The sequence below is a fragment of the Phallusia mammillata genome, chromosome 3 (genome assembly GCF_965637545.1).
Source record: "Phallusia mammillata chromosome 3, kaPhaMamm4.hap1.1, whole genome shotgun sequence".
Classification (NCBI taxonomy): Eukaryota; Metazoa; Chordata; class Ascidiacea; order Phlebobranchia; family Ascidiidae; genus Phallusia; species Phallusia mammillata.
The window spans coordinates 30010333-30151041 of NC_137254.1; the positions used below are offsets into that span (position 1 = coordinate 30010333).

Here is a 140709-nt window from a genome sequence, read left to right on the forward strand (position 1 = left end):
TAATTACAAGGTTTACTGGATTCAGTGGCGTAGCAGCCACTTGGCGGTTCTGGCTCTGAGCCAGGGGCGGCAGGCTGCAAGGGGGCAGCAAAATGAGTTAATGGGACACTTCTGGATAAAAGTCAATATTTTTCAAAAACCGTTTTGTTCTAATAAAAAAGGAAATTTTATCAGGATTTTTGCCTAATACATTTGTTCTCCATTTTTTGTCTTTTATTTTTGGCCTTAACGCTGAGACAATGAGGCTTCTTTCTCGAGCAATATAGAACTTCTGAGACGCGGCACATTATTTGTAATTATTTTTATTGAACAGATTGCTTGAACATGAAACTATTTCAAAATTTGCTGCAGTCTACTTAGGGCGACATTTTCAACGAAAGCCAGGGGCGGCAGCATATGCTCCTACTCCACTGACTGGATTTACATCCAATGATATATCACAGAACTGCATGAGTTTACGTTGCCTGAAAACGGCGTTTAACAAATAATTCAGCTTACACAAATGTCATCAACTACTGTAATGTGTCAGGTTGCATCGACACAACAAAAAAGAAGCGCAACACAAAACTTTATGATTGCCTTCTCTCTTATTATGATGACTGGAATGACCTGGATATTTGGGTTTCTCTCTCTCATATCGCACGACATCACATATCAGACGATATTGAGTTGGCTTTTTACAATCGCAAATTGCAGTCAGGTAAATTCGTTTGTATTGCATCTAAATTATAAAAGCACGAAGCTAATAAATGATAAGCTACAGACAGTGCCGGATTAAGGGTCTGCTGGCCTGCAGGCACATTTTATAAGTGGCCCGAAAATCAGGGTTGCCAACTAAAAAATTAGAATTATCAGTGTTGCTAAATCATTGTCACAAAGATAAAGCGGCCTGGATTTTTGACTGGCCTGTAGGCACGTGTCTGCTTTGCCTAATGGTTAATCCAGCACTGGCCACAGACAGTGCGCACTGTTTCGATCTATTATGTCTCATCAGTGCAGCTGCTGACAAGAGATAGGCCGTATTGGCTAGTGAAGCCCCCCAATTTGTTGGAAGTAACAAGTTAAAAAGCCATTCCTCACCTATTCTGTTCAACGCAAGGTGCAATAAATTTGTTTGCACCTTTAAGTATTTCCCAAAATATCTAGTAGCTTTGTAATTGAATATTTACTTGTGACAAGGCGTGGAGAAATTTATGCTGCTCTTGCGCCACATTGGTGAATATTATTGCAGAAACTTGCTCTGCGCATAGAATTTATACAATAAAACACCGAAAAACATAATATGTTTTCGTCAAATGCTTTGTAGGTGATTTTTAACTGTTAAACACCACAAAAACATTACAAATCTGCTTTTGAGGGACAATTTATTCGAAAATAGAATGTAGCTTTATAATTGAGTATTCGCTTATTTCAGGGCATCGTGATATTTGTGCTAAACTGTCTCCGTAAGAAATCAATACGTCAACTTTGGCTTCACACCAAGCACTTTACGTCACAACCGATACGTCGCTACCACGTAGACACCAGCACGATGGAAAGGAACATACGTCAGAGGAGAGGAATGAGCCTAGCAACGGGAACAATGAGATCCACAACAACCACTATGTGACGTCACAAAGACTGATATAGTCTACGTATTTATTCATCGGCTTCGAAGAGGATTTAAACAAAAAACGCCGTAAAAGTTATTACCTAATGTCATAACCTACGGAAGTGTTTCCAATACTATTTCGACGAATTCCTCTCTTGACAATTCAAAACAATTTTATTCCTTCCCAATACACTACATAGTAGATGCTAAACCATACAAAGATCATTTCAAATTGGGAATTTTATCAACTTCACATGTTATATTCCCAGAGGTAGAGTGTCTATTTACAAACCACGTGTAAAAATGAAAGTAAATTCTTCCCCTCAAGTTCAAATTTCCTTCTTTGGGAGGAATTCCCTTTCGGTTGGGAACCACTGGTTTAACCGATAAAGTCACATTCAACAAATCTTTTGTCGCTTACCACCAACATTTGTCCCGACTACCCCATTAGTTATTCAATATCCAACTGTTTTGTCTGCCGCATAGGCTACCATATAGTGTTGCGTTTTCATAAGATTCTTGAATTGTTTTGAACAACAATGTGTATTTTATTGTCGTTGTCCGCTAGCGTATAAAGTGTGATCCGTTAGTAGCATTTTCGCCACGATGTAATTTTACCATGTTTATTTGTAATAAAAGAAACATGTAGGAGTCGACAATTTTACTTGCTGGGGAAGTTGAGATGTTTGGCTCCACCAGTTTTACAGAAAAACTTCTTCAACAGAATTTGCACAAAACGAAAATCCACGTTTCAACGCCTATACGACGTATCAAGTCGGCGGAGAAAAGAGTGACGAAATAAACGACTTGCTATGACGTAACACCGACGGAAAAGAAAAGTAAAAAATATATTTAATGCAAAAGAGAAAAAAGCAAAATAGTGACGTCATTTACATTGCTAGCTTGGTAACTTTGTCGAAAAGGAGCCTGTATTTTAAGTTTACGGCACGAATCTGTTATTTTAAGCTATAAAGCCGCGAAAATAACTGTTTCGGATTTTAATAATTTTATACGCTGTGTTCAACACTGGCAAGCACCTCTGTCTCTATGACGTCACAATGTTATCGACCTCGTCACAATCGGGGGGCGGGAAACAACCCGGTCCCGAGGTTTGAAACGACATGAATTTTTGGCAAGTGGTCGCGTCGCTGTTGTCATGGCGACGGAGAGGGCGGTGCTGTGCCGATGACGTCAACGTCCATGTTGCTCGTCTCCGAGTTTTGGCGGGAAATACTTCGGGCTTGGCGCGGCGGTTTTAAAGATGATGACGGTGTCGTGGTGGTTGTTGATGGACTTTTAATGTTTCTGTTGGATCAATGTTACGTTATAACGTGTGAGATAGCTATACGGCGTACTAGGGTAACTTATGCCAATGAAATCATCACAGGCCGTATTATCCTGGTATTATGCATGCGTATTTCATGTTACATGTAGACACGTTCGTGTGTTCTAAGTCAGTGGTTCTCAACCAGGGCCCATGGCTCCACAGGGGCGCCACGAGCTGTGTTCCGGGGGCCACGGGTGTATAGATTTACCAGAAATACCCACTAAAATCCATTTCCTTTTTAACTTTATTCCCTAATTTAATCGACTATTTCACATACTATTCGTCTATATTGAATTTTTTTACGATTACGGATTCTTGTTGATTCTATTCGACCCGTTTAAAGTCGAAATTAGTACCGAATTTCAACACGAGATTGCCATTTACATTTTTTAAGGGGGGCACAGGTCCTACAGGGTTACTTGAAGGGGGCCACGAGGTACAAAAGTTGCTTTAGGGGGCCACGGTCCACGAAAGGTTGAGAACCACTGTTCTAAGTCTTTTACAGTGTCATGTGGGGCATTGTGGTCATATTTGTTACACATAGCAGTCACGCCCATTTCGTTCAAGTGGCAAATTATCTTACATGTTTTAGTCCTTGCGCAACATTTGTGACTGTACCACAAGCTTAAAAAGTTTAGGGTCACTGTTTACAACACTATAGAGCAGGGGTGCACAACCTACGGCCTCTGCACTGGCGCATAACCATATCTTTGACTAGATTTGTCAAAGAACCATTGGAATAGATGAGAATTTGTGTCAATAAAAACAACATGGAGTTGTAAAAAACTTCTTACATGTCGTGAAATAGCCATGGTCCTTTTTTCGCGAACTCATTTACGGACTCCGACTTATAAAATACCTATGACATGTTCATAACTAATGAGAATGAGAGCAAAACTCACTTGCAGGCTTCGCAAACATAATCGCAATCTCTAGCTTCGAGCGCAGTGATCTGCACACAGACACAGTGGAACCATTCCTCACATCCTCCGTCACATTGAACCCAGTTGACCTCTTCACCGAGCGGCTGTAAGCACCTCTGGCGCCCTCCAGTGCCTGTCTCAACCGAACAGATCGCGTATTCGTCGTCTTCACCAGCCATTGCAGCAGCAACTATTGCCTGAAATCCGAAAAGCAACAAACTTTCTTATACACATTTATGTATGCTTAGAATGACCAAAAATGGCCAAAACGTCTGAACAATAAAGCATGTCGCTTTTTCGTCTATTTGGGTCGTTATGTTAGTCATTAAACTTATCAACAGATCCATGTATAGGGTCCAATACATGTTTATGCGTGTTAGGATCTTAATCAGCAAATACAAACCTTTCTGTAAATCTTAGTAAGCCGGGCCTAGGCCAATTGAAGGCATTAGCCTCCCCATAGGGGAGACATAGTAAGTAAGTATTTAGACTGGAAAACTCTAAATGCAGTTAGATTCGAACTCACGACAGGAGTTTTGCGGGGATGGCGCTCTGCCAATTGAATAAGGGCCAAAAGTGACTCGTTTTAAAAAAACCGCACATAATAAAAACATGGTAAAATTTGTAAGTATAGAGCCATCCCCCAATTTTTTAAAGATATATGTAAGTCTTCTTTGAATAGAAAATGTGAATGCTGTACATAATGAAAAATGCAAAAAGGTCTTTGTGAAACGGGCAGAGTCACCATCAGAAAGATGTATTCACAAGTATTTCACATTTATATGAAGCAACGACTGGGCTCGTAAAATTATATCAACCTTGTATTTCCCGCACAAGTTTTTATCCCTACCTGTTTATTCTCTTTCTTCCTTCTTCTCTTTTCGGTTTTGTCTTTTTTCTCTTTCTCTTCCGTCTAAAAAACGAGAGAAGTGATAAAAAATTGCATACGACAGAACATTTTTTACCGAACGGGGGAATTTACCGAACGCTGCTTTTTTCGCTTTTTATCCAAAGCGCCAGAATCTTCCCTCTTTCTTCGCTTCTTCTCTCCTTCTTCGTCCTGTGATGGATTGAAATACTTTTGCTCTTCTTTTTCCAGGAGATCAATAAAGCTGCAAACAAAATACATTTCAGCATTTATTATTTACTGGAGTCAGCCCTGAGGAGTTCATGCAGACCAGCGATCACGGCACAGTCATATGTAAATCACAGTACGCCAGGTCTAATGAAGGCGTTGTACCGAATCAGTCGGTCTCCTAAGCATTGCCATGAGGCGATGTCAAGACTAGAAAATAGCCTGCGATGGGATTTAAACCCACGACAGGGGTCTTTCATTATTCTATTTCAGGGGTTTCCAACCTGTGGTACGCGAAGGTCTTTCAGGTGGTATGTGGGTAGGTTCAGTTTTTTTCACAAAAATGACTTTCGATGCGCTGTTAGCAAATTTACACCGCGGATCGACCAATTGGTGGACAGTAAACAAACAAAAAAATCTCATTAAATTTAGTTGTGGTGCTTTAGTGTTATTTTAGTAGGCCAATATTATTCTTCATAAATATATTTCGATCAAATTAGTTGTTGTACAAGAAGTGGTACGCGTGGTAGTACAGAGCGTCCAAGTGGTACGAGATCGTAAAAAGGTTGGGAATCCCTGCTCTATTTGAATAGGGCAATTATATTATTTGACAAAAACCATCATATGTGGCCGTAAGGTAGAAAAATAAAGTTTATCGAGTAAGAATTTTTCTAAATTTTGTCTGCACAAAAACGTGATGTCCTGCGTTTTTCGTGGATTTTTTACAGCCGAGTTAGGAAACTTACTTTTCGTCTTTTATCGGTTGGGAAGCTTGCAAAATTTTCCAAATAGTTTGTGTTTCAGCCAGCGTAACTTCCAGCAAATCCCCTTCAAGCATCAAACCTTCAAGAAGCCGCTTCGTGTCATCAGACAAAACAACTGGACCAGTTTGCTGAAAATATTATATTTACTAAATTTATTATATTTATTATATCCAAGATATTTACGATTTAAATATTGGCTTTTTCGCTTAAAACAGAGGTGTGCGACATTTATCACTGAGGGGTGAAAGTTCATTAACATGATTAGACAGCGGACACCGCACCTTTATGTAACACAAGTTGACTTAATACTTTGTTGTATGCCATGTTATTGAGTTTATAGCTACCAGTAAAATATTGAGTCAGTTTTGATGAGTAAACAGCAACAGTTAAAATGTACAAACGTTGAATTTATACCTTGTTGCGTACTGTATTATTCAGTTAACAACTGCAAGTAAAATACACAAGCCAATTTAACAGCATTGTAAGGTTATTTGCACTGAAATTGTTTTGCAGGCCTGCATTTTAAATTCAGTCTCCACCATTATTCAATGGGCTGCAGGATACACACCCATGACTTAAAGAGAGAACATAAAACACCAACCTGTGTGTCGCAAACACCGCCTCCATCTCGCGGACTTTCCGTGGTTGCGGTGTCTAAAATACATCACATTGTTAAGTAAAGCTAGTTAAAATGTGAAGCTTCTATATAACAAGCAGTTACTGACCGTTTTGAGCCGGTTTATTTGGTGTAAAATGTTCCGTCATTTGCTCTCTGCAGACGAGATCGGGGGTGTTCGGTCGCATACGTTGCGAATCCACAGAACTTCCATCATTTTTAATGTTCTCCAACGAGTGCGCGGTTTTGTTCAACCTGCCACTAGAGAACGCAACAAGCTTTGCAGCATTTGCTGGGCGGTTTTGGTCGCTGGGCAACCGGTTGTCAAGCTGTTGGCTGTCTTGTTGTTGAGGTGGTTTCGGTTTGCTAGGATAGCCTGCGATCATGGCAAGGGCTTCAGCTGCTTCCATTACGTCTTCGGTCGATCTCTCGCTCGCCTCTGATTGGCTGCTGAAACGCCGTTCCGCTTGACTGGCCGCAGATAGAAGTTGGTTGACTCCCTCAGACATCGGGTTTTCCTGAGGTGCAGCGCGATCTTTTGAGTTTTGAATGACCGCTTCGATTGCTTCATCGATGGAATCGCGTGCTTCTGAACGACCTGAAGACAGAAACACTGGTGATGATTATTACACATAAGGGGTTAATTAAACCTTTTTTATTAACAATTTGGAAAAAAAATTAGGTTTGGACTTCTAGTGAGTTGAACAAATATATATAATGCTTTTTAAGCAAAATTGTAATTGTATCTCATTCTTAGTCAGACTTTTACGTAATTTTTCAACGTACATCCTTTTATCAAGCTACAAACCAGGCAGCATAATTTTTAGTTTTCAACAGACTGCTATTATGCTTTGATTTAGTCTTGCTTGTGGTTATATGCAAACAATTTAGCTTAAATCCAACAACGATGTATCAACCATTTTGTATCAAATCTCGTTGTAATCAAACACGCTTTGTCACAAAATATTATCGCTGCAACTTACCTTGGACGCTTCCAGCATCTAATCTTCGTTTTCTGTCACTTTCGATTTTACAAACCACATTTTCTTCACCACCTCCCCTTCCACTTTCACTGGATCGCTTTTTACGCGGTTTTCGGGAGGTTTTTGATTCTTCAGTTTCCGACTCACTGAAAGAAATGAGATTTGTGTTGCTTAGATGGCTGTTTAAGTTAAAATTTAAAGTTTATGGGGATCTGTGGGTCATTAGGGGCTAAATTTAGGAGGATTAACTTCAAAAACTATCTATCACGTGTATTTAACAAAGTTTACCGCACCTTTTACAATATTGCAATATTATTAATTTCAATATTATTAATCAAATGCAATATTATTAATTTCTGAAATAGGCTATTGCTGCCAGGCATAATGTATAACCAAGTATTGCTCATCCAGCAGTTTTATTTTAAACAATCGACGTTTCGACGTCCTATACCAGACGCCATCATCAGGATAATGACAAATCTTGCAGGACAAAATTCTTATAAAGCGACAAAATGCAAAACACACACAAAAAAACACTTCATAAGAATTTTGTCGTGCAAGATATGCCAGTATCCTGATGAAGGCGTCGTGTATAGGACGTCGAAACGTCGATTGTTTACAATAAAACTGCTGGATGAGCAATACTTGGTTATTAATTTATATTCAGCTATTAACCTCCGTTAAACCAGATTGAGGTAATCGGGATCTTTGCCTTATTTAGACAAAACTTGAAGTAGAAATGATTTGTAATGTGGCAGGCTGTAACTAATCCACATCGGTTAATCCGTATCTTCGCCTAATCCAGACAATTTTTTGGCCCACACGGGTCCGGATTAACCGATGTTTCTTGTATTTCATAAGTTGACTTGCTTACTTCAACTCAGTCGTTAAATTCTGCACCAGCTTACCCAGTGAGTTTAATGGCTTGCTCAAGAGCATTCTGGCACTCGGGGGACGACAAAACTTTTCTAGCTCTGTCCTGCCACGCCATCGCACGCTCGGTGGCGCACTGGAGCGCTTCCCCTTCCCGTATTCGGACTGGAAGTTTCTGTAGCTGAAGTAGCAGAGTAAGGATTGTTGTAAGGTGGGGGCGACGCGACCGGTGACATAACGGACACAAGAACTTCAGCTCATACAGTTGTTGCACCTGGGAATGGTTAAGAAAAACATGTAATTTTTAGTAGTGGTGGGGTTCACTTTTTTCAGCCGGTTCTGTTACAAAAAGTCATACATCTATTGACAGTAGCCAGTAATGCTAACCAGTTCGCTGATCTCATAAAATTTCGTGAGACAGTTCTATAGAACCGTTGCGAACCGGCTGAATCCCACCACTGGTTATTTACACTGTTTCAACCAATAAGGTCTCATCAGGGCGGATGGTGAACTGACATAGACGATATTAGGTAGTGTAGCTATCCAGCGGCACTTGTTGGGAGTAACAGGCTAAAAAGACATGCCTCGCCTATTCTGTTCAGTGCCACAACTAGGCATAAACCCGAGTCTTAATTTGAGCAAATAAGTTACCTTGCTTTTGTTATTGCTGAGTTTAGGTAGAGGAACACAAGTAGAATGGAACCAATCGTGGCAAACTTCGCACTGAAGCATGAAACCTACAAAAACATGAAAAAAATCATTTACATTGTAATATACTTATACTTTTTGTGACAACAAAAAACAGAAGTATTTATCAAATCTATGCCAGTTTTATCGAATGATTATACATAGCAATTTACTGTCAGAACTACCTTCTGTTTGTTGACATAAACACTGACAAAGTAATAGAAAACGCAATATTACTGGGTCGTGCACTTTGACATTTTATTATTTTTTAGTTTATACAGTTTAAACATAAAAGTCTACATACCACTGGAAGGTTTTTTACAAACACAGTAAAGAACTTTATCTGATGCTGATTGATCATCTTCTCCTGCTGGGGAGGCTGGTTGAGACTAAAAAGAAAAAAAATGCAATAATTAAACAAATGTCACACACATATATAAAACATGGTAGTTAGGACCAACAAAGGTCTTTCCGAACAATGTCAATGTATTGTCCAGTTGCGTTAAACTTCAATAATCAGGTTGAAACAAAGTTTGCTCAAAAACAAAACAGAGTTTTCTGTGTCATGTAATCCAATTCCATACGAACATGCTGTCTAAATCTATTCCGCAAATATATGTCCAACCAATGCCTAAATCTATTCCCAAATATATGTCATTAAGGTATAAAGAAAAACAACAGTTAATAATGTCAGATTTTTGTTCCGTTAAAATTAAACCAGGTCCATATTGTCCAGGTACACTAAATTTTTCATTAGTTTCAGGGATAGGTCAACCAATATCTTGTACAAAATTATGTCAAAAATCAAAACGGCGTTTGTATGCCATGCAATGTAGTTCCATAGCATCATGTTAGCAAAAAAAATGGTTATAACAGTTCCAGTGAGACATGTTTTTATCCTAAGAGCTTGAAAATAGCAGAGCCTTCTGACGGGTTATTGCAAAACTCTTTCATCAACTTACATGGAATATATGTGTTCTTAAGCTAGTTTTTTAAGCTTTTAAATGAAACAAAGCCTTTTTACAGTGAATGATGTCAGGTTGTACAGTACAACTCTATTGCATCATGTTAATCAACTTACATTGCACTTGACATGATTGACGGGTGAAGAATTGATGTCGATTGGAAGATTGGAAACTTTCGCTTGATTTTCTTGTCGTATTTGAAGGATCAGTTCCACTTCCTTCATTTCGGCAGATTTAAAGTTGGAAACAACTTTGTTTGGATCTGGTGGATCGTTCCAGTTTATGTTGTCTAGCCTGCAACAAAAGATTTATTATTTTACAACCGACAAACATAAACATGTCGGAGTAAAAAACAAAAAAAAACAGAGTAAAACAAATTATGCAGTAAACCTCAGTTAATCTGAACGCTTTAGGACCAAAAAATTCATGTGGATTAAGTAAAGAGTCGGTTTATTTAATGTCGCTTAGTTGAAGTCTTACCACATTACAAATCATTTGTGCCTAAGTTTTATCCGAATTAGGCGAAAATGTACATTTAATCATCTGAAAAGTAGGCATTTTTTATTGGCTCCTACCTTGCTAAAATAGGGCATAGTTTTGGTGTGAGTGTACACACTTTTGGATTGTAAGTAGTCAGTTTGTTATTAGTCCACAGTCCACACATAACAAGACAAATTAGATAGATAACATACTTTGCATTTTTCTCCAAAGCATGCTGTTCTTCAGCCGAAGAGTTTTTCAACTTTTTTCGCCTCCACTTTAAACTTGCTGATGATTGTGGTTCAGTTCGTGGCAGTAAAACCTGAAAAAAACAAAGAAATTAAAAAACTTTAACTCAATCCAGCATATAACCAACTGTATGGTAAATTCTAATGCATGCTAGAGATGGGCCAAGCTGAGCCAGAACCTGAGTACTCGGTACCGAGCATTGCCATTTTTTATGCTCGGTGCACGGCCGAGCAGTTGCACAAACTGACCCGAGCATTAAATTTACATCTTCGTTCCTATTTATACGAAACTTGTGTTTGAAAGGGTATCCAAGAACAAAAGTGACTGTTTTATTAAATGCGTCAGATGTTGGAATAACACATATTTCTGGAGTCTGAACAGCTTAACACACCGCTGGTGGACGTAAGATACCTAGGAAAGCTACAAAACTAGCGTGGAATTGGAATGTGTGTGATGACACAATGCACCGAGCATGCTTGGCCGAGCACCGATCTTTGACGTGAGATGCTCGGTGCTCGACCAAACAGAACATTTGCAGTTTTGGCACATCCCTAATGCATGCCATATACAGATGAAATGTATAGGTATATTTTCACAGGTCACCTTTCAAACATTTGATTTTACATTTAATTGTGTATCTAATAACAATTCATTATTTTAAGTAGGAGTTTAACAAGGGGTTATGCTTTTTTTCATTTTACATGCGACAAGTAACATGGTTATAGATTGTTAAAGCATTCCTGAGAACAACAACAGGGCTTGATAAAAAATAAGAAATACTTGCACACCTAATAGCAGTTTATTATTATCAGTAGGAGTTTACCAGGGTTAAGCTTTTTCCTTTAGTAGCGACAAGAATCATGGTTTCAGATTGTTAAGGCATTCATAATGACAACAAGGCTTGTTAAAAAAACAGAAAATGTTTTCATTGGTAGTCGACTTGCAAATACTAAGTGAAAAATTTCAAATATTATTTTGACTTACTTGAAGCAAAGTGTAAATAGTGTTCTTTTTGAGAAAAGTTTTCGTGGTTCTTTCCTTCCAGGCTTTGGCGCTGTTAATTTGACTCTCTAGGGCAGAAACTTGTTCTAGTTGGATGCACATGGGTCGCGCTTGCATCGTTAACATTTCTAACACTTCTAGGTAAGGATAATAATCCTGATTCTGTACCTTTTTCACCTACAAAGAGACAAACAGATAAAGCTACGCCTACAGGTAGCACTTATTTTACAAACCAACTAAGAACTAACCAAAAACATAACTGTGCACTGATGATGACAACAGTGATTGTTGAGACATGTAAATGATGTGTTCTATATACACAAGTACCCTAGGAGTTGTTGTTTTTTTCAGATGTTTTCGATCAAATTTTAAATATGTTTTCAAAATTTCAAGTCTGTGCATAGTTTTCCTAACTAAGATCTGATAAATGTACTCAACTATACAAAATAGTTTTTTAGATATTAAAATCAGTGAAAAGAAATTGGCTGTATTCGTTCAAACCAAAGGTCAACCAGTTCAATAATTATACATATTCTTACATTGTACAGCATGTACCACTTAAAAAAGCACTTTTAAAGTGGTAAAATTTAATTAAAAACTGGAATACATCTTAATGCAGACATGATTTTACGAAGCAAAATTTGAGATGCAAAGTTTTGTATTTTACCTTTTCAACCCAGGCTTGAGCTTTTTTGACGACATCACCAAGTTTCAAACACTGTGGGAGAGCGACTGGAATTTGTTCAGCTTTCTCCGTAACAAGCATGGCAGTGTTAAGTGACACTGGTTGTCTGAAAAATAAAGATTGTAAATCAGTTACAGCAGGGGTTTACTTCAGTATTTTCTAATGTTATTTCAAATATTTACATATTTTCTAAAAACAACACACAACATTTTTGATGTATTGTGCTGTTGATCTCGGCATAAAATGATGAGACAATGATAACTGTATTTTAGTGCTTTATTTCAAATAGTTTTGCATTCAAAAGTATAAATGTGTTTAACCATTTTCTGCAATAATTTTAAACAACAGCAATTGCAAAAATGGTTTTGTTTGATTTTTCTAATATACATTCAGTTTTTATGAGCTCCAATAAGTATATTTGACCAATAATTTCAAACACAAGCAATTGCTGATGACCAGGTTGCCTAACGTGACTTCTTTAAAATGCCAAGTAGTTTTATTTTCCTACAGTTTCACTGAATAGGTTATTTAAAGTTTTGCGGAAACAGCAACGGAATATTTCCCATGTATATTATTTACTTGTGAAGTAAGCACATCTTTGCTTTTTCCTCCCAACCCTCGGCAAGTGTGAGTAGTTCCTGCAACTCAGCCATTGCACGCTCCACCGATCGCCGAGGAGCAACAGACACGCCGGAATCTATCAGCTTGCGAAGTTGCTCAAGCGTGACAGGACATTTTGGTGTGTCATCATCGTCGTCGAGCAACAAACGCTGACGAACATTTTCCAACCATTTTGCTTGTTGTAAGGCCTAGAATAATTTTAATTGCCATGTTATTGTGTTGTGTGGAAATAAAAATCTAATATTGCAATGTAAAGAAGTCAAGATGTAAATGTTAGCTAGTTATAAAGTTTAAACAGAAAACTTTTGCAACATTTTTTAAGCACAAACTTAACAATATGATGCTACAGGAATACAAGGTGTATACAATTGCCATGTTATTATGTTGTATTAGTTTTAAAGCCTGGTAATACAATGTAAAGAAGTCAAAAATTAAATGGTACCTACTAGCTAGTTATTAAAGTTTTAACACGAATCTTTTACAACATTTTTAAGCACAAATTTAACAATATTAGGCTATTAGAATACAGTACTATTAAGTCAAATTGCTACAAAATTTTTTGCTTGTGTATTTTTTGATCACAAATTTAAGAATGTAAGGCTTTTAGAATACAAGCAGTATTAAGTCAAATTGTTACGAAATTTTTTGCTTGTGTATTTTTTGATCACAAATTTAAGAATGCAAGGCTTTTAGAATACAGTAGTATTAAGTCAAATTGCTACGAAATTTTTTGCTTGCGTATTTTTTGAGCACAAATTTAAGAATGTAAGGCTTTTAGAATATAGTAGTATTAAGTCAAATTGCTACGAAATTTTTTGCTTGTGTATTTTTTGAGCACAAATTTAAGAATGTAAGGCTTTTAGAAGACAGTAGTATTAAGTCAAATTGCTACGAAATTTTTTGCTTGTGTATTTTTTGAGCACAAATTTAAGAATGTAAGGCTTTTAGAATACAGTAGTATTAAGTCAAATTGCTACAAATTTTTTTGCTTGTGTATTTTTTGAGCACAAATTTAAGAATGTAAGGCTTTTAGAATACAGTAGTATTAAGTCAAATTGCTACAAATTTTTTTGCTTGTGTATTTTTTGAGCACAAATTTAAGAATGTAAGGCTTTTAGAATACAGTAGTATTAAGTCAAATTGCTACAAATTTTTTTGCTTGTGTATTTTTTGAGCACAAATTTAAGAATGTAAGGCTTTTAGAATACAGTAGTATTAAGTCAAATTGCTACGAAATTTTTTGCTTGTGTATTTTTTGATCACAAATTTAAGAATGTAAGGCTTTTAGAATACAAGCAGTATTAAGTCAAATTGTTACGAAATTTTTTGCTTGTGTATTTTTTCAGCACAAATTTAACAATATTAGGCTATTAGAATACAGTAGTATTAAGTCAAATTGCTACAAAATTTTTTGCTTGTGTATTTTTTGAGCACAAATTTAAGAATGTAAGGCTTTTAGAATACAAGTAGTATTAAGTCAAATTACTACGAAATTTTTTGCTTGTGTATATTGAGCACAAATTTAAACATAAGGCTATGAGACAAAGCAGATTGTCATGTTTGTTACCTGATGCAGAAGTGGGATTTGGGGCAGATCAAGATCAAACTCTGTAGAATCCTCAAGTAGTTTTGTGATTTCTTCACTCGATGGTTCTTCCTTCTTTAATCCGACTTCAACCTCCTTGATGAACTCCTCAATTCTCACAATATATTCTGACACCTGAAAGTTTAAATTTATATGTAAGATTAGGTGCTAGAGTGTCAATGCTTGGCAGTTACAACATCAACAGACATACGGATGAATGTATAAGCTCTTGCTGCCAGGCATAATATCAAGTTAATTGAGCTCTTCTGGCAAGTATTTTTTCCTTTGTTTATGAAACACTATACTACGCGCATACAGTGTTATTTACCCTGATGAAGGTGACCTGTATAGGACGTCAAAACGTCGGAATGCTCAGACAAATTTTTGCTCATTTAAAATATGCAAAATCCCCAAGTGTCATAGTTTCGGAGTTGTTGTGCAAAATAACAAAATGATTCTACTCTTTTATATTATGCATGATTATTTGTTGTTTGCCGAAAGGTTTTAAAACTGAAACTTGAGAGCTTTTATAAGTAGTTCTCTAAATTATGTTCGTTTAATACAAAGTACAAATGGAATAGGTAGAAATGATACTGACCTGTTTAAGATGTTCTACAGCGCACGGCAGACACTGAAGTTGTTTATGGAAAGCTTGAATCTCATCAAGAGTAAGTGTTCCTTTGTAAGTCAGAGTTGCACTTGTTGGGTCTTTCAATCTACAGATGTAGCACCACAACAAGTTTAAGAAAGTTTAGAGATTATACTCAACAGAAACAAAAATGTATAAGATCTGTTAATAAAACACAAGTCTAAGCAATGACAAAACCATTGTTAGTATTTAGTGGCACATGGTGTTCTTTTTACAATGTATACCAGTGGTTCTTAAACTCGGTTTTCGCGGCCGCATGTGGCTCCCAACTACGTATTTTGCGGCTCGCACCAAACTTCAGAAAACCAAAAAAATGGTTATTTTGGCTTTATGAAGGTGATAATCTTTAGTGATTTTCCAAAGTCTCTTTTTTTGCGGCTCTTTACACACCTAAAAAATTACCATTTGGCCCCGACAATAAAAAATTTTGAGAACCACTGATATATACAGTTCAATAAACATTTTTGGCTTTTGTGTTGACAATTTGTTCTAGCCAAAATTTGTTATTTCTTAATCATTTTTTATTCTCGATTTGTAATAATAAAAGTTAGTTTGTGTACCTTGTTCGATGCTTGCGAGTCTTCACAAGCTGCTGTGCGACCCTCGAACACATGTCAGCTTCATGCACCACTGACTTTACCCGGTGAAGCAAATCATTTTCAGGGAATTTTCCCTTTTCAGATTCACTGAGCAGGATCTGAAACAAAACAAGCATTTATGGACAGGAGAATTGACAATGAGCAGACTCTAAGTACACTGAGGAGGAGGACCACTGTGAAAAGTGCACACTGTGGCCACACACCAGTTCATGCACAACATATATTTCATGTGTGTGGGCATATATACAACTGCCCAGAGTACACTGAAGACCACTGTGAACAACATTAGATGTGCACACTGTGGCCACACACCAGTTTATGTTTAGCATAGATTTCATGTGTAAAGCATGCACACAAGCTCCCTGAGTACACTGAGGACCACTGTGAACAACATTAGATGTGCACGCTGTGTCCACACACATGTTTATACACAGCATAGATAAAAAACATTGGGTGGCACATTGATAACAATTAATGGGAAGCTTGCTGGTAAACTAAAAAAACAGAACCCTCAGTTTTTATTGCCTACCTTTAGTTCTGCCAATGACATCTTTTCTTCAGTTTTTGAAAATGCTACATTTACTCGTTCACACCAGTTGTCAAATGCTTCAGCACGCTGCTTGAGTTTGTATAAGATTGGTGGCAGTTCATCAAGACTGTATCGGTATCTGAAATTGCAACACATGCCTATCAAATTCAATAATCAAGTAAATCTAACCACTGTACTATTATTTAATAGAAGGCTCAAGTAAATAGATGGTAAACTCTTAGTTAAAAGTGGCTATATTCCAATATATTTGCCAGAATACAAACTTGGTTGCATTTAAAGTAACTTGATAACAAAGCAGCTATACAAAAAATTTGAATGCATTATTTTACACATATTTCATTCATTACATACATTAGCCTATATGGTCACAAACCCTTTTTGTAAACTTTAGAACATAGTTTCACAAGATGTTTCCGTTTATCGCAGTAGTGGGATATGTATTTTTAAAATCCACTTGTCATAATTGTAAAATTTACCTTAGCACAAACTCTGGCGGCTGACACTTGGCGCAAAGTTCAGTGACATGATGTAGGCATGTCAGTTTGTCAGGTGAGCATGGACAGGTGACAGCTGACAAGAAACAGGTTGTGGAACAATGTGTGCATTGCCTCTCGTCATCCGGCACCAGCTCAAAAGCTTCACGCTCTGATTTCGAAACACCCTACAACACAAAGGCTTTGTTACGTTGTTACACATCACCAGTGAAAGGGTTTGTTATTATTAATAGTGGGTGTGATTAGTCATAACGAAATCAAATCGTAAACAAAATGCTACTGTTGTGTTAACAGCTGTGTAAAAAAAGTGCAAAACAAGTTTTTCTTTCAATTTAATTTGGCATTTAAATTTTAATCTGTCATTAAAGAACAGTGTCATTTGAAACACCCAAATTTTTGTATAAAGCCTACAGTCTGTTACACCACTCTTTAGTTGTAGTAGTATGTATTAGTTGTAAGTGTACTATCACTTTTACATGTAATTCCATTTAAGATAACATGCAATACTGTACCACTTAAATGTACATTATTATCCCGATATAATTCTCAAATCAACAATATTATTTTAATTGGGCTGGTCAATGGCCTGAACTGAACAAAAAGCTGCTGATGTAAGGCAACCAAATAAAAAGTTTTTTACCAAGTCCATGAGTTTCTTTCTTAAATCCTTTTCATTTTGGAGCATTGCAAGCATATCTCGGTATATAACCGCTGCTACTTGTACATCCAGGTTCTCAGGGTGATGTGCAACCTAAAGAAAGCACAAGTTGATAAAAATAGATTCTAACACTTTAAATTGTCTTCAAGCATGTAAATAAACTGTAAAAATGGAAACAAATGCGGCATTGTAAACATGTGACATTTCTGCACAGTGGCATAGTTCATGGGCTATTAAAAAATGTTTACATTGTAATAAAAGCTGTGGATAATGTTTATGGACCAGTCTGGTACACATCGGAGTAGTTCAATACATTTGGTGCACTATAAACTGGATTTAGACATGTAAACAAATGTTAACACAGAAAAATACAATGTACTTCATGGCTGTTTACACTGCAGACACATCATTATATACATATATATCTAAACTCTAAACAGTGGCATGGTTTATAGCATTTAAAATATGTTTACATGGTAATAAAATGGTGGCTTGGATTATGGTTATGGATTTAGGATGTTAACCTCTACGGCTTGACACGTTTGCTGAAGGTCAAACAGGTGCACTTACTTTACAAACGATTTCCTCATGTGAAAAAACACAACACTTCCTCATTTTGCGATAATGTTCAATGCACATTCTACCCACTGGAACCTAAAGAAGCAAGTAAAATGCACATTTAACCTCGGTTAAACCGGATTCAGTTAATCCGGATCTTCGCCTAATTCCAATAAAACTTGAGGTACAAATGATTTGTAATGAGGTAAGGCTTCAACTAATCGACATCGGTTAATCCGGATCTTCGCCTAATTCAGACAAAACTTGAGGTACAAATGATTTGTAATGTGGTAAGGCTTTAACTAATCGACATCGGTTAATCCGGATCTTCGCCTAATTCAGACAAAACTTGAGGTACAAATGATTTGTAATGTGGTAAGGCTTTAACTAATTGACATCGGTTAACCCGGACCCTCACCTAGTCCAGACAACATTTTTGGTCAAAATGGGTCTGGATTAACCAAGGTTTACTGCATATACTGCAGGGATTTAAAAATATTGTCAATCACATGCAAAATTTATAACAACCAATGCCTTTATTATTAAAAGCGTTTTATGCTCTTGTAGACAATTTTTTGATTCATATATTACTTTTTCGCTATGTTGTTACAACATATTTAAACAACTTATTATAAAACAAAAAGCTTTTGGCTTTAACTGTCCCCTCACACATTATAAGGTAAACAAACTAATTTGGTCTTAGAATCGAAAGCATTGGTTTTCAGACAGTGCATATGCACCAGTGCAAAGTAGACAGGTCCGTCAAGAGGTAAAAAAGTTAACAATGACCTATTTACTTTGACAAAAAAATCTTTTGTAAAGAGTGACTAACTTACCCAATCTGCTGGACAGAAATTGACAGCTTCCGCAAAGTTATATCCCTGGTTGAATCCAGCGTGGTAAGCTCTTGGAAAAGTGACCATAAATTCTCCAGCACACTGGTTGGTTCGAACCACTCGCACACCATTTTTCATCAGCGTTGTAGGGTTCATTGTTGTCACTAGGTGGTGTAAGATATCAGGGTAGTTCTTGAATAATTCCGGAGCAGACTCTTCCATCACTTTTTCAAATTTGTCAGCATCCTCGCGAGGAATTCCATACCTGATGGTAGAAAGTAATTAAAATATATTTTTATTCATATATTTCTGTATAGTTTTTGGTTGGGTGATTAAGGGCAGATTTTGTATTACCACAATAAAAAGTGTTGCTTATTCCTTTAACAAAATTTAACTAAACGTTTCACAAAAGTTAAAGAAAGGTCAAAGTTTGCTTATCAATTTGATTAAACAAAGTTTTTCCCAAGTCATTTATGATAATGGTATTTTTACAATAGTGAAATGGAAAACATTTTACCGACATACCAAGTTTTTGGTTCACCCCAGTGCATGTAGTTGATTGAATATGTCCAATGATCTTCAATATGCCAACAAAACGCAGAGAAACACATTCCAACATAAACCCAAGGAATCTGCAAAATTTATATTTTTAGGGATTACTAAATGCCAACACAAATAGACCCTGTCTGGAAGTAAACGTTTGTATTTATGTTTTTTTGTTATCTGCTACAAAATTGTTCATGATATTGTTATTGTTAGGCACATTATTATTTCTGAAGTGTAAATAAAAATTCTCAAACTAATATGAACAAAGAATATTTTATTTATCCTGAATAAATTACCTTCATTCCAGAAATATCACCAGAGACAGATCGCAGAAGAGATTGTTCTTGTACAGGTAAATTGTTTAAATTCCATGGACTCTTGGCATATTCCTAAGTAAAGATACAAAAAAACAACTTCACAAGCTTTGAATCTAGTGTTTTTTTGGTAGGCATATAAGTCGGTACTGTCAAACTTTTAAGATTTTTCTAGCCTACTGTGATTTATGGTCATTCTTTTAACAAATTTTATGAAAATGCTTATGCTTGACATGATTTGTCAGTATAAGCCTCAGCCATGAATACTGTACAGCAATAATACGGTGTTGACAATACATAAAAAAGTTCCAAACTCGTACCTCTTCTTCTGAAGACAGAGATCTGTTACTTGCATCACACATCCTCGGAAAACCACTGCCATGCTCCACAACATGAATATCTGCTCCATACTCCACCGTAAGATCTTCTTCTAAAGATCCAACCAGCCTCCAAAATTCACGCTCAACCACTTCAGTTGGAACCATGTGGACCTTTTAATGCAAATCATACATTAAGTAACACACCAGGTTTTAAGACTTGTGTAATAATCTTATCACAGGTAAAAAAGATTCTGTTTGAATAACACACTGAAGATGCTTTTTAGCGAAATTGATTTGTTCTTTTTAACACTGATTTTACCCTGGAAATAAACATTTCACAACTTGTTATATATTCAGTGGAAATCGTTGCAACAATGGTAATAGAACAGGGAATGATTCCCGGAATCAATTTACCAGGATTTGAAAGTAACAAAGGATTTGTTTCATAAGAAACACAATTTGTTTCATAAGAAGGTGCGTTGTGCATGTTCTAGTGTTGATGCATGCACTATATATATATTTTTTTCATCCAGGAAATGGCATGTACATATACTTAATGTTAACATGTAACCTTTAATATATTATTTCCAGTCCAAAGTTTTAATGGTTTTTTACGCAAAGTGTTCAATTGCTTCTAGTATCAGAATAGAAATCATTTATTCATAAAATATGCATTTTTAGGTCATAGTTAAGGAGAAAGGTATTCGCATTAAGTATTACCACTGGGTCGAAAAATAGATCAATAAAATTACTACAATCAAAACACTATCATTGTAAAGCACATTTAAAATTTATTCAAGTCACAATATCCTGTCCTATGATATGTAAATAAGCAATAAATATAAGTGCCTTGTAATGTGTATGGTGCAAACAACTTAGCAAAAGATTTTATCAGAGCCTACGTACCGGTTTGTTAAAGTACTCAGACTTGAAAGCATCTGCCATCTCCCCAAAACTTTGCAGGGAATATTGTTTCCTTGCTTGTTCAAATCCATATGCTTGAGCTTTCTTGTTGCACTCCTGCAAGTAACATGGTAAAGTAAAAACAAAGCATTAAGTACGGCATTAAATCTCATCGCAAAATAGTTTTTGTTTATACAACCTACTTAATTAGGTGCATACACTTTATCAACAACAAACAGTGTGTACAACTTATACTGATTACATATAATAGCATTATCCAGTTAATCTCATGAAAAGTATGACAAATTGGCTGTTTCATTAATCAAAACTGTCTAAAATTTCGGAATCATGGATAACGCAAATATGCACTGACAAAAGGCTACAGTTAGGGACCAACAATCCCATGTAATGAAACAAAATATGCGATAAACTGGAATTGTGTGTACCTTTGCAATGCATTTTGGGCACCTCCAATCACCAGTTGGTACATTTGGCAATGGAGGAATGAGGCAATAAGTGTGGTAACTATCGTCACATCCATCACACAACAATAACAGCGAGTCATGGTTGTCCTTGCCACAAATCTTGCAATTGTCCATTGTGTCAATCTGCAAAAAATCAACATAACATTTACTCCAAATTACCAAATTACCCACTAATGCTACTTAATATACTCATTCATACTTACAATTGAGTATGGGATTTGGTCACTCCCCTTGTTGCGAGTGCGGATTTTTCTTCTCATCTCAGATTTAACCACTGGCTTTATTTCAGGCTTAGTTTCCATGGCGACCCCTGGTTCCTGCTTCACAGCACCCACTTGAGGGTTTGGTTTGTCTTTGTCTTCAGGTTCAACTTTTACATTACCCTGAAATAGAAAATTTAACAGATTTAAAGGTTGCATAGGAAAGTGTTTAATTTGCAGTTGGGCTTGCAAACAAATCGTTATCAACCACAAAGTTTAACTACAGAAAATTCCATTTTAAATCACACAATGATTTTTGAAGTTACAGCTGTAATAATGTTTAATTTGCATTGCTTTGCCACATCGTAAACATGACCACATTCACTGCAAATTCAACATTTCTGACAAAAAATCCTATATATTTACATTTGGTGCAGCAGGTTTTTCGTCAACTGGTGTTTCTACAGCTGGCGCCTCGTCACCATAATCCTGAAAGTGGTGTTTCCCTTGTGCTGTAAGACCAAGTCCAACCATTTTTGGTCCAGCACCTTTGAATAACATACTGTATTATTCTTCTGAATTTCAATAAATGTTGATAAAGGCCAAATTACAGTATGCCAGGCCCATTGAAGGCGTCATACCGAATCAGCCGGTCACCAAGCATTCACCACCATATGGCAAGGCATAGGCTAGAAAAATCTAGCCTGTGGTGGGATTCGAACCCACGACAGCCGTAATCGCTGGTCTGCATCGACGCTTCAGGGCTTATCCCAGTTATAAATTTATGTTCATTTTAACTGATGTCGATAAAGGATTATTTTTTGATAGCATACAGTGCTTGACACAATTTTTAAAGACAAGTTGCATTATCAGCAAAAATACAAGTTCCTAAAAATAAACTGGTATTTTGTTTAGGTTGAATGACGAATTTGTTAAATATGCAACCTGGTGGACAAAATGCTTGTTCAGTTTTTTTTTAATGTGCTTTGCCTTGTTTTATGTAAACATTAACTGTTGCATACATTTAGGTGGGTACATAACAAAAAAGTGAAACGTACTACCGAATAATTGCAATCTGGCGAGCTCCTTATTTTTTGACACATCTACAACAAGGGGTTCATCAACAGGTCTGCGTTTGTTTCGTTGCTTGGCAAGTAGTTCTGGAGTCGGGTTGGGGACATTAAACAGATCTAGGTTTTCCAATGACACACCAGAACCCTGTGAATAAAATTTATAATTTGAGCCACGCAAAATGCAGATACTGTAGCCATTTGCTAATAAAATCATCCTGCTAATTGCATGAAAGAGCTCAGGGAAATGTTTATTAGATGGACTAGACTTGTTTGTTTTTAAGAGGGAATATTAAGTGCATTGATAATGCTATTTAAAAGGGACGTGTTTTACCTTGTACATGGTTTTCTTTTTGCTTTTCATTTGGGAATAGGTAAGTTGAGATGTAATATCTGCCCTTTTTTCATCAGATTCCAATGCCTAAAAATAGTTTTAAATGGCAATATTAGGAAAAATGTCAACAGTTAAAAAACACATAAATTTTTTGTGTACAATAATATGGTTGTAACAATAATAATATGAACAGTACCAACCTCCAGCAAAACACCAGATTTCATGATATCAAATGGATACAGAATTCTCTCATAATGTTGTCTTAAAACAGTTCCAAAATTTTTCTGAAGACCAAGCTACAAAAAACACAAAACAGTTTACTTTCAAGTCCTTGATTGCAACATTTTGAAAACCATTGCCCTCTAAAATTTGACTTATTTGAAATGTAAGTGGATTTGCTATAAAAATGTTATAAATGATGTGAAAAAATGCACCATATCACATAACTTGTTTATTGTGCTTTACTGAAAAAAGCTGTTTGAAGTAGTAATCAAGAAATTTACATGTCTACAAACTGGTGCCAAATTACCTTCTGACACACATGGTTCCACTGTTTGTTTTTGCTCACTTCGACAAAGCCACCAAGTTTCTTAACAGTGTCATGTAATCCATAAAGATCAAGCGCTTTACCACACACATGAGGCAGTTTAAATGCAGTGCCCTGAAGATCCCAAAACTTTGCAATACTCTCAATAAACTGAAGTCGAATTCTAGTATGTATCTAATAAAAACACATCTTATTGTTATTATTAGACATTTTTTTCCAATACCAATAAATTTGTTATCATAGCTGTACCAATGGATACTACTAAAATGCCAAAAACGAAATCCAACATAAAACAATATATAACACATATAAAATGGTTCAAAATTGTTTTTATAAATGCATTTTTGAAGGTAAAGAAAAAAAAGGCAAAAAAATACATTAAATAAATAACAACACAAGACAGTTAATAAACAAATTAACTGAAAAACTTATTGTTTTTGAAATAAAATATACCGTAATAAACCTATTAACAAAAGCTTACACCGAGTTCATTTATTCGCTGGACCCGAGGGGTAAACTTGAAGTTTTCCACATCAATAGCGAATGGTGGCTGCCAGTGCTAAAATGTAAATTTTTAGTTACATGAATGTGGAAAAAGTCTACTCATAATGTAGATTCCAAAAGAAGCAAAATCTCAAAGAAAAGTTATGTTGGATATTAAACATATATTATTTGTGTAATAGAGATAACTGCACCATGCTGACCATACATACAAATATTTGGACAGTTACACATTTAATGACATTGACATTTGGTCGGTAGGATCAAATTTATTATCATTTTTCATGTGAGTTGTTTTATAGGGTGGTAATTTGTACAGTTGTTCATTGTTTTATGGATATGTCCTTTTATAAGTGCACAAAAATAAATCAAAAGCTTTTGTGTCATGCTAAACCATTTAATATTGATATTAAATATTGTTGTATGTTTCATAAAACTGTGAAGTTTTTTTTATGGACAAAAATATAGTTTATTAATGAAATATACATGATTTTATTTTCAAATTTAATACACCATGTTCAAAAATACATATTTTTGTCAAGTTGAGTTAAATATCTTGTTAATATAAGTTGTTTTCATTTAAATTACAAAATGGGAAAGTTCAACAAAGCCAAGATGGCTGCCGTTTCAAGGCCCTTTAAATCACGTGACACGACTGAAACGCGTTTTCAGGCATCAAGACGAAGCAAAAACTGAAGGTTTTACGCCAAAATTAGAACTGTACCGGCGGTGGACGAATTTTGCAAATTCCTGCCTTTTCCGCTATTGGTCTTATTTTATTGATATATCCAAGCGGGTCGGCGAATTCTTCTTCGGTCGGCTCGAAAACCGGGCATTCAGGCGGCGGATAAAATTCGTCGTCAATCATGGTAAACAACTGACCATTATTAAGTTATCGAATTTGATCCAAGCATCTAAAATTCAAATCGCAGATAATTATCACATCTATCATTATGTTTCCCTTGCAAAATATTCGCCATTACATCTCATCTCAACACACGTAATCGTAACGCGAAGGGCCATTTCGTCTTTCACGAAACGAACAAGTTAGTGTTGTTCCGCTGAATGTTTTTAACTCTCATAAAAGTATTTGACCAATTGATTGACGTTGTTAACAAACTATTACGAAAAGTGCAACCAAAATTGAATACTTTAAACTAAAAATTGCGCCAGGACAAGCGCGAATTTTACTTTACCGATTTCTTTTTTTCTTTTCAGCGGAGCAATACACGCTAACAAAGAGTAAACGTGAAATCGCCATGTTTGCTATGGCGTGAAAGCCTGAAAACGATCGTCGTTCATGGTTGCTTTCAGACGTTCAGTTGGGTGCCATGCCGTTGCGGTAACACACAAGCTATTTTACCTGTTTACCTTTCGTGAAACGTGCCAATTCGCAGGCTCCCAACGCAGTAAACCAGGGTCTTTGACTCTGTAAAATTTAAAATGGGTCCCATTCACACCGTTACCTGTGCAATGCACTAATTAAATACGCAATGTAAATCGGACAAAGTTGTCTAAAGAATGCACGAAATCCTTTACTTCCTTAACAGAATAATGAATACAGATAAGTTGCATTGATACAAGGAAAAATAGAAAGTGGGGTCCAAATCTTTTCAACATTTCGAGGGGTACGAAACAGTTCACTGAGCCTAATCGACATGGTGTCCTGATTTAAAAATCACAAACTAGCATTGATCGACACCCATCTTGGGTTATTTGTGAGAAAAGGTTTTGTTAATGATAAACAAACATGACATACTGCGTTGTTTTTCCCCCTATAAATATGTTGACATATTGCGTTGGTCAAATATAGGCATGACCAAATATTTTGTTGCGCCCTCTGCAGACTTTAATTTTACGTTGTTCTGTTCCGAAAGTGGGGGCTGCAAGTCACTTTGAGTTGGTAGAAATCCCGTTGTGAATTGGCAAACAGTACATGTTAAGCTGAGATTTTTTTATATTATGTGTTTGGACAAGCCATTTTTTCGTAGTATTTGTTGTTACATGTCAACCTTTTAAAAACCCATTGCGTATCGGTATCGTCAGCGAAATACGTACGTTCAGGTACGTAGTATGGTAGCTGTGTTTCATACTGAATTGCTATCGTTAAGAAGTAGTATTTAAAAAGACCAGTGTACAAAAATATCTACAATCATAGAGCACTTCATATGCTGATGTTCCAACATAAACCTATGCGAATTTCATTGGGTCATAGGTTACACAGAAACGGGTGGTTACTGGGGGTCAAAGGTTGACGCCGACATATAATTTTGTGATGTTCATGTAACTTTATAAAGTCGTAAATGCGTTGCTGTTAGCCGGTTAAAGTGTTTGTCAGAGTTTGGAGTTAGATATTTCGTGACACACATTCGTGCTGGTTCTAATTTGTCATATTTTATCAGCATCAGCACCACAGCAGGTTGTCATTTAACCCATTTTGGAGTGGATTTAAAAAAATAGGAAAGTGAGTGTATAGTAAAAAAAGACAAATGGCGATTTTATTGCAAATGCAGACAGGTCCAGAAACTCAAGATGTTTACAGCATTAAAAGCACACTATTTCCCCACTTCTAGTTGTTAATAAATGGGTTATATTTTATTGCAGTTATCTTTTTTTGGCAGATCTTACAGTTTTTTGTATTGCATTTTATAACAAGTCTGCAATTGCAAAGGTCTGCAATTAGAATCATGCCTGGTCTTCATATATCATATTGTGAGAACAACATTTCCTTTACTGTTTGCTTTTGTACAAATATACATTTTATGTTTTGTTTTACAGTTAATGAGTGATAGGAAAAAGAACGCAGCCGGCCAGATGGCAAAGGCGATTGCCAGGCCGGATACTGCTGCTCCTGCAGTACACATTGCTGAAATGGACAGATCGAAGCATTTCATCTGTGGTGGTGGAGCACAGATAGTGAATATTCTAATTACATTTCCTATCAACAAGGTTATGTTTCGGCAGCAACTTTACGGATTCAGGACACACAAAGCATTGCGACAACTTTGGGGTGAAGGACCACTCAATCTTTACAGAGGAATAATACCCCCATTATTTCAAAAATCCACATCAACAGCCTTGATGTTTGGTTTGTTCAATCATTCCAAAGACTTTTTGGTTAAAGATTGTCAAATGAACCCTTTTACTGCGACATTGGTTGCATCAATGGTTGCAGGGTCATGCGAAGCAACTTTGGTTCCATTTGAAAGGATTCAAACACTGCTTTTGGATCCAAAACATCACAACACTTTCAAAAACTCATATCATGCGTTTACTTCATTGCACAGCAACTATGGATTTTCAGAATATTTTAGAGGTGTAACTGCCGTTTTATTGCGGAATGGACCGTCCAATGTTATATTTTTCACATTGCGCCGTCCTTTAAAACAACTTCTACCTGAAGCTGACAAAAACACGTTTCACAATTCTTTTAACGACTTTGTCAGTGGTGCTGTGATTGGAGGTTTATGCAGCACTATATTTTTCCCAGTCAATGTTGTAAAAACGAGAATGCAATCATGCCTAGGTGGTAAATTTTATTCCTTTTCTAGTACTTTTACACTCGTTTTTCAAGAGCGAAACAGACTTTGGCGAAAGATGTATCGTGGAAGTCATGTTAATCTTGCCCGTTCATTTTTGTCATGGGGAATCATAAATGCCTCATATGAGATTCTTATGCAAACATTTTTTGTCAACAGGTGAAAGCTATTTCAAAAGGTCTTTAGTTTTTTAAACGTCGTGATTTGTAAACTACCTGAAATGATCTAAATCTTAACATAAAAATTTGCCACTAAAGAGTTTTGTTTTTCATGTCTGTGTTTAATGGATTTCAATGAACAGGAGTAATAACATAAGATATATCCTTCCATTACATTAACGTGGGAATACTTCATTGTACATGTTAGTCACGCTATGGACTTCATTTCATTCATTTGTTTATTGATCGTGATAATAGTGATTATGTAAGCTTTAATTAAAAAAGCTTTACAATTCCACTGATTGCTTCATAACACTGTTCATTGCTCGTACTTGAACTATTTATCAGTTATTCACTTTTGGCTTTAGACAAATATATATATATGCTTTTCTTACAGTTTGTTTCTTTCTTCAGGTTAAGTTTAGGATTACAAATGTAACCTTCGATTCTCAGTTAATTTCTTACAAGCATCTGCCTATTTCTGGACTAGTTTTATGCCATGAAACTTTATTGTGTATACCTCACACTGTGCTACGTGCATATCCGTCATTTCCATCTCTCTCATATCTCTATTGCAACACATATAAATTGATCTGGTTACAAAAAACTCCCATTTGCAAACCTTAACCATGTTATATCAGTCAGTAGGTGGTTGTTTGGGATTCAGTTTGCAACAAAATGGAACATACAAATACCCAGATTCATGTGTATAAATTTCAAAGTATTGTGTATTAGTTCAATTTTTTTGATCACAAAACACTGTTTCAAATGGACCCTACATTAGCCACTATGTCTTTTATATTGCTCCATGTTTTTTTATGGTAACAGGTCATTTGCTTTGCTATTGTTACCTGACTGCTATAGTTTGCCATATGAAAGGCATAAACCATTGCAAGGTTTCATATTTGGAAATGTTTTAAATGTTTGTTGTCATTGTAGCGTGAACAAATTGTGTGCTATGGTGTTAAGCTATGGTTTGTTTTAACGGTACAGAGATCTTGTTGTTATTGTTTTTTGCTTTACTCTTTATTGCAAGCAAATACAATATTTTGAAATTTGCAGTTTGTTTTGATTGTATGATTTAGATTTACACAAGAATATGTTTTCGGCAATTTAGTTTCTCATTTTTTGCCCTTTATTGACCATCTGAATATTTATCAAAAACTGTATATTCACTGTAGGGATGGGCCAAAATTGCAAATGTTCTGTTTGGTCGAGCACCGAACATCTCATGTTAATGCTTGCTGCTCGGCCGAGCACGCTCGGTGCATTGTGACGTCACAAACATTCTCAATTCCACGCTAGTTTTGTAGCTTTCCAAAGACCAGCAATGTATTAAACTGTACAGGCCCCAGAAGTACGCATTTTTCCACCATCTAACACATTTAAAACCGATCATTTTTGTTCTTCGATACCCTTTCGAACACCAGTTTAGTACGTTAGCATGGTTGAATATGCATATTTAATGCTCGGGTCAGTTTGTGTGACTGCTCGGCCGAGCACCGAGCATCACGTTTTTGGTGCTCGATAGATACCGAGAACTCGGGTTCTGGCTGTACTTGGCCCATCCCTAATATTCATCATACTCCTTTAATCTAATTTCAGGTTACAGTACAAAACATTGACACATTTAGCTTATGAAGCATGAGTTGTTTAGTCACGTACCGTTTAATGCTTTTATCAATCACCCGAGTACCGCGTGTTGACAAGACGGGAGTCAAATCCGTTCAGATTTTTGTGGTCAACTGGATTATGTCTAAACTCAGACGTACAACGAGATAAGCAGCTTTGGGGGCAAATGCAGACGGTGTCATGTCGTCCAAACAAATAAACAAACAAGCAACGTGCTTTATTTATATTCGTGTCTGCACTGCCAATCCTACAGATGTCGTTACGCAATGCCGGCAAATTGCACGTTAGAATAAAACCGAATCCCCTGCTATGCAAAAAAGGTAAACACAGGTCTAATAACAAACCAAATTATTTGAAACCAGAATAAACGAAATACATTTGTTGATAACAGTAAATATGGCTTTAGTAAATAACTAACTTAAAACACGTGTTAAAGTTTGACATACAAGCATGCGCATGTCGTCTTAAGCGGCTCAAATTACAAGATTGTCCAAGAAAGGGGTAATTGACCTCTTCATGTCTTCGCATATTATGCCCCGAGGCTTTCAAAGGAAGCAACTCATGAAGTGCTTCCCTTTCCTACCGGGGATGTGCGCCAAAAAATAAGCATATGGAAAGAGCGTTTAGTCCTTATGTAACGAAATTGTGTCAGTAGTAGCCTTATCAGCATGAGGGCACATTTGAAATATTATCAGCATGAGGGCACATTGAAAGAATGTACTAGTGTGCCGTTTTCTGTGAATAATACGTGTTGTGTTGTTGATATATATAACTGCTAGTTAGAGTTCCTTCTCGAGAAATTCTCGAGAAATCTCGAAAAAATCGAGTCTCGATTCTCGAGAAATAAGTAAAAATTTCTCGAGAAACATTACGTCACGTATCTTAAACAAAAAGTAAATGCGACACCTCTTATTACGTGTGTTTTTCGTTTCAACTCGCCTCTAGAGCGGACTGGACGCATAACTTTCTTATTTTGCTTGCGAAACAGCGATTTTTAGCGTGCGTTGCCGCTAAACTTTCACCTTTCCCAGGCAGTAGTCACGCCTGGTTGCGTAAGATCTTTTACAGTCGCTTCGTTTTTTGCTGGTTTGCTACCGAATCACTACTTGCGATCGCTGCTAGAAGCGAAAAAACAAACAATCGGATTTTTTTTGTTAGAAACTCGGCCTAAATAAAAATTTCGAGACTCTCGAGATTCTCGAGAAATGGATTTTTAATTTCTCGTTTCTCGAGAAACGAAAAAGTCGAGAAATAGAGGAACCCTACTGCTAGTCGATAAGGGGAACTTATTTGAATGCACGTCGTTTTAACTGTAGTCGTGTGAAGTATTAATGAGCTGTGGTACTGTTTGACAAAATGCAATAAATTTCTAAACGTGTAAATAAAAATCAAAAAATCAAAAGTACTATCCTCGTAAGTTCACAAAAAACACCTGAAGGGGATTTTCGTGAGCTGTACACAACTGTAAAATTGGGCTATATTTGTTTTGAATCCGATCCGAACATATGGAGCAACGTGCATCAAATCGTTCTGTACTTCTGTCAATAATTGGTTTTGTTTCCTTTTGGAAGGTTTGTTCGTAAAACGGTTGTTATGTTGCCAGAAAAATGAACTTTGGCGTTTCAACGCCTCAATTTTAATGTAAAACTAATTATATACCTTTTAGTTACATTTGTGTGTTTCGTTTTTAGTGGCTCAGTAGGTGGATAAAATGAATATCCTTGTGTTGGTTTCTGTGTTGTCTGTTGCAATATCATCAGCATGGGGTGAAATGGACCCAACTGATAACACAGACACCCCCAACTTTCACAAATACTGTATAATTGGGGCTGGACCTGGTGGTCTACAGATCGCATACTTCATGCAGCATGCACAAAGAGATTACATTGTGTTTGAAAAAGGTAAAATATACTTTTTTTTGTTAAAGTTTTTAAAATTTTACTGGTAGTTGGTTAGTTGGGCTTACATAAGTAGAACAAGTTGATTGTTCCCCTTTGTTACAAACCACTTCACAAATCAACATCTGGCCTTATACCAACTTCCTGTAATGGAAATTTGCTTCACTCACTCCCACAACACATGGCAAGCCAAGGCAGTTAAATATGTGGGTTTTGGTCATTCAGAGTGCAAAATTGGTGTTTATTCTTAATGGGTATAGTTGTTTTATGATTTCCCAAGTATTACCGTTGACCACTGATTATCTTAGCATGTCATTTACTCAAGCTAACTGGGTGCTGTAAAAACTGTACACCTGCTTATCCCGATAAACCAACTTAGCCCAGACTGAGCAAGCGCTATGCCTGTGCAAGCTTGAGCAGCCTATGGGAGATTAAATTATACTATCATTTTAATCACAAACCTCACCCTATTCCCCCATTTTCAATGTTAAAAAAAGAAGAAAATAATAATTAACACAGCGTGGTCCAACTGCAGGCCCCAATTGGCCCGCGAGATAATTTTGTTGGCCCGTGAAAGTCCCAACATTTTAATGACAACTATAAGTTTTGTCTTCAGTAATTCAATGTTTTTAATATATCAGGATTAACGCACACTAAATACTATAAAATCTCCTATTGTGACGCATGACAAGGCATTGTTATGTAATAAAGGGTTCTGCTTCTCCAAACCGTTCAGGGGCATTTCTGCGCTAGAGTGGAAACTGAATATTTTTGACAGCTTCTACTTGGTAAATAACTATAAAGTATAAAAATAAACTTATCTATAGGTAAAAAAGGTGTATAGTTACCCTAAAGTTGGCCAAGAAAAAGGTTTTCCTGCAAATTTAAACCTTGGCCCGCGTAGTAAGTTAACGATTTTAAATGGCCCGCAACAAAATAAAGTTGGACCACACTGAATTAACACATACTGACTATGCTTCGGCTAAACAGGATTGCAGTTTTAAACAGTACTGAAACCAACTTATCTAAGTAAACATTGCAAAACTATTCATTTTCTACAGGTCATGGGGCTGGAACCTTTTACAACAAGTACCCAATACACCGGCAACTCATCAGTATTAACAAGAGAAATACAGGCAAGACCAACAAAGAGTTCAACATGCGACATGACTGGAACAGTCTTCTTAGCCATGATGAATCTCTTCAAATGACAAAATACTCCAAGGTACTTTATATTACATTTTTTTAAAAGCCTACTTTTTACCTTGCAAAATAAAATAAATGTACAAGTTTACAATGCATATTTTGGTGTAATTGGTTGTAGTATATAGTTAATTGTTTTTATTGAAGCAACAATGTAAGCCTTTAGATTCCCTTCTAACCACACATGCCTAAGTAAAGCATGGTTAAGGCATACTTAACACATTGCACTAAAGATAAACACAGTAATTGGTAAAAGGTACTCTCCTACAAGTCAGACACCAGGGATCTCAATGTGAACCATATGTATTTTAAATTTGGATGAAGCCCTGTTGTTAAAATATTTGATGTGATCTATACTTTACTGCATTTAACAAAGCAACAACAGTGCCTTTTTGAAATAAGGGCTGAATTTTTCAGGTATTTTTTCCACCTGCTGATGTACTTGTGAAATACTTGAACGACTACATGACAAAGTTGAACTTAAATGTGCAAGTCAACACAACTATTTCAAATCTTCTGAAAAGAAAAGACAAGAACTTTGAAATGTACGACCAGCGTGGCACCAAATACACTTGTCAGTATATGGTGATTGCCACAGGAATTGCCAGTCCAAATAAACCTGAATTTTCAGGTAAGTTCAGCTTTGTGAAAACATGCAAATCCGAATCCATTATAGCAATTTTACTTGTAAACTTTGAAAACAGTCAGGACTTATAAAAGCATTGAGCCAATAAATGATAAGTAAGCTGCAGACAGTGCACACTGTTTCAACCTATAAGGTCCCATAAGTGCATAAGGAGATAGGTCAGATTGGCTGGGGTAGCCATTTACTGGCACAGGGCATAAATGTTTACGAAAACTTACCATTTAGCAATTTAAACATGGCTTTCCTGAATTGCATGTTTGTCATAATGTTCATGTTGTGCACTTAACTGATATGCCAAAATCCCCCAAACTAGCTTTCAATGTAACAATACTGAGGTGCTATGACAAACACAAACGTTTACTGGGATCAGCACTGAAGTGATCATGCAGACAGAGATCATTAAAGGCATTGTACCCATAAGGCAATGCACCTGGCAAACTATGATTTAACAATATTGGTTTTCTGCTATCGCCCAAACCTGTACAATATTTTTGAGAAAGTAAACAAATAAAATGTTATTATTCCAAACAGGATGGGAATTGTCAGAGGGATATGAAGACCTTTCAATTGATGTTGATGATTTTGAGAAGCAGAGTGTTCTGATTCTTGGTCGTGGCAATTCTGCATTTGAAACTGCACAACATATCATGGGCTCCACCAATGTCATTCATATGATGGCCAGAAGCAGAGTTAAGTTGTCGTGGGCAACACATTATGTTGGTGACTTGCGCGCTGTCAACAACGGACTGCTTGATACTTATCAACTGAAATCACTCGATGGACTGTTTGAAGGTCAGTTGAAGTTTGTGTAAATTAAATATTAAAATAGGGAAAGTTCAAAGTAAAGTGACAAGGAATAGATTGACATAATGTTGTTTAAATTAAGTATATAACACTAAAATTACTGATTTTTGGACAATCTGGGATATGGTATAGGTATAGGGTTTTGTTGGTTGTAACATATTCATAAACATCACTGCCAAAGAACTTGTGTATATAGAATACATTATGCAGACATTTCAACAATAACTACTGTCATGATTTCTGTGCACAATTATATGTTACTGAAACTACTCAATCCGAGTAATTGTAACTGTCTGTTTCAGGAAGTGTCAGTGACATCCAACTTAAAAAAAGTCAGATTGATGGAAGACTTTATGTTGACAACTTTGGAAATTCCACCATCCCTGGAGGTGAAATTGTTGGTGGTAAGTAAAAATTCTTGGAACTGAATTGTGAACAATGGCACTCCATAGGGACCTTAAATCAACTTATAATGGAAAATATTTTCCAGTTTATGTTTACATGGAATATATATATATATATTGCCTAACTCCGGGTTTCCCAACCTTTTTACGACCTCGTAGCACTTGGACGCTCTGTACTGCCACGCGAACCACTTCTTGCAGAACAACTAATTTGCTCGAATCATATTTTATTAAGAAGAAGAATATTGGCCTCGTAAAATAACACTAAAGCACCACAGTCAAATTTAATGAGATTTTTGTTTACCTCTCCACCAATTGGTCAACAAAACCAGATAAATAAATGATAAAGTTGTGAATCCAGGTTTTTGTGAAAAAAAACGGAAGCTACTGGCGTACCACCTGAAAAACATAGGATTGTTAAAACAGTGTGTAGTCTTCAGCTAACATATGCTGGCATTATGTTGAAACAATGCACAGTCTGCAGCTAACATATCCTTGTATTTCATCAGAGCAGTGTGCTGTCTGCAGCTAACATGTCCTTGTATTAGTTAGAACAATCTGCTGTCTGGTTGCATACACATTCCTGTATCCAGGAATATTAATGTACATTGGTTTAGTTGGGAAAGCTGCTAATATATCCTAGTACTTCATCAGAGCAGTGTGCTGTCTACAGCTAACATATCCTTGTATTATGTTAAAACAGCTGTGGACAATGATGCTTTAAGAGAAGGATATGATCGGGTTATTCGCTGTCTCGGATTCCTGTTCGATCATTCGCTTTTCCATCCCTCAATGAAAGTCAGAAGCGCAGGAGAAGGTGGAGAAAAATACCCACGAATAAACTTCATCTACGAAGCAGTTGATGTGAAGGGAATGTTTTTTGCAGGTAAATCTTACCAGCTTGTGTTTGGGAAACCAAGGTAACTATACGAATTGGGAGTCTTGGTTATCACAAAAAAGTAATCAATTCATATTGATTAAGTCCAATTGGTTGTTTATTGTTTCAATGCCGCCTTTTAGCAATAACAAAATTGGTTACTTTTCTCCAATGAGAATGTTTGTCAAATTTACCCAAATGTTTCCAAATTACATGTGTCTTTTTTCTTTAACTATAACTATGTTCTTTGTAAGCTTTTTAGTACAATACAAAAGCATCATGTCAATAAATAATAAGCTGCAGACAGTGCACAATGAGACCTTATAGGTTGAATTGTTGGCTTTTGTGTCAGTTTCAGAAATCCATTAACTTTAAACATACTTTCACGCAGGAACAAACACCCATTCCTTGGATTTTAAAAGATCAGCGGGTGGTTTTATTCACGGTTATCGTTACACTGCAAAGTCACTTCACAACATCCTTGAGTGGCGACACTTCAGAGTTCCATGGCCATCTGTGTATTTTGAAAACCTTCAAGATCTCATCCCACACATGCATAAGCGAGTTAATGAGGTAAAAGATAATTAATTGTTGGGTACAAGACATTAAGTTGTAGAGTAGCTGAACCAAATTACAAAGTTATTGAAGTGTCTAATTAATAAATGACAACGCTTTCAGCTATACTTGCAATTTTGTTTTAGTTATAATATTTAAATCTGTGAAAATTTACTGTAATATTTTACTGGTAAGTTTTTTTGCCCTTTAAATAGGCATTTTACAACTTTTCTTAATAAAAAATGGATTCTAACATCAGTTTAACATTTACTTTGATCTTTTACAACTTGTTTTGCCTTAATTACACCGTACTGCAACAGTTTTCTAACCCAATATTTTTCTTTACAAAGGGATCAGGGATTTATCAAATGTTCGGTGTTCTTTGTGACGTGGTTATTTACAATGAAGACAAAACAGCAGCTACCTATCTAGAAGCATTCCCTTGTGCTTTGGCTTGCAAACTACCCAAAGTCAGTGGCCACAAAGCGCCAGGGGCAGTCATGTTTATGGTTATGGAATACGGAAAGAACTTCTCTGGCGCAGGAAAAGATACTTTTCATGAAGATCGAGCTCAAGGAAGCCCAAATGAAGCTCACAGATCTAACTTTCTCCATCCTGTGTTTTATCATTATGACAAGCTTTTCAACCAAGAGACCTTCATCGCCAAACCAGAGAAATGGGTTTTGCCTGTCCCCGACCACATACACCACCTTGTGGAGGATTTTACAACCAAGTTCGATGGAATGCAAACACACATCCTTCAAACTAGAAGGTTTATTGAAACCACAACAGGTATGACAAAAGATAACATTTTAGGACATGAATATTCTATATGCCAAATGTTGCTTGTGCTTCTAATCATTAAGATTGTAAACTTGGGCAAATGGAACCCAAGGGGTAAATATCAGAAGGCAAATTTTGTTCGGAATGCAGAAGCAGTATGTTAAGAAACTTGGATTAAATTTTTATTTTAGAAGTTTTCAATGTGATACAGAGGAAAAAGGAAACGCTTTTTTTGGACTAATTTTTCCTGTCACATTGTAATTTTTACTCACCAAATCTTATGAAATCTAACTAATTTGCTACTTGTGCGTGTCAAGACCACTTGTTCACCCCCCACATATTTTAATTATATTTTATCCACTATAACAGGGCAAGATCTAAGACATTTCTATGGACCACAATGTCTTGCTCTTGCACTAACCAGCACTTCACTTCCCTACGGTTGTCAACAAAGAACAGACGATGGTTCAGCAAGTTTCATCGATTTTAGCAATGAAACCAAGGAGAGGTTTTCTGACATGAGTGCACATCTCCTTCCATTTGTTGCAATGTTAAAGTGATGTCATTATTGATGATGTCATGGCACAGCTGACATTTTTGAATTTGTTGATTATATGGATAAAAGTGTTTGAGCCGGGATAACACTCAACTTTAGCAAACCTGATTTAGTTTTCAAGTTTTTTCTGTGCCACCATGTTATATATTTTGTGCCTTGTTTGTGTTTTAATGCAGTTTGCTTGAATGAAGTGATCTATTTCAAATGTGAAAATGTTTTTTTTTTAACTGTGGACTGGTTTCACTGTATTTTATGTTTTTCATGTGCAATCTTTCAAATGTACTTTTATTGTTGTCCTGCCTAGCTTAGCCTTCCAATCAGATTAAAGTGACTTTTAGTAGAAAGTTGTAAAAAACAAATCTGGCAGTAACAATAAACTCGAATTTATATTATTTTTATATTAGCCTTGTACCATGCAACTGCCTATTGTTAATTTTGCGGAATAATTTTATCCCAATATCTGTGTATCACTGTAAAAGAACTACACACAATTTTTATACCTAGCTTTTCTTCCAAATTTCTTTCCAGTTTTCAAACGTTTTTCTGTCCGTCTCTTATTTGTTTTGTGAAGATTTTTGTAAGAAAAGGAGTTTCAAAAGAAATTAAATGTAAAAGAAAGAGCTTTTTTGTGAGAGGTGCACTTCGATGTTTACATTCAAAAGATTCATTAACTTGTTAAGAACACAGCAGACTAAAAAACTCCCATTAATGTAAAGCAGCGGATATCAAAAAAATAACCAAAGTGCGAAAAAACATCATTGTCCGATTACGCCTAATCTATTTTCAGTATTTCTTGTAACTTATTTATATAGCGAAGCCACTATATGTATCCATTCTATCCCCAAAATATCGGCCCTTTATGTACAAATCTGACATAAACAAAATGTACGATAGCAGACAATAGGCCAGGACTTTTTTATTTAGCGACCAAAAACTCCCGTGACGTCAGAATATGACGCGTCAAGGTGATGACGTTGACAACATCGTCTTAAAAGTGACGACAGCTGAGGGTTATCAGACTTTCACCACTTCGCCAAATACTTGACAAACTGTGAAGGCTTTTATACTGAAACAGAAACAGGGAAGCGATTGCTCTGTTTTCGGTTTGATGACCTTATCACATGCTAACTTTAATTCTGAACGAAAAAATCGAAACTATGAAGCGGGATCCATATTTAGCGGGGCGTACATATTCTTTATTTCACAATTCTTTGCCCAGACGTTGTTTGTGACTATTCTGTACACATCAAAGTTGTCTGTGTAGTGTTTGATTCAACTTTATGTTGGTGCAAAACAGGGGTAAACGACAAGCGACAAGCCACTACGTCAAACTACCAAAATTGAGCAAAGTTAAAATAGACACTTGACAATCAGTGCTATCGTAACACAAAAACTAGAAGAGTGGCTTTCTGATATACTTCCATTTTATATATTCTATACGATATTTACCAATTTACTATACACATCATTTGATCTACACATATGATTGTTTTTGTAAACAAAAACAAATGGGTCCCCACACGCGCGTTTGTGCGGATTTACGGTAAACAAATGTTGCGGTGACTTTTAGATTCTTAAGGACAATTTTTTAGAAAGCATTAACCCAACAATAAAAAAAATTGTTCGTATTCTTTTTGCACTATTATTGTCATGTAATTACAAAAACATTAAAAAAACGTAACAAAGACTTAAATCTAATCTCTTGCTTTGACCCAGATATAGTCCTCCAAGGTCGGGCAATTTTTTTTTTAGAAAGCTGTAACAGTTGTGTTACAGACACTTTAAATTAAAAAGTGTATACATAACAAATTGTTTTTCATTTAACTTTGTTTCGCAAAACGAGTACCATTGACCTGTAGTAACCTCTCAGGGTGCACACGCCAAACGACTGTTTGACCTTTTGACACCGTTTTCAATAGCACGCCGTCATTCGTGTTCAACAATACTGTTAAGCCTAATTTATACATGCCTTGAGTATTGACTCCTAAATTGATTGTTAAAAAAACGCTACGTTATGAAGAAAGTTCTGAGCTGTGTTTGTAATACCGACTAGTTGACCTTAAGTAACCCGTGATCATGCGGCGGCCAACCTGACAGCGAGCATTTAAAAAAACATTTATTTGGCAAAAAAGTCAAGTTAATTTTTTCATCTTAACTTTTATTAACAAAGTTTTTCTTGACATATACAAAACCGAAGCACGGTTATTAGGCTTAAATCACGTCATAGGTGTAAAACCTTCGCCAAAACTAAAAATGTGAGTGATAACTTAATAAAACGACATAGCATTGCTGTGCAAAACAGCTGATTTCTAATCACTGAAACGATGTCTCGTAAAACGTCTGTCCGACGTCAAGCTGAGCCCTCCCGCTATCGTAAACCAGTGAGTTACTCTCTTGGTACTTCTGCCTACAGTGTCTTTCTTGACCAAACGAGCGTTAGACACATTTACGTTTCGGGGGCCTGTGGGTGAATCTCTGGGTCATACGGGGTTAAAATTCACATGGACCATCTTTAGACCAATATCTGTAATGTGTGTAAAATTGAAAAAGTTTGAACCATTCTTTCTTGACCAAAACGTGGGAACAATAGCCGCGCTAAAAATTTCACGTTTTGGGGTGCTGTGGGTGAACCGAGGGATCAAACGGGGTCAAAATTCACATGGACCATCTTTAGACCAATACCTATTATGTGTGTAAATTTGAAAAAGTTTGAACCATTCTTTCTTGACCAAAACGTGGGAACAAATCCGCGCTAAAAATTTCACGTTTTGGGGGGCTGTGGGTGAACCGAGGGATCAAACGGGGTCAAAATTCACATGGACCATCTTTAGACCAATATCTGTAATGTGTGTAAATTTGAAAAAGTTTGAACCATTCTTTCTTGACCAAAACGTGGGAACAAATCTGCGTTAGAAAGAAAAAAAATATAGACAAAAACAATATGTGTCCCCTTCAGGGAAGGGGACCCATAATTACCGATTGTTAAGCACCCAAAATTAGCGAACAAAGTTACACCGTCCCGTGCAGCGACGCAATAGACACAAGATCGTGTTTTCTTTGGGGGCTGTGACGCTATAATGGCTTGCTATGACGTCGCTTCCACATATTGTTATGTCGCAGAGCTACAAGCACCAGGCCGTCGTCTCGTTCTTCGGACTATGAGCACGTAACGACAACATACAGCACGTTGTTTTATACTTTTCTATTTTGTTAAAGTATGAGCAATTGCTGCATGTTTAGTGGCTGTTTTGCATGTAGGTTTTTTCACGAATTTTAAAATTGAGAAAACAACCGACACTTAAATAAACAATGTTTCAGTGCAACTATTTATTTATTGCATAGCATACAGTACCCAAACAACATCTGTTATTTTAATCACTGTTGACTGATAAGTTTAATTCACTTTTTTCAATGCATATGAACTCTAATCTAAAATGTCATATTTCATTTTTTTTCTTAAAAATACAATTGAAGAATAAAAACCATAGACACAACATTGCTTCATTTTTTCACACTGCATGCAATTATTCCTAATTGGCTGTACCACATGAATTAAATAGTCTAAAATCGACGAATCAGTTTGTTTTCTTGGGAGAAGGCGGAGGTCCAAGTCCCAAAGCTTTTTTCCTTTGCGCAAACATGTGGAAATACAGTTGAGGAAAAACTGCAAAAAATATATTTTTTTTTAAATTGGCTGCATTGCAAACTTAAACCAGCCACCAAATGTTATTCTATATTCAAATGTTATTCTATAATTACATTGCTTTAAATCAGTGGTTCCCAAACTATGGCGCGAAGGTCTCCAAGGTGGTTCGCGAGCAACTCATTCAGTTCGCACCAAACGATCGCAAATGATCTTCTAGTGATTATCGTAATTATTTTAATTTACATGAGTTACGTAGAGCGTGAAATTTCATACTATATTCCCTACTAAATTCTAATTCCTTGGTATATTGATTGACGCATCGAACTGTAAAGCAGGGTTTCTTTGTTACGAAATAGGTGTATTATGACGTTATGAATCTGTTATTACGACGTAATAAACCCTTAAAGTCAGATTTTGTAATAAGCTACTAGTTGTGTTGACAGTGGCACTGTAGCAAGGGCGGTAAAAGTATGACTAATTTTTGTTTAATATTTACGAGCCTTTGGTTACTAAAGGCTAAAGTTTCTAAGGTAAAGTTAGTTAGTAAAGTTTAGTAACATTTTTATTCATTAAACATTTTGCACATCATTTTTTATTTGTGAATTCTGGAGTTTTCTGAAAATTTTTGTAGGTGGTACGAGAACGCTGCATGAACCCAAAAAATGGTACGCGAGTAGATAAAGTTTGGGAACCACTGCTTTAAATGTTGTCTACTTCCAATAAAACATCCAACTAAATAAATGCAAATGTTAAACAAACTGGAATTCTTTTAAATGGACATAAGAGTATTTACACAGTTAGAAGCAACCCATTACTATTAGTGTTTAAGATGGGTGTTCCAACTAGTGATGGGACAAGTACCTGGTACTTGGTATCGGCACTTGCTTCGAAATCTGGTATCGTCCCATCACTAGTTACAACATACCAATCTTCTTTACAACAAAACTCCATTTTACAGAAGAAAAAAAGCAAAACAATCCTTTATGTTGTACTTACATATAAAATAGAATGGAATTGTGCCGATGAGAACAATGTGATAATCAATAGAGAAGTTCAATTGGTTTGGAAGGAACAGTGAATACATCTGGCTGTCTCGAACTGGTTTCAAACTGTTGTATATGCTCAGTAATTCACCCTAAAAAGAAAATGTGTGTGGTCATATTGTCTATCCAAACAAGACCTAAAAACAATCATAGGTAACTTACAGATACACCAAGGGGATACAAGACTGTAAAGAGAGAGTATCTGTAAAACAACAAACAAATGTTATCAAGTTATAGTCTTTAAGGCCTTTAGGGCGCCTAATATCAAATCAAGCAAGTTTTTAGTTAAGTTGGGTTTATTTTACAAACTATATTTGTGTTTAATGTGGAAAAGATGGAAACATTTTGCTTGCAATGGACAGTTGGACACCCAAAGCATAACAACGGTCTATGCATGACTGGCACTCCACTAATTTAATAACCTAGTTCTTTTTTAATTGAGATAACATAAACAGTTTATTTTTAACCATACAAAACATGTTGGTTTAGTTCTAGTTTGTCTGTGTTACAAATTTTTAGTACTACGTTGCTTTTGTGATTCAGCTACAATTTATTTAATTCTGTCTTATATACTATGTTGTTATTGTAGTAAATAGTTACCTTAGCCATACAACGATGTAAGGTGTTGTTCCCAATAACATAAAGGTGTAATACAGGTATCGGATTATTTCAGTGATTGTCCATGCAACCATAAGCATTGGAATTCCCTCAGTATTGTGGACCTGCATAACGACAAGGTTTTAGGCAGGGAGATGATGAAACACATAAGCTGTTTAATACTTTACCTGTGCCACTGGTTGAATTACTCCCCACACAATTCCCACCCTTGAAAACACTTGCATGGTTGTCAGCATAACATTGGAACGAACGATCCCAGTAGCGGCATGAATGATCTGTAATAAGATGGCAGCTCTAGTCAAGTAAAGTCAAAGTTTTATTTGCATTGTCACTTTATCCAATTGTCATTGATTAACAGTTTCGTAAAAACAGCAAGGACACAGAAAAAACCATTGGTTTTCAAGTCAAGTGTCCCGTTATTTGAATGATGCTTGAAGTATTTTGGGTGTGTGCTGCAATAGGATCGCAACCGGCTGCACGAACCTGGCAGGGTACAGCCGGTTGCATAGAGGTTTATAGTGACAAAAATTTTAACAAAATATCAAAAATTACAGCTAAACAATTAAACATTCCATGTACTTTTTAAAACATGAAGTTTGAATTTTAGGCAAAATCAAACTTACTTCAAAAATGGCTGCAGTTTGAAAAAATAATAGTTGTTTTTCAACTTGTCGGTACAAGCCCTTGTGTGTTCGATGTTTGTAGAAATGGTTTACAATCCCAAGACCGATTACCAGCCAGCTAAAACAATCAAGTAAATCTTTAAATCATCATTAAACATCATCTAAGGCTTGGTTAACTGCATAAATCTAGTAAACTTATTTGCGTAAAACTATAATGAATACAGTTTCAAAAAGTAATAAAATGTTTGAGTCTTGTTTAGATTATAAACTGAAACGTTTAATATCAACTTTTTGCTTACCCTGCGGTCATAGCAACGTTGTACATTATCAGCCATGCTTGCGCTATGGGACTTTGTTTTCTTGTGGTTTGTGGGGCTGTCATGCTATTCTTTTATTACTTACAATCTAATACAGAGCAATCAACACAATAACGATCCATGCGCCAGAGTACACAGTACACACTTAAATTGCCCAACTGAACTGACCTTTGGCACTTAACGCATGACGTAGTGTGGCCTTTTCGGAAATTGTTTATTTCCTTGATACTTATAGCACACGTACTTTTAAAAACAAACTAGACTATCATTTTAAAAATTTATAATTTTTGTTTGTTTTCAATCTAATTTATATTTCTTGCAATGCAACTTGAATACTTCGTAAATATAAGTCTTATTTTTTTGAAAAAAATAGAAAATGTGAGTTTTGCCGCGAATTTTTTTTTGCTCGCATTGGATTTAGTTGAGCGCGGAAAGTTTGGAATTCCCTTTTGGTACTTTTCATTTGTTGTTGCATTGTTCAATGCCAAGTCGTCTGTTTTCGGTCACGTCTAAAACTGCGGGCCCACTTGGATCACTTGACCCGCTTGGCCCAGCACTTGGCTCGCTTCATGGATGCAATTAAAAAACTGCGGGCTCGCTTGGCACGCTTCTCGCAAGTGTGAAAACTGCGGGCACACTATATCTAGTGCTTGGCCCGCCTCTCGCAGGGAAAAACTGCGGGCCCACTATATCCAGTGCTTGTCGCGTCTCTCGCAGGGAAAAACCGCGGGCCCATTATATCCAGTGCTTGTCGCGTCTCTCGCAAGTATAAAAACTGGGGGCCCACTATATCCAGTGCTTGTCGCGTCTCTCGCAGGGAAAACCCGCGGGCCCATTATATCTAGTGCTTGTCGCGGCTCTCGCAAGGAAAAACTGCGGACCCACTATATCCAGTGCTTGTCGCGTCTCTCGCAGGGAAAAACCGCGGGCCCACTATATCCAGTGCTTGTCGCGTCTCTCGCAAGTATAAAAACTGTGGGCCCGCAGTTTTTTCTATTGCATGGGGCGTGCCAAGTGCTGGGCCTAGCGGGCCAAGTGGGCCAAGTGGGCCCGCAGTTTTAGACGTGACCCGAGCGCGGAAAGTTTGGAATTCCCTTTTGGTACTTTTCATTTGTTGTTGCATTGTTCAATGCCAAGTCGTCTGTTTTTGATAAAATTGGTAAAAATTAGGAAGAACAGCAGATGCTACTTGCTGAAACAAAGTCCTATATAGTTCATGTGGAACAGTGGACTCGCCAACAAAAACTTGGTTTTGTCTGTTTTTTACCAAGTAGGAGGTTATCTTTGTGTATTTTTTTGAACTTTAAAAATGTTGTTTTCAAACTAATTGCAATTTTTACCATAAGTTGCGATCTTATTTTCTGAAATGCTATGTTTAAATTTAGTTTTGTAATTAGTGAAATTATACACTTTGATTGAGGAAAATATGGCACCAAAAAGTGTAATTTACTATTAGTTAGGCTTTTGCTATAGTCAAGTAAATGTACACTTTTATGTTTAATACAATATGATTTTTAACAGTCTTCATACACTTGACAATATACCGTATGTTGCAAAAACCCTGATGGTGTTTCTTGGCCTAGTCAGTGTTAAAATTATATAGGCCTAATCGTTTTTTTTGTAAGTTTAAAATTTATTGTGCTGTTGTAATACCCAGTGCCTTTAGTTTTGTTTAAATGTCTACATTTTGCTGTCGCTAGGTAGCAGCGTTGAGCATTTTTGCTTCTCTCGTCTCTGTTTGAAATTGGAAGAGATTTAAATCGTAAAGGTGTACTGCGGTGTATTGTGCGATTTCATTGCGTTAATGAAAACGACTACTGTATGTCCCACCTTTATTAGACTATGAGCAAAATGGACAAACTAGGTCTTTGCAATGAATGCTTGTGCCCGTGACACCCAGATCTGTAAAATTTCATTGAAAATTTAAGTGGCTCATATAAGCGTAAAAAGAAAATTTTCCACCTCTAAATGTGTCGGTATATTTCTCAACACCATAATGTAATTGGATTCCTAACAAATAGAAGTGCATTGTTTCGTGCAATTCTAACCTGTCAACTTGCAATAATGTTCAAGAATAGCAATGTCGTTTTGCAGGAGAACAGGCGAGTAAGTAATTAGGGTGTGGCGAAAAAAATAAACGAACCCCAATCGTCCGCCATTATGACTTGACCATTTTGCGTAGTTGTTTGTTTTTAAAGCAAAATGTCAAAAGTTCATGCTTGACCAAATCAGATGTTTGTTGTTGGCAGTTGCGTTAAATTTAGACACGTTTGAACGACGTGTGGTTGTCGTTTGGTTGGGGCGTACACCCGTTTAAATGTAGATTTCCGAATGTAATAAATTCGCCCTGATTTGGATTTTTAGACAGTTTAGGACTGTTTTCTATTGTATATTTGTTGTTTTGAAATGTACCATTTCTTAAATATTTACGCTCCATTTGGGACACTTTATACGGATCTGTTCATAAGTTTAATGAGAAACATAACGGCCCAATTATAACCAACAATGCGACATGATTTATTGTTCAAACGTTTCGGAAAATGCTTTTGATTCCTGAACAATAAAGCATGTCGCTTTTTGCGTCTATATGGCCGTTATGTTACGTTTCACTTACAAATGCTGGAAGGATTTACAAACTTTTGTTAAATCAACGAAACCTCACATCTCTAAAAGCTTAGAAAGGGTTGCATCAGGAAACTGCAAGACTTAAAAAACACTATGCACTTTTGGTAATATTTTTTAGACAGATCGTGACTGCGTTTAGAGTTATGTTCACTTTTGTTCACTTGCCCCAAGGCGCAGCAAATTGTTCCGTTACAGCGCCTTGCAAATTGCGAAGTAAGTCCACACAAACTCGCCCTTGTTGGTTGGTGGCAGAAAATTTGGGTTATTCTTCTTAACCTTAATGACCAAGCCAAGCTCCTTGGTCAATTTCTTAGATTTCTTCTAACTGCCCAGTTTACTTTGCCAACTAATCAATCAAACTTGTTTTTGTTTTATTTATTTGAGTTCATTGTCTTTAGTATTATTGACTAAAATGTGAAAACATCTTTTTTAGCGCTTGAATTGTGTTTGTCAGCAAAAACAAGATTTTGCAATTTTTTGATCAGATAATCCTCTTCTACGTGGTTAAATTAGTGGTCACGGAAAGTCTAATTAATACTTTGCAGTGATGGTGAGGCTGAATCCTACAACCTCTTCCGTTTCCGTTTGCAAAACTATGTAAGGCATCTCAATCGGTGGAAAAATCGCCGGAGAAAGAAATAGGGGAGGAGAGAGAGTTATTTCTCTATAGGTTTACGACGAAAAAAAAAAAATAGGTTTACGACGAAAAAATGCCGTCCGGTTGTGCTGCGTTAATCCGTACCACTCCCGATCGCCTGAGGGCAGAACCCGCCGCCGTCTCGGACTGGTCACGTGACTCGGTCAGAGCCGCCAGGCGTGTGTGTCTCGAAACATCCTACGTTCGTTCCTGTTGTGTTGAAACAGTCGGTTTGTGTTCTCTGGCAAAATTATTTTCAAACGCGATCGTGGTTTCGTCCTTGGTCAACATCTAAAGCAGTGGCTCTCAACTGGTGGCCCATGATGACTTTTTGTGTGGTCCACAGAACGTCCACTAAGTTTGTTGATAAACTAAGATTATTGCATATTACATATTGAAAGAGTATCAAAATGTTAGCTGTTAATAATTGTATCTCACTTCTTGAAAATAGGTTTTAAAGAATTATGTTTCGACCCAAACAGTAGTTTTGTATGAGTACTTCAATCTTGCTCAAAAATAAAATGGTCCACGATATTATTTTTACTTGCGCTGTGGTCCATGGCCCGAAACGAGTTGAGAACCACTGATCTAAAGTCTGATCGCAATTAGTAACGTAAAATCTCATTTGAAAAGCAACTCGTACCACGGTGTTGTCGCATTTACCTATCAGTAATACTGCGCAATTTTAACCGCGTTAATTGCTGCTAAGAAATCACTTTGAAATCTGTCCAAACCAGGTTAATAACAACTTATTGTTCAAACAGATGTTTTCAAACGTGCATCTGTTGGCCACTTTTCGCTTAGGTGGTGGTCACGGCGTAACCGTTACACGACCATCCGATCCTATCACTAGGCCTCGCCTCGACGTTTATAAATATACATGCCCCGTTTTGAAGATCGTATCGTTTCAATGTTTTTGTGCCCGGAACAATAAAACTTTGCTGGTACCGAATTTTAATTTAGCTTTTAACAAATATTAAAGCGTCAAGTTATATTATCATTTTCACAAAAACTTTTTTCTTGAACGACTTTGCGGCAAGAAATACTCTATGTGAATACCCTGGTCATTGTATGTTGACTTCTTTATTGGGAAAATCTCCCGTGTTTTGGACATTTCCGTGAAAACAAACAACTTTGCGCTGACGTGTTAATTCTCCAAGCTGCTTCACAAAATAATGGGAAATCCCAACCTTTAAAAAGATTCGAAAACAAATATATTTCCGGCAACTTTCGATGTTGTCACTGCTTGGAGTTTGAAGGAGCCGAGTCTTTCGCCCAGAGGCTTTGCACGATATTGTGCTGCTTTGTCCGCCCGATATATTTTGCCCCGGGGTTATGCCAACTTTGTCGAATGAGCAGAGTGCCAGGTCGGCGTTTTTCCTCCGGTTTGCGGTAACATTTAACGTGTTGTGGCAAATACCAAACTCCTTGCCAGTTTTGTTTTAGTTTAAGTGCATTTATTTATATAACATTTATAAGCTATTGCTGCCAAGCATAATATATAAACAAGTATTGCTCTTCTAGCAGTTGTCATCACGAATAATCGACGTTTCGATGTCCCATAAGAGACGTCTTTATCGGGATAATGACATATCTTGCAAGACAAATTTATCTTATTTGCATATTAGTTTATTCTCCATTAATGGCCTTTTGACCCCGTGGATTACCTTACTGTAATTACGAAACAACGTTGCATTACCTTTTAACGATATTACCAAATGGTTAAAGACTTGTATTTGAGGTATACGTTATGCCCAAACATTTCAGAGGCTAAAATGGGATTAAATATTAAAAGAAGACATTGCGTGGTTAAAGTATCGGGCACATACTTTCTTCAGTCGAATGTTCAAAAGACCTCTATTGTCTACTATTTCTTTAGTTAACATGTTGTCTTTACGACCATTGATCGTGTGTTTTAAAAGTTGTTTGAATATTTCGACCCAACGTAGGCTATATATCGAAGGGGCTACATTGGAACATAAATTTGACAAAAACCGTATTCATTCCACTGAAGTTTTTTTCTGCTTTTCACTAAACCTTTGTATTGTGCTGATGTTAACATGGAATAGTCAATACGGTCAATGTCTTATACTGTAATAGACCTTATAGGTCGAAACCCAGTGTGCATTGTCTGTAGCTTTATTGGTACTAATTGGCTTAACGATTTACATTGATATCAAAATTGTTTTTAAAACATTGTTAATGCATTTATTACATTGCTGTAATGAAACAATATGGAGTTGTGAACTTACGTTGGAAACATCGCTCTTTCGCCAAAACCGGTCTTTATCACCAAACTGCGCACTTCATTTTCCCTCACGTTCCCTCCTTTGACCGGCAGTGAGACGAATGACCAATCAAAGGGGAAGAACCTAATTAGAAAGAGTCGGACCTACGTAATTTAGTCCTGACGTCAGAGCGCGCTGACAGTCACAGAGCCATTAAAGGTTTTCCCACGCCCTGCTCGGTTGGTCAAGTTTTAGAAGTTGTAAAACATCCCGGCTGTAACACAAATTATTACGGGAGGCACATGGCGCGACCGAGACTTCGGTTCCAGGAAGAGGCCGGCATCGTCTCGAGTAGCTTGCGACTGTGGTGCTCAGGATTAAATTGATTGCGAGTGATGAGATGAAAGTGCTTCATTTTCACACTAGCAATTAATCGCGACACGGATGGACGCGACAGAGACACGCGACAATTTATTTAATTGCAGGGAAAATAACTTGTCCACGCGCCGTTTTAACACTACTGGACATTTGTAGCAAGTATTTTGATTGCTTACATTCTTCTCCCCCGCACCTAATAACGAATTAAGTCCGTTTCTCGTTGCTTGTTTAGGCACATATTCACATATTTCTTGTGATAAAAAAATTGTCCTTTAATTCCCTAAATTTTGTTTTGCCTTTAGGAACATAAGTCACGAATTTTATTTGTTGCCACTTAAAAATTGTGTCACCATATTAATAAACGACCTATGTTAAATCCAAAATGTTTTAGTCACTTCCACATAACTTACGAATCTTTTGCCGTTTTTAGAATCTATGTTTCAAGACAATATTTCTTTAAAAAACATATTGTTATTTCCCAATTGCTTTATGAAATCACACCATGTTGGATTATGCAACACCAACCTAGAAAAAAAAAACGCTTTTAAACAATCTTGAAATCATATCAGTACTTGACCCAAATATTTTACAACTTGAATTAGAAAACATGTAGTAGGTCCGAGTTGATGGAAATGTCCAGAGGAAATTTGAGCCAATCGGTCACAGTTAAAGTTATAATTACCCTCCAGCCTTCTAATGACAGCTGATTTTCAACACCGAGGTGATGGTCGTGAGTTGAAAGGATCAATTTAAGTTCAAAACGTTACAACATGTTCCTGCCCTACCCCCGGATGCGTAACTCACATTCACCACCTAATGCTATAATATGTCCGAATAACAACGCTCTTATTTGCGTTGTAGAGGCAGAATCAGTTTTACTTTTAATATTTGTTGGCATTTTTTTATCGCGTTTAAACGTGAAACATTACGAGTTCTGTATAACTTTTTTGTATTTACTGTGGTTACGCGCAGGTTTTTTTTAAGGTTTGGTTTGGGTGACCGCTAAGTAGTTTTAAGAGACCGCAAGTGTTTCATTTAAATACCAAAAACTGTAGTTGTAGTTGCAAGTCCAAATTTTGGGAAACCGCTGGAGAAATTTGGTCCCCCAAAACACCTTAAAAAAAACACTGTAAATTATTTTAACAAAACTAAGGCCAAGAGATGACTTTTTAAATGTAGGAAAAGCACTGCTTGTAGCATTTGCTTTTGGTCGCTGTAAAATGTTGCGGAATACTAAAAAAAATTTTTTTTCAACGATAACTTTGTTAAATAAATGTTGTGACTTTGAAAGTGATTTTTCTTGAAGTTGTTGTTGGTATTTCTTACCAAGGCACATTGTGTGTCACAAAAATATTACATTTCCTTATTTTGAGGCGACCGATTACAGTTTTCCTAGCAGGAAACGCCTTTGGTATTTATTTAACACATTATACGTCGGCCGTTGTTATCATTACAGAGCTTTGTTTTGTCGTGGTGATAAACGAGCACTCTAACCAGTTTCAGGAATTACTCCGTACTTATTAACGTGCCTTTATCCAAGCAAAGTTATTTTGTTTATTTAGGATGTGTCGTGGTGTTACCAAGAAAATCACAATAGAAGTGAGTGTTACGGAAAGTAAAGGTGGTGGGGTTGAGAATCTCCTTCGAGCACTGGAGGTGGGAGGCTCGTAAAAGAGAACAATTAGGCGATACAAGAAGAGCCCGGGGCGTTGAAGCTACCGGCGCATGTCAGTACAGGCAGGTGTGAGGTGGCGTCGGAGCTCAGAGGAGATGATTTCGGATGTGAAAAAAAGTTTTCCGATCCTTGAAAGGAGGCTGCATCGGCCGGTAAGAAGTCATTCTGATTTTTGGATCCTCTGCTGGTGATCTAACAACAAGCTAAACGTTTCAGTGTTGCTGCTTTACACAAAGAGGTAGATTGCTTATGATGGTTTATTATCTTTTTTTGTATTTTGCTTTTCTAACTTTGTTGCTTTGAGTTGATGAAATGGGATGTTGGTCATCAAATTTAATTTTTCAAGAGTTTTAAACAAGGCGTTTTACGAACGTGCAGCGTTTGTTGAACCAAAAAGCGTTGGTGTCCGTTCGTTTTTAACCTAATTTTAATGACAAATTATTCATGGGAACACTAGACACGGACTTAAAGAGTATTTTGTTGAGAGCTAGTTATTGTTTGAAACCAGGTTGTCAACCGTTTCAGGCGCTGGTTTCTATTCGTTTTAAACTTACTTTTAACAACAAAGGGTTTCATAGGAACACTAGACGTTGACTTAAAAAGTATCTCGTTCAAGTCCAGGTCTGTCAGAGAGCTTGTATAAAGTGAACACGTTCTATTGCAACCGTTTTAACAATCGCTGTTGTCATCATCAGTGCAAAGTGTTCACTTTATACAAGTTCTCTCTGGTAGTTTTGTTTACAAATAATTTACAAAATCCGTTTACCTGATAGTTCGAAGTTGTAACGTTGCATACAGAGTTACCGAATCGCTTCGATTAGACCACGCCTAGAGCTTGGGGGCGAAAGATTGTAGCGATGAGTTAGAGCCGTACGTCAGGTCAAACCTACCCTGCGGCGATCGTGTGTGTGGACTGGCTTGTTTCGGAACTTACTAGAAAGGGACAACTTTTTGCATACTTTCCTCTACTGCGTCGTCTTTTACGACCCCAATTGTTCTTATTAGGAAACTCCTAATTCTTGCGGGGTATAGAGTAGTTGGTGTAATTATCCTGAAAGACAAGGTGTAGTGATTATACGATATTTATGGCCGGTTAATTGACAGACGTATACATAAGTTATCAGGTTTATCGTTTTCGATCAGTTTTGTAACTTTGTATGCGTCAGAATACGGTATTATTGTATTCCGATATGGAATATTTCGCCCAGTTATGTTACGTAACGATTTCACTGGTTGCTTGTTGTTGTTTTTATCGTCTGGTTAAGATTGTTTATTCTATTTGAATAAGGAAAATAAGTTGCGGCAACCCTGTGGGTTTAACCCTGGTTCAAGGCAAAACATTGTGCTTGAAAAAGAGTGAACTTAAATGTACTTTTAAAATAGGAAAATATAAGTTTTTTAGTTAGTTGCGACCTGAGCAATATTTACAGGCAATATCGTGCATAAACCGGTTAGACGTGCAACACACAAGCGCCTACAGTCAGGTCACTGTTAAAGCAACGTAAATGCAACAGGCCGACACGGAAGTCATTTTCGTAACCGCCCATGCCTGGGGACGATTCCTTTTTTATCGTTCCGCAAGAATTGCAAGCATTTGACCAAAATCTTTTTTTCTTTCCAGAGCAAGAATGAAAATCGCGACGCTGGTGCTCGCCCTAGCGGCGTATGCCTACGCAAGTAAGTTATATGCTTGGCACATTGATTTCTACCCAGCAGCAAATTTTGCATTGAAAGTTATTCATTTCGAAATGAGAATAACTTATCATGTGGTTAAGTACGTTGCATGACAACAATAATGGAACCAAGCACTGAATGGTTTGATGCGTTTAGTCCACATACAGACATAATAAGAGATTACGATATTTGTGATCGCTACGAAAGCTGTAAAGGAAAAACAATAGCAACAATAATTATAGATACTTTAACTTAAATACTCAATACGTTTTAATTTTTTTCAGTGCCTGGTGGCTGGACAGACCTTGAAGGGCCTGGATACGGTAATTTTCCTTTTGTAACGTTACATTTGTATTTTATCACATAGTGAGCTTGATTTTTGGGGTTTGCTTTTCTTTGTTGACTGCAAACTTTAATGGAGTATGAAATCATTTACCAGTTTTTTTATCGTTGTATTTCAACATTATCAGTATCTAAAAACAATCACAAGTACTTGCATTTCTAAACCGAGTAAGATTTTTCACGATTCGTTTGAATAGTTGCATGTTTTTGTGCCCAAAAGCGCTAGAACGTAACGTGTAAAAATACTGTAATTAAAAATCTATTTTAGTGATGTTTTCAAAAAATATTTTACATTCAAATGTTTGATTGTAATTTCTTATCAATGGTCTTTTATCCTGTTCACTGTGTTTGGATTTAAAGTTATACCGTTTTATTTTTACAGATGTTGATAATATAGCTCTTCTGTCATCGGCCATGGTTCTTGTCACAAGAAACGGAGGTAAAATATAAAAAATCTTTTGTATATTGACTTCTCAGCTTGTTGCGTGGGTCTTACTTTATTTCGGATGATGTGTAGGTAATGCTACGGAGGTTCTCAACATCGTCCTTCCCTACGTATTGACCGAGGACTTGAATTTCCCGAAATTAAAACAGATCGAGCTCCTTACAGCCGGAGGACTTACGATCGGTGAGTCAAAATTGACGCACGTCAATGCAGCGTCACACAAATAGAAAACTAGCAATATCAAAAGACGAACCTTAGACTGAAATGAATGCCAGAATATAGAAAGCATACACATAAATACTGGTTCACTCTAATGCAGCGGTGGGATTCAATTTTTTGTCAGCCGGTTCTATCACAAATGTCATATTTTTCAGCTGGTTCTGTTACAAAATGTCCATTGACAGTAACAAGTAACGTGAGACGGTTCAAAAGCACCGGTGCGAACCGGCTGAATCCCACCACTGCTCTAATGTGATGTGCTGTTTATTTTTGATAAGCACTATAATTGCTTATGGGTAAACGTTTCTGTATGGATAGTTAAAGCCATAACATATTAAATAAACCCGAGACAGAGCACCATGTTACCAATAAGACCTTACAAATCGAAATATTGTGCACATTGTCTGCAGCTTAAGATCTCCTGTTTTGAAAATAGATTATCCGTCTCATGTTGTGGACGAAATACTGGTGTATATTGGAAATGAGAACTTACGCAAATACGTTTGTTGCGACTCTTCGGCTTAAAACTGGACGAAAATCAAATTGTGTAACAAGTTAATTGAAAAGTTTTGCAAAATCCTCCCATGTACCGTATTTTACGGACCATAAAGCGATTATAAGGCGCACTGTAAATAAATTGCTTTGATTAGTTTTTTGTTCATACATAAGGCGCACCGAGCTATAGAACGCAACGTATTTTAAGGAGTATCGGTTACCCTATAAAGCATGGTTACCGTATAATAGCATCGGTACTGGTTGGAGTGTAGGCAATAAAGCACTACTTGATCCATACATTAGGCGCACCGGCTTATAAGGCGCGCGATCAATTTATGAGGAAAAAAAAGGATTTAAATTGCGCCTTATGGTCCGTAAAATACGGTACTTTGCAATATTTCTTGTCGCAGTTTAATTTCAAGCTTACCCTGCAGCTCAAAGCCACATATTCCTGATTGGTCGTTTAAAACTTTCTTTTTGTTTGCGCTCAGAACAATCAATGAAGGTTCTAGAGGAGTTGCTTCCCTTCCTCAAGAAAGAAGGCAAAACCACAGAAGAAACAACGATGTCAATTCTCCTCGCTGTGAAACAATTTTGCAGGAAAAATAAGAACGGCGACTCGACCTGTAAGTTTTTTGTGCCTTTGTTTAATTTTCTTTCCCTTGTTTTAAACTATTACGTAACATCGCGTGGCAGTCTTTGGTGCAAAAGGCCGAGATTTTGAACATAATATCTATGCATTAACAATGCATTATTAGTATTTTCATCACAGTGTTGTATTCAATAAAGTGCGTTTTACCTTCAATGCACAATAGTTCTAGTCATAAAAAGACTATCAAGTCATAAAAAATCCCGAAAATTTAGTTTTTAGGTTAATAATTTCGGTAGGCTGTTGCGTGTTTAACGTAGATCTAGTTTACCTGGCGACAAAAATGACCCAAAACGGCATCTGGATTTGCTGGTTACGTTTTTCTTTGAACTCAGCCAAGGAGTCAATAAAAAGACCAAGTTGGAAATCTGTTCCGAAGTTCAATAAACTTCAATGAAACGTAATTGGTAGTTTTAAAACAATGGCCATTATATTGCGTAATAAGGCTACAATAGCATCAGTCACTAATTTGGTCAAGTCACTAAATTGATGTTTTGGCGCGCCTCATATACAGACACATAAAAAAAACTTGATCTGGATTCGTCCCCGGAAACGATCTGGGTGCGAACCCGCGAAAAACCTTTCCATAATTGAATGACGTTAGGTGCTTTCTACCTGTAGCTGACCATGTAAGAAAACTAAGAAACTTTTACTCTGCAGGCCCTGATGACGAGGAGACGGTGCTTCCTCTTATCGCAATGAACTCAGAACGGGGCTGCGGAAAGCTTGAGATCGTTAGCCAACTTGCGGAATTGGACGAAAATGAGACGTGTGTTTGTGACGAACAAACCGACTTGCTTTTTTGGGTTTCTCTCTTCAACCAGATGTCAAGCTCAGGTGAGATGTGATTGGTTGAACCTAACCTGGTTTTGAACCAATCAGACGCCGTTGTCATGATCACGTGTTTATTGTATGTATAAATAACAGGGGCTTTCAAGAATGTCCCATAATCACCCGTAAAGTCCCACACAGTGAAGGTACATTGATAAATAAGCTATTGCTTCCAGGAAAATGTATAAACGAGTACTGCTTGAAGAGCAATACTAGAGGTATATCAATGTAAACATTTCAAAAAAGCAGTTTTATTTCAGCTAAAGAATCAGAAAACGCCAAAATTTTAGTTTTACCAAACTTGAAAAAATCACCTATCAAATTCCCCTTCCTCTAAAGATCAAATTTCCCACTTCTACTCATACTCCTTTTATTGGGTTGGGCAGTTATAGACACACCAGCTTGTCTAAAGATGTAGGTTAACTTTGATGGCCGTACAACCTCCCCAAAAGAACATAGCCATCACGAATCTATTGTTGACTTGTCAGTTAAAATTTCATTTGTCAACAAATCTAACCAACCGGTTTTTGTTTTAGTGAACATGACAATGCCTGATCAACTGCCTTCAATTATCATCATGATGCTTGAGGACGGCACTTGCAAGTGAGTACCAAACAATTGCCCTTAAATGGTTCATCGTTACAGATTTCATCTAACTTACTTCTCAACTTTTTAGTGGAACTTTGAAAATAGCAGGAGGTAGATGTGGATGTACTGGAATCACTACTGGCCACGAAGCCACTATGTTGCAATATCTTATCACTTCGCCCAAGTTGAGAAAACTCCTTACTCGTAAGTTTGTGTTTGCAAGCTTAAAAAGTCGATCTTTGATGCTGGAAACATTAAATATTATGGTTTGTTTGTAATTGAAGTTGTCAATGAAACTGGAATCGTCACTTTGTGATATGTCTTGTTCTAGCTTTAATAGTGAAGATAGTTTTGGCTTGTGTTTCCCGGGTTAACTTTAAATATGATTCGTTCGACCGACAAAAACGTGTGTACTAAAATTTTTAAATGGATTAATAGTATGTAACTAAATGCTGAAATTTATGGCGACTCTGTGCAAAAGCTATTACTGCCAGGCATAATAACAAGTTTATAGAGCTCTTCTGGCAAATGTATTTTTTATTCTGACGTTTCGACGTCCTATACAGGTCACCTTCATCAGGTTAAATAACACTGAATGCGTGTAGTACAGTGCACGACAAACACAGGAAAAAAGAATTAAGTTTTAGGCGTTACCCAATCCTAATAATACAGTAGAACTAGGCAACAAAAGGTTTAAACGTTGGTAAAGAGGTTTTAGGTTGGCTCGGTGATCGCATCGCCGTCTCTCACTGCTTTGAAAGCTCGTGGCCGCAGGGCAGGGCACACGACTAACATCCGTTCACTGGTCGCTCATGGGCACGAGATGTAGCGGTGAGAGGTACAGCTTTACCCTTCCACCTCTGGCGGCTTTTTCTACTGAGTTACACGCCGAGCGCGCCCATCTCCACGAAACTATAAAGCGACGGTGTAGCTCAAGGCAGAGGTCGGCAACCTTTTCAGCGTTGCGGACCAGTTTGAAACTAAAATTTTTATCACGGACTGGCCTTTAAAAACCACAAATGTTCAGCAATTAAATTATTAACAGTTATCACAACTTTGATTCAATGTGAACCTTGAGCAAGTTTAATGCGGCCCGGTAACAAATCCCTCACAGACCGGCACCAAGGAGTTCAAGTCTTTTGTACCTTTTCTCTGACACATAACGTTTAACGTTGCGCAGCAATTTTTGACTTGGTGATTTTTGTTTTGGTGCAAATGTATGATTTGTTTCATCAAGTAAACTACACTCAACTTCATTTTACACGTTTAAACGTAGATTTTACGTTAATTTGACAATTCATGGTTGGCTTTTTTGTCTACTACTAATGGATTTCGGATGATAGATGTCTTTCCCATAAAGCTAAAATAATATCTTTCAAATCAGCACTATTCAAAGTTGCCAAATTTTCAATAATAGCTGTCCAACTTGCTGAAGTAGCAAACCAATGTGGGAAATTTACGCTGTAGGTTAAACCTTATGTGTTCCGCATTTGACTCCTTGTTTGTCCTGCAGCTGAACAGAATAAGGCTTTAAAGGAGGCGGTAGGCACCCCAGCACTCCGACAATCAATGGACTTGCAAGATTACATCTTTTCTTCCCTCGCCGGTTTCACATCACCTCAAATTTTGTCTCTCCTCCAAAACCGAAACGGTGATTCCTCCTCACTCATCAGGCAAATGATTCTCTCCAGCATCGGTAAGCCCGAACAGTGTTTCGAAAACAATTTCTCTCCAGCATCGGTATGTCCAAACAGTGTTTCGAAACAAAATTACAGTGTTTTTACAGTAACTTTTTGTGTACAGTGTATTACAATTTTTTTTCGCGCGCTAAAGAAAAAAAACGGCATTTCACAAAAAAGCTTATGTTGGCCGGTTAAGTAAATAAGTAACTAGATTTCTCTTTTTGATGTAGATATTATATTAAAACTGTCAGTTTTTAAAACTTTTTCTGTATAGCGTTGAACAAAAATGTTCTGTACAATGTTACACAAAAATTTTCTGTACAGTGTTTTACAAAAGCCACATCAGTTACACCCATTTATAACCACTTGAGTAACTTAAAATATTGGTAAAAATGTATTTTGCTTTAGGTCTTGACTCTTCTATGGTCCATATCCTTCTCAACGGAGGATTCAACGACAACAGGATCGCTCTTATTAACTACATGACTAACCTTGGTGGCATCGATGCTTCAATTATTCCTCTGCTTCTTGGAGATGTCGATGGCAGAGATTTCTACTTTTCCAGTCTTTTTAATTCTGTAAGTAACGATCCTTGTGGGTCTTTTTCTTGTTTTGTTAACTATATTCAGACTTTTTTGTCACATTTGCACATTCATTCCCGTTGAGGGTTCGAATCCCACCGCAGTCAGTTTGGGAATGCTTAGGAGCCAGCTGATTCGGTATAACGCCTTCAATGGGCCTGGCGTACTATTCTTCACAAAAAAACGTTTTCTTTCAATGGACCACTCTAGACTTATTGTTCGTTTTGTATCTAACATTTAAGCAAAACAACAGAACAAAGGTTGAGCAAAAAAACAAAAACAGAGCCAAGATATTTGTGTAAAACGTAACAACGTTTCGACAAGTGCATCAGTTCATAAGAATTAAAAGCGACAGAAGACAGAACAAAAAGGTTGCTTACGAAAACGTAATTTTTATCACTTACAGTAAAGTATTAACGCGAAAAATTGCAATTTATGAAGGATAACATACTAAAGATACTCCTTGGCCTCGTTTGATTTCTATGTGGCAAAAATTTAATAATACGATTTCTATGTTCAGGGAAGCATCGATCCTCTGATGGGAATGATTCTTCTAGGGTCCCAGCAGGGAGCCACCAATGAACAACTGCTCCAATACATCACAACAGCGAGTAAGCCCCAATTTATATTAACTGTATAATCTCGTTTTACCATCCAATTATCAAATTGGGGTCAAAATCATAGGTTCGACTTTAGGAAACGCGTACGCTGAAATTCTCTTTAAAAATGTTTGAAAACGATTGTTTATTGCAACAGATGTTCGTTAATCTTGTTGGTTCAACTCCGTTTTTGCCTCTCAAAAATCTTACCAGTACACTCTTATGCCACAAATACAGAAAACCTCGGTTAATCAGGACCTGTTTGATCCAAAATAATTCCGAAATAAGATCTGGTTTATCTGATTGAGATTAGTTCAGACCTTACCACATTAAAAATCATTTGTACCTCGAGTTTTGTCCGAATTGGGCGAAGATCCAGATTAACCGAATACGGTTTGACCGAGGTTTAGTGTACAACCGTTTTCAGGTTCATGATTTTTACGGTTTGCGTTTAATCTACAGTCGCCGGTGCCCAGGAAAACCCCAGGTACTTCGAGAGTTTGGGCAAACCTTACGTCCCCACCCTTCCAACCGGAATCTACCCCGGAAGTCAGTTGTACTTCGCTCACTTCGAGTCCCTCGGAGTCAACACCTGTGCCCTTCACGACTTACGTAACAGGTACGCCTATGACGTCATATAGGCGTCATTGACGTGAAACACTGACGTCATTGGAACAAAGCCTTGCTATAAAGTGTAATGTCGATGTATGTGACGTCACTATCTTTATCTTTTCTTGCTGACGTCATGTATGATATTGTTTTGTCTGACGTCAGTGATTCACGGTGTATGATGTCAGCATCCTTTATGTGATGTCATCTTCAAAATCAAAAATTGTTCTTCTAATTTTTGCTACTGTTATTATTTGTCCGTTTGATGATGTGTTATAGACTAACGTAATAAGAGCAATAATGACGGGATAAAATAACTCTAAGTTCTATGCTGTAATAGTTACGATGTGGGAAAAACGTTTTACATGTTGTTCCTTTGGTTTACAGATTTGACTGTGGTTACATTGGTATCAGTGCCGCTGAGTGTGAAACTGCTCCATACTGCTGTTACAACGTAAGTGTTCACTTATTTGCATCACTGGTATTTAGATAACATGGACAAAAACTTTGTTTCATTGCAGCCTGTTTTCTTGACTGACGTTGAAGTACGTCGTTCTACTGATGACGCAATCACTTCTGCTATTGCTATTCCTTGGTGCTACTACAACGTGTTCTTCGTCTACTACGAATCTTGTAAGTTTTTGGATTAAAATTTCAAGTCACGTAAATGCTACTTGATCAAGAACAAAACCTCGCGGAGCTTGTAAATAGTACATTCATTGTACTGTATTCTCTTTCATTGTACTGTAACAGTCGCTGACTTTTACTGGTGATAACAGTGACTGTTTAAACGCTTTTAAGCAAGTGCATTCAATATGCACAAGCGCTTTAATCAAGTTTTCGACAAAAGTCCTTGTTGTTTTTTGAAGGTTTTTTAATCAAGTTAGTTTTTGAGTTTACTGTTACACAGTTTTTCGTTTTATCCAGTCCTGCTTGGCTGCCTAAACTAAACCAACACTGAACTATGTTTGTTTCCTGCAGATTACATGGAAGTACAGAGGCCAGGAAACTTTGCTTCACCAATCGAATGCTTGCCCTTGTTCAAATACGGTCTTAAACTCGACAAAACTCTCTACCATCTGTTCGACTCCGCCAACCCAACATCAGGAATCGGACGCTTCATCAACGAGGTCAGTAGAGAGCATGCTAAACTATTAATGGCAGTTGGACAAGATGTTGACCTGTTTGCGTGTTTTATTATTACAGTAAACCCTAGTTAAACCGGATTTAGTTAATCCGGATCTTCGCCTAATTTGAACACAACTAAAATATGCAATAAACCGGATTATATTGCAAATGATAAGATCCTAATGCGATTAACCGAAATCCGCCAAAGATGGCCAAGTGGTTAGCGCAACTGCCTTGCGTTCACAAGGTTGCGGGTTCTAATCCCATCTCGGTCGTTTGTGTTTCCCTGAGCAAAAAACACTTGAGCGGCATTGCTCCAACCCAGTGGTTTTCAATGAACTACATTAAAATCACCAAAGTCGAAAAAAAGTGAACAAAAAATATTTCAACGGACTTGCAATGAAACAGTCAGCTCGACGGCGGACACATTGTGAGTACAACACATTTAGGCGTTGCAAGTCCACTGAGGATAAAAATAAAACAAACAAACCGTATGCGTTTAACGGGAATTATTCTCATAAAAATATCAATCTAAACGCGAGTTTAATCTGAGCATCTTAATATTCAAATATAAACATGATAAAAAAACTGTCGCTTTTACGTCTATTTAGGCCGTTATTTTTCCTCGTTGAGCTAATGAACAGACCCGTGTATAGTGTTCTAATCGCAACATCTTAATATTCAAATCTGAATGTTTGAGTAAAAAAGCCTGTCGCTTTTACGTCTATTGGGGACGTTATAATTAAATCGAAATGTTTAAGAGATGCAGGATGTCGTTTTATACGTCTAACTGGGCATTTATTTCCTCTATCACTTAAGAACAGATCCGTGTATAGCGCTCCATCTTAACATCATTTGGTTTCGCAGCGTGGAGAATGTGGCTTTCCTGGCATGACAGAGTTCCATTGTGTGGCTGTCCGCGGATGCTGTTGGGACGCTGACTCTCCTTTCAGAGTACCACAGTGTTACACCAAACAAGGACCAGGAGGCTTCAACTTCGATATCAACAGCATTCCTCTTGCGTACCGACCCAGTAAGTCAGCGTGACATTGGCCAGAATAATGGCTGACAACTTTTTACTTTCCCTAAACACGTATTCGTCAGTTTCATGTTTTATTATTTGGAACACTTCCGTATTCTTTAACAAACTTAACAAATATGTTTGTCAAATGCTATGCTATAAAATACTGGTTGGTTTGGTAATAACTTGAAACTTTGCTGACCATTCGCCCACCAGGACGGCAGGGCTTCTTCGGAGCAATGGAGTGAAATATTTTTGAGCACACAAGCGAAAACGCACAAGACGCAACGCACAATGGTAAATTGCAACTTTGTTCATTTTTTAGAAATCGGAACCTGCAACCACAACCCATACCAGATTCCAACTGTGTACGCTATCCGAACTCCCTGTCATTACACGATTGATTTCTTACCTTTGGGTTACGACTTGCTATCGATCCCCAATGACCTTGACTGCGAAGCAAAACTCGGTAAGTGACAACTGAACCAACAGAAACTGATTTCGTGATATGTGGTATGTGGCAGACATGCCATTTATGCAGTGCCAGATTAACCATTAGGCAAAGTAGTCACGTGCCTACAGGCCAGTCAAAAATCCAGGCCACTTTAAAATCAGTAGAAATTTAGTTATGTTTTCAAAATAATTGTTTTGTGCATTGAAAGCGATTTACTCCGTAAGATTGACCTCCAAAAACTAGTTAACGCGTTTTTTAATCGCAAAAACGCGCTAAGTTGTTATTTAGTTAGGCATATGATCAAGTTTTTTGCACGGTACCCTTTGTATAGTTGCAACAATGATTTGGTAACACTGATAATTCTAATTTTTTAGTTGTCAACCCTGATTTTCGGGCCACTCATAAAATGTGCCTACAGGCCAGCAGAACCTTAATCCGGCACTGCATTTATGTTTTACATGGCAAACGTTATAAATGGGCAAAAACCGCAATTGTCTTGTTCGGTCGATCACCGAGCACTTTAGCGTCAGGTGCTCGGTCAAGCATACTCAGCGTAAACATTCCCATATTACACGGTATTTTTTGCTTTTTTATTTCTCTTTTTTAGCCACCGGGGTCTTAAGGCAATCCAGCGTACTGTGGAACAACGTTTTAGAGTAACAACATCTAATTAAAAACACTTTTAAGTTTTTCCGTTTTCCAAAACATCCACGTTTATTCTTTTGGAGCCCTATTCTCGTATGCACAAAGATCATTCTAATTTGGGTCGTTTATCATCCACACCGGTTATATTGCCAGATCTAAAGTGTCTATTTAGAACCCAAATGTAAAAAAGTACATTTCCCCTCTCAAGTTTTAAAATGCTTTCTCCGGTTGGGAACCAATGGTCCACAGCAGGGGTGGGCAACCTCTGTTACTGTAGGGCCAATTATAAATGTCAAAATTAGATCGCGGGCCGCACATGTGCATCACACAAAGTGATTTTGCTTTGTTTCTTACCAAATATGCTGAACTACAAGTATAATTCGTATTTGATTCAAGCCACTTTTTGCCAGATCGCAGAAAACTAGCATCAGGCGCATTAATCAGCTCAAAAATATGTAATAATTGGACTCGTTTGCCAGTACTTTTGAAATCCAAGCGTCTCTGCGGGCCGCACAAGCTTTAAAGAATTAAGGGCCGCAGGTTGCCCACCCCTGCTCTACAGCTTACTTATTCTTCATTTCGCATTGTAGGATGCTGTTACGAGCGAAACGAAGAAGTGGCAAGATTATATCCTGAACTGGCGAGATGCTACCAACGTCACGGAGGCCAAAACACAATACCATTTGGACTTCCCGGTGCTAACACTCTTATTCAATACAGAGCTGGAGGTAAGCTCATATTCCTTCTCATGTGTTTACAGATAACATAACTCAACATATTTTTAAACCAAGTATCACAGTACGCCAGGCCCATTAAAGGCGTCATACCGAATCAGCCGGTCACCAAGCATTCACCACCATATGACAAGGCGTAGGCTAGAAAAATCTAGCCTGCGGTGGGATTCGAACCCACGACAGGAGTCTTTCCGGGACTCGCGCTCTACCAACTGAGCTACGCAGGCTCAGTGGAGAATCCGCCGAAAGTCGAATCACAAGCACCTTTTACATATGAGTGTGCCGTGATCGCTGGTCTGCATCGACGCTTTAGGGCTGATCCCAGTTATGAATTTATGTTCATCTTAACTTAAACCAATTATAAGCTGAACTTACGCACATACTGGATCAGCCCTGGCGCGTTCATGCAGATCAGCGATCACGGCACGCACACGTATAAATCATAGTACGCTAAACCAATTGAAGGCGTTGTACCGAATTAAGCCGGTCACCAAGCATTGCCATATGTACAACGCCTTCAATGGGCCTGGCATACTATGATTTTTTAAACCACGTTCGAGTGGCAAGCCCCATTGTTTCGGTCTTCGGCGTAACGTTTTTCATTAAACAGAGATCGAGAGGTGTATGCAAGCCTCATTGAGCAGGTTTTTCGTGAGGGCACATGTATCAAAAAGTTTTTGAGGGCGCACCATTGATTGGAATATGGAAAAAATGATGGTTGACTTCAAATATCATGTCATGCAAACTAACTTTTTCGCCATCTGTAAACGACCGAGCGCACAATTTGAGGGAACCACACAACTACAAAAATGATAAATTGACCAAAGAAACAATATTGCAGAGGGGTCGCATAAATATAGGAATAAGATCTCTTTCCCATTGTGATTCCCTTTCAGGGTTTATGCTGGGCTACCTGTAAAAAATGGAATTATGAATTGTGTGCATAAACTATAATATTGTTAAGTAAGCCAGATGTGTTTTTTCACGATTGCGTTTTTTTTTCAGGAAACAATTTCGAAGCAATGGGTTTCCCCCCGGTCGAGAAACCATCTGGCGGCGATAAAAAGTAATTTTCAAAACGGTTCGAAGTGTGCGGAGCCAAATCCTGTCACTCTATTTTACATCATGCTACTATTTTTTTATTCTTCTGCCCCACGATTTAACGTTAAGCTCACGCGTAGGCTACCTTTCGAAAAGCCATTCTATTTTTCTAACATCTGTATCGAAGTGCTATTTTTAAGTTATCCGGTTTTCAAAGTCGTTTGTTTCATCAAAGAGAAGAAAAACCCAAGTACTGTCTGGCCTAGCAACGTAGGATATTTTATTTTTTCAGTTTTCTCTTTTTTGTGTCAAATACTTGCATATTATATCTCATATGTGCCCTCAAACTAACTTGTCGTTTTTCAAATGATGCGAGCAGTTGCAAAATCACAGAACCGTCACCGTCGCCGCTAAGTGCAGTGTCAAAGTACGCCCTTTGAAAGGTGCAATGCCAAACGATTCTTTGTTGTTGTATTGGATATTGTAGCGAAAAGGTATTTTGATAGGCATGGTGCCTTTTAACATGGTGGGTCTTCCTGATGTGATTTCACTGAAGCGAAATTGTATATTGCAACTCTAATGCGTTATTATGTCGTAATAAAATACAGATTAAATACAAGAACGACTCTATTGTTATTAAAAGCAAGAAACTTAAGGGACATTCTTTTAACCTAGCGGTTCCCGATGGGTTGAATTTAATTACTTCACCGACCGTCAACCAAAAAAATATTTTTAATAAAACTGATTTCAGGCGTTGCCCGCCCATCGGGGATAAATATAAAAAACAAACTGGTTGCCATTAGCAATTCTTTAAATTTAAAAGAAGGCAAAAGAAAGATTAAAAAAAGTTATATTTAGATAAAATGTAAGTTTGTTACACACGACACAAATAAGACAATATGAAATCGGCCTCATAAAATTGAATTTAAACTAAATCTATAATTTGCAAACAATGTTCTGACATAATTGATTTGGTTGTTTGTAAGTTTTTGCAACCCACGTAAAAATAAAATCTAGTTTTAATGTATGATTTCTGTAAAGTTGTCTTCCCGCCGATATGCGATAATTTGTGACAGAGGTAAAATCCAAGTTCGCGAGCTGCTTCGCTTTATGATTGTCAGTAAAAATATCCCTGTATTTGCTACAAGAGTCATAAAACGTGTAGTAAACATACAAAAAGTATTGGGCGAACGTGTTTCATACTTAAAACATACTTTAACAGGAAACAAGCAAATGGACAGGTATATACGGTAATCATTGTGCGATCTTGATGTAAGTTTTTTGAGGTATAGTGCTTTTAAACGATTTTTTTACCTCATATTTAGGTACATACTAAAAACATTTAAGGAAAGAATAGTTAAGGTTCACACGGCCGGAAAATGGAAACAAAAATTGACATAATTCAAAGGATTCCATTTTTTACCGGTGTTGAAACCTGCAATCTACGAAACTTGCAAATCTAATCTATGACCATGGTAAGTATTACATAAGTGTGTACACACTTTAAACTTGTTTTTGGTTGATGAAGGTTCAACAACAAGAAAAATGTTATTTGGCTGTTATTCAAACTCAAATAGATGAAAAAGAAAATCATTTTACAGCAAAATGGCTGTTCCAAAAATGGAGCAACAATGTTGGAAAGCCGGGATGTTTGCATAAAAAGCAAAAAGTTTATGACACTATACTGTAGGTATCTTAAAGTTAGTTCTAATATATATTCTACAAAAGGTAAGCATATTTTGTAGTTGCCCAACTGACTGCTGAGGAAAAACTCATTTCATTGAACTTTTTCAGATGATGGTTTTCCAATGTGAAGTATTTATTACCACCGAACAGAAACTTGAAGCTATTTGTTCAATCAATTTGCTTGCTATTGAACGTTTTCGTTTTTTGTACAAATTACAGATATTGTGTTGTTTCGTCGCACAGTCTACCATTCGAAAAGAAAACAATAGTGAAATGTGCTGATAACCATCAACTTTATAGAGTCCTTCCGGTAATTGTATTTTTGCACCGACGTTTCGACGTCCTTGTTTCCTTCATCATGGCGAACTTCATGTTCAAAGAGACGTGTGTAAATAATTGGCGTTGCTAGAGTGTCTCATTTGTCATATCCTTGACGTTCTTGTGTTAGCTGTATGGCAGGGGTGGTCAACCTTTGTTTCTGTGCGGCCAGTTACAATTGCCAAAGTTAGATCGCAGTCCGCACCTGTGTATGACACAAAGTGATTTTGCTTTGTTGCTTACCAAATATGCTAAATTACAAGTATAATTTTTGATTCTGGCCCCGTTGCCAGGTCGCAGAAAACTAGCATCAGGCGCATTAGTCAGCTCAAAAATATGTAATAATTGGACTCGTTTGCTAGTACTTGTAAAATTCAAGCGTCTCTGCGGGCAGCACAACCTTTAAAGAAGGGCCGTAGGTTGCCCACCCCTGCTGCATAGTATCACTTTTAGCTAGTTACTTCCTTCAGCAAGCATGTTTTTTAGAGTTGCGTTAAAACTCATATTGCCAAAAGTTTCTCGAGTATGAAGGCCATGCTGTCGTTCGGTCTACAGCCGTTTTCTGCGGAAATAGTCCGTTAAAGAACATGTTTGATCCTCTAGCGGCTACGTTATAGTATGGAAAACGAATAAGAGAATGGAGCATGAATTGTTGTTTTTACAGATTAAAAACCTGCAATATTGAGTATTGTACGCTATGAACTGAAGAAACTTTCGCCATGCACAAATGTGTAACGGAACAAAGTGAAAACGGTTCATATCAAATAAAAACGTCGCAGTTTTGTTGTTTGTTTTTAAGAATCCCTTCCGGTATAATGAAATTATAATTGATATGTAACACTTGGATATGTGTCACAAAAGAAAAGATAGGTGATTCAATTTGGTGACATCGTTGGCTTGTTGAAAAGAATGTTATATAGCTACGTGTCATATATTTAAACTCATTGATGCAGTAGATTAAGTGGAAAGCTTAGAATTTTGATGTCAAATCTTGAGAGCCTTATTGTTTTTGCAAGATGTCTTCATTTTACGCTCATAACAGATTGGTTTCATTCATGTATTTCATGGTACACATTTAACTCCTTTCTGTCTTTTTTTTCAGTTCTTTTTGGTAGGTTGAAAACAATGGCTGAAATATTGTTTCAACCTACAACAAATGTAACATTGTCTAGTAACAATACAACGACTGCCCAAAACCTGCCAACAACTGTATTTGAAAAGATATTCTCATTTTTATCGTTAGAAGACCTGCAATCGTGTTCACTTGTTTGTAAATCGTGGTTTCATTATTTAAATGACGGCAACAACGACGTATGGAGGTAAGAAAATACTGTTTGTAGTTGGTACCATATTTAAAAATGCTGGTTTATGACCCAGTCTGAAGAGTGTGGCAGCTGCACGCAAGATTTTTTTTTTAATTGCACTCCTTTTTGATGAGTTGCACATGGAAATTTTACACCAAAGGCATTTAATTGTCCTGTTTTGACCTCTTTTACTTGCTTTGCACCTGCTGAAATTGGTCTTGCCTGCGAACTTACAGGTCATATAGTTTGGAGGCATTGGACACCGTTTAGTAACTTATTGGGTTTACAAATCCCTGTGTATAGTTCATCGTAAGCTCTTTTTAGAAACTTGTTTTAATATGTTTACGGTCATTTACCTCTTAAAATCACCCAATAGGGAACTGCCGATGTAGTACCTTAATTTTCTTCAAAAAAGTTAAATATAGTCATTTAATGAGTGTGTGTATAATGTTGGCAGTACTGAACAGTGAATGTGACCGCTTTAAATGCAGTTTGAAAGAACGCAAATACACATTACAAAGCCCAAGTTTTTAGTTTGGGGATCTTTGAAAGTTTGACTATTTTGTCTGGGGTGAGACTTTGTTATTGAATAATAACAAATATTCTGGTCTTTAATATCCTGTTGGAGCTTAAATGCATGATTTTATCCAGAGTCTGAACATGATGATGTAAAATTTGCTTGCAGGTTGCAATGTGTTAGAAAATTAGCAGCTGAGGCTTTGCAATCTGACGTTCTATCCTCATTACCTACCTATAAAGAAAAGCTTCGAGCATTTTACCATTCATGGAATTCTAGTGACTGTTCCGGGAATATTTACATAAAACCTGGTGGATTTACCTTACACAGAAAGTATGTTAGATCTGTTTGTTGGTTGGTTTGTGGCAATCACTTAGTTATTTTGTTGCTTTATAAGAATTTGAGTACTAAGACATGCCATTATTCTCATGAAGCATCTTGTATTGGATGTCAAACTGTCTGTTGTTTAATAAAACTGCTGGAAGAGCAATATTGGTTTATACGTTATGTCTGGCAGCAGCTGCTTATTTATCACATTACTATGGTTGACATTTAGCAAACTGTAACAACAACAACAACATACATTAACAATCTGTTTGCTTTCATATAGTAACATTTACCTGAATAAATTATTTCAGCATGTTTTTAAACCAGGCCTGAAGCCCAGTGCACCGATGCTGCTCGAGGAAAAATTGGATTTGATTCTGGCAGACACAGTTGGGACGTTCGATGGAGGGGTCCACTGGGTACAGTGGCAATGGTCGGGGTTGCCACAAAAGAAGCCCCACTTCGTATGGGGGGATATAAACCTCTCCTCGGATCAACAGACCAAAGCTGGGCTTGGAATTTAGTTGACAATTACTTATTTCACGGTGGATCTCGTAGAGACCCTTACCCTAAATGCAACAACCCACCTAAGTATCAGGTAAAAAGTCAAGACACAATTATATGTACAAGATCTTGTCAACCACTCCTTTACTTTGTTACCAACATTTACACTACAGATGAATCCAGATAATTGATAATTTGTCAAGCTTTTTATATGATTAGGCGGACACTTTTTCTTGACAAGTAAAAGTCTATGGTTTCACAATCTCTAGGTGATTAAACAGGTTATATGATTAACTGGTTTACGATTATATGGTTTCCTCTGCACATAGTTTTTGATGTATTGTATGCATGCTAAGTATTTACTGGCCACTTTGCTTAGACCCCATAAGTAAAGTTAAAAAGGATCTACATTTAGGTCTAGTTTTTTAGTCTCAACTCAGTTAAGTATATTTGACCTTATTTTGTCATGAGAACGAAATGTTGCCTTGTTTTGCAGGTGGGCGAAAAAATCACTGTGGTGTTAGATATGGAAGACAATACTCTGGCTTTTGAAAGAGATTACGAATTTCTAGGCATTGCTTTTCGCGGATTGCCACAAACTAGACTTTACCCATCAATTTCTGCTGTTTATGGAAATACTGAAGTTACAATGGTTTACAAAGGTAACCCAACGGACGGATGATTAGTTGTCACAGACACAGGATATCTACTTTATCGTGTTGTTGCACTAATGTGTGTGTACTTGGGAAGCAAAGTCACGGCCTTGCCACAGTATGGCATTTTGTTTCTTGCTCCTGTCTTGTCCTTCTTTGTGTTGTGGGCTAATTGGTCCTGAATCCAATGCACTAGCCCAACAAATTTCTTACCGCAAAATATGTGTGTATTTTTTGTGTCAGAAATGGAACACATCACAAACTGTACTAGAGATGTGCCTAAACCACTTAACGTTGAATATGAGATGTATGTAAGTTGTCAACTTACATTCATCTCATTTCTGAGATGCTTTGTTTTTCAGTGAAAATCCATTGGTGCAAAATATTTGACAAGTTGCTACTGTTTGCCATTCCACGGAGAAGCAGTTTTCTTGAAACTCTCCTCTGTTTTGTAGGCAATATGTTACTACAAAGTGCATTGTGTGAAGTTCATTTCTTTTTCTTATTTGAAAAACCCACCAAGACGTCTTAGCTTGAGAACTATTTCCTTCAGTTTCTCTCAAATTTCCGGGTGATATATTTCTCATGTTCAGCCTGAATATTGTGATGACATCACTACCATGGGTCTTACTGCATGGTATTTATTGTTCTGTCATTATAAAGAAAACCTTGCATCTATTTGTGGGTCATTATGTGCTTGAAGAATGAAACTATAAACTGCACAATAACACACAGGAAGAATTAATAAAAGTCGTTTTTATTTAATATTCAAAGCATACAAACATTTTAGGCACAGTTTACAAACAAAGTATATATCTGTATAAAGCTTCATTTTAATATGTCATAAAAAGTCATTGGCAAGTTTGTAAAACAGGGAATATGTATTTCCAATGGTTAAATATGTTCAAAGGCTTCATCTTAACATGTCATATTGTATCTCAAGTTTGTAATATGTATCACTTACATACTTTCATTAAAAGAAACCCACAATTTAAGGCAAAAATACGAAAACCGTGTACAAATACAATATTGCACCAATATCGCACAGTGTATACATTTACATGTAATAAGCTCCCGTTAAAATATTACAGATTGTTATAATTGGATGTTAGCTGAACTTAAATCAGATCAGACCACATGTATGTCACCTTTACACCTATTACAACAATTCAAAGTCACATTATCATACACCGTATATGAATGAAACCGGTTGATCTTTGGGTTATCAAGTGCATATCGAGTGACAGAATGGAAGGCTGATTGTGGCAGATTCAGTTGGGGCATTGACTTCTGTTGTTCACTGAGCAGCTAGAAAAGAAGACAGTTTAAATAATAACATGTTCCTTTACAAATTAAATACTAGCTAACACATTAAATAAAGGAATTCTATTTAACTGTTAATTTTATGTTGTATTTAATAACAGTTTGAGGTTGTTAGACAATTGAAATATAATATGCTGCTTGGATAGATTGTTATAATAATTTAAAAGCAGTACTGCACATAGCATTTTCTCAATACATACTAATTTAGGTAATCCTGTCTTATTAGGTACATTTTACTGTGTACCTAAACATAAATCAATGAAAAAATGGCAAGTATGCACTATAATTGCATCAAAGAGATCTGCAAATGCTTGTTTTTGCACTTTAGAAAGCAAATTCAATCAACACAAAATTAATTACAAAGCATCAGTTTAAACCATATTTACCTGAAGAACATATTTCTCTGCAGGTGTCGATGGTGTTGTCTCGCATGCTTTATGCATTTTGCTTATAGAAATCTTAGATTGCTTTCCGAGAAAATGTTGTGAAAGTCTTTGCGCCAGATCATTACAATTCTCAGAACTGTCTTGTGGATTCGGTTTTGGGATTTCCTTTGGTAGCCGAAGAACATCTGTCAGTGATTGAAGGGTTCTGTGACAAAAAACAGTGGTATTTAGACTTGTAACACATTCAGGTTTGAATGAAAGTTCAGTTTTTGGACGTTTTTTTAAAGGTTTAGTTTGAGTTTCAGGTTTGAACTTTAGGGTACAGGTCTGCCTACACCTCTGGGTCTACTTGTGACAAAACAGTGCTGCTTTCAACTCAAAAATGAAATGTTTAACAAGCAGATTTTTATTCCATACTTACCCCTGTAGGCTTTCCAAGTTTTTAGATCTTTGCCAGTGTTCTCTTAGTAACCCTCGAACAGCACTTTCCATTTCTTGCTGACATCTTTCCTGTAAAACAAATGGAAAAAACATATTACTAGTTTATACCACAAAGCCATCATTTGATCCAGCATACTTGATTAGTCAATAACTAATATTTGGTAATACCCCTAAAGCTGTTTTAAAATGTCAGTTAGCAAACTAGTTACCTGATATCTTTTCCACTTTAGCAGTTCTTCGCATTGCATTCGACTTGCTAGAAATTTGCTCCTCCACACATCACATGTTATTTTCAGTGTTTCCAATTCTTCACATTTATCTTCGTACTTTTTCTCTTGTGAATTCAGCTTAAAAGGTAAAAAAGGGTTTAGTTTGTTAGGTACATAATTCACAGGTTTTAAAAACCATAACCAGAGTATAAAACATGACGTTTGGATAGCAAATTGTGTCAAGTTCAAAAAAATGAATTTTTACTGTTTTTTTTACTTGCTTCTTGGTTTTTGCATAAATTTATTTGAGAATGGCACAAGTTGCTGTCCAAACGTCATGTTTTGCATTAATATACTGGATTGTTTGTATCTGGTTAGAATTTAGTTTCTGGTCACACTAAAACTATTTGCCTGGTAGCTCCATTAGACAAATGAGAAGTATGTTTTATCACAAATACTGCTCGATTACCGGTGGGACTAAATACCACATGTGATCACATGTTATTCCGCTTAAAATACTGCATTGTATGTAAAATGTGGAAATACAAGCACAACAAGAGTAAAATAAACCAGATTCTAGTGTAATTTTATTTACAAACCCTCACCCAACCCGAATAGCTCTAACCACCAGCGCTTTCAAAAGTCTGCAAAATTATATTTTCGTAAAAGCACATTCAAGTCCTTTACAACTTCATGTCGTGTGATAACATGCGGTATTTAGTACCACCGAGTTTTTACCTCTAACTGCAGCTGGGCCTTCTCTGTTGCCAATCGTTCATAATGATATCCTAAGTCTTCTCCAACTGATGCAACCAACAGTCTTTTTAACTCTTGGTTGACCTGCAATGAAAATAAAGAAACATTACATATATTTGATTGTGTTTATAAGTCTAATAAAAAAAATAACATCCTAAATCAATGATGGGATTCAAGTTTTTTGTCAGCCGGTTCTATCACAAAAGTCATATTTTTTAGCCGGTTTTGTTACAAAAAGGCCATTGACAGCCACCAGTAATGCCAACAGGTTTGTTGATCTTATAAAATTTCGTGAGATGGCTCTATAGAACCGGTACGAACCGACTGAATCCCACCACTGGCCTAAATAGATTTGAAAAGTGAAATCCTTCAGTGTTCAGACTACTCTACAAATGCTTGGACCATCATTAGTGATATCAACAAAGCATGTTGCATCTTACATCTATTTGTATAATTATATTTCCCTTTAAACATATAGAAGCTTATTGAATACTTTACTTTGAGTTAAGTTTATTTCGCTTGCTAAAAGACAGCAAAGCGACATATTGGCACCAGACAATCACCAAGCTGGAAATAGCTACGAAACTTTATGGAGAACAAAACAATGTACTGCAGCTACACCATATTATAAAGCCGTAAACTTGTTGATATAGTGGCCTGTCTGTTAAATTATGTGCCTAAATTATCAACAATATAGTAATACCTGTAAAAGCATAGAGCCAATAAATGATAAACTGCAGACAGTGCACACTGTTTCGACCTATAAGGTCTCATCAGTGCAGCTGGTGACGAGAGATCGGCTGCATTGGCTAGTATAGTAATACCTGTATTTGAATTTGAAGGTGGTCTTTTAAAGCAGCTTTTTCTTCATTAAGAAATTGAGTAGGGTCCTGTATTAAAGTGGTGGGGTCAGTTTGGATGGCTTTATGATGTCTTTGCACAAAAGATTCGAAAGGTTGATTAAAGAATTTATGAATGGGGCTATGCGGTGAAGTTCTTCTGGTGGGTGAAGGGGAGGATGCACGAGAGTCTAAAAAAAGAATATAAAAGTTACATTTTTACCAAAAAGCTTTCAAAAGTATAGACTACTTTGTTGTTCCACTAAACGTTTTGACAAATTGCTACTGTTTAGCATTCTGCAGCATAGCCATTTTGTGAGATTCATATTTATTGAGTGTGTAGTGGACTCTCTCACTATTGTTATTGTGTGCTTTCATACTACAGAGAACCAAACAGATTGCGTTCTGACTCTCGTCTTATGCTGCGTATTCACACATTTTGTTATTCTATTTGGATATACCTCGAAGTTTATCTTTAGCAGGGTGGCAAAAGACTCTGAGGTCAACTTGTCAGCCACCCTCGATTTCAAAACAGGCAAAATAGTTCAGTTTAGTAAACATTACAGCACCTGTGGCAAACTTTAAACAATAAATAAAAGAAAAACTCTGGTGTTTTCCTAGCAATGTGTACGAAAACAAACTTACACACTGCTGGTGGAAATTCATTTTCTTTCACATCAAATGATGATATTTTATCGGCTTTCTCTGCTTCCATACCATCTCCTACTTCTCGCCGAACACTTGGCCATGTTGGCTCTGCAATAATTTCACACAATTGTACGGCCTGTTTAATTGTAATTTGTAACCATTCTTAAACTAAATTTATCTTTTAAAACGTACAATATTTAGTACTTCATACAAAACAATTGTTATGTAATTAATAACCAGTCCAAAGAACAACACACATAAAATCCTTAGCCATTTTTAAGCTACATGAATTAACGGTATTGCAATTTTTTATTAGTAAATTAATAAGGTAGCTTGTTTTCTTTCATTTTAAAGTTTTCTATGTTACCTTTCCATACCTCTGTTAATCCTTAGTTCCCTTGGGCTTCCAAAAGCTTGCATCATTTTGTCTTTAGAGGTTTATTGTTTACGTTTTCAAAGAAACAACTTCGTTAATTTTCCTCCCTTCTCGTCAGCTGTTACAAACGTAAATAATCGAATCACGTGATCTTTGTTATCGCGCGTCCACTCCATATATGACGATTTTTTTCATGACGTCAGAAAATATTTTTTCTGTGTAGTCTTGTTTGCTCCCAGACATTTTTACACAGATTTATTAATTTTGTTACAAAATCTGCTTCCAATCTAATAAATAACATTGAAAAATAAGCTATTCGCTTTAATTTTATTTCGTTTTCCATTTTTTTGATGAGACATAATTACGGTTTTAATCTTTAAAGATTTTTTCGAATTCGAGCACAAAAGAAAATATACCCAAAGAAATCCAAAAAAGTTGGGAGTTGATCGTTTGTTTTTCGGAGGTAAAATGAAACTTAGTGGACAAAGTAGCCAAAATTAATTTCTTCTGAGAAAGTTTGTTGTTTACTGGTTAGCGGCGAATTCCATTTGTGGGCTTACTTGTTGGAATATGCAGCCGTTTCCAAAACATTTATTAGGCGGGAGCCTTTGCCTGCAACACTGAGCTTTTTACAAAATGACGCGAGACGGAAAAGCGCCGTTGTGTTGTCAGTAATTGGGCGCAGAGCAAAAATCCTGGGGCATGTTGACAAATGCTTTTTGAGCACAGCTATGTTGCTGCTTTATGAAGTAAATTAAGAAACTGTTTTAACCAAATTAAATTGTGCTCCAAGAAACAGCCTTCCTTCTTATCTGAACGAGGAATTAGTATGATATTTTTGCAGTATCATGCAATTTTGACTTGCTGTTTTATGTGTCTACCAGGTTATTTTTGTTTAATATGTTTTTTTTTCTTAAAGTCCAGCAGGAGACAGAATACGGTGTTATTCAAGGTAAACCAGAAAAATATTTTGTCAGATTTATGGGCCCTATAGCATGTTAAGTCTAGATTCTAACATATTTCATTTGTATATATTTCTATTAAAAATAGTTGAACTTTTGTTTCACACGAAGCAATCAACGCTTAAAACACACAACGGCTGTTTTCAGCAGCTTTTCGCTTCTGATTAATGGTTTTGGAAATGATTTTTGCATACAATTAGAAAAGATATGAGCGTATTGAGGCGGGTGTTTATTTTAAGATGGATAGAAAACATATAAACACAAGATTTAAAAAAGGAATCAGTGGGCAAAAAGGCAATAAGCCTGTTTCGACGTAAGATATGAATACACAATAAACAAAACGAGCAATTAATTAGATTTTCTCCAAGAATACTACATGTTTGGTTAAACGTTGTTGGTATGTTGACGAAGGTTGCGATAGAGACCGCTATATGATGTTTTTAAACTGCATTATGTGATGGTATGTATAGTTCGAGGTAGAGTTTTATATATTTTTTTCAGCACTTTTAGATTTTATGCAAACTCTTCAGTTGTTGGTTGTCCGTAGTCGTTCCCAGTTGGTATAGTTACTGTTGACTCGAGAAAACGAGAGTCTTTCAAATTGATTATAAGCAACACAAATGGTAAGTTGGTGATTCCTATACGTACCGTTATTTACTTGATTATAAGCCGCCCTGAATTGTAAGCTAGACAAACTGTAGGGCAAAAAACTTATTAGGCCGCGGCTTACAATCGAATAAATACGGTATATCATAAAATAAACAATTTTTGTTAGTTGCCAAGCAACGATTGGGACTAGTCGTTAGAAAGCAATTATTGTCACTTTTGTGGTAAAATGTTAACCTGATTTGGTGGTGGAGTCTTTGTTTCATTTGACTGCATGACGTTATCGTAGCTAGGTGGTGCAGTCATGGCGCCTGGCTGCTGTGTTGTCGTCCAGTACTTAACTTGTCTTGGATAACCTAAAAATAAAATGTTCACTGCTTCGCACCTTTTTTATCAATCTTTTACATGACTCAAGTTGATATAAACTGTTGTATAGCCCTTTAAACTAGTGATGTACCGAATCGGCGAAATTTCGATTCGGCCGAAACCGAATATTCGGCGGTTTTGCCGAATCAACCGAATCATTTATGACGTCACGCGAAGTCGTACGGTACGCGTTTGACATGAAAACATAAGTTTAGTGCAGAATGGTTGTGTTTCGTCCTTATTTCAGTTCTGTGGGGTTTAACATTGCCTTAAGCATAATTTCCAACCCGGCAGTGAATTACTATTTAGTTGTCTGCAGTGGGGAAAACGATAATGTGGTAAAAAATATAATAACTGACAGGATTTTCGTTGGTACTGAGCAGGAAAGACACGCTTAACGCTTCAAATGTGTGTTCATAAAAGATTCGGTTTCGGCCAAATTGCAACAAATTATTCGGCCGAAACCGAATCTTTGCAAAAGTGGCCGATTCGGCCGAATAAATTCGGCAAACCGAATATTCGGTACATCTCTACTTTGAACCACTGATGTGGCATACGTATTTGCCGCAACGTTTGAACTATAAAGCTTTTTACGTCTATTTGGGCGGTTATTTTCATCATATAAATGTTCATTATTTTGATACTTTACATTCTGGTTATATTTGCATGCGAAAAAAAGTTTTAAGAAACATCGGTCTTACGTTTTCGAAACTATGTCAAATAGTTTTGGACCTTTTTCGTTTTTGGTTAGGTTCTCATGCTGTTATCTGTTTCCGCCACTATAAACCCCAATCCTTATAGTCTTAATTACCGAACGCACCCACCTATCTTAATGTGCGCATTACATGACGTTTATTAAGTTGAGCTGAGTTTATTTCGCCTGGTGACACAAATCGTAGCAGCATAGTTGCACTGCAATATCCACCAAGCCGAAAATAGCTGCGCAACGTTGCGACGTTATAAAGCGCGAAAGCTGGGGTCACAACTGATGGAAAGATCATAAAAGCGCCGCAGGTTTACCGTTACAACGGTCTATAGACAGTTTAGTTTTCAACCTAATCCACCAATTGTTGCCACTAGAACAGTGGTTCCCAAACTTTTTCATATTTTTTTCAAAACGCTCCCTTTGCCATTATTTCGAAGGCTCGCGGCCCTTAAGCTTGAATTTGTATTTCATAAAAACGAAAGTTGATTGCAGGATTTTAGCTAGTTATGCAAAATTGCGCGAACAATTGCATTTTTGATAGTTGTCATTCAATAAAGGCCATTGTTTAGCAATGGAGACAGTCGATTCTCAATTCTACTTTGATTTAAACTTATTTAGTGGCACAAACTGATGCTAAATAAGATTATAGAATTACTTCAACCGCTTCGCGGTCCCCCCAAAATTGCCTCACGACCCCTAAAGGACCGCGGACCCCAGTTTGGGAACCGCTGCACTAGAATAACGTACTAACGCTGAAAGTTGCATATTGTTCCTGTGCAAATGTGCGCTGGTGAACATTATCTTTTTACTGAAACGGAGTCCACTTACAATGGCGCGGGTTTACAACGTAAACTACGCAACTGTTGGCATACCGTCGGTTTGCTGGAAAACAAAGATCGTTTGCATTGCTTTAGTTCAAAGTAAGAAAAACATACTCAAACCTTGGAAGAAATCTTTACAAAACTACGTTTAATTTAACTTCGAAGATAAAGGCATCTTATTCCAAGATTTTAGAGTTTCTTTTTCTTTTTTTTTAAGTTAAGAAACTTACCGACCCCCTGGAACTCTCAAATCAGAGTTGTATATGGAACAGAACCTTTCGTGTTGTGACTCAATGTTTAATCCCTAACTAAGCAAGGTCTCGCATTAAAGGTGCAGACCACTATGCTTTTTAATAGAAAAGCTGGTTTATGAAATTATTGAAGCGAATTGGGCTCAAATTATTGTTCTGTTTTTTCATTTTGGGCCCAAAATGCCATTTCAATCTGAGTTACAAATCAATCCGTCCCAATTTCGCAAGTTTTTCACTCACTTTTAATCCACCGGTACTGGTACTGGACGCGGGAGGTGGAACTGATGACGTAGAATACGTCACAATAGGAGGAGCAGGAGCATAAGGAGAAGAGTGATCTGGTAACTCAGATGACAGAGCGCATCCCATTTTAACACACTTTTATAAAAAAAAAAAAAATGATACAGACTATTTCATGTTGACAACATAACATGTATTAAGTCTTAATACTCTATGTGTATATCATAGCATGCATGGACGCCTCATGGCTTATTCATGGCTTATTCCAGGATGAATGTGATCATCTTAGCTGCATGATCAATGGTCGAACTGGCGATCCCCTGCTGCGAAGCTGACAAGTGCAGCATACGATGCAGGTAACGGTGCTTGTGATTCGACTTTTGACTTTATTTACCATTTGATTTTACAGTTAATTAGGCTATTTGTGTGACACATTACAGCATTTTTTTGTTGGCACTACTAACAGTTTCGTACGAAACACGCCATAACCTTAAGAATACCCGAAACCCGACTCGATGTATTAAATACATTGTATTTTAACAAAGCCGAATTATGCCCAAAAGTTGTATTTACTGCGGTGAAGTTTCGACACAAATGTGGTCTCATGTAAAGTCAACCCGAAATTAAGCTCTTTTTAAATTCGAGCTGACCCGAAAAGGCTATAGGTTGACTTACAACTCTGGTCAACAGAACAAATTTCATCAAAAAATACTTCCCTTTTTTAGCCGCATTGTTGCCAAAGTATTTAATTTCTCCTGCAACAGCTTTCAGCAAAAAACAAACAGCCAGCAACCATTCTAATCAGCCTGTCTGCATATATTTGTTGAGTCATTGACTGTGCATTACTTTAAATCGGAAGCCCAAATGCTTTTGACGTCATCGTCTCACTGTTACTTATAATATTCACCTAAACAATACCTGTTGTCACAACATGCAGTGGTGGACAGGCCAGTTAAAAATCCAGGCCACTTTATAACAACGATCTTTGTGACGATGATTTGGCAACACTGATAATTCTAATTTTTTAGTTGGCAACCCTGATTTTCGGGTCACTTATAAAATGTGCCTACAGGCCAGTAGACCCTTAATCCGGCACTGACAACATGTGATTGTTATGAAAACATTATAACATTCGAAATCATTCTATTAAAATTAAAGGTCTTACTACTTGCTTAAAATTTTCAGCCGTATGCCTATATGTGCCATTAAGAAGTTATGTAGCATATACGGTATCTATAATGTTTACAGCAATGACAAACTTTTCTGTGGGTAGCAGGCTGCTAATGTTATGCTTCCTGCGCCAAAGCCTAATTGAACTTAGCGCATAATTTTGGAAGATGAGACTAATTATACAGTTTAACAGTCGCATGACTACCTTTTTAATGGGATTGTAGAAAGACCATATCTTGGCACACCTAAAAACGCCTTGCGGGCTAAGTTTGGAAAGACGGCGCTAGGGTATGTAAACTATGCGGCCCGCGTGAATTATTATTAGCACTCATCCAGCCCGCAGTGAAAAAAGTTTGGTGACCCCTGCACTAACATATACCTATCACAATAAAGGGATCATTATGTAACGTTTATTAACGACAGTCTATAAATGCTTTTACTAAAACCTTTTTTTTTCGTTAAGTAATGAACCAGGGAAAATCCTTTTTTCAAGTTTTGTTTTAATCTGTGTGCACTGTTTGTCTGCTGTATGTCTGCCAGGTTATTTTTGTTTAACATGGCTTTCTTCTAAGTCGCAGCTTAGAAGAAATCGCAGGAGGCACGATGCGGTGTTATCCAAGTTAAACCAGAAAAACGTTTTTGTTAGATTTAGGTTATTGGCGTCAGAATGTCATATATTGTAGAGAGAAGATTGTATGTGTGCACTTTTTTGAAAAATGAAGGTAGAACATAGTTGAACTTTTGTTTAACACAAAACAATCAACGCATAAAACACAAAACAGGCGTTTAGTTCATGGGAAAGCAGATGTGAAAATAGTTGGGAAATGTTTTTTGCACAAGATTAGAAAAATATATAAGCGTAATAAGGCAGGTGTTCATTTAAGATTGGTAAAATATACACACAAAAAACAAGATACAAATTTTGTCGTCCAACTGGTGTGATGCTAAACAAATACTCATAGTTTTTAAGATTTTGCAACCAGAACGAACGATAGGGATTCTTCAGAGCAATGAAGTAAATTTAATCGATACCACAAAAACAGCGGCATACGAAATATTGATTATACCACATCGCTTAAACGAAAAACTTGTTAAATATGCTACCTGGTGGACGAAACATTTGTACACGCGTTTTGACAAACAAAAAGAAGGTAAAAAGCGATTGGTTCGGTTCGGTTTAAGGGTAGTGTATGTTGGTAAACGTTGCGATAGAGGCCGCTAATGAATTTTTGCATTTGTTGCATTATGTTATGGTATGTGTACAGTGGTGGGAATCAAATTTTTTGTCAGCCGGTTCTATCACAAAAGTCATATTTTTCAGCCGGTTCTGTTACAAAAATCCACTGACAGTAACCAGTAATGCTAACCGGTTGCTGATCTCATAAAATTTCGTGAGACGGTTCTGTAGAACCGGTGCGAACCGGCTGAATCCCACCACTGTTTGTGTATTTTTGAGGTCGCCTGGAGTTGCATTACTGTTAGTAGTTGCATTTACTGAGCTACTAGACTTTCAGTTTTTTAGTTGTTGGTTGTCTTCGGTCGTTGTCAGTTGGCGTAGTTAGTGTTGAATACCCCCTGAAACACACGAAAACGAGAGTTCTTAAAAAATGATTTGGTAACACATAAAAAGGAAACCAGCCCACGTTAGTAAGTTGATGATTGTTACACTTAAATCATAAGAAGCAATTTTCGTTAGTTGCCAAACAACAATTAGGACTAGTCAATTGGAAAGCAATAATTGTCATTTTTGTGGTAAAATTTTAACCTGATTCGGTGGTGCAGTCTTTGTTTCATTTGACTGCATGACGTTATCGTAACTGGGTGGTGCAGCAATGGCGCCTGGTTGTTGTGCTGTCGTCGGGTAGTTTACTTGCACTGATGGGTAACCTGAAAAAGTGAAATCAAATAGTTAATAGTTCGACGCTCCATAATGTGGTAAACCTCAGTTAACCCGGACACCGGACCCGTTTGGACTAAAACATTTGTGCGGATCAACTGATGTCGACTAGTTACAGGTTTACCACATTACAAATCTATTGTACCTCAAGCCTGGTCCGAGTTAGGTAAAGATTCGGATTAACCGAATCCGCTTAACCGAGGTTTACTGTATATGCCATAAATTTAACTGATAAAGAAATTTTAGAAATCGAGTTGAATAGATTTTAAGAATTCTGCGCTTACATTTTTGAACAAATTGAGCCATTTGCAGTCGCAAGTTTACATTAATACTTTCTTGCTAATTCGACTTTTGTGTATGAATGTAAATGGTTGCGAATTACGTTGACTGTATATTACACATATGTTTAGCAGCTTCAGGAGGGCTGTTAATGTAGGCCTAAAACACAGGGCCCGCTTAGGGCTATGTTCCGACACTTTCCGCTTTTCCAAGCTACACCAGAAAAAGTTTTGTCAAATTTATTGAACTTAGCGTATATATGTCATTGTATGTATTTTTATTATTAGTCGGTCCCGCCCATAATCTTAAATACCAACGTACCAACCTTATACCTTTCTCAGTGTGGGACATCACGTAACGTTTATTCACGACAGTTAGCTGTATCGGATTGAACCTAATCTACCAATTGACATAACGTCCAAACGTTTTGGGCAGCAATATGACTGCTTGGTGATTGTTCCAGTGGCGCTTTTTTGTTCTATCACCGATAAAATATTTTTAACTTACTTTGCTGCTGGTTCGAAACGTAAACTTGACCAGGTGGTTGCTGTTGCCCCGCAACTGTTGTCATAACGACGGTTTGCTGGAAGAAAAACAACAAAAATCGTTTGCATTGCTTAGTTTACAGCGAGAAAAGCATACTTATTAAACAAACCTTAAAAGAATGGTTTCAAAATACATTAAGTTCAGCGTCCAAGTTAATTACATTTTAATCCAAGTTTTTTGTAACGCATGTGCAAGGTTTTTTGTGTTTAATGAAACTAAGGAAAAAAGGGATTATTGCCAAGTTAATCATGCATTGCGACCGACGTAATACGAAACTTTTTGGTTGAAAGACAACTAATGTATGCTGTGCGCAAAATACTTATTCATGCTTGTGGCCGTGTGCAACAAAAACGCTAGGAATTTATTGTCCCGAGTTTTGTTGAAAAAGTTTTGAGAACTCGCGACCCCTCAAACTCGTTAACCAGAGTTACATGTGGGACGGGTTAGTTTGAATAAAACTGGCTAAAATCGGGCCTGACTTCACACTCGCTACATTTGTGACATAATTTTTGACGTTTTGGACCTAATTTGGACGTTTTGTTTAAAAACGTTTGGGTCAAGGTTGTGAGCCTTAACTTCTTGGTTCGAATTTTCCCGAAACTTTGCATCTAAACCCAGAACTTTCGGCTTAATTCTTAACAACGTTCCAGTTTCAGTGTAATGTTTCCGCTATTTCGTGTTTCAGGACCCCAATTTCCAAAAACTCTGTCTTAAATAACCCTGTATTCCCCTCAAGACTCTGTCAAACCCTCAGGTTGGCAAGCTTTGATTCCAGGCGGTTGCTTTCGAGCTTCTTTCTAACATTTACACTCCTTGTATTTTGTTCTCTTACGTGCTGTGGTGTTTGTCGGCTAAACCTGAATTGTAGTATGGTGATGAACAGGCCGACCATTGAGAAGATTGCCACTAGTCCGTTGAGTGCGCCGGTTATAATCTGAGAATGTAAAAACAAGTGGTAGCCAGAACACACGAATGGTTGACTGCTTGTTAAATGATTTCTCGTACTATTAACTATATAGAGCTCTTCTTGCAATTATATTTTTGTACCAACGTTTCAACGTTTCGTCGCCTGCTTGCGTTTAAATCATTTTCTTTGTTTGTCGTGCACTACGCGGATTCAGTGTTATTTACCCTGAAGAAGGCGTCCTGTATAACAGTAGTGAAGGGTTTGTTACCGGGTCGCATAAAACTTGCTCAAAGTTCAATTAAATTAAAGTGCTAATAACTGTAATTTAAGTGCTAAACATTTGTGGTTTTGAAGGCCGGTCCGTGATAAAAAATATTTTTTTTTTTTTTTTTCACGGGGTTCGAACCCAGGACTCTCCCGGGGACGAATCCCGATCAGGTTTTTTATGTCTGTATATGGGTCAGGCGCGCCAGACCGTTCGGCCAAGTTCCTGCTTTAGTTTAAAACCGGTCCGCAGTGCTAAAAAGGTTGCCGACCCCTGGTGTATAGGACGTATAAGTGTCGTTACAAAAATATAATTGTCAGAAGAGCTTTATATAGTTAAAATTATGCCTGGCAGCAATAGCTTATTGCATCCCGTGTGTTGTAAACAAGCTTACCAAATTCCCATTTCTTATTGATACTTACTAGTAGTGTGGCGACGAAACTTTCCAGTCTTTGATAAATCAGAAAGGAATAGTAAGCGGTTGCTGCGCTCACACCCAGTGATGCTGCACAAGCTGCCCACGCAAACACAGCAATTGTCATGGAATTGTTGAACTGAAAAATAATAAAAGTATAATGGTAAAAATAACGGCCCAGATAGCCGTAAAAAGCGACATGCTTCATTGTTCAAACGTTTCGGCAAATGCTCATGCCATCATAAGTGATATGAAGGGATCAGTTAAACCCGTTTATATACACTTGAGTCACGTGAAGGAATGACAAAAAGGTGCGAAACAAGCGTTGCATAACAATAAAAGTGTATTTTACTTCTGTGACTTCAAACCTTGTTTTTTAATGAAGAGATTTAAACATTTAAAAAATGACAAAATCACGTAACTTATGCTGTACTTTATCATTCTCTTTTTTGTTTTTGAAGGTTTATAGGTTCTGGTAAAAAAGTTCCCATACGAACATAATTATAACTATGGTTTAGCAAAATGGAAAACACTGTTATGGAAGACAGTTTATGCTCAATCTTTTTGATATCTTCGATCGCTTAACCGCGGATTACAAAAGACCACTAATTAATGTAGAAAACGGTAACGACAATCAGTTCATGCCAATATATAGTTGTAATGTATCGAAATTGTTTTTATTTTATTTTGAAAATTATTTTGTTATTTACCGGTTGGTAACTTAAATAGACAAAATTATAGGTTAATACAACAGCAGGAATGCAAACAGTTTTCCTTTTTATTTATGTTTGAAAATCGATTGGAAAACATTTATAGATTTTTTTATGAAACTTATCAAAGCATGCTTACATTTCCAGAGTTTGAAGCGGAGATTGCGACGCATCCTGAGATGAAAAGCTGAAAAGTTTAAAGTTAAAGTAACTTTGTATTACAACGACTGGAGGTAAATAAAAGCTTTTTACTCCCTCTTCTTATATATTTTTTCTTTTTCATTACAGCGGTTTACCTTTTAGTCTGTGTAGTTTTTGATACACGACTCTGTATTACGCAATATGGCGCCAGTTTGATTTAGAAAAGGTAGGCTATTTATTAAAGGTGCCACGGTAACCCTGTTAGACACTCAGATGTTTTCGACATTATACTGAGGACAACTTCGCCCCTAATATCGTAGGTTTAAATTTATTACAGTCCATTTTACAGTCTATACAACATTTTGAATTCCGGATTAAACGCCTACCAACATTAGATGTGCACTCTGTTGCCACACATACCAGGTTGACGCTACATGGGCGTTCATGTTTCGGCTCATAGACCAACGCTTTCTGTGTGCACTGAGGACTTTTCGACATTTTGAATTCCGGTTTAAGCGGTTTTTGATACACGGTTCGGAAACGCAATGTGACGTCATTTCCAATTCGAAAAAGGTATTTGTTAAAAGTATTTAGCAAATTTGTCGTTCAACTGGTGTAATGCTAAACAAAATACTAGTTTTTTTTTCAGGAACTTGTATTTTGCTGACGTTTCGCCCACCAGAACGGTAGGGTTTCTTCAGAGCACTGAATGATATATTGCGAGCGCATAAGCGAAAATGTACACGGGCAGCGGGATATGACGAAAAAATCAAATGCAACCTGGTGGACGAAACGCTTTTTCGGTAAAGTGTCGGGAATTCGGTTCATTTAGATATGATAACCCTATTTATATCCAACATAGATTGCAACTTACCAACGCTCCACACCAGCAACCTGGACTTGCCTGGAAGATTCCGGTGGCTGGAATAGATTTGGCAACTCCTGATGCCGCTGCACTGCAGATGAAGCTCAGGACTCCGAAGATGATTTCTGTTACCTAGCAACGTTCAATAGTGAGAAGTCTGGGTTAAGGTGATCCGAAATCCTAAAGGTCAAACCGTTTCAGTTTTTTTGTCAGTAGTTTAGTTATGATTTATGGCTAATTTTTTTCGATGTGGCTGCGAAGTGGAGTATTATTTTTCCCGTATACTTTTTCTTACTGTGTTTAACTAAACAATTTCTTGCTTTGAGGAGCCAGACCACTGTGTTTTCTCGGAGTAAAACTGGCATATTAGGTCACGTAGAGCCTATATTAAAGTCTTATGAATACCCTGATAAAGACGAACCGTATGAGACTTTTTTAAAATATAGATTCTGAGTTACAAATCAATTCGTCTCAATTTCGTAGGATTTCACTCACTCCTATCCCTTTTAATCCACCTCTTCGGGTATTGGACACAGGAGGAGGAGCTGATGACGTTGGGTACGTCACAATCGTAGGAGGAGGAGCCGGAGGAGCAGAGTGAGAAGGGTAAGTTGGCTGACTAGATGACGGTGCTATCCCCATTTTAACACACTTTTATAAAACAAAAATAGTAAAGGGTACTCTGTTGACGAAAGAATGTGTATCAAGTCGTGTTATTGCATACATTTTCATGACTTCGTTTTTACTATCTGATACAGCAGGGGTCGGCAACCTTTTTTCTACTGCGGACCGGTTTTGAAACTGAAATTTTATCGCGGACCGGCCTTAAAAAAACTACAAATATTTAGCAACTAAAACACATAAATTAGTGTATTATCCCCGGGATACATGGGCAAAATATTTACAGCATTTAACCTGAAAACTTATACGGCCCGGTAACGAACTCGTCGCGGACCGGTACCGGGCCGCGGACCGGCGGTTGCCGACCACTGTGATACAGGATTAACTGTTTTTACCCATGGGCGCCGACACGGGAGGGCGGGAGGGGGCACTTGCCCCCTAAAATCCCCCAAAAGACTAACATTAAAATGAAAACAATTAATAGATTATATATTTTACATTGGTTTTGTATTGGCAACTCAATTGAAACAAAAAATACAATTATACGCAATTTACTACTTTACATTGGTATTGTAAACTACTTTACATTGGTATTGCAACGTCATTTATTTAGATCCAATAAAAATGCCTTTGACCCTCGATAGAAATTTGCTGCAAGCGCCCATATATATATGTCTATGCCAACAACAAAATATATCGTAATTTTGTAGTGATCAGTAGGTTGCCAGATGCTGCTATAACAACTAATCTAATTCTGTTTCAAATAAGCTATTCAGCGCATAGGTTTCACCACATCACTAACTCGACATTACGAAAGCTGTTAACATTTGGTGGTCACTAAAATAACACTGAATAGGAAAGAGAGAAATGTAACCGTATGCCGTCATTTAGTACATTATAGGTCAGCCTAAACCCATCATTAAACAAATATACAGACTCATATTAAGATTTACTAATTATACCAGATCTATTTACGATGTGCGTTTTAGAGTTAATTGTTTGTTTGCCATTTTACAGCAGCTTTATGTTGACACTTTTAACAGTTTCGTACGAACTACACATGACACAATAACTTAAGTATATGTTACAGCACTTTCTTGCCCAACAACACCTGTGAGAACTGAGAACACTTTACATAAAATTCTATACTTTTTCTCTTCACAGGTTTCTGACTGTTTCTGTACAAAATTCTGGCTAACCTGTACACTTCCCCCCATTCCGACAAGTACTGTGCTTTTTTCACTACTCGTCTAACCGTAACAGCCCTTTGTACTTAAACACACTCACGTGGAAAGAAAGCGCTGTTGTGGGTTTCTGACGCATCGCACTGCCTCACCTCGCTTGAACCAACAACGACCAGTCATCTGTAGAACTGTTTGGGGTCAGATATACTGGGGCCCGAAACCGGTTTGAATTGTTTCAAATAAAGCCTGAACTATGTCAAAAAGTTGTATTTACTACGCTGAAATTGCGACACAATGTGTAAACTCAGATCGAAATTAAGCCCGTTTTTGTTGTAACTGAAGCTCGAACCCGACCCAAAAAGCCAGGCCTGACTTACAGCTCAGGTTCTAAACCAAACCTAATCAAAAAATACTCATATTGTATCAGGAAAGCCGACCTGTTAAAAATCACTGCCATAAATTCGGCCACATTGTGGTTCCTGCAGCAAGAACTGAAAGCAATCAGCTGGCACAACCAATCTCTAGTCAGCCTGTCCTGATATGAGTGGGCTGTATACATCCGTTCGTTTTTACGCTTAAACCGGAAGCTGAAATGGTTTTGACGTCACGCCTCACTATGACGTACAATGTACATGATTGTAGGCCTAAACAATTTCGTAAATGCCGTTACTTTTTTGTAGGCTACGGTATCTAATGACATTATGCCTGGCAGCAATAGCTTATATATACGGTATTTAATGTTTATATACGGTGTCCAATGTTTGCAGCAAAGACTAAATTTGCCGTGGGGAGCAGGTTCCCGTAGTTATACTTCGTTGTAGCAAGGCTCAATCGAAAACAGAGCTGATTTTTTAGAAGAAAAAACTTTTACCGAATCCTAACACTTTAACTCAGGGGTATACACCATTTTATTACCAGTCCGCTAGTGTGGCTATGTTTTCCACCCCTGCTTTTACCCCCAAAATCCTATTTTTTCAAGCCTAATACTTTACCACTGAAATCAATCGTATTATTTTTAAACCGTCTCTCAAACAGAACACAAAGCTATCGAATACAGCAATAAAACTTGTATTACAGTTGCAAAAAAGCAGCACAATTTAGGGCGCACTTATTCCTTCAATCTTCGGTTTCATCAAATGAAGGTTAATTCTTTGGTGCTGAATGTTGCTTGCATCATGTGATATTTGCACTGTAACCTCATCAAAAACCTTCAACAAGACGCCGTTGGCAACAATCTCACATGCGTCTTCATTGTACTCCAGGTTGCTAGTGCCAACCGCGTTGCCTTGGTGATCGCGGTCAAGGAAAACGGTTCCTTCCAGCCCGTACTTGGGAATTAATACCTGAACCGCGTTCTTTCGGACCACGATAATAAATCCCTGCTCGTCCACCATTTTGCCACGAAAGAACATCTGGGTATGCAGAGCGACCGAAGCGCGTTGAGCATACTGCGCCATCCTGTGTCTGAAATTCAAGTTGTTGCAGATCTGCTGGATTTCTTGTTTGTTGAGGAGATCCGAAAAAGTGGAATCTGCACCGATGCTTGCGGCCAGAAGCCTATGGACCATAATGTCTGAATAGCGACGAATAGGAGATGTAAAATGGGTGTATATTGGTGCAGCCAAACCGTAATGCCTAAAATCAGATTCAAGGCCACTGCAAAAATACACAGCTTGGTACATACACCGTGTTGCAAGGATCCGCAACAGCACAGAAATGTATGGATGGACATTTTCTGCTGGTTTTTCAGCTTCGTCCAAAGACAAAGCAAGCTCCCTTGATGTGTTGATGCTTAGTTCCAGTCCTCTAGTCCTTGCTGCATTGACAAGGACATCAAAATTGGACTTTGGTGGTTCTGGATGTCGCCGCAAAACTGCACAATCAGAAAACTCTTTTTGTATTTTTTCAGCCACAGAGCAATTGGCGAGCAACATAAATTCTTCGACCATCGAGTTTGTGTCTCTAAGTTTCTTGGTTTCTAAATCAATAGGATCATGTGTTTCGCTATCAACATGAAAACGAACTTCTGGCGAAGACAGACTTAGGGCACCATTGAGCGTTCTTCTTGCCTTCAGAATCTTTGCTAATTTATTTAGCCCCCTCAGTCCTATTGTGACATCATCATTCTGTGTTGCATCATCAATTAGCATTTGTGCTTGAGCATATGTCATAGAGGCTTTGGACCTAATCACAGATTTGCAAAACCTTGTGCTAATGATTTCAGCATTGTGATTCATAACCCAAATGCAGGAAAATGCCAAGCGGTCTCCATCGTCGCGGAGAGAACACAAGTTTGATGATAAAAGCTCTGGAACCATATCAATTCTCTTGTCACATAAATAAACTGTTGTACCACGGCTTCGTGCCTCTATATCTAAGGCAGTTCCTGGTCTAATAAAATGTGTTACATCTGCGATATGAACACCAACTTCTAAATTTCCATCTGTCCACTCACGAAGATGTAAGCAATCGTCAATATCTGTGCAACCTGGAGGATCAACGCTACATATAGGAAGACCTCTTAAATCTTCCCGTTTCCGCAGTTCCTCATCTGGAATAGACCAGTTTGCTGAAGGTAAACAATTCAACACCGCTTGTGAAAATGGCTCATGTGCTACGTCATGCTCAAGAAGAAGCACTTTGTTCTCTGTGTCCTTGTCTCCGATTTCACCGAGCGCTTTTACAAAATGTCCTTGAGGATATTTTGAAAACCGCGGCCAAGAATCAATCGCCACGACGATGCGTTGACCAATCAGCAATTTAGCTTGTCTTGTTTCAATCCTAATCCTGGGTATTCGTCGCTCTGCTGGTGTAAACAGATGCCGAGTCATGTCAGGACTTCCAAAGCTTTCCAGAATTCCACAATAAGACCGCCAACTTCGCTTGATAATTCCCACCACTTTTCCTGTTGGTATGCCATGTTTCTTTTTCAAATCCTCTGCATGAGACTCACTAATTTCCGCTCCAGGTTGCACAGAAACATCCAAGATAACATCACTCGGCAATGACCACTGATTCTCAGGTAGCATTTCCACAGCTACAATGTCTTCATTTACAGCACGATTTAGGTGCATGCGACCTTGAATTAAAATCTCCTTGCTACCTTCACCCTGAGGTAGCACCTTGCCTTCAAGATAGTTCTGACGGCTGATATTAAGTTTACCCTGCTTAAACCTTCCAGATTTGATGCCCGTTTGGAGCTGTGAAAGTTTAAGGTGTTCTGGATAGGAAATTGATTTGTCTACCTCCATTGCTTCATCCGCTTTAGCAAGTTTATCAAGAAGCTCTGGAAAGCCAACAATGTTGCGGACATAATCTTCAACAGTTACTGCAAGCAAGCCTTCTTTTTTAGCCAAGTCACAGTTAGCTTTATCATTGGTCAAAAGCACAGCCTTCTGGTTTCTTTCAGATAAGCATTCATTATAAAACTGGGTTGCAACGCGAATAAACCGATCGTTATAATCATTACTTGATTCTTTAGGTCTCCGCTCACACCATGTATCGATGGAATGCTCATTGGTAAACACATGAAATTTTTTATCCTTATTCTGAGTAATAGTCCTCAGACGCTTGTAGATCGGTGCTGATCGGTGCTTAGTTTCTCTCATCACTGTTTGCAGTATGATCACATTTCTCATGCATGAATGCTCCAAAACATCCATTTGTTTTAGAACCACATTTGTATCCGGTATAATGTAATGCTCAGAAGAAATCAGGTCATTCTCTAGCATTGGATGATCATCCAAATCAACACCGTTAAGCCCGTTGTCAATGTCATCCCGTAGATAGTGCTCTCGAACAATTTTCAGGATTTTGCCCGACCTGGTTTTTACCATTAACACTTTCGATTTCAGCATTTTGTGTAATTGTTGTCTGCAAAAATAAATCTGTAAATATGCAGACAATCTTCTTTCTCAAACACACCTAACATCAGATTTGCTCACAAACTTAACCCAATGTCAAAATTTATTAAGGCAAAATTACGCCCATGTAACAATAACCCCAGAGGTAAAAGCTCTTTGACAATTGGTTTTTATCGTTCAGTTTTAAGTAAAAACAAACTCGACAGGACAAGGAATAAAGAATGCTCTTAAATATATAAAACCACAACCAAGAATATAGGCTACATCATGTCAGAACTCTAATTACTGACAATGTACATTATAATTAAGCTATTGCTGCCAGGCATAGTATCAAGTTTTATAGAGCTCAAAAATACATTTGCCAGAATAGCTCTATAAACTTAATGTACATTATGTTACTTCACCAGTCAAGTGTGGTTAAAAGTAACATTAACAACAGATCAAGTATTAGCAAGCCCAACTATTAAAACTTACTTTAATGATTGGAAATAAAAACAGACTTAAAAAAGTCTACATCCATTACAATTTACAACACACATGGCAACTTGGCAAGTAGAAAACGCCCATAGAAATATAAAACAACCAAGGTAACATTTTGCATTTTATAAATTAATTAAACTCGTTTAAAATAAAGTCTATTAGCAAACAACCACATATGACGTTTGCAATTTATTACAACAGTTTTAGGACAGGTACATATACTAAATTAAGATAAATCAAGACATTCTCAACTCAACCGTATAAATACCTTGATATCACGGGGTAGTTTATGGGACACCCCCTAATGTAAAAGCAATGTTTTTACAAGTGTCTGTGTGAAAATAGATGGGGAAATCACCTTTAAATGCTAGGGGGTGCACGTTGCTAGGGGTCCAAAGGCAACCCACTGTCCCATTTCAACATTCTCAACGTTAATCTTAGGACCCTGCACTTATATTTTCTTTGCTGTATCAATGAATGAAAGGCACCTTTGGATGCAGAAAATATAACGCCTGTACCGACGCCAAGTTATGTTTTTGTGTAATTTAGTGCGCAATAACTTGTGTTTGGTGCAAGGGTTTCTAATAAATAACATCCGTAACATTAAACGTTGGTCACTAAAAATAAATACCTTAGCCAGTGTAACGGACAGTAACGCTCCCCAATGGCAAGAACTTTTCCCGCCGTTGTAACCCGTGACCTATACGTTCATTGTGACGACATAACTGCCAACTTTATGTGCGTCCTGCTTTCTCGGTTTTTTGTCTCTGCACGTGTAGCCCAGTCATTGTTTCAGCAGTATCTAAGTCTGTGGTGTTGTATTAAACTTTGCTGAGTTGGATAATTTTATGTTATATAAGGTAAATTGTTTGGACTGTTTGTAATTGTGACGTTTTGATTCTATTTAAATAAGGTGGTCAAAAATCCGTTTTAAATCACTGAAAATAAAGTGCATCTGAAACCGGCTATCTTATTCTGCCAGTCAAGAGACTGAAAGGTAGAATTAGCACACTGCTTGAATTCTACAGCCAGGGTTGCACAACCTGAGGCCGTATGGACACATGCGGGGGCCAGTCTGCAGAGTATGGCAGCTGCACGTGCGATTGTTTTTGAAAAAATTTTTTGGGTTTGCACGCGAAAATTTTGCACCAAAGGCATTTAATTGGCCTGTCTTGACCTCTTTTACTTGCTGTGCGCCTGCTAAAATTGGCCTTACATGCGAACTTACGGGTCGTGCACGCGGGGACATGTAGGTCCTGCATGCGCGAGATCTCGTCGGGAACTGCCATGTTCTGCAGACTGGTGCGGGGGTGCATCTAAAATATACAGGATCACTTGGATCGCTTGGATCGCTTGGTGCATTATTATCACCACTTGGTGCACCGTTATAACACTTGGTGCACCTTAAGATCACTTGGTGCACCTTTATTTTGGATTGTGCGCATAATGGTGGTCATGGAATAAATAAAACTCTTTTGCTAATAATGTAGCCTTTAAAATCTGGTTTGAATTGGCCCATAGTCTACATATTGTTTGCCAAAAACCAACATAACAGTGCAGAAAGAGTTGGGGTCAGCTACATGTTATAACCATGTATGGTTCAAGCTGATCCATTTTTCTTGCAATGCTTTGACTTGTTCTGTTTACTGTGAATTATTACGAATACTTATGGGGGCTGTAAACAAAGAAAAAACAAAATAAATGAATTGTTAAAAAAGAGACATCATAGACAATTAAGACAAATTGTCAGATCTTTCAGCTAATTCAATGGATAAAGTAAAAATCTATCTGACTTTTAGACACCAGTAGATGGGATATTCTATGAAAAATTCTCCATTTTTACATCAATAATATATATATATATATATACCAGTGGTCTGCAACCACCGGTCTGTGGCTTGGTACCGGTCTGCGACAAGTTCATTACCAGTCCGTATATTTTTTAAGGTTAAATGCTTTAAAATATTTTTCTCATGTATCCCAGGGATAATATACTAGTTTCTGCATTTTCATTGTTAAATATTTGTAGTTTTTCGAGGGCCGGTCTGCGATAAAATTTCAGTTTCAAAAACGGTCTGCAGTAGAGAAAGGTTGCCAACCCCTGATATAAATAAAAACAGAGGGATAAGTGGTATGGTCTTTATAGAAAAATGGTTGTGCAACCTCGCCTTAGTCACACAAACAAGAAACAAAACATGAATAATCTTTTTGTTAGTCGCAAGATAATAAAATGCTTAATGGATATTTCATCTCAGTAGTGTTGGACAAGCTTTATACTGCATAAACTTTACGTACCACGCAGTGTTTAGTACCACCCCTAACAAACTGGAGGAAACACATATATACATTGGTTTGGTTTGGACAGGATAAGACATTGCATTTAGAGGCTAAGCATTGCATTGATTTCACATATTATTGGAGTACTGTCCATGAATTGCAGGCAATGGTTGTGTATATTCTAGTGGCTTAGTGTGTGCGCATGCCCTGAAGTTTTTGTTTATCAAAGTCCGAAAATGATAAGCTGCAGACAGTGAACACTGTTTCGACCTATAAGATCACATTAGTGCAGCTGGTGACGAAAGATTAAAACAGTGTGCACTGTCTGCAGCTTATCATTTACTGGCTCGATGCTTTGACATCCCATATTGTTATTTTAACAAATATTTATCCAATAAGTCAAGTGGCATCTTAGCTATTTATGGTACTGATATCACAGAAAGTCCTTGTGTCAGCTGTTTTGGGAGATATAATGCTTTGAATTCAATTTTTTTTGTTCACTTTAACAGAATGCAAAAATAGGTTTGTTTTAAAATTCTGTGCAAACACAAGTTTGACATGGGGATTCAGATAAAGTTCTGTTACAACACTTTTACCAATCTGCTTCATGGAAGAGTGAGGAAACTTTATAAACTCCAAGATAGTTATTACCTGAAAGCTTGCAAGTACGTTTTAGTTGAACTAATATCGCAAAGTGAGATTAAACAGGAAGATGAAGATATTAAAAAGAATTTAAATGATTTGCATTTAAAACTTTCAAGTGTTCAACTTCAACTTGCAAGCTTATCTCAGAATGAAGATGGATTTAATCAACTTGCATTTTTTCAAAGTTTAATATTGTTGAAAGCATCCAGTGTGGGTAAAACTGCTAGTACAGATTTGTGTACAATCAGCAATAAGGTTTTGAAGTTTACCAAAGCAGAACTTCAGAATGTAAACCTGAATAAGTTTGCGAACATAATTGAAATACAGCTCATGGATTTGTTAAAATCTCTCCAAAGTAATTTCGTCCATCTTTCTGAACTTGCAATTGATGATGCAAAAAGGGCAGAATTTTTATTTTCTGTCCATAAAGCAAAAAGAGATGAATACAACTGTATAATTATCTCCATTTTGGAAAAGTGTATTGAAGTTCTTGGTAGGCCACCTTGTCAATATGCACTTGTAGGAAGGAGGTCAATGATTGCTTCAAAGCTTATCAATCCTTATTCAGATCTTCAAAATTGTTTTGTTCTGAAAACCCCAGAAGTCAAAGGTGACAGACAACTAATAAAAACATATTTTAAAAACTTGTCACTTATTTTACATGTGGTTTTGTGCTTGAGTGAAGCTGTTGTATTGCCCAAAACATTAGTTACAAGGGTTTTAAATGATTTTTTGAGATGCAAAACAACCAACTATCTTCCCATTATTTTTCTTGGCCCAACAATGCAACAAAGATTGGTTGACGATCAAATAAATCTCCCACCTCCAATGTTGACATACGAAAACTTTGAAAACTATTCTGTTTTACAGCCATTTCACAGCCAGAATCAATGCAATGAACCTGCCGTTAACAAAGATGTGGTTTTTCTATCTGGTGATGAAGCATTATTCACAAAACTTCAGGCAATGCAAGAGCAAACTTTGCCATTTAAAGATGAAATTGAAGATGATTGGAATGCAATTACATCATTGACAAGTCGCAAGCTGAGAAGAGATGAAAATAATGTTGACTTAAACTATTTGATGTTATCCAGAGCTCGAAGATGCAAAGCAGCTGTTGACCAGCAGCTGTTGACCAGTGAGATCAATACTATAGATGACAACATAGCATCATGTCTTGAATTTATAAAAGTTGTAGCTCTTAATGTCCAGTTGAAGATGGATAGTTATTTGTTGGTTGGTTCAAATGAATCTGTGCCATCATTTGTTGAAATTGTAGGAACAGAAAATGCTGTTAAGTTCCTCAAATGTGTTTTGACAATATATGAAAATGACAAGTGTTGGAAGAATGTGTTTGCACCTCTTGCTTATTATGAGCTGGGATTATTTGAAGAAGCTATTGCTGGCTGCAAGCAGTTGTCAGAAAACTGTGATGATGGTGATGACCCTTGGTTAAAAAACATAGTTTTTTATTCCCTTGTTCATTTAAGAAATCCCAAAGCTGTTGACTTGCTTGTGGATATGGATTTAGATGAGCCATTTGTCAACCTGCTAGGTATGTTATTGCATTGTAAAAGTGTTGGATGTTTTATTCTTAAATGTGCAGTCAGGTTTGCCTTTCATTTTTAATACCCTGTCTTTTAATAGTTGGGAATAACTTTTTTTACTTGAATGACATACTGATACTTGAATGACATACTGATACTTGAATGACATACTGATACTTGAATGACATACTGATACTTGAATGACACACTGATGAAGCTGTTGGGGCAATATATAAAAATAAATATATATCACTATTTTAACAGTAATGATGTCATGTTTTTATGAACTTCTTTATGTTAAATCATTTCCTAGGCAGTCCTTATAATATGTGTAGTTGGGAACATAAACATAATGCTTGTACATGCAATGCTGTTTAATTGTTATTACGCTGATTGCAAATTTGAGTTTAGTGTACCCTAAATTAAAAATGTAGCTTATCATTGGTTTATCTTCCGTTTATACACATGGTTTTTAGATTTTTGCAAACAAATAGTTCTAAAGTTTTAGATTAACAGAATCGTTTCTTCATTGTAATTGAAATTAATTTTGTTTCAGATGCAATTTTGGTTTGTCGAGATTTTCAACTCAATTTTGGAAGCACTTGGCAAGATGAGCATGCTGAAAAAATTTTCGAAAAAGAAAATGAAATTTTGCAACATGTCAAAAGTCTTCACAAAGACAATGGGTCCAGGCAAAAGTTTTACTTATTGCAGGAGACATGCTTTGATCAGATATTGCAGTTTGAGAAAGCGTTGAAAATCTTTGAGGCCACCGGAATTTTGATGGGTGTTCTGCTTAACCTAGATATGCCCCCGGATTTTGGAATTTCTTGTCTAAAATACAAGTTCCTTTCAGATCTTGATAAAAAAGTCTGCTATAAATTTGCGGGTAGAATGCTTTATTTGCTGCATGTTTTAAACAAGTTTCCGAATCGATTTAGCTTAGCAATCGCAATTGGCAATTTTGCATTGGCTAAAGCTTGCTTTGCATTGCAGTTTTATGTGGATGCTCTTACTTACTTCGATGAAGCTCGGAGAATTTGGCAAAATAATGGATTTGTTGAAAGAACTGTGTTGTGTTATAGAATGCAAGGTCTGGTGACATACCTGAATAAAGAGTTTTCACGATCTATGGAGCTCTACAGAAAAGCAATGGCCATTGAAAGTACAAAAAGAAACAGAGAAAAAGGAACCCTACATGAAGCTACTGTTTTTACTACCATGGCACACTGTTGTCATATGCTGGGTGACATATATGAGATGGAAGTTTACACAAATAAAGTCAAGGAAATTAACTCAATAAACTATGGCAGTAAATTTGTTTTGCTAACTGTGAGTTGTCAAATGCTGATTGGACGTTCCTTTTATGATGAACTTGAATTTGAAGTAGCTCAGAAATTGTATGAAGATTCTATAGATACAGTTTTTCATCTACCAGACTTTAAAGATCATCAGCCATTTTATTACTTCAACAAATGGAGGCTGGGTTGTTGTTTATGCCGACAGTCAAGGTTTTCAGAAGCTCTTAACCTTTTTGAACTCTCCCTAAGAAGCAATATGTTTGTCAGCAGAACACAAAGCACAGTTGCCTTATGGTATGGGACTTGCTTAAACAGAATGCAACAGTATCATGAAGCATTGAAGTATTTGGAAGAGTTTTATGTCATAAGAACAACAATGGTTAGTGAAGATTTAATGACTGATCCTGTTGCCTTTGATTATTTTACAACACATGGATTTGCCACCTGTGTGATTGGGAGGTACAAAGAATCTCTTGAAAGTTATGACAAACTCAAGACCATTCTTTTGCAAAGACAAGCCGAACATCCCAAGTCGAGGTATGAAGTCCGCATTGCTTCATGTCAATTTCATTCCGCCAAAGTTTACTATAGGCTAGGTAATTATGAGAAAGCAAGAGAAATTACTTTGCTGTACCTCAACATTTTGCAAAGAGATGAATACAAAGAAGAAAACCAGAAAGATCAAAACGACATCTTTGTTCGTGGATGCTCGAAAGAAATTGCTTTTTGTCACAAACTGCTTGGTCAGTGTTATTACGCTGAGTCACAGTTTGCAGAAGCTGCTAAAGAGTTTAAGTGTGAAATGAACATACGTGAACAGATAACAGAGAAGGCTATTATGGATAATGGACTGGCATGGTGCAAATTTAACTTAGGAAAATGCTACTTTGGGCTTAGGCAGCATAGATTAGCTGCAGAGCAATTTGAAGTGGCAATTGAAATTTGGAAATACTGTGATGTGAACCATCTAAAATCTGTAAGAAAAATTATAAGATGTGCGTGGTGGATAAAAAAATCTAGATCAGTTGCTAATCGCTCCAATTCCCAATGGGGAAAAGAGCAAAGACTATGAAACCTGTGTTTTTTCAGTTACACATATCTTCAAAACTTTATCTTCAAAAGTAAGCTTGTTTTGTATGTAATTTGAAAACTGTGATAGTTTACCTGACTGTATTATATCTTGTTTGTAGGCTGTCTTGCTGTGAATATTTAAGTGTATCTCACGGATTATTTTGTAAACATGTCAGATTTGAAGTAAAGAATGACTGGCTGTAAAACAACAATCCTTGAAATCTTTATTGTTTTTGGTGTTATTTTTTAAGTTTTTGTTGTGCAATTGTACGTTTTGCTGCATGATTGAGATTTAATTATGGGTCCCCTTCCCTGAAGGGGACACATATTGTTTTTGTCCGTATTTTTTTTTTCTTTTTTTCTTTTTTCTGTCTAACGCTGGTTTGTGAGACGCATTTGGTCAAGAAAGAGTGCTTCAAATTTATTCAAATTTGGACATATGTTAGATATTAATCCAAACTTGGTCCACCTGAAGTTTGACCCCAAATTACCCAGCGGTTCACCCACAGGCCCCCGAAACGTAAAATTTTTAACGCTGGTTTGTAACGCTTGTTTAGTGAAGAAAGCGTGCTTCAAATTTATTGAAATTTGGACATATGTTAGATATTAATCCAAACTGGGTCCACCAGAAGTTTGATCCCAAATTACCCAGCGGTTCACCCACAGGCCCCCGAAACGTAAAATTTTTAATGCTAGTTTGTAACGCTCGTTTAGTAAAGAAAGAGTGCTTCAAATTTATTGAAATTTGGACATATGTTAGATATAAATCTGAACTTGGTCCACCTGAAGTTTGACCCCGAATGACCCAGCGACACACCCACAGGCCCCCGAAACGTAAATGTGTCTAACGCTCATTTGGTCAAGAAAGACACTGTAGGCAGAAGTCCCAAGAGAGTACGTTTACGAATAATAGGGCAGAGCGGGAGGGCTCAGCTTGACGTTGGACAGACGTTTTACGAGACGTCTTTTCGGTGATTAGAAATCAGCTGTTTTGCACAGCAATGCTATGTCGTTTTATTAAGTTATCACTCACATTTTCAGTTTTGACAAAGGTTTCACACCTATGACGTGATTTAAACCTAATAAGCGTGCTTTGGTTTCGTATATGTCAAGCAAAACTTTCTTAAACAAACTAAATATGAAAAAATAAACTTGACTTTTTTGCAAGATAAAAGTTTTTTTTAAATGCTTAGTGTCAGGTTGGCCGCTGCATGACCACGGGTTACTTAAGGTCAATTAGTAGGTATTACTAACACAGTTCAGAACTTTCTTACGTCATAACGTAGCGTTTTTTTTTTTTGAATCAAATACTCAAGGCATGTATATATTAGGTCAAACGGTGTTGTTGAACACCAAGGACGGCGTGTTATTGAAAACGGTGTCAAAAGGTCAAACAGTCGTTTGGTGTGTACACCCTAAAGGTTACTACAGGTCAATGGTACTCGTTTGCGAAACAAAGTTAAATGAAAAACTCGTTTTGCGAAACAAAGTTAAATGAAAAGTTATGTATACACTTGCAGCAAATCGCTTTTTTATTGTCTGTAACACAACTGTTACAGATTTCTAGAAAAAAATTGTGTTTAAAACCCGACCTTGGACGACAATATCTGGGTCAAAGCAAGAGATTAAATTGAAAGTATTTGTTTCGTTCTTTTTTATTGTTTTTGTAATTATACGACAATAATAGTGCAAAAAAATACAAACAAAATTTTTTTATTGTTGGGTTAATGCTTTCTAAAAATTTGTCCTTAAGAATTAAAAAATCACCGCAACATTTGTTTACCATAAATCCGCAAAAACACGCGTGTGGGGACCCATCAGTTTTGTTTACAAAAACAATCATATGTGTAGATCAAATGATATGTATAGTAAATTGGTAAATATCGTATAGAATATATAAAATGGAAGTATATCAGAAAGCCACCATTCTAGTCTTATCTGTTTCTGTGACAGCTAAGACCTATTTCATAGATTGTTTTGTGAACAAATGCGTTGCAATTGATTGGCTGTAAAACAACAATCCTTAAATCTTCATCCTTTTTTGGTGTTTTTTAAAAAGTGTTTTTTTGTGCAATTAGAAGTTTCACCGCATAGTTGAGATTTAATATTATTCATTACTGTGAATGGTTGGATTTGTTTCGGAGATTGTTTTGTAAAATCTTTATGTGCATAGCCATGTTGATATTGTTACAGTTGTTAGTTAATGCTTGGTGTGATTCTAGTTTTACCGAAATTAATTTACATGATATTAAGTTTGTTTCTTTGACAAAGAATTCTTGTTGACAGGAATGAGTATGCGAAAAATGTAAGCTGCCTAATCTAAGTCGAATGTCAAAACCTTCAAACAACAATCAACAGTAATGGTGAAATTTTTCTTGGTTACAAAGCACCACTATGGTTGACTGATAGAGTGGCAAAAAGTGGACATGCCATATTCTATTCCATCCACTGTCGATAAAAAATGCATGAGGTAAATTTATTTTCAAATTTGTACTTTTTTCAAAAGTATCGATGGCTAAACACATTACGATAGAACCCTTTTTTTTCTTATTTAATATGCAATAAAATACATTCCATATGCAGTTTTAGATTCACTGTAAAAATGTCTTTTTTAGTGTTTGAAAGAATTGACTTAACTTTGTATTTTTCTGCCCAACAGGATGCTCCTCACAATTGGATTTGATAAAAAATAAATGCTGTTACCAATCAACAAGTAGTACAACTATTACCTTTGAAAAAGCTGGCAGGAATATTTGCTGGGTGAGTGACAAAATACCTCCATCTAACTCTAACAATTTGAAAATAGCAAAAGCAACAACATTTAAAGCAAAAATACATAAAAAATTGTATCATACAACCCCGGGCCCAAAGCCATTCTACTGAATCCAATTATAATGGACATGACATATTTATTGATGTGTGTGCCATGTTCACTGGTCTGCGGGAATGCTTTAGTGCTAGGGATGCGCCGAGCCAGAACCCGAGTACTCGGTACCGAGCATCGCTATTTTTGATGCTCGGTGCTCGGCCGAGCAGTTGCACAAACTGACCCGAGCATTATATTTGCATATTCATGCCCTGCTAACCTAGGTAACTAGTGTTCGAAAGGGTGTCTATGAACAAAAACAAATGATTTTTCAAATGTATTAGATTGTGGAAAAACGTGTATTTCTGAGGCCTGTAACAGCTTAATACACCGCTGGTGACGTAAGAGGCCTTGTAGAGCTAAAAGGTAGAAAGGGGATTTTTTGTGACGTCATAATGCACCGAGCGTGCTCGGCCGAGCACCGAGCATTAACGTGAGATGCTCGGTGCTCGACTTAACAGAGAATTTCCAATTTTGGCCCATCCCTATTCAGTGCTGTTCATCTTAGGTGATAAAGAAACTTAATGTAACTTGCTAGAAAAATTATTATTGTTCTTTTATGTACAACTATTGCACTTTTTAGGGAGGTTGAAACCTGAGAGACTGTGGAGAAAAAAATTCCCCCTTTCGAAGAGAAACAACCCACATGTGCGGCCCTCGATCCAATTTGGACGTTTGTAATTGGCCCTACAGTAACAAAGGTTGCCCACCCCTGGCGTAAACATTGTATATAGTCTGGAACTTTATATGCTGTCGTGTGTCTTTGGCGTTTCAAGGAGAATTTCTGCATCCTTTAAGATGATGGCTAATATGGGACCCAATACAAAACAAGCATAGGAAATATAATAATGTTTTAAAATAGGTTATGCAACAACAAAATCTGCTAAGCCACACTTCTAGTTTGTTTTTGTCATCGTATTTCATTGTCATTGCTAAGGTCTTGTCAATCTTCTTTGGGGTTGAATGTTTTTTTTAATTTGAATGCAGATTTCCTTGCTATATGACATAAACATAACATATAGTGTGGAACTTTTTAAATGCTGTCGTGTGTCTTTGGCATTTCAAGGGGACTTTATGCGTCCTATTGCCAACTTTTCGACTGAGCTATGCTAATTAAACGACATTTGCGCTATGTGTATTTTGTTATTTATCCTTTATTGTATTAGTCCATTCATTTCGATGGAGTTCTCGATTATTTTATTTAAAATAATTCATGTTTTACAACTTAGCGTTTGCTATAGATTTATAAGTCTTAAACAAATTTAAATGAAGTAGGCAGTTATATACCTGTACAGACTGCTTTTAAAATGTTAATTGCCAGGATGTCTGAAGTTGGTTATATGTTTAGTGACCCTAATGGCACAAAATTTAACGTCGTTGGTAAAGGAAAACGAACCATAACAGCGTTTAAATAGGGTTTAAGGTTATAGCAAGTTAGCAACTCGTAATAATTGTCAAGGAGGCAAATTGCTTTAGAATTTTGATTCTGGTGAAACTGAAATAAAGTATCGTTTTAGGTAGTTTACCAGCTAAGGGCATGAGGGGTAATTCCCCTCTTATGCGAATAAACACCATTGGGAAAGTCAGTTGATATTGATGCACTGAAGAACACAAAGGCTTTGGGCCTATTTTTGTATTTAATGGCATAGAAAGGGGGATACGCAATATTGGTCCCTATGGGCACTTTTAAAGCGTGTTTAGTTCAGTTGTTACAATAGTTGAAACTTTACAAACACAAACCTAATAACTTTACGAGTTTACGTCGCTTGTTTGTTGAGCTGAAACAAATGCTAATTGTTTGGTTTAATTAAGGATATGTATCAACATAAATAAATCGCAGAAGCTTATAACACTTTTGTGGTGTATCAGCTCCGCAAATGAAGTTTTTTGTTATTACTATTGGATTTATTAATGATGACTTACATTTTTCCTCTACATAAACAATGGAGTTATGCACAGACGCACTCGGAAGAAGGAATACTGCAAAAGTAAGTTTGCATTAATTATCATCATTGTTAACCAAGTATTTTGTTCTTCATGAGTAGTGAAACAAAGCAAACTGTAGTATTGAGCCATGACCCAATCTGCAGAATACTGCAGTTCCCGGCGAGATCTCGGACGTGGACTGCTATATATAAGCTATTGCTGCCAGGCATAATGTCAAATTTATAAAGCTCTTCTGGCAAATGTATTTTTATACCGAAGTTATATTCCCTTCATCAGGGTAAGGGTGGACTGCTATAGTGGCTTAAATGCATATGATTAACAAGGCCAGATGGTATTTTGTGCTAAATTGCAATCACAAACAATTGGCGTGCATTTTTTCAAAACAACTTGCTTATACAGCTATCATGCTCTGCAGACTGGGTATTGGGTGCGCACGACTCATTAGAATTTGTTAATAACTACAAGTTTTCCAGAATTCTTTCAATTTGCTAACACTGTAGTTATTTGTGATACATTACATTCATTATTTCTTGTAATGTTAATTTTTTATGTAAAAAAAAACTAAATTAGAACAACCTCCATTGACTGTCATCACATCTGCCTGTGGTTAGCTTTTATCACCATCTCAAATTGGAAGATTCTCAGCAACGTTTTTTTTACAGAAATTAAATTTGGAGCACCAATACATTATGTTGACAGCACTAACCTTAGCAATTATAATACCAAAATGTTGTATTGTTGAACAGACAAAAATAACTTTGACTGTTTTCTTCTGGCAAAGACTTTTCATTCATAAACTATTAGGGGCCAGTGACTTGGTGATCCAGAATTTCTAAGCATTTCTCGTAGCTCTTTATAGCATCATCATACTTTAACTTATAGAAGCATTGGCCAACTGAGAATTGGTATTTATTTTGATGTTATTGAGACAAAATAGGTTTGAGCCACGGAGAAAGCCCTTATTTTGAAATACATCCAAGGCCTCTTGATAATGCTGCAGGTTTAAAATAGCAGCGACCAAAGTCAAATAACAAATCAAAACAACAAGTGCTTGACCTTCACATATTTGTTTGTATGAGCAAAGCTTTGAACATAGTATTAAAATCTTCATTTTTTATCTCTAGCTTTTCTAAACTTTGTAGATATTTAAAATTTCTCAGTTCTTGCAGTCTCGGTTTACCTAAACCACTTAAACTTTTTTATTTTTCGTACTTGTTCGTTGCATATTAAATCTTTTTCCGCCAGGATGATACAAATTGCACTGAGCAAATGCAAGTAGTGAAGACAGTGAAACATCAATGCATTAGAGCAGTGGTTCTCAACTGGTGGTCCATGATGATGCTTTGGGTGGCCCACAGGGCATTAATTATATTTGGTGATAAACTTTAATTATTGGCATATAATTTACTGAACAGTCAGTATAATAAAGTTTATTCAAGTTGTTGGGTAATTATTGTTAGCTGTCAGTTGTTTGATATCACTCCTCGAAATTCTGTATTAAAGGGATATATTTCAAGCTACTATGCTTGTTGTAGATGCTTTCCATATCCTTACTTAACAATGACTGGTACATGATATTCATTTAATTATGGGTCCCCTTCCCTGAAGGGGACACATATTGTTTTTGTCTATATTTTTTTTTTCTTTTTTTCTTTTTTCTTTTTTCTTTTTTTCTTTCTAACGCAGATTTGTTCCCACGTTTTGGTCAAGAAAGAATGGTTCAAACTTTTTCAAATTTACACACATTAAAGATATTGGTCTAAAGATGGTCCATGTAAATTTTGACCCTGTTTGATCCCCCGGTTCACCCACAGCCCCCCAAAACGTGAAATTTTTAGCGCGGCTATTGTTCCCACGTTTTGGTCTAGAAAGAATGGTTCAAACTTTTTCAAATTTACACACATTGCAGATATTGGTCTAAAGATGGTCCATGTGAATTTTGACCCCGTATGACCCAGAGGTTCACCCATAGGCCCCCGAAACATAAATGTGTCTAACGCCCGTTTGGTCAAGAAAGACACTGTAGGCAGAAGTACCAAGAGAGTAACTCACTGGTTTACGATAGCGGGAGGGCTCAGCTTGACGTCGGACAGACGTTTTACGACTTGTCGTTTCAGTGATTAGAAATCAGCTGTTTTGCACAGCAATGCTATGTCGTTTTATTAAGTGGTCACTCACATTTTCAGTTTTGGCGAAAGTTTTACACCTATGACGTGATTTAAACCTAATAACCGTGCTTCGGTTTTGTATATGTCAAGAAAAACTTTGTTAATAAAAGTTAAGATGAAAAAATTAACTTGAGTTTTGCCAAATAAATGTTTTTTAAAATGCTCGTTGTCAGGTTGGCTGCCGCATGATCATGGGTTACTTAAGGTCAACTAGTCGGTATTACAAACACAGCTCAGAACTTTCTTCATAACGTAGCGTTTTTTTTGACAATCAATTAAGGAGTCAATACTCAAGGCATGTATAAATTAGGCTTAACAGTATTGTTGAACACGAATGACGGTGTGCTATTGAAAACGGTGTCAAAAGGTCAAACAGTCGTTTGGCGTGTGCACCCTGAGAGGTTACTACTGGTCAATGGTACTCGTTTTGCGAAACAAAGTTAAATGAAAAACAATTTGTTATGTATACACTTGTAGCAAATTGCTTTTTAATTTACAGTGTCTGTAACACAACTGTTACAGCTTTCTAAAAAAATTGTGTTCAAAACCCGACCTTGGAGGACTATATCTGGGTCAAAGCAAGAGATTAGATTTAAGTCTTTGTTACGTTTTTTTAATTTTGTAATTACATGACAATAATAGTGCAAAAAGAATACGAACAATTTTTTTTTATTGTTGGGTTAATGCTTTCTAAAAATTTGTCCTTAAGAATGTAAAAATCACCGCAACATTTGTTTACTGTAAATCCGCACAAACGCGCGTGTTGGGACCCATCAGTTTTTGTTTACAAAAACAATCGTATGTGTAGATCAAATGATGTGTATAGTTAATTGGTAAATATCGTATAGAATATATAAAATGGAAGTATATCAGAAAGCCACTCTTCTAGTTGAACTGGTGGTCCATGGTCTGAAATGAGTTGAGAACCACTGCATTAGAGTAACCAAACACAAATGGAAATGTGGTCAAGATATTTGAAAAAAACTGGAAATCTAATAAATGACAATCATGATTTAACATGTATAATACATTGTGTAAGAAATTAATACAGTTTTTTATTTAGTATTTTATTTAATTCCACGGACTCATAAATATCAGGTTAGCTTTATTTGCTTGTTCTGTTTATCTTTCTGCTGGTAATCTCATTGTACTGTGTACATTAGCCTGAATGGTTCGGCTGTTTTTCTGGAAATTGGTTATAAAAACATCATATATTTACCATTGCTTTGGTTGTGAGAAAACAAATCGTGTAGATATAAATACCCGGCCATAGTAACATTTTGTTTAGAGTCTGGAATATTCACAGTGCTCAACAAAACCTTCACACTTGGATTCAATTTCAATGGAATCACCACAATTTTCATTTAATTTTTTTTGTTCTTTTAAATTCTTTACCACTTAAACATGCCTATGATGTAATAACAATGTGGACCAGAAATTTTAAAGCCTGGTCAGAATAAATGTACTTCGGCTTTTTTCTAGTTTGACTTTCCTAATAAGTAATGGCACAGTATGAATACCTTGTGATGTGTTGAGAAACAAACACAGGAATTTCAATACAGTAATGGAATTAGTGTTGTGTAACAACTGTTGTGTATATGGCAAATGCTGTATGTTGTTAACCATTAGGTAAAGTGTATCATTTATAAATTACAAGTACATAGGAAAGCACCCTTTATGTATCTTACTTTTTAACTTGTTGCTTAATCTTTTTGCAGTATTTTTTTATTTTTTGAAGGACACTTTGCTGACCTTATGTATAATATGAGCAAAACATCATCAATACCCTGCAACAAAACAACATAAGATGAATAATCACTGTGTTTGTCATAGGACAACAATACACACAGGTGAGACTTTAGTTTCGACTCAGTTATGTTGACATTAGAGTTTATTAAGTCCATGTATGTGCTGTGAGTTAAGCTCTTTGTGTTTTAGCAAATATTTACTTACAATATTAAGTGGCATCGCGGCCTTTGTTTTAGGGATAGTAAAAAAACTTTTGTGTTAGTTGTGAAATTTATTGGTGTTACAGTCCTCTTATTGTTTTGAGCTATTTTTTGAAATCATCACTTGCCGTCAAATGCGTCTGGTGTGAATCTTGCTTTAGTTTGAAATCATTCACCAAGCATAATAAGATGGAAGTTCAGCTGAAGTTCTGCTACAACACTTTTACCAATCTACTTCACGGGAGGGTGAGAAAATTTTATGAACTCCAAGAAAGTTATTACCTAAAAGCTTGCAAGTATGTTTTACTTGAACTAATATCACATTATGAGATAACATCTGCACAAAACGAAGATTTTAAATCGGTCTTAAGCGACTTGTATTTGAAACTTTCAAGTGTTCAACTTGAACTTGCAAGCTTAGCCAAGAATAAAGATGGATTGGTTCAACTTTTATTTCTTCAAAGTTTAATTTTGTTGAAAGCATCCTGTATGGGTAAAACTGCCAGTACAGATTTGCATAGTATCGGCAAAAATATTTTGAAGTTTGCCAATGCAGAAAGACAGGATGAAAACTTGAATGAGGTTGCAAACACAGTCCAAGTACAACTCATAACGATGATAAAATCATTTGAAGCTAAATTAAGTAATCTTTCTTTTGGTGAAAACGAAAATGGAGATTCTTTATTTGCTCTGCTTAAAGCAAGAAAACTTGAATACACATCAATAGTTACCTCCATTTTGGAAAAGTGTTTTGAGATTTTAGGTCGGCCGCCTTGTCAATATGCATTAGTGGGAGAGAGGTCAATGATTGCTTTGAAACTTATCAATCCTTATTCAGATCTTCAAAATTTGTTTGTTCTAGAAACCCCAGAAGTTAAAGGCCACAGACAACTAATAAAAACATATTTTAAGAACTTGTCACTTATTTTTCATGTGGTTTTGTGCTTGGGTGATGCTGTTGTTTTGCCCAAAACTTTTGTCACAGGGGTTCTAAATGATTTATTGGATGGCCAAGTATATAACTACCTTCCTATTCAGTTTCTTAAACCAACAAGGCAACTAGACATGTTCGCAGACCAACTAAATCTCCCACCACCTATGTTAACATTCGAAAACTTTAAGAACCATTCTCCTTTAAATTATCGATGCAATGAACCTGCCGTTAACAAAGATGTGGTTTTTCTATCTGGTGATGAAGCATTATTCACAAAACTTGAGGCAATGCAAGAGCAAACTTTACCATTTAATAAGGAACTTAAAGATGATTGGAATGCAATTACATCATTGACAAGTCGCAAATACAGAAGGAGTGTAAAAAATATTGACTTAAATTATTTGATGTTATCCAGAGCTCGAAGATGCAAAGCAGCTGTTGACCAGATTTGTGAGATCAATACTATAGATGACAACATAGCATCCTGTCTTGAACTTATAAGTCTTGTAGCTGTTAATGTCCAGTTGAAGATGGATAGTTATTTGTTTGTTGGCTCAAATGAATCTGTGCCATCATTTGTTGAAATTGTGGGAACAGAAAATGCTGTCAAGTACCTCAAATGTGTTTTGACAATATATGACTTGGTGCTTGAACAAAATGACAAATGTTGGAAGAATGTGTTTGCACCTCTTGCTTATTATGAGCTGGGATTATTTAAAAAAGCTATTGCTGGCTGCAAGCAGTTGTCAGAAAACTGTGATGATGGTGATGAACTTTGGTTGAAAAACATAGTTTTTTATTCCCTCGTTCACTTAAAAAGTCCCAAAGCTGTTGACTTGCTTCTGGATATGGATTTGGAAACGCCATTTGTCAACCTTCTAGGTATGCTAATTTGTTTATTTTTACATTATAAAGTACCAATTACTTGACAACAGCTTGAATTTACCTGTTAAACACGTACAGGTCTTTTTACTAAAATCAATACCTTTTTAACTTTAATTCAAATGTAAGTAACATATGTTTTTGTACATAATTAGGAATAGGTTTTGATTGGTTACTTGACAAGCTTATTTTATCATACGCTCTTGTCATATACTTGTTTCCAAATAAAGATAACTACAGTGCATTCAGCCTTCATTCACCAATTATCTACTTTTTTGACTTAATGTGTTGTATTTTGGTCTGAGCATAGCTGAAGTGCTTTGCCACTGAAGCGCAGTTTAAGTTCAAGTTTTCAACTATTATTTCAGTGTAATGTTGTGCAGCAGTATTAGACTGGTTGATTGTCCTAATGCAGTTGTTAGCAACCTTTAAATGCCATTTGCTGATTTTTTGCCGTGTTAAAAACATAATCACTTTGTATGCCAACCCTTTTTGTGTGTAATAATGATATATGCCAGCTGTTATGTATATTAAACCAAAACTGGATAATTCTTACTTTCAGACTGGGTTTTTAGGTATTTACATCATAGTATGTATTTTAATAGTTCAAAATTTAAAAAGTACATAAATAGGAACTTCTAAATCACATGGTGTGCCATGAATAATCACCTTTCAGGCAATTAATGGTCACCTTGCATGCTAACCTCGCCACTTATGCCAGGGGTTGCTGACCGCTGTTCTAGTGCATTTGTGTTGCCATGTTTCATTTTACCCAATAAAATAAACAAAAGTTTTAGCTGAAATGATTTTAGTAATGTTCCACCAAAAATAACTGTGCGTTTTTTTGTAGATTCTATCCCCATTTCTTGCAAAATTAGTTTAATTTTGTGGTCATTTCTTTCATCAAGCAAATTAAGTAATAATCCCTATGTCAATTATGTGTGTTATAGTATCTTATCATATAAGTAATACACAAACACAATACACTATTACAGACAAAACTTATTTGTTTGTGTTTATATTCTAGATGCAAGTTTAGCAATTCATCGTGCACTGGTTGATGCCGAATGTCATTATATACAAGAAGACAAAGTTAAACTGTTGGTCGTGAAAGGAAAATGTTTTAAGTGGATGAAAAAACATTTGGATAAAGACTATTGGCTGGACCATATGGGCAAATATTTTCTGGAAACCAATTTTGATCACATTCAGCAGTTTCACAGATCTTTTATTATTTTTGAAGCAACAAGTGAAATGGCAGGCCCATTGCAAAACATTCATGTACCTAGGGATTTGCGAATTTCTGGTTTTAGATACAAACCAAAAATATTTTCTAAAGAGATGGACAGATTTGAAGTGAATATGATGCATAATCTAGAAACAGCAATTTCCGTCATGCAGAAGTCTCCAAACCGTTTTAGCTTATCTATAGCAGCCGGCAATTTTGCTTTAGCAAAAGCTTTTATGGAACTGGGCATGAATAATCATGCTTATGCTTATTTTGGAAAAGCACGAAAAATCTGGCAGACTTATAGATTCAAGAACTCAGTTGCACTGTGTTATTTAATGCAAGGCTTAGCAAAATATCAACAGCAGCAATACTCACAATCTTTGGATTGTTATAAAAAGGCATTAGGTGTGCAAAATGCTGAAACTAATCCACTTTTTCAGGTTAATTGTTTGACTATGATGGCTCATTGTTGCGACTTTCTAGCTGTAATTAAAGATGACTCGAACTTTCTTTATGAGATGGAACTTCATGCAAATAAAGTTAAACATATTAACGCAGCGAACTATGGCAGTGAATTTGTTTTGCTTCATGTCAGTTGCCAAATGTTAATTGGACGTTCGTTCTACAGTGAACAAGAATTTGAAATAGCACAGAAGTATTATGAAGATTCTATAGATGAAATAGCCAGGCTACCAGATTTTGAGGAGCATAAAAAGTTCTACTACTTCTGTATTTTTCGGCTGGGCTGCTGTTTCTGTCGACAGTCATTGTTTAGAAAGGCGCTCGAGCTTTATGAGTGCTCTCTGAGAAGTGGTGTATTTGAAAGCAGTGAGTCAAAATCTATAGCATTGTGGACTGCCACCTGTCTAAAATGCATGCGTCGCTTTGCTGATGCAGCAAAATATTACGGAGAATACTTGGATTTGTTGCAGGACAGTAATGAAAAAACAGCAGAGGACGATGAAATGGTTCAGCGCTATCAGGACATTGGTTTCACTTGTTTTCGAATGGGTGCCTACAAAGAGGCTCTAGAATGCTATGAAAAGCAACTTGCAATTTTGAAAAAACTGCAAAATGAAATTGAGCATGAACCAGATTCCAGTGTAGACAATAAATCTGATGATAGTGATAATGACGACGGAGATGATTATGAATTTGATATTGCTGTCTGTTATTTCCAAATGGCCAAGGCATACTATGAAATGGGAAACTACAAAAAAGCGAGGGAATTGACTTTACTTGACAAAGGCATTCTGGAAACAGACAAAGAGGAAAATTAGAAGGAAATTGCTGATTGCCACAAACTGCTTGGTCAGTGTCATTACGCTGAATCACAGTTTGTTGAAGCTGCTCAGGAGTTTCAATGTGAATTAGAAATCCGTGAACAAATAACACAGAAAATTGAGTTAGACCATTCCATGGCATGGTGCAGGTTTAACTTGGGAAAATGCTTCTTTGGACAGAAACAGCACAAGTCAGCTGTAGAAAATTTTGAAGTGGCATATAAAATATGGGAATTTTGCCATGAAACGCAACACACATCAGAGAGAAAGCTCTCAAAATGTCGGTGGTGGCTTGAAAAATCTCAATCTGCTTTATAGGTGTAAGTGGGGCTACAAAATATCAGAATTTGTTGTAAACATAATAAAAAAGTAACAAAATACAGACAAACTATGAACTATATTGTAAATCAAAAGTACCAAACTCTGGTCTGTCATGGGTTACAACAATGTATGGATAACTGCATTCTAAAACCATAAAAAAATGTAGTAATAAATAATGTCATTATATGGCTTTTTCTTGTAGCAATTTTATGTAACCCCAAATGGCAATCTTAAGCTGGTACATACATTTTATCCCGTATATTTCCCAAGTTGGTCATGCTAGATTTGTGCTTAGTGAATGCAGCAATTAAATCAAGCTGTTTTTAATGGGATTTTAAAATGAATATGTGTTTGTTTGTTTTTTGTATTTTTTTTACAAAATCTAATTTCAAATTTTTAGCTCCGTTGGTTATGACAACTTTATGCATTTTTGTTTGCTATTTTTACATGTAATTAAACGCCCAATCTGAAAATAGCGAGGCAGTTTAGGGAAAGAAGTATTAATACAAATTGTTGCCATCAGAATAACTATTGTGGTGTAGCTTTTTGTAAAAACAACAAATCTTTTTACCATTGTGAGATTGTTTTGTGTTTGCTATATTTGTTTTACAAAATAATTACCATGTTATATCTTAGGAGGCTTTATTAATACATAATCTTTTGTGTTTCAGAACTTCACCAATAAAAGTACAGACATGTAAATGCAAGATGCTTTAGTTGCACAGTCTGTAAACAACACCTGGACTGCATGAAGGCTTTGCAAGCTTGTTAGCCCCTATGCTGTTCGAAGTGAATCTTTTGAATGCTGCTCGCTCAAGAGAGGCTGCAATGGAGTTTATAATACGCATGAGCGAGTTTAACACGGTCCACCAACTTCAGCCGGATGAAACTAATTGAACATCAGTTGGAAAAGTTTGGTAAAATAAGCTTTTGTCTGTTTTCTTTGCAGTTAATCTTTTTTTAGGCTGTTAAAAAAAGTAAAACTTAATTAAACTTCATTGTTTCAATAAACGAAATTGTGCAAACAACAGCACAAAATGATAATATTACAATTTGAATTTCGAAAAAGTAAAGGCCCAATACCTAATAAGTTTGTTTAACGTTGAATTTTTCTGTAGTATTTATCTACTTACTGTTTACAGAGGCATGGATGGGTATAAAGTCTTGTTGAAGCAATTTAGTATAATTTTACAGCTATTAGGTTTTTATATTCATGAATTTGTGTGATATTACTGTTTTCTTTAAATTACTTACCTACTTCACTGGAAAAAAATTAACAATTAAAACTGCAAAACACTAAATAAAGTATTATTTTCAGCCGGTTTATCTATAGATTTTCTCTTGGTTATTGCTATGTCTGATTAGTTGTTATTGTTCTTTTATATACAGCAACTTTTTGCACTTTTCAGGCCTTCGAGGTTGAAAAGGCTGTGGAGAAAAAAAATCCACCTTTCGAAGAGAAACAACCCAAAAGAATAAAATAACTGTTTGTCAGTATCTTGGTTTGAATCAGCACTGCAGATTTATTCTTGCCTTGTGGTTATGGCGTAAACTTTATATATAGTCTGGAACTTTATATGTTGTCGTGTGTCTTCGTCGTTGCAGGGGGTATAATGATTAAAGTGTTGTTTTACCAAAGTTACGACTTAGCTATGCTGAAACGCTGTGACTTTTTTCGTTGTTTTTGTTATTTGTCTTTTATTGTATTAGTCCATTCGTTTCGAGAGAGATCTCGATTATTTTCATTCAAAATAATTTTCGCATACACAATGGCGTTGGTCCAAATGGTTTTAATCATATTAGTTTAGACAAGTGGTTCTTAACCAGGGCCCTTTCTTCCGGGGGGGGCGCAGGTGTAGAATCACCAAAAACATCCACTAAAAGCTGTTTTCTTTTTCAAAAAGCGCATCATTAGGTGTGTGTAACAAATAACTTTATTCCCTAATTTAATCGACTATTTTACTTTATGTTGAGGTTTTTCACGATTATGGATTCTTGTTTACTCTGTTGGACCTGTTTAAAGACGAAAGTCTTTTTCACGATTGCCACCTTTTGTACAGTCCTGATTAAGTTAAACTACTCTCACCCGCACGCTTGCAGTGTTCTTATTTATACTAGCACAAACTTCTGAATGTTATTTTTTTTACCGAACACAAGTTGTTTTCACGAAAACATTTTCTACTTGAAGTGGTGTAGTCTTGTACATGTGTTGCTAATTATTGCATTGCCTTTGTCCTGGAACCAGTTAACTGCTGCTGTTTGTTTGTTGTTGCAGGACTATCATAGATTAAACCATCCTTCTGTCTTCATAGAAAACGGCTGTGCTGACAACGAGCTATTCAAATTTGAATTATTCATTGCAATATTTCATTGCTGTTTGTTATTTTTTTGTGTGTTTTTTCTTCTTTTGGGTTTATTGTTTATGCTTTATTATTACTATTATTATTATTTATTTTTGTACTTCTTTGGACGTGTATAAACTAATATCCTTATTTATTTTAAATGACTAAATCAACTGCCAAAATACTCATCAATAATTTTAACTGCAAGTGAGTCCAAGGTTAACTATTAATGGCGACTAGGGATTTGTTGTGTGTTCTTCCTTCCGGCGCTTGAAACTATCCGGCAGGGTTTCTTTCGGTGGTTTCTTTTCCTGTCGAACCCCACCCTCTTTCCCTAACACGGGTGGTTAGATTCTAGGGCCCCCGCGACTGGTCCCACCATCGTTTCCCCCCCCAGTCGTGTTATACTCATTTTGCGCCACACTCACTTTCTTGTGAGCACCCGACATATAACGCCTTATAATACGGTGTAGCTGCAGCGCGTTGTACCACTTTCCACCAATTGTGCCCGACACTTTTTTGCGCTTCATAACGTTTTAACGTTGCGCAGCTATTTCCGGCTTGGTGATTGTTTTAGTGCAATTGTGTTGCTATGTTGTCTTTCACCAAGCGAAATAAACTCAACTCAACTCAACTCAAATTAGTACCAAACTCCAACATGTGTTTAAGTACCAAATTCCAGCACCCCATTTTTTTTAAGGAGGCCGCAGGTCTTACAGGGTTACTTAAAAGGGGGGCCACCAGGCCGAACAGTTATGTTTAGGGGATCACGGTCCACAAAAGGTTGAGAACCATTGGTTTAGCGAACTAACAAAGCTTTTATCCTCGCAAGGTTTCTTTCGGTGTTTTTTGTGTGTTGAATCCCGCCCTCTGTCCTAACACGGGTGGTTGGCTTTTTGGGTCGCCATTGACTTGCCCAACCAACGTTTACCCCAATCATGTTTTACCTACAGGTATACAGGGAGGGGGGGGACCCGCTTCCTGGCGAGCTCCTGTAACGTAACGCTTTGTAAAAGTAGCTGCAGCATGTTCAGTCATGATCCACCAATTGTACCCTCAACTTTGTTGCGCGTCGCATCTATTTCTGGCTTGGCCGCCGTTTTAATACAACTATGATGCAAGGACAATGCTATGTTTTCCTTTTTCACGCGAAATAAAGCTTACTGAATCTAAATTCTCGTTCGAATAAATGTCATATGTCTTAATGCAGTGGTTACCAACCTTTTTGACTTTGCGGCACCCTGTCAAAGAGATAAATAGTTTGCGGCACCCTGGCAAAACTGGATCAATTTTAAGAGGTTTGCAAATAACTGTGTGAAACAACACAGAATGAGTTGTACAGTATAGCGCGTGTAAATAAATGTTTATTTAAAAGTCAATGTGAAATTTGGGCTTGGCTTCTTGCACAAAGGTTTACCGCGGAGTATCTACTTACCGCCAGCGACTCTCCAGAATGAAACTGGGAATAACTGCGAGACGCGAAACTTAATTCACACTGAAACTCGGTTAAAAATAAGTAAATCCCGCACTTATGGGGTTAAAAGAAAGAATGGGTCGCAGTATTGCAATATCAATATCTCGCGACACCCTTGAGCATTGCAATTGGCACCCCGGTTGGGAACCACTGGCCAACAGACCAGTGGCGTGGCCAGGAAGGGGCCAAAGGGGCCATGGCCCCTCCCAAATTTTCAAAGTTGAGAAACTTTAATTTAGTGTAGTTTTGCCTCCCATCATTGTGGTTTAGTCTTTTCACTATCAAAAAATTTATAAGTTAACAAAAATGACTGTTGTCACCAAGTTGTGAGGTGAAATCCATGCTATTTGTATTTATGTAGACATCGAATAAATCAATAAAGCGTTTGGCTGTCCCGTCGAACCAAGGTTTGACAAGTCACGTGTTTGGTAAAAGCACGCCCTACGCCAAACATTAGCAAAAAGTTATTAGACAACAAACTATTTGGCCCCTCCCAAAATGTTCGTCTGCCTACGCCACTGCAACAGACTCGCTTTTAGTCGGATGGAATTAATTGAACATCAGCTGGAAAAGTTTGGTAAAATAAGCTTTTGTCTGTTTTCTTTGCAGTTAATCTAGTTTTGCGCTGTTACAAAATGTAAAACTTAATTAAAATGCTTTGTTTTAATAAACGAATTTGTGCGGATGGCTAAACCTATTTGTGTTGTTTGGTTACAAATCCTAACTAACTTCGGATTCTTCCAACAAGCACTTGTGTCACAAGAACCAATCAAGTAACGCCACGTCACAACAGTTCATCCGCCAAGTATTCCAAGCTTTATGCCTCTCACAGTTAATCAATCGGCCTAAGGTGGAATTCACTGATTGGTGCAATAAAGCCTGCCATTGGACTGTTGAAGAGCGCCTATGTGACGTTTAAGAAGCAAGCGTTCTGATTGGTCGAAAGAAAAAGAAAAAAATGAGGCCACCTTGTTCTGCGCGTTCGATTTGTCATTCTCTTGAGCAACGTGGTGTAGGTAGCTGTCTTGATGGGAGACTGACAAAAAGACTTTGCAGCGGAGAATAAACAGGTAATTTGCGAGTTGTAAATCAACTTGTTAGGTGTCTTTGCAAAAGTAAATTCGGGTGCACACTGGTTTACTTCACACTGATACCTAGTTATATGTTATGCGTTTATGTTTAATTTACTTCTCGAATACACGATACTGCTGTTGGATCATTTTGTTTCAGGTCGTCGGATGACTTCGGCAGTTGATTGGTTGGACGCTGAAACATCGTTCTTAAGGACTTCGTTGGCACGCAACACACTTCCAGAAAACAGGCTAGTAAAAGTATATATAGACGTTATCTATGTTAACTTGTGTCACGTAATATTAGATGTAGGCACCAACATGGGGATATAGTATAAACGTGCACTTATCCTGTCTTCGCATGTTGGTATAATTAAGCTTTTTGTAATGAATATTATGTGATGTCAAATTCCTGGTACTGCTTATATTTTGTTTTGCAGACAATTACTGGAGGCGGAGCGATCAAATAAAATGGAAAGATCGGAAAGACCTAATTAAGTTAAGTAACCAGAAAGTTAAATGTGATGTTGCTTATTTGGCGTTCCCTGGTTTGTAACGGTCGTTTGTTTTGAGTTTAGCGTACTAGTTGTGAGGCAGGAGTAAAGATTAGAAACGTTAACAAACGGAGCGTCAAATATGCACTAATATTATTTTATTTTTATTTCTTTAACCAACAGTCATCGAACTTTAATATTTACATTGTTTATTTCAGATCTCCCGTTTGCGGTTAAGACACTGGGGAATGAAATCGGCATTGGACTGATCACTAGATGAACGGGAACTACATACATCGGAAAGATTTAATAAGTTAAGTAACCAGAATTATGTTAAATCTTTCGATACAAAGTAACACAGAGTAAGCTGAAGAGCTGTGAGGCAGGAGTAGAGTTAGAAGTGGTTAATTTTATATAACTTTATTTTGTATGCACTAAAATTTGTCAGATATTAATATTTGTGTTTTTGCTCCAGAGCTCCTGTATGTCGTGAAGGCATCGGGTAATGGAAACGGATTTGCGCTTGAACTGGCCATTGGATGATTTGGAACTGTATACACAGGTAACCTACGTGTCAAGGCAAAGCTAAATAAATTATATTCTTTTAGATGTATGTTTTGCTGTATAAAGTTCCAGTTCGGTAGTTTTTACGATAAAAAGTTTACAAATCAACCAATGAATTAAATAAAGGGAATTAATACTATTTAGTTGTGACTCTTTAGCCGTTGCTGCAACGAATAGCAAGCCCGTTGTTGTTTTTGCATGGTGTTTGTGCATGTCGCATTTCATTATTTTGCATGTCACTTGTGTGTGGAGCTGCTATTCAGTTGTCAGCATCGGTTAAATCATTCGCACCAATATTGGTATCTTTATGAAAAGGGTTCGTAACAATTAATGCGTATAGTCTAGTTAAATATTCTTTTTTCTCAAATTAAATTGCTGATGGATAACCGGGTGTGCATGAAAGTATGAAATTGCATTCTTTCGTCTCTTGTATGTTTCTGTTTCAGGAGCTTAGATGTCGAGTGAATATTTGCAGTTCATTCTGTGGACGATGTTGGCCACAAGTTGAAGCACTACTATCATATTCAGACTTTGAACAACAACAATACAATTTGGGGACGATCTTCAACCAGACATTCTCGACGCTCTGTTCCCGAAGGATAACTTACTTTCCCGAGAACTTCGAACTTGTGTTTAGTTTTCGCATTTCTGTGATCGCTCAAATAAAACCAACTTTGTGTATAGAAGTTACAGCTACGTTTGTATCGTAATTATATTTTTGCGTTTTGTCGTTTCTTGTAAGTTCTAACATAATAAAATATTCATGTAATTTAGTTTTCTTCATCGTCAATTTTGTGATGCTTACTTCACATTATTTTGTTATTGTTATGAATTATACCAAAAATTTTGTCATGCGTACAGACATTGCTGAATGTTTATTTCAATGTTGCTTACTTTTTGTGTACGTTTCACTCTTACTTAACTAACTAATAAACTTTGTTTTCCCTTAATTTGTTAACACATAGCGCTGGGTTTATTTTAGGCGTATTTCTTTATTTTATACTATGTTCTGTTTTAGGTTGCATATTTAATGATTATAAATTGTGTCTTTTTTTGTAATATTATTGGTTTTGGTCTTTGTTTGTACTTTCCATCTTTCTTTATGGTATGTTTTTAAGATATGCTTATTCTATGCTATAATCCAGGGGTGGGCAATCTTTTTCGCACTGCTGACCGTTTTTGAAACTAAATTTTCATCGCGCACCGGTCTTCAAAAATAACTACAAATATTTATTATACGGCCCGGTAACGAACTCCCGCGGACCGGTGGTTGCCCACCGCTGCCATAATCTATACTATTAAGATTACCGTTTTTTTACATTTTTATGTCATTTTTATTTTTCCATATTTTTTCTTCCCATATTTCCGTATTGTTAAAATACAATTATTTTGGTTTTCAAATGTAGACTTGAATATAGGGTTTATCGAAACGAGAGGAAATCTGTCAAAGATTTGGACCTTACCTTGAGACTCTTCCGGTGGGCTTAGACCCAGAATTCTCGTACTCCGATATTTTAAAGTCTAAAAAACACAAGTACACTTTTTAAAATACTTTAAAAACCAAGTTTTGTAGCCTTCCTACATCAGTAGAATCAGCTTCTCTGCAAGCTACGAGGCAGCCTTCCTGTGAGACTTTCTGTGAACTTCTATCCAGCCATTCGACCTTTCAGAGGTTCGAACCAGTGAATTGGAGATTTACTGCCTGCCTGTCTGCCTTACTCTCAACCTAACTACCTGCCTGTCTAACCACTATACTAACGAGCTGCTTGCACAACCACTAAAAAATCGTCTACATGTATGGTCCTCGTGTTCAAAATAGGTAAGAAAAGAAATCGATATCATTAAGGAAACACCCCCTCTGCGATTTCGTGTCCTTTGTGGTCTAATGGTAAGCTGCTTGTTCGATAGATCTTATGGTTTGTAGTTCTAACCCTGTCCCAGAATTAGTTTTTTTTTCTGGAAGGAATCGCCAACTTCACAACTGTGTCAGTTTTTGGTGGGTTTGCCGTCACCTCTCGTGGTGTAGCGGTTAAGATCCTGTCCTCAGATGCTGGAGATTTGGGTTCGAATTCAAAAAGCTACATCGCTGCTTTCTTTTTGGCTGAACCCTAGAACCGAAAACACATAAGGACCACTTGAAGCTGGGAATGCCGTCACCAACCGTGGTGTGGAGGTTATTTCCTTGCTTCTTAATCCTCTCACCACCGTTCGAACCCCGGTAAAGTTAAACTCTGCCCCGGTAACCGATAACACACTTCAGGTTCGAACGTTGCCCCCCTGATAAAACTCACTGGTGACCCTCGTTGATTGAGGTCTCTTCCCCCTCTGATCTCATCAATCGCTCCTCTAAGTCACCCATGGGCCTAACCCATTTCCAAGGTCCCCCAAATGTTTCTAACTGGCTTCAATGCCTCCCATAAGCGAGCGAATCTCACGCTGATCGTTCAAACGCACAAATATTTTGTTCATTGACATACGAATCGACGAAAAGAACAAGTCATAAGTCAGTTTAGCCCTTAGACCGAAGGGCGCTTGCGCGGTGTAGTGGGTAAACGCAAAGAAGCGTCAGTTCGAATGGGTGGTTCGAATCCAAGTCGTCGCCCCCCCCCCCACCCCCACCCCACTGGGAAATGGCTTGCGCCGAAGGCGCAGGCAGGGCCCGAAGGGCCCCCCACCTCCAAAGCGCCCCCCTCCCCCTCTCCCGAGCAGGGCCCGAAGGGCCCTCCACCTCTACAGCCCCCCAATAGTGTCTTAAAATACTTCTATACAACATTCCCCACCTATTTTTGTTGTATTATATTGGGCGGTTTTCCAAAAAAGTGCAAAAGGCCCTTTAATTGTGATCTCATTTAGATAGGTCTATGGTCTTGAGGTTTGAGAGTGGAGTGACACATGTAGATGATGGGGAAAACTTTAGCTCGCTGACGGCTTATGGCCATTAGCTTCGGCTTAGAGCCAGGGAAGCGAGTGATGAGATATTACAGCGGGAAAAGACCTCAATCAACGAGGGTCACCAGTGATTTTACACAGAGGGGCAACGTTCGAACCCGAAGTGTGTTATCGGTTACCAGGGCTGAGTTTATCTTTACCGGGGTTCGAACGGCGGTGAGAGGATTGAGAAGCAAGGAACTAACCTCCACACCACAGCTGGTGACGGCAAACCCTGCTTCAAGTGGTCCTTACATGCTTTCGGTTCTAGGGTTCAGCCAAAAAGAAAGAAGCGATGTAGCTTCTGGAATTCGAACCCAAATCTCCAGCATCTGAGGACAGGATCTTAACCGCTACCCCACGAGTGGAGACAGGAAACTAACCCAAAAATGACACATTTGGAAGTTAGACGATTCCTTCCCAAAACAAAAGCAAATTTGGGGAGAGGATTAGAACAACAAACGATAAGATTTATGGACCAATCAGCTTACCACTAGACTACAAGGGACACGAATTCACAGGGCGGGTTTCCTTAATGATATCGATTTCTTTTCTTACCCAGTATTGTCTTAGTTTTTGGACACACTGATCATATATGTAGACGATTTTTAGTGGTTTGGCAAGCAGCTCGTTAGCATAGTGGTTAGGAAGGCAGGTAGTTAGATTGAGAGTAAGGCAGGCAGGTAATTTCCACGTCACTGGTTCGAACCTCTGAAAAGTCATAAGGTTGGATAGAAGTTCCATCAAAAAGTCTCACAGGAAGGTTGCCTCGTAGCTTGTAAAGAAGCTGATTATAGTGATGTAGGAAGGCTGCAAAAATTTTAACTAACTTAGTTGTTTTTTTGACCAAGTGTGCTACACGTTACTTGTTGTAGTTGGCAAGCGGAGTACGAGAATTCTGGTTCTAATCCCACCGAAAGCCTCAAAATCTGTTCATAGGAAGTTGTGTAAGGTCCAAATCTTTTTGCTCTTACGTTCTAATTTTACAGATTTTTGTTAGTTTGTTGACCTCTCCCAAATCCAACATTTGAAAACCACAATGATTGCATCATTCTTTTATGCGACTAAAGTGTATATAAATGGGTGCAATTGATGTGGCCTTCATATCGCTGTGATGGCATGAGCATTTGCCGAAACGTTTGAACAATAAAACATGTCGCTTTTAACGTCTATTTTGGCTGTTATTTTCACCATTAAACAATAATTGTAATTTAACAATACTGAAATATTGGGTCTAACAAGAATAAATATGGTAAAACAGCTTTAAGCCAAATGAGGATAAAAATGTAACAAACGGTAACCTAAACTACTAATAGAAGCATATTCTAAAAACGTACAATAATGAAAGATGAAATTTACAAACAAAGATTAAAACAGAAAAAAAAGACACAATGAGTCGTTAAGTATGTAACCTAATATAGAATATAACCAAACAAAATAATTAACAAGGAAAAGTGAAACGCCCACTAAAATCAGCAACATTTAAATAAATATTCAACAAGGTCTGTACGAATGGCCAAATTTGGTTACGTTAACAAAAATAATATAAGCATCACAAAGTTAACGATAAACAACAACTATATTACATAAATATTTTAGCATGTCAAGATTTCACAAGAAACGACAAAACGCAAAAAATATAATTACGATACAAATGGAGCTTTAACTTATAGATACACAAAGTTTTATTTGCGAACACAGAAATGCGAAAAACAAAACACAAGTTCTAGGGAAAGATTGTATTTGGGTGCTGTTTCGAGTATGAATATGACAGGAGTGCTTCAACTTGTGGCCAACATCGTCCATCTAAACTCCTGAAACAGAAACATACACAAGACAAAAGAATGCAATTTATACTTTCATGTAGATAACATAATAATCGCAAAATATAACCTGAAAGCTAAACAGTGTGCATCAGGATTTAATTTAAACAAAAAAGAATATTTGACAAGCCTATACGCATTAATTGTTACGAACCCTTTCTATAAAGATACCAATATTGATGCGAATGATTTAACCGATGCTGACAACTGAATAGCAACTCCACACACAAGTGACATGCAAAACAACAAATGCGACATGCACAAACATCACGCAAAACAACAGCAGGCTTGCTATTCGTTGCAGCAACGGCTCAAGAGTCGCAACTAAATCGTATTAAACCCCTCTAATAAATTCATGGGATGATTTGTAAACGTAATTACCGAATGGTACTTATGCGGAAAAAACGTACATCTAAAAGAATATAATTTATTTAGCTTTGCCTTAACACACACCTGCGTATAGTTCCACTTCATCCAATGGTCAGTTCAAGCGCAAATCCGTTCCCATTACCCAATGCCTTCACGACATACAGGAGAACTGGAGCAAAACACAAATATTAATATCTGAATTTTAGTGCATACAAAATATATTTATAAAATTAAGCACTTCTAATTCTACTCCTGCCTCACAGCTCTTTAGCTTACTCTGTACTACATTGTATTTATAGATTTAACATTATTCTGGTTACTTAACTTATTAAATCTTTCCGATGTATGTAGTTCCCATTAATGATTAATCCAGTGATCAATCCAATGTTCCAGTGCCTTCACCTCAAACGGGAGATCTGCAATGAACAACGTAAATATTAAAGTTCGATGAATCTTGGTTAAAACCAATAGTACATATTTTAACCCTTTTAATCTCTACTCCTGCCTCATAGCTCTTTAGCTAAACTCAGAAACTTGTAAAGGAACCTCAAATAATTAACACTAAATTTAACTTTCTGGTTACTTACCTTAATTACGTCTTCCGATCTGTCCATTTTTTTCTCCATGTTCCAAACTCACCACTGGGGCTTCAGTTCCGTTCAGATCCGTTGGATGGTTGCAAGATTGTCATTTAGTGTGACCAAACCGGTTTCACAATTATACCATTACAAAATGCCCTTATCCGTTTTAAGATTTAAACGTTTAAAATGATTTTAGAAGGCCGTTTATGCGCGTAATAAGTAACCCAGAACCTTTAAAAAATCCGCAAAAATAATATAAAGGGCCGTGCACACCCTCGATATTATATAATGCGGCGAAAAAAATCAAGTTCAGAATAAAAAAGAATAAAAGGGGAGAGAAAAAAAGTAAACAAAAAATAATAAAAACAAAACAAGGTTCTGGGTAAGTCCCTAAGTGTTTTAAAATCGTCCCAAGCATAAAAATTAACAAACCGGTTATGTCAATATGACGTCATACAGTGCCATCGTCATCAATCAGGCGGTTGTCACGACATTGTGATGTAACAGCTGCAAAATATGTCAGTTGTAGTTATACAAAGTGTAGGTAAACATCAATGATTTGTTAAAATATATAAAATTAACAACATAAATTTACCGTATTCCATATAAGGTTGGTGTTACGATTATCAATATATTTCTATATTTAAGTAAACTAAATAATTTAAGTGTACCGAAAGGGTTATACCGAATATAACCTGGCGCGTACTAATTCATATGTGAGTGTGGCCTGATAGAAGTATTTGTCTTAATAGATTGTAAACAGCTTTTGAGAGAAATTAACTTTAACACTGGGAAGACAAATGCACAACTACAAACAGTAATACTACAGTGAGCTTAATAAAACTTTTGCTTTACGTGAAGAGTTAAAAAAGGCATAAAACGCTGAAACCAATCTACCTGAGGCAAACGCAATTGATCACACGGCTTCCAGTAGTTGTCTGCAAAACAAATTGTAAGCAGTACCAGGAATTTGACATCATGTAATATTTATTAGTTATTACAAACACTTAACTATACCAACATGCGAAGACAGGATAAGTGCACATTTATACTATTTCCCCATGTTGGTGCCTACATCCAATATTACGTGACACAAATTAATATGGATAACGTTTGAAAATACATTTAACTCGCCTGTTTTCTGGTGTGTTGCGTGCCAAAGAAGCCATGTTCCGTAAGAACGATTTTTCAGCGTCCAACCAATCAACTGCCGATGTCATCAGACGACCTGAAACAAATTGATCCAAAAGCAGTATCGTCTATTCGAGAAGTGAATTAAATAAAATAAACGCCATCAGTGCAAAGTAAAAAAAAATCGTTCTTACCCGTGTCTACTTCTGCAAAAACACCCCCATTTAGTTGATTTACGACTTGCAAATTACCTGTTTATTCTCCATTGGTGATGAGCACAGCTGCCTTCATCACGCACGAGTTGCTTAAAAGGAATGACTGATCGGACGCGCAAGACAAGGTGGCCTCATTTTTTTCTTTTCTTTTGACCAATCACAGCGGTTGCTTCCAAAACGTCACTCCCGCGCCCAGAAACCGACCAATCACAGAGCTGATAGAAGTAATCAGCAAGTCTCGTCTAAAAATGCTGAGAAAAACTTATTTCCTGGAGCAACATTCTTTGAAATAGGCACGTGCCGTGTTGTGACGTAATTTGAGCGCATTTTATCTGTAATAAAACGCGCCATGCAGGAATAAAGAAGAAAAAAATGACGAATAGCTGTTATTTTTGGCAGTTTACAGTCAAACAGTTTACGCGTTTTGTTTCCTAGCGAAACATAAATATTTAAAAGTCCAACTTGGTGTGCAAGTAAAAACTATCCGTTGTCGTTACTCTACTATAAGCGTTTGTTATTTCCACCGAACAATTTTAATTGCTTCAAAATCCAAAATGCGAATTTGTTTTTCAGTTTTTCTGTGGCTTACGTTTTTCATTTTGATATCACTTCAAAATTATTAGCTGACATTTGAACTGATATGATTTAAACTCGCCTGCTTTTTAACTTAGCCACACAAGGTGGTTTGCATCATATGTTAAGCTTAGTTTGTTTCAGGCATAATTTGTTGGATTTTGTTTTGGGTCGAGTTGCGTGACGTCACATTCCTAGTCGTTGCAATTCGCACGGTATCCGGCACTTAACGCACCGGTCATTTCGTTTATCCCATGCAAGCAAGGGCGTCCGCAGGAAAAAAGACAGGGGAGGGCAAAACTATCGTCACATCGCCGTTCGATAAACGGTATTCAGAACAAAAATCATCTGACTGTCCTACTCATTCTTGCCAATCCCAAAGTTGCAAAAAAATACAATAAACACAATATTAAACATCACTGAAGTATGTGGTAGGTTGGCAAATACTTTTTAACGGAAGTAAGATTTACATTGACGAACCTTATCAGATGTATCAACAAATACAGTGAAGATATCACATAATGCCTGTTTGACACATCCATCAATGACGTAATAATATGCTTGTTACCGAACTATTGTTAAGTAATAATGTTCGATTCATTTAATTTGTTGTAAAACCTTATTCTGTTCTGTTACAGTTACACTTGTAATAAGGGGTGGAGACCCACGACGTCTTCCATTTACGTTCCAGGAATAGTTTTTGTATAACACTGTGTGAATGTCTATTGTGTTTTGTTGTAAGTTGCGGATTTTGCGACCGTTTGAGTTTTTCTTTTTTCCAGAGGGGGCACGTGCCCCCTCTTGCCCCCCGCTGCTGACGCCCATGCATGCAAGTAACGCAGCGAAAACAGGGAATATTTCGTTTAAAATCAACAAAAGTGTTGTTTCTACGACGCACATTCGACGAACGTAAATCTACGAAAATATCATATTTTAAGGCTTAAGCTTTGAAAACCGCCCGTTACTTTTGTAAAAACATATATTGTGCATATTTATGTGTTTGCAATACTGTTGTTTGATTTCTTTATCGTAAACAGACACAAGAATGGTTGCAAGACACCAATAAAATGCTGAAAATCTTTTATTAATTTACTAAGTTTGAAAAAGAAGCGAAATATAATTGCAGGGACCGATAAAAAAGGCCAAGATAAAGTCAACGCAATCATTACAACAAAAAAGACGGATATGATTATGTAAAAAATAGAGTAGACTACATGAATAAATAATATAAATACAACGATAAAAAATAACTTCACCGCAATACGTAGAAATAAATAGAAATGCTCCAACTACTTTAAGGCTTGTCGAATTCGTCCACTGAAAATTCCGCATATGGAATAAATGTTTTCCACTTCGGGGATTTGAAGATGTTTTTCGTATTGCTTTTTGAATTTATTAAACTTCTGCAAAAACAGTTTGTTCAAATCTACCGATAAAATAATGAATGGAGTTTCATATTCGTTTATCACAGTACGCCAGGCCCATTAGAGGCGCCAACCGAATCAGCCAGTCATCAAGCATTCACCAAGGCGTAGACTACAAAAATCTAGCCTGCGGTGGGATTCGAACCCACGACAGGAGTCTTTCCACAACTCGCGCTCTGCCAACTGAGCTACGCAGGCTCAGTGGGAATCCATCGAAAGAGAGACGTGATCGCTGGCCTACATAAAAGCTTCAGGGCTGCTCTCAGTTATGAACTGATGTTCATTTTAGGATTCGTTTGTGCACATTTTAAAATTGCCTACATTTAGTTACTTATAGTTGCGAAAGCCCTCTCTTAGTGATTACTAGCTGTTAGGTCTGTTTTGATGCAACTTAAAGCAGTCAAGTAATAATTTTAGCTTTTGGATTCGTTTTGCTCAGTTAAATTTTTAATTTGACGATCCAGTGTGAAAATAAACTTAGTTTCACTTTGCAAGTGCAACTTTAACTCACCCTAAGATCTTTCTTGTTTTGTTTCTGTCTCACGTTGAGTAAAGTATAAAACAATTCGTCAGCGAACACTTTGAGGTTTTGCAAGCAGGCATCGGTAACGGCTGTCTCATTACACGTCTGCAAGTGACAACAAAATTTATTGTATTTAATAAATCTCTTTATTATTACATTGTATTTTTCGACAATCAGGCGGCAGTCCGAGAAATGAAAATTGCCCTTTGTCGTTCACGGGGTTCGAACCCACGATACTTCCGGGGACGAATCCCGATCAATCTCTTTATTATACACAAGTTTCCTCTAGCTTTATGGTAATGAGGATTTTTTTTCCAAATTTGTTTTGTAAACCATTAGCTTGCTTTAATAAATTGTGATTAAAACAAGGGAAGTTTTCTTACCGTTCCTCCCTTCGTATTGTCCATGACCAGTTCGGGCTTTCGTACGGTGCAGTCCATCTTGTTCTGCAAACAAATTTTTTCCAGGTTAGCAAGAAAAACACCATAACAATAGAAGTAAAATATGTGGACAAAGAAAAAAGTAAAAAACCTAAACAAAAACTTCTCAACACTTAAAAGCATTAGTTACAATAACTGATGATTAAAAAAAGTGGTTTATTAAACAAAATATATGTCTACGGTAACGTTATATTTAATAACCTAAAAAAAAACTATTGCAAAGCGTCCGATTTTTATATTTTTAGTTTCGTTTTTTAAACACAAAACTTTCCAAACCAACCAGTACATTTATTTCAAATAAGAATTTAAATTACAAACTGAACAAAACAGCAATTTATAAATTTACCCCGGTTATGTTGCCTATGAGTTGATCGTAATACTGCGATAATCGGTAAAGGTTAAAAGCCAGAATCAGGCCTTTCTTATAACCGCGACGACCTTTCTTGACAAACAGTTTCTTCATGTATTGTTTCACTACTTTTGCAACAGGGTTTTTCAACTGAAAAATGCAAAAAGGGTGAATTTATAAATTGATAGAATCAGCAAACTTTATAGACTATAGTAAAACTTTAAAGTGAGATATCAAAACGATCAGAAACAAAACAAAATTTAGGCAACGGAAATACTATGACTATGTTTATTATGTGTACGCTACAATACTTATCAACTATGTCCTCTGATGGCACGTTTCAGTCGAGTCATATTTGCAACGGCATTTAAAAAGGCCGCTGTTCGGCGCATTGCAAATTTGTTACTGATCAGTCAATACGTTAATGTCCAGCCTATATCACGGTACGCTAGGCCCATTGAAGGCGTCATACCGAATCAGTCGGTCACCGAGCATTCACCACCATATGGCAAGGCGTATAAGCCTATAGGCTTAAATAATCTACGGTGGGATTCGAACCCACGACAGAGTCTTTCCTGGTATATAGTTTTGTTTTTTTAGTTCAGCGCAGTGCAACTTTTCGCCAAATTGTGCGTTAAGGTAAATTCAGCAACCCAAATCTATCGGCAATGTTTTCAAAAAAATTCAGTCGCAAAAATGGCCTACCTTTTCATGTTTGAATATGTTTCTTCTATTTCAAAGTTTTTCCTTGTACATTGCAACACTTTTTCGCGATATGGTGATTTTCTTCCTATGAGCGCAACTGCAAAGCAACGGCAAAATAATAGCAGCAAGAAATACGACAGCGAATCGAGGAAACATTTTGCTTCGTTTCGATAATCTTTTCTACCCGCAGATAATGTCGATTGGAATAAATCCGTTTGAATGATGAAATGGTGACTTGTCCTCGCTTTTATAATCCCGCACCGAAAGCGACGGTTCCCTAAATTCGAATCTGTTTCCTTTTCTGTTTATTTGCCCAGAATTTTGCGGTTTCAACATTTTTTAGCAACACGCCACACAAATAGACGCACACGTAAAATTTTCGATCGCTAATTTAACGCAAATACGTCAATAAACAAATTCTGAAAGTAAGTTTTGTTAACATTGTTTAAATTTAACAAAATTTTTCAAGCGTTATCTGTTCCGGGATTTTTTCGCAAAGTTTGCTTAAAATGAGTTTCTTTTTCATATGTGTTCAACTTTTCGATACATAAGCGGGCGATGTCGTAAGTTAATTTTCAAACAAGTTTCGTGCCTAAAACACACACACGGCAGATGTGTTAAGTTTGCAGTGGCGACAGACCGGGGATTTCCCCGTCGGTCAACAATAAAATAATATTGACCCATCGACATCATAAGGCGACGCAAGGGGAATCCCCACACGGTTTTTCCGCCAGTCGTTTTGGAAACATTATTTCAGGTCAGCGTGACAAGTCGGTTGAATGCGGCCGGATATCCTTGGTCGACAACTGAAAACGAACCGGGGTGCTTTTAGCGAAAATTCTTCTTCTTTGGTTTTTGATACTCGCCGTTTATTTTAGCCTACAATTTTATAGGGAAAAGAAAAACAATATTATTCCTTATTAGGTCCTTATAACGATGGAACATAAGAGTTTCACTTATTTGTAATTGTGTAGTTGGTCAAATTGCAAAAAAACAAACAAACTTGCTATTGGGTCCTTTTGTCAGCGTTTGTCAACCGAGCGTTTTTGATTTAGACGTTGGCGACGTCTGACACTGTAGGCCTGTAAAACAGGAAAATTAACTATTTGGTTGATAAATAAATAGGATTCTAGTAATGGTATCTTCTAACCTAAAATTTGAGCCACGTCGCAGCTGGTTCAGAAAATCTTCGTTGTATTTTCCTAAAATGTTACAGACAAAAAGGATATCACATTTGCTATCATATTTATTTGTCGCCATATTAACCGGTTATACCTCCATTTAGCTTTTTTGTAAAACGCAACTAGCCATGGCTAGTGAACTGCAACAATAACTTACTTGAAACTCTATGACGTCACAAAGCAGTGATGTTTGTTTACAAAAAATATGTAGTAATACAGATGACCCTACGCCAGTGGTTCCCAACCAGGGCCCTTGCCCCCCCCAAGGAGGCCACGAGCTGTGGTCCGGGGGGGCACGGGTGTAGATTCACCAGAAACACCCACTAAAAACCATTTTCTTTTTAATATTATTCCCCAATTTAATCGACTATTTCACATACTATTTGTTTATAGTGAGGTTTTTTACAATTACGGATTCTTATTTACGCTACTGAACCTGTTTAAAGTCGAAACTAGTACCAAATTTGAACACGAGATTGCCATTTACATTTTTAGGGGGGCCACAGGTCCTGTAGGGTTACTTGAGGGGGGCCATGAAGCCCAAAAGTTACTTTTAGGGGGCCACGGTCCACGAAAGGTTGGGAACCACTGCCCTACGCAATGACACGAGGTTTTTTGAAAACCTATTTTCGGCTTGGTGATTGTTTTAGCGTAATTGTGTCGCTATGATTGCTTTCACCAAGCGAAATAAACTCAACTCAATAAAATACCGAAAGGGGTAACGTTATAACAGCAACTTACATGTGGTGTTGTGATGAGCAAATGTCAAACCACAACTGAACGTGGAAATATATGAAGAGCAGACAAGTCGTTTCTGAGTGACGTAGCTGGCAGCGTAATAGAAAATGTTTCCATGGGTTAGTTCAGTCGATTAGAAAGAGCAGACTTGTTTATTGAAATGTCGATGTTGCTTGTTTCTCCTCTTAAGTCATGTTTTTAGAAACCAACCTGCAATATATGATTGTGTTTATAATGGGCTTCGATTGCAAAACAGATCTTCTGCACATCGTGTTACGTCATAAAGTGCTAATGTTTGTTTACAAAATCACTAGCACTACAGATGGACCGAACGCTAAGATACAACACCGAACTTTAAAGAATTATTGCTGGCGTGTTGGTCAGTTGGAAAAGTATTAATATAAATCAAAAATATATGTTAGTGTTATTATGCAAAGCATAACAATAAAGCCAAACTTGTTTTTCTCTTGTTATGATGGGTAAAAAGATGACAACATTTTGATTGCGGAGTATCGTTACGATGTGGTCTGGAGGGAGGTTTTGTATAAGTCTGCCAGGAAAAGCTCACTAGTTCGCTTAAATGTCGTTTCCGCTTGTTTTCTTCCCAATAAACCGTGAAAACTATTGGATGTTCCTAATCTGCGATATAAACACAATCAAGATAAGTTTACAAATGTGCACTAACCAGTGATTGTATAACTGTATTGCAGTAAGCTGATGTGTACGACGTAGAAGGCTTGTCCGATGATCTGAACCATGGGATTATGATTATGGTTGTGTTGCAACATGATTAGAGCTGTACTTTGTATGCACGTTCCTAAAAAGTGAATGAAATTTTGTAGAATTTAAAGTCAGCACATTTTTTGTCATTATTCGGCTATTTAACTCTTTGTCCTTCATTAACTTCTGTAATAACAACAAAAGCCCATTAATACAGACAATGCGCAAATGCCCTGATTCTATTGAAATAAATACCTGAAAGTCCATGGTTAATTGTGGAATATGGAAAGACTTGCTTGGCAGAGTGTGACTTCACAATGTAATGGCAGAGTGTGGCTTCACAATGTAATTCAGTGATATCATGAAAAAACTGTGAAAAATGCGCTGCATAATTAGTAACCATTAGATCGTTTTGGCATGAGACGAACCGAAATGGTGACGTGTCTCCGTATTAACGTCAGGAGAATATCTTCAGCCTAAATAAACGTCATGTAAACTAAACTGTACCATTCTGATCACTAACGACTAGAATCATGCAACTGATAATTACATCTTAGTATTACATCTGTTCTCACCGTTTCAAGTGACGTCATGGTTTGAAAGCCTCCCACCCAATCTTGAGGACACGTCATCATATTATGACACAGGTACGCAAGCCTGCCAGAAAAACAAACGGTAAAATGCAGGCAACTGGTTATGTTATTTTACTCAACGTAAACTTACGTATGGTTGTGTGATATGAATGTAGACAAATAATAGTTAACATTGGTGGTTCCAATCACAGTTGCCTGAAATTCACTCCACCCGCAGCGGAGATATTGAGCTATTACACAAAATAACTTAAATATTTAAATAACAAGGTTAGAACTTAATCGTCAGCAGTCGCTAAAGTTATGAGAAATATTATAAACCACAGTAATTTGTCCACAGACAGTCTCGTAAGGTTGGTAGTCAACAGTCTCTGGGTCTGAGAGCTATATTTCAGTGGTGGAACAGTTGTCGATGCGTTGTGAAGTGGCTGCATAGAAAAACATCCATAAGAAATAAGTGAATCAATTAGTTTGAAAAATGTATAAACGTTTTACAAAATTGTTCCCCTGTAGTAGATAAAAACTGGAAACAAACAGCTTTAAACTGAAACTGCATCAAAGCATTATGACGTCATATTCTCATTACGAATACAATCATAAGTCAAGTCACAGCATCAATGGAGACAATCAATAGTTACTGAAAGGGTTGAATTACAACTTTGTAAAAACAAACCACACGATGTAAAGTCGAAAAGCGTTTTTCACACACTGTAAATTTACCTTCAATCTTTGCCTTGTGCCGCTAAAGTGAATGTGAAAGTGCGTCACCTTCATCGACTAAAATGGAAAAAGAAAATGTGAAAAAGCTTTGAAATTTGGTTGTAGAAGTGAAAACTAGACTTCTGGAAACCCTGCAAGCCAGTTTTGTCTGTAAAAGCAAAACAAGTAGTAAGCGTTTAAACATACGATGAGGTCATTTTGAAAAGAAACTTACCAAAACCTGCTTATAAAGCTAATGTCGTGTACATTTGGTATCAAACTCTTACCAAATACTTTCTTACATCACATGTTGTTTTGTATGAAATTTGTTTGTTCTTGTTTTTCTTTTTATATTTCAGCTACTAGAATTTGTTGCATCGGCTGTCCTTTTGTTATGTTTTCGTGTGTATCGTAATCACTGTAAAACAAAATAAACAAAATCAAAATATAGACAACGAAATCATATGTGTGAAGTGCTTACCTTAAAACTGTGCTGTTATGTTTAGGATAAGGTTTTAATTTTCATTTGGGTCAAAACATATTTAAAAATGGTTATGAAAGACTGCGGACAGGAAATTTTTACTCCCATAAAAATGTGTAATCTGCATTCGAAAAAAATATTGACAAACAAAAGCAGGAAAACAAAGGCACTTGCATACAGCACTTACCTTAAAACGACAATTTTGTTTTTTGTTTCAGAAAAGCTTAGTTTTTGTTTGATGTCCAATAAATTCCATTCTAAAAAAAAGTAGTTTGGTTATATGAGTTGTAATGACAGAACATATATAAATACTCACATAAATTTGTTAAACGTGATTTTCAAATCCACTTTTGTACATCATACAATTCAGAAAAACAATAACAATAATCTTGAATGATTTTCAAATTGTACGTACGTCCATTTTTTGGTGCTTTACTGGCTTCTGAAATCTGTAGAATACAAAAAATAATGCAATTAGAGGTCACAAAAATAACTGCACAGCACAAGACGGTACCTGGTAATATTTCCAGATGAAACTGCCAGTAAGGCACCAATCTTATGTAACCTGCAAAAACAAAACAACAAGTTAGAAACTGGTCAAATTTCTCTCGATTTTCTCTCATCCGCTTCTTTCTTGATGAATCTGCAAAACGAAACAAAGCGTTAGTTCAAAATATCGTATTAAAAAAACATCATAGATCTTCATTGGCTGACTTGGTCCAGTCTTTCCGCAATAGATTCTAAACACAGCAAATCAGATCTAAGCAGCCTTGCATAGCGAATACTGCACTGAAAATGGCTGACATTTGACGACGGCGGCACCCAGGAAAAAAGAGAAACTAAACTAAACATCTAAAAACCGCTTTCGGTAGCAGAACCTGCAAGAAAACATATCACTGACTGATCGCGAGCCAAACAGATGTGGCTACTGACAAAGATAAGAAAATAAAACCAACATAATCGCACTGCTGTTAATGAAGAATGAATTAAATGGAAAAACTGGAAGGAAGGTTTCGCCCGCGTTGCGTGAGAAAAGACGAAGTAAAAACATACAACATTTGACTAATTTAGGTTCCCGTTTGGAGTAAGATTTAAGATCAGTTAACACAGTATTGACATGAAACGTAAACCCGCTTATGGCAGGCTGCGTTTCCCAAAGACCACATCAGATACTGTCACAAGCATTATTTTGACACCCTGAATATATTTTACAATTACAATTCTACCAGTCGAGCCCAAGTTGAGACAAACAGATAAGTTTATCCGATATTCCAAATCAACAGTGACTTATAAAATGGTACCGCCATGTTTAAACATCACATTCCTTCAGTCAATTGTAACTTGTGTGTCACAATATCAGTCTGTTCAACGGGTGCACAAATGCAAAGCTGATTGGTTGTAGTTTGTTGATCAACTATCTCCAAGAATCGAACAGCGGGGGATGGGCTTCGCTCATCTGGTACACGACAAACCGAAATATCGTAGATTTCGTACACGATTGGTTGTTTATCTGCTTCGGATTCGGCATTACATGCATTGCAAACATACAATAAATGTGGGGCCGCCATCGTCCTGCATATAATCCTATTAATTTACTAACTTTCCTGCAAACTGTCCTCATCTAATTAAGGTCTATAGTAAGTAAAATGTGGGGCTGTCGTACTGTTTTCACCAGTTTGAATCACAAACCCTTTGAGATAGTTGCGAATTTTACGTTGGCCGAATCAAGTGTGAATGCAAATTGGTTATGTTTAAGTTAAACCTGCCTTCCTAAGCAGACAACTAAGCAGAAGTAGCAGTTCAGAACTGGTTGGCAAAGTTGGTTTCTTGAAATCAGAACCAAATCCACAAAAGAAGATCAGAATCGGCATCAAGTAAGAAGGGTTCCGAGTCACAGTTAATCAGCCATTGCAGAGGGTACTTGCCACATGGTGACAAGTAAACAACAATCGACAAGTTCCTACAATTAGTTTTTAGCAAGCGCAAAATGTGTAAGAAGGTGGGCAGTGTAGTGTGTGGAAAAACGTTTGCAAACAAACAAGCGACGATGTCAACGACGGCACTGCCCACGACAAGAATAACAACAAAATCCCAATCCCACCCGGAAGAATGGTTAAATTGTGTTTTGAGGGGAGTGTATGTGAACGCAAAATTTGGTGTTTATGATGTAATAGTTAGCCGGCTGGCTCGCGAACCGTCAGGAACGCCTGCACCGGTCACCCAACTCCGGTGGATTTTAGTGTTCCCTTTGAGAACCAGGGAGGTGAGTTGGACCGTATGTCTAGCCCTACATTTATCTAAAGCCATTTAACGCGCCACGCCCTAACTACACCCATACCTAGTGGGAATGTGGCGCGCGAAACCCAAGACCCATTCTGACTAGCCTAGTCTTAGTTTAAAGTGCTACAAGTAATGTAAACCCTAGGCGCATCAAGCTAAAATGTAGCACATCTACCACTATTCTTGGGCATTCCATTCGCTGGACCTGTGAATGACGAATGGAAAAGCCCTTCGGCGCCAAGTTAAGTCTAGAGTTAAGGCCTAAAGTTTGCATTCACGCCCGATTCTGACGACAGCCCCCTATTTCTTACTAACATCCCGTATAATATTTGAAGTTGGGGGTTGGTGACACGAAGATGGAAGACCAGAAGCTTCTGTGTGTCTGTACGATGTTCGGAGCGTTGTCAGGAACCTGCACACATGAAAACAATCATTAGAAATTCTGTCTCAATACAATACTGTCCTACACCTGCAAACAACAAGGAAAATGCTGTGTGTGCACCCACATTTATAGGAGCAACATTTACAAGGGCCACGCATAATACTTATGTACGCTTAATGTCTTTTACAGACGTTAAGGGAAGCGGGTTTGTGCACTCTGACCACGCCCCATATATAAAAAGATGGAAAACTGTATTGCCTCAAACAACCGAAAAAAAAAACAATTTCGGCTCCAAAAGGCGTAATTAGCATATCATAATCATGGGTGACATATCCATTTGGATATATATGTACAACTGAAGTTTATACTTGGTCTTGGGCCCTTATTCTTAAGTAAACCGACACCATCAGAAGGTTATTTTAGGTCATTTACATGCAGTTGTGGGACTCAAATTTTTTGTCAGTTATATCACAAAAGTCATATTTTTCAGCCGGTTCTGTTACAAAAAGTCCATTGACTGTAACCACTAATGCTAACCAGTTCGCTGGTCTCATAAATTTTCGTGAGACGGTTCTACAAAACCGGTGCGAACCGGTTAAATCTCACCTCTATTTACATGTTACATGCCGGAGTATTTACTACAAAGTTTAACCTTCCTAAAATGACAATACCTCCATACATGCGCTAGCACAAATGAACAAAAATTTGTCAACTAAATGGCACTCACCAGTAATTGTGTTGTTGTAGTGTTGTAAGCTGATGTGGTACGGATGCGGGATTTTCTCCGACGTTTTGAGTTTGACCTTGAGATGATGGCAACATATATGATTGCGTCACCACGTCGTAGTTGGTTCAGAAAATCTTTGACGTATTTTTCTAAAATGGTACAAACATAAAGTTATTTCTTATAAGATTGAGTTTCAGTTGTCAAATAAACCTGACATTAGAAATAAATTCATACAGTAAAGCACTTTGCTGCAAATTAACAGCGTAATTGCTTTCCGTAATTATTTGTCTCCTAATTAACCGGTTATACCTCCATTTTGCTTTTTTGTAAAACGCAACTTGCTATGGCCAGTCAACTGCAACAATGACTTACTTGAAACTCTATGACGTCACAAAGCAGTGATGTTTGTTTACAAAAACATGTAGTAATACAGATGACCCTACGCAATGACACGAGGTTTTTTGAAAACCTATTATCGGCTTGGTGATTGTTTTAGTGCTATTGTGTCGCTATGATTGCTTTCACCAAGCGAAATAAACTCAACTCAATAAAATCCTGGCAGGGGTAACGTTATAACAGCAACTTACATGTGGTGATGTGATGAGCAAATGTCAAACCACAACTGAACGTGGAAATATATGAAGAGCAGACAAGTCGTTTCTGAGTGACGTAGCTGGCAGCGGAATAGAAAATGTTTCCATGGGTTAGGTCAGTCCATTAGAAAGAGCAGACTTGTTTATTGAAATGTCGATGTTGCTTGTTTCTCCTCTTAGGTCAGGTTTTTAGAAACCAACCTGCAATATATGATTGCGTTTATAATGGACTTCGATTGCAAAATAGATCTTCTGCACATCGTGTGACGTCATAAAGTGCTAATGTTTACATACAAAATCACCAGCACTACAGATGGGCCGAACGCTAAGATACAACACCGAACTTTAAAGAATTATTGCTGGCGTGTTGGTCAATTGGAAAAGTATTAATATAAATCAAAAATATATGTTAGTGTTATTATGCAAAGCATAACAATAAAGCCAAACTTGTTTTTCTCTTGTTATGATGGGTAAAAAGATGACAACATTTTGATTGCGGAGTATCGTTACGATGTGGTCTGGTGGGAATTTTGGTATAAGTCTGCCAGGAAAAGCTCACTAGTTCGCTTAAATGTCGTTTCCGCTTGTTTTCTTCCCCATAAACCGTGAAAACTATTGGATGTTCCTAATCTGCGATATAAACACAATCAAGATAAGTTTACAAATGTGCACTAACCAGTGATTGTATAACTGTATTGCAGTAAGCTGATGTGTACGACGTAGAAGGCTTGTCCGGTCATCTGAACCATGGGATTATGATTATGGTTGTGTTGCAACATGATAAGAGCTGTACTTTGTATGCACGTTCCTAAAAAGTGAATAAAATGTTGTAGAATTTAAAGTCAACACATTTTTTGTCATTATTCGGCTATTTAACTCTTTGTCCTTCATTAACTTCTGTAATAACAGCAAAAGCCCAATAATACAGACAATGCGCAAATGCCCTGATTCTATTGCAATAAAGTCCATGGTTAATTGTGGAATATAGAAAGACTTGCTTGGCAGAGTGTGGTGTCACAATGTAATTCCGTGGTATCCAGAAGAAACTGTGAAAAATGCGCTGCATAATTAGTAACCATTAGATCGTTTTGGCATGAGACGAACCGAAATGGTGACGTGTCTCCGTATTGACGTCAGGAGAATATCTTCAGCCTAAATAAACGTCATGTAAACTAAACTGTACCAATCTGATTACTAACGACTAGAATCATGTAACTGCTAATACATCTTAGTATTACATCTGTTCTCACCGTTTTAAGAGACGTCATGGTTTGAAAGCATCCCACCCAATCTTGAGGACACGTCATCATATTATGACACAGGTACGCAAGCCTGCCAGAAAAACAAACGGTAAAAATGCAGGCAACTGGTTATGTTATGTTATTCAACGTTAACTTGCATATGGTTCTGTGATATGGATGTGGACAAATAATAGTTGACATTGGTGGTTCCAATCACAGTTGCCTGAAGTTCTCTCCATCCAGATATTGAGCTATTACACAAAACAACTTAAATATTTACATAACAAGGTTATAACTTAATCGTCAGCAGTCGCGAAAGTTATGAGAAATATTATAAACCACAGTAATTTGTCCACAGACAGTCTCGTAAGGTTGGTAGTCAACAGTCTCTGGGTCTGAGAGCTATATTTCAGTGGTGGAACAGTTGTCGATGCGTTGTGAAGTGGCTGCATAGAAAAACATCCATAAGAAATAAGTGAATCAATTAGTTTGAAAAATGTATAAACGTTTTACAAAATTGTTCCCCTGTAGTAGATAAAAACTGGAAACAAACAGCTTAAAACTGAAACTGCATCAAAGCATTATGACGTCATATTCTCATTACGAATACAATCATAAGTCAAGTCACAGCATCAATGGAGACAATCAATAGTTACTGAAAGGGTTGAATTACAACTTTGTAAAAACAAACCACAAGATGTAAAGTCGAAAAGCGTTTTTCACACACTGTAAATTTACCTTCAATCTTTGCCTTGTGCCGCTAAAGTGAATGTGAAACCTTCATCGACTAAAATGGAAAGAGAAGATTTGAAAAAGCTTTGAAATTTGTTTTTGGTGGTAGAAGAGAACCTAGACTTTTGAAAACACTGCAAGTCAGTTTTGTCTGTGAAAGCAAAACAAGTAGTAAGCGTTTAAACATACGATGAGGTCATTTTGAAAAGAAACTTACCAAAACCTGCTTATAAAGCTAATGTCGTGTACATTTGGTATCAATCTCTTACCAAATACTTTCTTACATCACATGTTGTTTTGTATGAAATTTGTTTGTTCTTGTTTTTCTTTTTATATTTCAGCTACTAGAATTTGTTGCATCAGCTGTCCTTTTGTTATGTTTTCGTGTGTATCGTAATCACTGTAAAACAAATTTAAAATATGGACAACGAAATCATATGTGTGAAGTGCTTACCTTAAAACCGTGCTGTTATGTTTAGGAATAGGTTTTAATTTTCATTTGGGTAAAAACATATTTAAAAATGGTTATGAAAGACTGCGGACAGGAAATTTTTACTCCCATAAAAAGGTGTGATCTGCATTAAAACAAAATCTTGGCAAACAAAAGCAGGAAAACAAAGGCACTTGCATACAGCACTTACCTTAAAACGACAATTTTGTTTTTTGTTTCAGTAAAGCTTAGTTTTTGTTTGATGTCCAATAAATTCCATTCTAAAAATAAAGTTTGGTTATATGAGTTGTAATGACAGAACATATATAAATAC

At 37.0% G+C, this 140709-nt stretch overlaps 12 protein-coding genes, 3 long non-coding RNA genes and 1 other non-coding gene across 24 annotated transcripts; 7 read left to right on the forward strand and 9 right to left on the reverse strand.

The window, feature by feature from the left end:
* Positions 1 to 2200: 2200 nt before the first annotated feature.
* On the reverse strand, positions 2201 to 24937 carry LOC145217458 (lysine-specific demethylase 5A-like). 2 transcript variants are annotated; one of them, XM_080084726.1, is made up of 37 exons: positions 24715 to 24937; positions 23971 to 24048; positions 23472 to 23663; positions 23143 to 23238; positions 22943 to 23029; positions 22600 to 22756; positions 21965 to 22086; positions 21542 to 21721; positions 21300 to 21461; positions 20857 to 20970; positions 19951 to 20121; positions 19613 to 19705; positions 19296 to 19402; positions 18771 to 19035; positions 17947 to 18030; positions 17359 to 17469; positions 16701 to 16885; positions 16204 to 16342; positions 15636 to 15772; positions 15025 to 15142; positions 14409 to 14561; positions 12800 to 13029; positions 12203 to 12326; positions 11518 to 11712; positions 10497 to 10606; positions 9921 to 10098; positions 9144 to 9228; positions 8804 to 8889; positions 8188 to 8426; positions 7280 to 7425; positions 6406 to 6894; positions 6282 to 6334; positions 5663 to 5808; positions 4824 to 4953; positions 4692 to 4754; positions 3821 to 4038; positions 2201 to 2896 (listed from the first exon to the last, which is right to left on the reverse strand). In XM_080084726.1, the coding sequence occupies exons 1-37, from the start codon at positions 24856 to 24858 to the stop codon at positions 2746 to 2748; spliced, it is 5538 nt and encodes a 1845-aa protein (XP_079940852.1). In that variant the 5' UTR covers positions 24859 to 24937; the 3' UTR covers positions 2201 to 2745. The 2 variants fall into 2 exon arrangements, with proteins under 2 accessions (XP_079940852.1, XP_079940851.1); XM_080084725.1 differs by having other exon boundaries at positions 22597 to 22756.
* A 1654-nt stretch (positions 24938 to 26591) lies between these two features.
* LOC145220058 (mitochondrial nicotinamide adenine dinucleotide transporter SLC25A51-like) lies at positions 26592 to 28748 on the forward strand. Its single transcript, XM_080087356.1, has 2 exons — positions 26592 to 26702; positions 26769 to 28748. Exon 2 carries the CDS (start codon positions 26772 to 26774, stop codon positions 27690 to 27692), a length of 921 nt encoding a protein of 306 aa, XP_079943482.1. The 5' UTR covers positions 26592 to 26702; positions 26769 to 26771; the 3' UTR covers positions 27693 to 28748.
* A 2243-nt stretch (positions 28749 to 30991) lies between these two features.
* Positions 30992 to 37666, forward strand: LOC145220229 (FAD-dependent oxidoreductase domain-containing protein 2-like). Its single transcript, XM_080087502.1, has 9 exons — positions 30992 to 31220; positions 32279 to 32442; positions 32838 to 33051; positions 33598 to 33858; positions 34173 to 34274; positions 34978 to 35160; positions 35543 to 35724; positions 36057 to 36498; positions 36859 to 37666. Exons 1-9 carry the CDS (start codon positions 31031 to 31033, stop codon positions 37047 to 37049), a joined length of 1929 nt encoding a protein of 642 aa, XP_079943628.1. The 5' UTR covers positions 30992 to 31030; the 3' UTR covers positions 37050 to 37666.
* A 2809-nt stretch (positions 37667 to 40475) lies between these two features.
* Positions 40476 to 43526, reverse strand: LOC145220230 (very-long-chain (3R)-3-hydroxyacyl-CoA dehydratase 2-like). Its single transcript, XM_080087504.1, has 7 exons — positions 43275 to 43526; positions 42976 to 43093; positions 42520 to 42627; positions 42335 to 42456; positions 41897 to 41936; positions 41688 to 41826; positions 40476 to 40709 (listed from the first exon to the last, which is right to left on the reverse strand). The coding sequence occupies exons 1-7, from the start codon at positions 43355 to 43357 to the stop codon at positions 40621 to 40623; spliced, it is 699 nt and encodes a 232-aa protein (XP_079943630.1). The 5' UTR covers positions 43358 to 43526; the 3' UTR covers positions 40476 to 40620.
* A 7405-nt stretch (positions 43527 to 50931) lies between these two features.
* Positions 50932 to 65194, forward strand: LOC145220228 (uncharacterized). The gene is made up of 20 exons (XM_080087501.1): positions 50932 to 51073; positions 52457 to 52512; positions 52794 to 52832; positions 53234 to 53290; positions 53369 to 53479; positions 54502 to 54636; positions 55320 to 55496; positions 56027 to 56093; positions 56167 to 56282; positions 57592 to 57774; positions 58169 to 58338; positions 58862 to 58952; positions 59403 to 59559; positions 59937 to 60003; positions 60071 to 60182; positions 60531 to 60679; positions 61545 to 61710; positions 62024 to 62167; positions 63388 to 63525; positions 64537 to 65194. The coding sequence occupies exons 2-20, from the start codon at positions 52464 to 52466 to the stop codon at positions 64599 to 64601; spliced, it is 2193 nt and encodes a 730-aa protein (XP_079943627.1). The 5' UTR covers positions 50932 to 51073; positions 52457 to 52463; the 3' UTR covers positions 64602 to 65194.
* Positions 63685 to 63758, reverse strand: Trnas-gga (transfer RNA serine (anticodon GGA)). The gene has a single exon. It is a non-coding gene; the product is annotated as a tRNA-Ser (tRNA).
* Positions 65195 to 67660: 2466 nt separating the features above from the next.
* On the forward strand, positions 67661 to 70559 carry LOC145218573 (F-box/SPRY domain-containing protein 1-like). The gene is made up of 4 exons (XM_080085985.1): positions 67661 to 67895; positions 68566 to 68730; positions 69052 to 69322; positions 69725 to 70559. The coding sequence occupies exons 1-4, from the start codon at positions 67702 to 67704 to the stop codon at positions 69908 to 69910; spliced, it is 816 nt and encodes a 271-aa protein (XP_079942111.1). The 5' UTR covers positions 67661 to 67701; the 3' UTR covers positions 69911 to 70559.
* A 63-nt stretch (positions 70560 to 70622) lies between these two features.
* Positions 70623 to 75141, reverse strand: LOC145218571 (golgin-45-like). The gene is made up of 8 exons (XM_080085984.1): positions 74861 to 75141; positions 74481 to 74591; positions 73821 to 74026; positions 72979 to 73080; positions 72241 to 72378; positions 72012 to 72100; positions 71591 to 71795; positions 70623 to 71189 (listed from the first exon to the last, which is right to left on the reverse strand). Exons 1-8 carry the CDS (start codon positions 74904 to 74906, stop codon positions 71010 to 71012), a joined length of 1077 nt encoding a protein of 358 aa, XP_079942110.1. The 5' UTR covers positions 74907 to 75141; the 3' UTR covers positions 70623 to 71009.
* Positions 75142 to 80672: 5531 nt separating this feature from the next.
* LOC145218538 (uncharacterized) lies at positions 80673 to 86684 on the reverse strand. Its single transcript, XM_080085957.1, has 8 exons — positions 86502 to 86684; positions 86016 to 86138; positions 85140 to 85187; positions 84298 to 84429; positions 83536 to 83637; positions 82665 to 82740; positions 81747 to 81868; positions 80673 to 81556 (listed from the first exon to the last, which is right to left on the reverse strand). The coding sequence occupies exons 1-8, from the start codon at positions 86646 to 86648 to the stop codon at positions 81527 to 81529; spliced, it is 780 nt and encodes a 259-aa protein (XP_079942083.1). The 5' UTR covers positions 86649 to 86684; the 3' UTR covers positions 80673 to 81526.
* Positions 86685 to 88863: 2179 nt separating this feature from the next.
* Positions 88864 to 93139, reverse strand: LOC145218802 (exosome complex exonuclease RRP44-like). 2 transcript variants are annotated; one of them, XM_080086206.1, is made up of 2 exons: positions 92786 to 93139; positions 88864 to 91684 (listed from the first exon to the last, which is right to left on the reverse strand). In XM_080086206.1, the coding sequence occupies exon 2, from the start codon at positions 91666 to 91668 to the stop codon at positions 88909 to 88911; it is 2760 nt and encodes a 919-aa protein (XP_079942332.1). In that variant the 5' UTR covers positions 91669 to 91684; positions 92786 to 93139; the 3' UTR covers positions 88864 to 88908. The 2 variants fall into 2 exon arrangements, with proteins under 2 accessions (XP_079942332.1, XP_079942331.1); XM_080086205.1 differs by lacking the exon at positions 92786 to 93139 and adding an exon at positions 92149 to 92225.
* Positions 93140 to 94901: 1762 nt separating this feature from the next.
* Positions 94902 to 102999, forward strand: LOC145217853 (uncharacterized). Of its 3 annotated transcripts, none has more exons than XM_080085195.1 (5): positions 94902 to 96631; positions 97180 to 99045; positions 101282 to 101465; positions 101655 to 101755; positions 102445 to 102999. In XM_080085195.1, exons 1-2 carry the CDS (start codon positions 94990 to 94992, stop codon positions 98994 to 98996), a joined length of 3459 nt encoding a protein of 1152 aa, XP_079941321.1. In that variant the 5' UTR covers positions 94902 to 94989; the 3' UTR covers positions 98997 to 99045; positions 101282 to 101465; positions 101655 to 101755; positions 102445 to 102999. The 3 variants fall into 3 exon arrangements, with proteins under 3 accessions (XP_079941321.1, XP_079941320.1, XP_079941322.1); XM_080085196.1 differs by having other exon boundaries at positions 95621 to 95686; positions 95947 to 96631; positions 97180 to 101465; XM_080085194.1 differs by having other exon boundaries at positions 97180 to 101465.
* Positions 103000 to 103595: 596 nt separating this feature from the next.
* LOC145217855 (uncharacterized) lies at positions 103596 to 114346 on the forward strand. Of its 3 annotated transcripts, none has more exons than XM_080085198.1 (4): positions 103596 to 103849; positions 107715 to 107826; positions 108030 to 109741; positions 110769 to 113215. In XM_080085198.1, the coding sequence occupies exons 3-4, from the start codon at positions 108115 to 108117 to the stop codon at positions 112250 to 112252; spliced, it is 3111 nt and encodes a 1036-aa protein (XP_079941324.1). In that variant the 5' UTR covers positions 103596 to 103849; positions 107715 to 107826; positions 108030 to 108114; the 3' UTR covers positions 112253 to 113215. The 3 variants fall into 3 exon arrangements, 2 of the variants coding, with proteins under 2 accessions (XP_079941324.1, XP_079941323.1); XM_080085197.1 differs by having other exon boundaries at positions 103597 to 103849; positions 108087 to 109741; XR_013857509.1 differs by lacking the exons at positions 108030 to 109741; positions 110769 to 113215 and adding exons at positions 113248 to 113493; positions 113986 to 114346 and having other exon boundaries at positions 103614 to 103849.
* Positions 114347 to 117400: 3054 nt separating this feature from the next.
* On the forward strand, positions 117401 to 119261 carry LOC145218395 (uncharacterized). The gene is made up of 4 exons (XR_013857588.1): positions 117401 to 117713; positions 117903 to 118269; positions 118432 to 118518; positions 118967 to 119261. It is a non-coding gene; the product is annotated as an uncharacterized LOC145218395 (long non-coding RNA).
* A 3227-nt stretch (positions 119262 to 122488) lies between these two features.
* LOC145220266 (uncharacterized) lies at positions 122489 to 125696 on the reverse strand. 3 transcript variants are annotated; one of them, XR_013858061.1, is made up of 7 exons: positions 125604 to 125696; positions 125356 to 125449; positions 125119 to 125159; positions 124228 to 124728; positions 123966 to 124056; positions 123725 to 123809; positions 122489 to 123262 (listed from the first exon to the last, which is right to left on the reverse strand). It is a non-coding gene; the product is annotated as an uncharacterized LOC145220266 (long non-coding RNA). The 3 variants fall into 3 exon arrangements; XR_013858062.1 differs by having other exon boundaries at positions 122489 to 123254; positions 124280 to 124728; positions 125604 to 125692; XR_013858060.1 differs by having other exon boundaries at positions 124280 to 124728; positions 125604 to 125692.
* Positions 125697 to 127217: 1521 nt separating this feature from the next.
* LOC145220328 (uncharacterized) lies at positions 127218 to 131832 on the reverse strand. Its single transcript, XM_080087569.1, has 7 exons — positions 131504 to 131832; positions 130732 to 130783; positions 129582 to 130663; positions 128874 to 129026; positions 128471 to 128533; positions 128076 to 128192; positions 127218 to 127543 (listed from the first exon to the last, which is right to left on the reverse strand). Exons 4-7 carry the CDS (start codon positions 128988 to 128990, stop codon positions 127430 to 127432), a joined length of 411 nt encoding a protein of 136 aa, XP_079943695.1. The 5' UTR covers positions 128991 to 129026; positions 129582 to 130663; positions 130732 to 130783; positions 131504 to 131832; the 3' UTR covers positions 127218 to 127429.
* A 367-nt stretch (positions 131833 to 132199) lies between these two features.
* On the reverse strand, positions 132200 to 134017 carry LOC145220329 (uncharacterized). Its single transcript, XR_013858107.1, has 6 exons — positions 133991 to 134017; positions 133531 to 133895; positions 132944 to 133238; positions 132796 to 132877; positions 132476 to 132696; positions 132200 to 132317 (listed from the first exon to the last, which is right to left on the reverse strand). It is a non-coding gene; the product is annotated as an uncharacterized LOC145220329 (long non-coding RNA).
* Positions 134018 to 140709: the final 6692 nt, after the last annotated feature.

Excerpts from the sequence above, each read along its gene's own strand:
- LOC145220229 (XM_080087502.1), top strand. The coding sequence starts at position 31,031 with ATGAATATCCTTGTGTTGGTTTCTGTGTTGTCTGTTGCAATATCATCA. Across the intron at positions 33,859-34,172 it reads ACTCGATGGACTGTTTGAAG|GAAGTGTCAGTGACATCCAA; the intron begins GTCAGTTGAAGT and ends TGTCTGTTTCAG. Across the intron at positions 36,499-36,858 it reads GTTTATTGAAACCACAACAG|GGCAAGATCTAAGACATTTC; the intron begins GTATGACAAAAG and ends CCACTATAACAG.
- LOC145218538 (XM_080085957.1), bottom strand. The coding sequence starts at position 86,648 with ATGGGGATAGCACCGTCATCTAGTCAGCCAACTTACCCTTCTCACTCT. Across the intron at positions 84,430-85,139 it reads CCGCTTCAAACTCTGGAAAT|TTCAACAATTCCATGACAAT; the intron begins GTAAGCATGCTT and ends ATTATTTTTCAG. Across the intron at positions 82,741-83,535 it reads GCCGACAAACACCACAGCAC|CAAACCGTCGTTATGACAAC; the intron begins GTAAGAGAACAA and ends TTTTTCTTCCAG.
- LOC145220228 (XM_080087501.1), top strand. The coding sequence starts at position 52,464 with ATGAAAATCGCGACGCTGGTGCTCGCCCTAGCGGCGTATGCCTACGCA. Across the intron at positions 56,094-56,166 it reads CTTGAGGACGGCACTTGCAA|TGGAACTTTGAAAATAGCAG; the intron begins GTGAGTACCAAA and ends TCAACTTTTTAG. Across the intron at positions 58,953-59,402 it reads CCAATACATCACAACAGCGA|TCGCCGGTGCCCAGGAAAAC; the intron begins GTAAGCCCCAAT and ends TTTAATCTACAG.
- LOC145220328 (XM_080087569.1), bottom strand. The coding sequence starts at position 128,990 with ATGAAGAAACTGTTTGTCAAGAAAGGTCGTCGCGGTTATAAGAAAGGC. Across the intron at positions 128,534-128,873 it reads TCATAGGCAACATAACCGGG|AACAAGATGGACTGCACCGT; the intron begins GTAAATTTATAA and ends ATTTGTTTGCAG. Across the intron at positions 128,193-128,470 it reads ACAATACGAAGGGAGGAACG|ACGTGTAATGAGACAGCCGT; the intron begins GTAAGAAAACTT and ends TGTCACTTGCAG.
- LOC145217855 (XM_080085198.1), top strand. The coding sequence starts at position 108,115 with ATGGAAGTTCAGCTGAAGTTCTGCTACAACACTTTTACCAATCTACTT. Across the intron at positions 109,742-110,768 it reads GCCATTTGTCAACCTTCTAG|ATGCAAGTTTAGCAATTCAT; the intron begins GTATGCTAATTT and ends TTTATATTCTAG.
- LOC145218802 (XM_080086206.1), bottom strand. The coding sequence starts at position 91,668 with ATGCTGAAATCGAAAGTGTTAATGGTAAAAACCAGGTCGGGCAAAATC.
- LOC145218573 (XM_080085985.1), top strand. The coding sequence starts at position 67,702 with ATGGCTGAAATATTGTTTCAACCTACAACAAATGTAACATTGTCTAGT. Across the intron at positions 68,731-69,051 it reads GGATTTACCTTACACAGAAA|GCCTGAAGCCCAGTGCACCG; the intron begins GTATGTTAGATC and ends TTTTTAAACCAG. Across the intron at positions 69,323-69,724 it reads ACAACCCACCTAAGTATCAG|GTGGGCGAAAAAATCACTGT; the intron begins GTAAAAAGTCAA and ends CTTGTTTTGCAG.
- LOC145217853 (XM_080085194.1), top strand. The coding sequence starts at position 94,990 with ATGGGGATTCAGATAAAGTTCTGTTACAACACTTTTACCAATCTGCTT. Across the intron at positions 96,632-97,179 it reads GCCATTTGTCAACCTGCTAG|ATGCAATTTTGGTTTGTCGA; the intron begins GTATGTTATTGC and ends ATTTTGTTTCAG.
- LOC145217458 (XM_080084725.1), bottom strand. The coding sequence starts at position 24,858 with ATGATTGACGACGAATTTTATCCGCCGCCTGAATGCCCGGTTTTCGAG. Across the intron at positions 20,122-20,856 it reads CTGAGTACTTTAACAAACCG|GTCCACATGGTTCCAACTGA; the intron begins GTACGTAGGCTC and ends TTGCATTAAAAG. Across the intron at positions 4,039-4,691 it reads GGAAGAAAGAGAATAAACAG|GCAATAGTTGCTGCTGCAAT; the intron begins GTAGGGATAAAA and ends TTCGGATTTCAG.
- LOC145218571 (XM_080085984.1), bottom strand. The coding sequence starts at position 74,906 with ATGATGCAAGCTTTTGGAAGCCCAAGGGAACTAAGGATTAACAGAG. Across the intron at positions 74,027-74,480 it reads TGAATTTCCACCAGCAGTGT|ACTCTCGTGCATCCTCCCCT; the intron begins GTAAGTTTGTTT and ends TTCTTTTTTTAG. Across the intron at positions 72,379-72,978 it reads AGGCCCAGCTGCAGTTAGAG|CTGAATTCACAAGAGAAAAA; the intron begins GTAAAAACTCGG and ends TTACCTTTTAAG.
- LOC145220230 (XM_080087504.1), bottom strand. The coding sequence starts at position 43,357 with ATGACAGCCCCACAAACCACAAGAAAACAAAGTCCCATAGCGCAAGCA. Across the intron at positions 41,827-41,896 it reads TGTATCCCCTTGGTGTATCT|GGTGAATTACTGAGCATATA; the intron begins GTAAGTTACCTA and ends TTTTCTTTTTAG. Across the intron at positions 40,710-41,687 it reads AATTCCATTCTATTTTATAT|TTTTTCCTCAACTGTATTTC; the intron begins GTAAGTACAACA and ends TATTTTTTGCAG.
- LOC145220058 (XM_080087356.1), top strand. The coding sequence starts at position 26,772 with ATGAGTGATAGGAAAAAGAACGCAGCCGGCCAGATGGCAAAGGCGATT.